Source organism: Oryza glaberrima, chromosome 2 (genome assembly GCF_000147395.1).
Source record: "Oryza glaberrima chromosome 2, OglaRS2, whole genome shotgun sequence".
NCBI classification, from domain to species: Eukaryota; Viridiplantae; Streptophyta; class Magnoliopsida; order Poales; family Poaceae; genus Oryza; species Oryza glaberrima.
The window spans coordinates 15,543,127-15,682,086 of record NC_068327.1 but is presented as its reverse complement, the minus strand read 5'-3'; the positions used below and the strand labels follow the sequence as shown (position 1 = coordinate 15,682,086).

Genomic DNA, 138,960 nt, shown 5'->3' with positions numbered 1-138,960 from the left:
CTATTTCTTTAATTTCCGTGCAAAATTATAAAAATACTTACATCTTATAATATAGAGTATAGTAGTTGCTTTCTAGGTTATTTAACACAGATTATAGTTTAAGGAAAAAATAGTGCTCCTTTTAGATGATGTAATGTCGAGAATGGGAGGATAGTTACGATAGAATGGAGAGAAGGCCTAGCCATCCTAAGAGAGAAAAATAAAATGCAAGCACAGTCAAATCAGAGATAAAACCCGACTTCTGCTTTCTCTCTCTCTTTTGCATGCATGCTTCCCGAATCTTTTTGAAAAAAAATCTATATAAAAAGTTGGTTAAAAATTATATTGATTTATTTTTTAAGTTTTTTACAACTACTCCCTCCGTCCCAAAATAAGTAATGTTTTACACTGTTCACGTCCAACGTTTAACCGTTTGTCTTATTTGAAATTTTTTTATGATTAGTATTTTTATTATTATTAGATGATAAAACATGAATAGTACTTTATGTATGACTATTTTTTTAATTTTTTCATAAATTTTTCAAATAAGACGAACGGTCAAACGTTGGACACGGATACCCACGGCTGTACTTATTTTGGGACGAAGGTAGTAATACTTAAATTAATCGTGCTCTAATAAGCTACTCCATTTTTATGTGCACGAACTAGAAGATCCCCAACCTTCCTTATAGTTCGAACACAGCCTTAGGCATTCTATTATTGTTGTTACTATGCTTTTGAACAAACAATTATTTGAGTTTATGTATTGCAAAAGTACCAACAAGGCATTATTGAAACCCTACTAATAAACGTGTTGAAAGTGCATTTAGATCCCCCGTGGGTTTTGGCGAATTGATGATAAAACAAAAAGTATCTATTGTGTATAATGTTTGTACGAAAGATTGAAAGTGTATTAGTTCCATGAAGAAATTAATGACGATTGGTGATCTTGAAAATTAAAAAAGACAAAATAATCCAAATTTAAATCAGTCTTTGGTTAGAGTCTAGGAATACCATATTATCAAGACGAGTGATGTGTAAGATCGAATACAAGAACCAAGCCTACCAGAGAAGGGCGAATGGTTGAAATACCAAAAACCAAATTTTTTATAATTAGGATATCGGAGAACACTGTTCATTCGGGCCGAGGCCCTTGAAGTGTTTTCAACCCATAATTTCAGGTGTGGTCTGTCACATTCTCTTAGAGACTTAGGTGTTTTTTTCTTAGACAAAAATACGCATGATCAAGTACCTAATTCCTTAAAATCCTTTTATATATACCGCAGATATACAATGTTTTAGGAGTTGATACAATGCATTTTAAAAGGTGCCTAGCAATGAAGTTTTTCATAACTGTCCTGCTGACCTTTTTATATGATTATAAGTCAACACACTGCTTAGGTTATATTAGCAATTGATTGGATACAATATCATTGTTTATTGTCACGTAAGTGCATATTTTTATTAATCAACCTTATGGCTTAGGTTGAATATATGTTTGGAGTATTTTTTAATAAAAAGCAGTCGATATATCACTTGAGTTATATTATTCAAGGATTTACACAATATGTGTTGTATAATATTAAGTCATTTTGATGACTATAATTGTTATAAACCACTCGGTTGGTTATTTTATTTTATCCTTGACTATATGTTTAGTTTATTCAACTAATCTCATAGTCGGGGGCTACACCTAATTAGGTGTATCTAGTCGATGCACCTAATTTTTATTTTTCAGCCCTTCACAACCTACTAGGGATAAAAGCACTCGGGAGATTGCAAGAGGAAGAATTGAAGCATTCGGCTGTTATATAATGTAGTTTGAGAGAAGGGTTTTGTTTCAGACTATGAAGGTCTCAGGGGCTACTGTGGAGATTATGGGTATCATATACCCACAAGGCTAGACTATCCAACTGATTACAGGGGATATATCATATGATTAGAATATGTATAGGCTAAGACTCGAATATTGTATTAACCTGTATATCAAGGAAATATCATGTAGTCTTAGTCAGTTACGATTGTAAAGTAGTTATAGGGATTTAGACTGTAAGGGATAAAGTCTCTATCTTGTAATCTTATCTCCTCCGACTATCTAAGGAAGGCAGGGGCCCCTTGTGAACATAACCACACTTAAGATCTTTAGATCAATACCAAAATAAGTGAATCAAATCCTCAAACAAAAGTAGGTTATTACTTCTTATTCTTATTGAGAAGGCCTAAACTTATATAAATCATTTGTCTCATAACCCATCCACTTTCCTGCTTGTTCGCTATCCATTTTAGTATTGCTAAATTGTTGTTTCAACATCAACCTCTACTTTTACAATTTTTCAAAAATAATATTATTTCAAAAATTAATTCTGCTACTTTATTCCCAAGCTACACACGCTACAATTAGCCCGCTTGGCCGAAGGTATCTTTCAGCGCACAGGAAGTCAGTAACAGCAACCAACGAAACAACTGTACGATTTATGGAGGACGTTTCTGAAAAAAACAACAACAACAAGGGTTAGTAAATAAAAGCACAAAAAGTCGTCGTCGTCTCTTTCGGCGTTAATAAAAGCAGGAACGCCAGTGAGCTCACGTACTCGTCGCAGAAGATCATCTACCCGTCCTTGTCGATCGGCAGCTGACAGGTGGGCCCCACGTGCCCTATGACCGGGCTGGCTGTGTGTGTGTGTGAGAGAGAGAGAGGAGGCGTGCGGAACCCTCCCCGTTGGGAAGGAGGGAAGGCGACACGTTTCGTTTGCTTTGGAAATATCTGTGTCTACCTAGAATTCTACTCCCCCAAGCGAAACTTGGCCAACCCTCGCTAGGCAGGGCGTTACGGAATTAAATATGAAAATATACCGTTTTTTATTTTTTTCTCATTAATATTCGAGATGTAATTTTGTTTATACAAATATACTATCGTCGTTGATTGAAAGTACAAAAGCGAAACAATATCGCTGATTTATTCAGCGAAAGTAACGATAGCGTGACGATAGGCCAGGATGGTTGAGCGATACCGCACGGTCTCGCAAGACCAGGACGCGAGACCGGCGTGACAGCAAGACAAGAAGCGATCTCGCTTGAGCAGCGTGCGAGATGGCCTGACATGGCTCATGATTAGCGTATAATTAATGATTAATTAATTACTAATGATGTTAATTAAATAAATATTAATTAATTAATTAACTGCTAATGACACTAATTAATTTATTACTCACGCGAATACGGTGGTTAGGGAAGCGAAGGAGCGGTCTCGCGCGAGACGGTCTCGCACACCTGCCGCACGAGATTAAGTAATTAGCTCGATCTCGCACTTTCATTTCACGACAGTGGTATATTTCACGCCGAGCCGCCTGACGAGCCTACGCTAGACTCGCCGTCTTCAGGATCATGCACAGCAACACCAGCATGCCCATCTTCCATGACTCCACCTGCAACAACACTTCCTTATAACTTGTACAAACATGAGCTTGTCCTCTCACCAGTCATAACAGTCTTGCCGTCCTTCATGATATTCATGGTCTTCCTATTAGAATCCACCTGATACAACCAACCTGTCTCATGTAGGCTCCCAAGCGAAATCAAACTCTTCCTTAGTCCCGGCACGTGTCTCACATCTGAAAGTAGCACCTCGTTTCCATCATACATCTTGAACTTGACATTGCCCACTCCAACAACACAATAACTCGTGTCATCGCCCAAGTAAACAACACCAAAATCACCAGATTTGTATGAAGAGAACCACTCCCGCTTCGATGTCACGTGATAGGAACTAGCTGAGTCCAACATCCACGCTTCTCCAGACTTCTCGTTAGACACTGTGAGAATCTCATGACTGCTGCTATCTGAATCATCACCATGAGCTGCTAAACTTGCAATGCCACCTTTCCTCTTCTTCTGTAACGGGCAATTCCTCCTTATATGTCCAAACTCATGACACTTATAGCACCGTGCCCCCTTCTCCTTGCTCTTCGACACCCCCGCTTCATGATCATGCTTTGCCTTGACCAGCAAACTCTCAGCCTGAGAAGCCTCCATTGCCTCGTTTTTCTTTGATCTTCTCAAGTCTCATGCAAGCAACGACGAAATTATCTCCTCAGTTTTGACAGTATCCTTGCCGTGCGTTAGGGTAGTCACCACATGTTCATAAGACGGTGGAAGCGAGCACAGAAGAATTATGGCCTTGTCTTCATCATCCAGTTTCACATCTAACTTACTTAGATCCACAACCAATTGATTGAAGACGTCCACGTGCTTCCTAAGATCTGACTCCTTTTGCATCTGCAAACCATACAACTGTTGTTTGAGATACAACTTACTCGTCAGCGACTTGGACATATACAGGCTTGCCAACTTGTCCCAAATTTCCTTCGGCGTTTTTTCATCCATGACCTGGTACATGACAGAATCCGAGAGACTCAAGCGTATTGTTACAGCTGCCTGCGCCTTCATCTCCTCCCACTTGCCAACATCCATCTTTTCCGGCATCGTCTCCTCAAGAGCCTTGGATATCCCCTGTTGAGCCAACAGATCCTTCAGCCTCATCTGCCAGAGAACGAAATTCCCGGTGCCATCGAACTTCACCACCTCAAATTTGGAAACCACCGTTGCCGCCATCGATGATAATCAACTCAACAGCTGTTGCCCTGTTAAATTGATCTGCCCTGGTTCAATCGACCCCACCGACTAACTCGAACAGTACCAGCCGGACCGAATCGTTTTTTTTTCTCTTTCTCCAAAAAACTAGACTCGGTTTCCTTTACTCGGTCAACCACCAGTCAAGAGCGGTCAAAGACCGGCTCAGATCGAGCCGATCCCCTTTTCTCTTCGGCTTCCTCACTCCTCCCTCCTGCGCACGCTGCCGCCCTACCCGATGCGCCGCTGCCTCGTTGCTGAAGCTGCCGCACACCGCTGCCTTGCGCCGCCGCACACCACCATCGCCTCCCGCCGCCGTCCAGTGCCTGCGCCGACCCGCGAGGAGCCGCCGCGCCGCCAGACCTTGGGGAGCCGCCGGCCACGCAAGAGGCTGTCGCGCCGCCTTGGACCGCCGCCGCCGAAGACCTACGCCGGTTCCTCGCCGGGAACCGCCACAGCCGCCGCCGCAAGCTCCTGCTCGAGCTCCGACGGACGCCGCCGAGTACCACGCCGCCACGCACCGCCTGCAAGGATGCGTCTCCAGCCGCCCGTGACCTCGCCGCCCAAACCACCTCCGCCTCTGCGAAAATCGGGTATGAATCTCGCCCTCTGCTAGGTGATTTGTTTCGATTGCGTTGTTGCAATCCCGTAGTCCTCTGCTGCTTTTATTTAGGAAAAAATCGAGTCCGATTCATGAACTAATCGTAGTCCTCGTCCGAGTCCCCTTCGTGTTGAAACTTGGTATCCACTGTTTGTCTTCAATTGTGTCCGCGCCGTGACCGAACCGGAGACGACTCCATGTCCGTGTCTTCCACACCACAAACCCTCAAGACCGAACCCTGCACGACCTAGCTAAAACCCTAGCCAGCTCCTTCTCGGCATCGCCCTGATCTCCGTCGCCGGCTCGGCTTCGACGTAGGATGCGCACACCGCCGCGACCCTGACCTCCTGGGCTTCTTCGTATCTCTGACAACATCTAGCACCAATGCCAAGCACCACCGACGACTCCACCAACAACTGTTGTCATTGATCTATAGCCCATGTGGTTTACTTCTTGTCTGCTAGAGGGAAAAACAGGTTGAACCAAAACCTCTCCAGGGTTGAACCGCTACTAGATGCTGCTCTATTCGCCCTAGGCTTTGTTCAGCCATATGCCACAAAATACGCCGCCTTTGAAGCAATTCCATCGTGCAAATACCTCATCAACACCTCCAAAACAGCCTATAGGATCCACCCGCTCCGACTTCCGATTGAAACGCCATCAATCTAGTCGCGAGCTGAAGCCGACAAGTCGCATGCCGTCTTCCCAGCCGCCGAACGACCCGAGCGCTACATCTAGCCGTCTCCCTGTCGAACGTAGCTCATCGAAAGGCCCGGGCCACCCCGCCCAGAGTGTTCAAATCCACCGATCGAGAACGCCGATCGCCTCCAGCTTCAATCAACCCGAGCGTGCGGCCGCACGTCTCCCTGTCGAGAGTAGCTCACCGGAAAGTCCGAGCCACCCGCCCGAAGTGTCCGACCCACCGATTGGATCGCCAATCGCTTCCGCCGCCATCAACCCGAGCACCACGTCTAGTCATCTCCCTGTTGAAAGCAGCCATCGACGGTTCCGGCCGCCGCCAGAAGTGTTCGATCCACCGATCAAGACTCCGTTGATCTCCGCCGTGCTCCACCTTGCGCCAATGCCCCTCCCTGGGCATTACAGTAGGCTATGCGGTGTGGAGCACCTCCATCGCGCCTCTACCATGGACCTCCTGTAGGCTCTAATACCACTTGTTATAAAACCAGCCTCGAAATCAACATCGGTAGCTAAACGCGGAAGAAAACGTCATAGGAGATCCAAAACGATGACGACACCGAGACACGATATTTGGTAACGGAGTTCAGCCGTAGCCTACATCTCTGGGGCACTGATTACGGGCGCTCCTCCCCGATCCAGCATATACAGCGTATCAGAGTTACAACAACTCACGGCCGGTCGACGCCGGCAGCCGCTCCCTCTCGCTATGCTAAGTCGCCATGCGGTTACAACAGGCACGCCTCTCTATTTATGAGAGAACCTAGGATAGAGTCCGATTCATATTCTAGTCCTAATACCTATTACAACTCCTAGTCCTAAACTGTAACCGACTACGTACACATATTCGACACAAACTCTAACAGGGAGGAGGAGCGAGTTTTTCGTTTTTTTTTTGTTTTTTTCCCTTTTTTTCGTTTCTGTTCGGTTGGTTTTTTTCACTGGTTTTTTCGTTTCTGTTTGGTTTTTTCCTCTGGTTTTTTTTCCGTTCGGTTTGTTATTTTTCCGGTTTCTCTTCTGTTCGGCTTTTTTTCCTTTTTTTTCAAGATGTATAAATACCAAGTTTGTATTCGTATGTATACCAAGTTTGTATTCGTACATATAGAATGTTTGTATACGCGTATATAAACTTTCTATACACGTATACAAACTTTTCTATACGCGTATACAAACTTTCTATATGTGTATATAAACTTGTATATAAGCGTATACAAACTTTCTATACGCATACATATACAAAGTTTATTTACGCGTATACAAACTTTCTATTCGTGATGTATTTTTTATTTATTTTTATATTTTATGCGTATATAAACTTTGTGTATATGTGTATATATTTTTTATGCATTGATATATATATATATATATATATATATATATATATATATATAGTATATACATATAATGTATATAGTAGTATATATGAGATACTAGAGGGAGGAGGGAGGCGACTGACCGCGCGCGCGCGGCTGATCGCTAATCAGCCGCCCCCGGCGGGGCGGCCATTTTGGACATCTATAGCTTTACCCCAGCGTACTCTCTGGCAACATCCTCAGTATTCCTCACCCCAACGTTCACCTACTGCGTCAACACCTACATCTACAATTCTGTTTCTTTAACCGGTCGGTTCATCACCTCATATTCCACATAAGCTTTTGGTGATCATGTATATACCAAGTTCATGATTAATGTTTTGTAAAATAAATTTACTACCAAAAAATGGACTTCATAGGAAAAGCATGTGTGCGTATCAACACGGAAGACAATTATAATACCGAGAAACATAATACACACCAAGATGAACTCGTAAAAATATAAGATTAACCAGACTAACATTATGATAGGAGTTTTAGAACTACAGTTTTACATACTGCTCAAGTTTAGACAAAGTATTGCATCGAATGATACTGAAGGTCTGAAACCGATATGGTCGATCTCCCACACTTTCGAGTTTAGAGTGGTGGTCGACTCACCCTTCTTTGTTAGCACTGGAAAATGCAGCACTGCATACCTTGCACATAAAACATACCAACAGCTAGCTGTTCTAGCACCAATTAACCATCTGGGACATATATAGCTTATTCTAACATGTACAAGGGAAACTTATTTTACGGCGATAGCCACAATGGACCAACGAGGTAATTGATCTTCTTCGTTCCATTTCTAGTTCTTGCGGCAGCTCCTGGCAGCATTCAGCTGATCCAGCAGGTTCTGTATGGTGGACGACGCCTCCTGGAACAGCAGAGACGACATAAAAAATGGCTATGCCGACTGAGGAGCTTAGTTATGCCGTGATGCCATCCTCAACGACAAGGCGGATCGGATCGGCACATTCGCGCAATAAATCCAATACAGTTTTAAGATCTAACTAACCTTTAGTTTCGTCCGCTGGTTCTCCACCTCTTGGTCTCGACGCGCTCTTTCTTCTGTAAAGATATCTACCAATGCTTCTTGCTCCTTGTTTGCAGTTTCAAGTTGCTTCTGAACATTCTCCAACTGGAAAACAAAATATGGAAGGACTTGGTTACAAAGACTAAAATAATGCAGTCTGACCTTTCAAACCCTTCAAGCCATTATTGGCTCCAGTAAATCGCATCGCATGTGTCATGTCAGTATATTTTGTGACGCCTAAAATGTTTCTATAAATCACTACACCAAACTGTAGTGAAAAAGAATAAATTGCCCTCAGTAGGTGCAAAGTTGAATAAAATTCTGGTAACCTGTAATTGGGGTAACGCATGGCAAGCTGAAGTTTTGACTATTTTGCTCCTTTTAAAAACTTATTGCAAAAATGAACCCCACCAAAAACTTTAACCACAAATTGACTCCGACCTCGCGCTGAGGTACTCAGCACTATCGATGCTGGCACCGACCCTGCCACGGTGGTGGCAGGGGAGCTCGCTGACTGATGTGGCAAAGGGGTCAGCCCCGAGGCCTTTGGCACTAACCTCCTATAACTTAAAAATGTAGTAGGCACACCTTCAACACAAAGAAGGCCTTATAGTAGTTTGTTGCTTTACCAAAGAAGGCCTTCTTAGGATGAGTCCCTCTTCTTTGAATGACCATTATTAAGCATACACACACATGTTCAAATTCTTTGTTTTTTTTTTAAAAAAAGGTACTAATTACTTTTGCAAAAATATACAGTTCACATTAGCTAAACATAAAACATACTTTCGATTAGCTGGTCAGAATTAGGCATATATAGGCATGATTTGGATAAAGAAGAAAATAAATGTGTTGGTAGCATGAGACATCACACCACTGCACCACATTTTGCATCGTTGTATAGAATAGCCTATTACCCTTTTACCAATAGGAGGTTAGCGCCAATACCTCTGGTGCTGACCCCCTTTGCCACGCCAGTCTCCCCACCCACCACCGTGGCAAGGGTCAATGCCAACATCGCGATCTCAGTGTCAGTCCGATGGTGCAGAGATCAGGGGCCATTTTTTGTTGAACTTTTTTGGCGGGGTTCATTTTTGCAGCAAGTTTTGAATAAGGGCTAAATAGTAAAAATTTCAGGACAAGCACACAGTATACTACCAACAGCCCCACAGGTAAAAGTTAGTATTGCTTACCCTTTCAATGAGAGACTTATTCTTGTCCCGTTCGATATGTAATTCTCTTGACAAAGATTCCTCCATCTTCATGATACTATCACACAGGGAAAAAAACAAGAATGAAGAGGAAAAATCACTCTAAGTTCCAAATCTTATTTCATGCGAACAACTAAGTGTCATTTGGGGAAAACCTTTAACAAGCAATCCATTGGATTAGGACCTTTGATATATTGAACACTGAAAAACCAAATATCTAAGCCAAGCTTTCATGATATTGGGTTTGATATTAAATGGTGTCATATACTTCTGTTTGGAAATAAAGTGATTTTAAAATAAAAATTTTACATGAATTTTGAATTAAACAAACAAGTTTCTGCTGATCATACATCAGGAAACAATTTTAATAATTCAAAAAAGGGTACTGATGTTAACAAAGGAATAAAAAGGAACATGTGGCAAATGTTAAAGTTCCTGGAATAAACACCCATATGTTGGCTAAATTCAACTACAGTAACATTTAACCTCTCAACATTACTTAAGATTTCAGATTTCAACTGATTACCGCCTATTATTGTCCATACAACTGCCAGTAAAACGTAAAAAAGAAATGAATGAAGCACTGGTAATAGCTACCTTTCTTTTAATGACGAATTTTCATCGGTCAACAATTTGATAACTGTCTCAGGGTTATCAACAGTTTGTCCATCTCCATTATTTGTTACATTTCTTTCCTGTAAAGCATATATATCAGTTGTCTCAAAAGGAAAAAAAAATGCTCTTGATATGTAAAGAACAAACCAAGGAAAATTTGCAAAATGTAAAGAAGGATAGATTAGGACATTCAGTACATCTTTAATGACCATCTCTCATTGCTCTTCAGTTTTTTCTTACTATAATTTACACTGTACTTAAACTTCACTCATCTGCATTCCTTTTTCTGGTACTACATACTTTGTTAACTTTTAATGGGAGGAATGTTACTGTCTTCCTAAGGTGAGAGGTCATCTCTACTGAAACAGTCATCTAGAAGAAAGTAAAACTATGAGAGATCATCCCATGTCAACTATTTTCCATCACATAATTACTGGAATAGAACAAGGTATGTTTTTTTTTTTTTTTTTGTCAGGATGACCAAAGGAGGTCATCCAATGTAATTAAGATGGAGGAAAAGAACAAGGTAGGGTATTATCATTTGCTTCTTTTTCTTTTTTTTGGTCCCATAGTGAGATAAGTTGTGCAGAGTACATTCATCTTATTGTTCCTGAGGCCAAAAGGAAATCAAACACTTCAACAGTAAAGGATCTACCAAAAACCAATCCAAGCTTTGTGCTATCTGCTATGTTGCAGCCATTATGAATGCAACTTACTGTGTAAGATCATGATAAAGCTTATTTAACTACCACTATACCCACAAATATTGGAAACAGAAACAAAGTTTATTACATGTAGAGGAACACAAATACCTCTGACTGATATCTTGTTGTCCCTTCACTTCTTATTGCTTCACTAGATGGAATTAAAGGCAAAGTATTCTCATTGTGGCATGATTTTTCAGGTGTCTTTAGAATATGAGAAGTTGATCTTGATGGGGTGCCTGAAGTCTGAGCATCACTATCATTACTTGTATGTGATAGACCGTGCAGTAGTGGTCTCGTATATCTTAAGGTCCTTTTGGTCTTCTCAACTGTCTGCTGAGCTGTTGTTCTTAAAGAGAATCTGCTCTCAGGAAGACTTATTTTACTTGTGTTCAAGGATGTTATTCCAGTTTTGCTATTGTTATTACTTGATCCAGAATATGGACTTCCAAAACTTCTTTTTCTTTGCAAATAATTTGAACTTCTACAGCCTTCAGGAGATTGATCTGATGTTGGTCCTGTGTGTGGAGTATTTTCAGGTGAAGTCTCTATTCCAACAAAATAATAGGGTACTTAATAAAGCAATTGTCTCATGCATCAACTATATAATTAGCATATTTAGCCTATGTCTTGACATATGTTTGGCAATGGATGTACAAACATGAACACACGAGGGAAGTTGCCAACTGACATGCATGCCAGTGTATTTGTTTGAATCAACATATAATAGTATGTCCTTAGAATGAAACAAAAAAAAATTCTCAGTTGTTAGCACAGGTTATGCAGAAAAACTGTGTAAAAGAAAACCTCTGCCAAAAAGAAAACGCAAAGAAAAGAAAGAACTAAGGTTGCTAGGTTCAAAGGTATGCATGCATGCGTTCAGGGCTATCTAAAGTTCCAAACCAATTTGGTTTATCTTGTTTTGTACTATGTAGTTGAAAAAAAATACAAATATTAAGCTATTAACCAAACCAAGTAATCCAAATAAAGCAAGCAGGGAGCCCTGCGTCACTACCTACCTTTATATTCTCTCCCAGATTTTCTGTTAGCAGAATTGCCACCATAACCTATTCGATGGCAATTATCAGACCTGAAACAGAAGTAAGTGTTTTCCATGGTAATTAGACTCTAATTAGAATTCTTCAAAGAACTGGTATGCCTACAGACAACAAATGGACAATGCAAAACGACATGACAAACCAGTATTTCTTCTGCATTAAATTTAATCGTGCTTCGAGTCTTGCAAGGCTATTTGTGCGTTCAAAGTCCTGCTTATCATGAGCTGGTTCTACAAAGTTGACTTCAAGTACACCTGCAAGTTATAATGATTACACATGGTCTGAAGAAGGGACCTACAGACCCCTTAGGCACAATTTCTACATCAGCTTCTCCACTAAGAAGTTGAAGTGTCGCTGTTTGACAGAATCTGATTCTGCAGCAACTTACGGCTATGAAGGAGAAGCTGTCTGTCACCAGCTTCTTCCAGTATCAGCTTTCCACACATGAAGAAGTTGTGCCAAAGGGGCTTATAGAAGGATTTCTTACCTATAACACCACGCCCTTGAATTCCAGGTAGAGCCCACACTCTCCAGAAAGGCTAAAAATACATATATACTTCTGATGAGACTCGTATCCTGACTGTTATAATCACCTAAGACAGGCTGATGGCCATGCTTAGAACAAGAAATATTCAGTTGATTACCAAGCGTAATAAGAGAAATAAGGTGTGCGATAAGTCCATAAACTTGTGTGGGCACGTTATCATTTATCCTCAACGTGATGATTGCACATCTAGATCCTTAGATGTGTAGGTGTACCAATAGAAGCTGACACTGAGCTTAATTGGAAATGTGGCACCTCAATCCTATTTAAGCTAAAATATGACAATGCTATTGCCAACTACCATCAATTAGAAGCATCGAAAATCAACGGCACGCAGAAACAAACTTTATTATTCAAACAAAAAAATATTAGTTTCCCAATGACTTCAAATGGTGAAACATTGGCTGGGTGCATTCTGCATAGGCCAGACCACCAGAGATGTATCCCTCATCTTCCATTATCTAAAAAAAGGTGATAGCATGGTCACATTGTGGTTTAGATTGAGCTAAGTTATCATATCATCTTTAACTACCGAAGGTTTTTGACCTTTTTTGACACTGCTTTACAAAATTACAGACCTATATGTGCAGCTTGCAAGTAGGAACCAAAGTGACATGCCCGCAACTTGAAGAACCCAAGTGAGATGCCCAATTGACAACAGGACCATATGGACCTATGGTGCATTTTACTCCAAAAATAGATCAGCTTAAAACATAAGAGTTACAGAGAAATTTAACATAGAACATAAATGTGCAAATCCCAAATCTATTTACTTTCCATTAATTGTAAAATTGGTATATGGATGTGCAGTCATTTTAGAAGCTAGAAATAAAAATGTATTTATTTTCATCATCATAAGAATATATATGTGGCATAACTAAATGAATACCTTTATCAAGCGGTTCTTGTGGTAAACATTAAATCCTTGAATGGGAATATGATGTTTTGCATCTTTAACAAAACCAATTGTAACATCAGTCATCATCTAGCATGCAAAGATGAGGAACCATGCACAAAATATGTTAAGGGATCAATGCTGACACATCACTATACAAGAAACGATGGGTACAGAACTTGTAATCTTTACATCGATATCCCTCGGAAATCCATCAGTCATCACTGGTTTGTAAATAACATGATTCTTCATCATCATGTCACCAATAATATTATGATGTTCAATCTCTTTGCCTCGTAAAATCATTTGGAATACAGATGGAACTCGAAGATACAAAATCGATGCATAGCTCTGCAGAAAGGAAGTAACATCAGGTTGACATATATCCTCTGCACAATTTATGTAAGTGTGCTAAATTTTCCAATGAACTATTTATGGCTCATATGTTTACTACTGTCTTTTCTACTGCAGAAAATTCACCATAGAATTAGTGGATTAGCAAATAGCACTACAATCAACCAAGCCTTGTTATCATTTCTAAGTCTGCCTTAATAAAATGATATGCAGTGCCTTTGCATGTTCTCTAAGAAAATAAGTAGCCATCCAACACTAAATGGTATTCCTAATATCAATTATGATTCAGAGTAGAGGGCTCTTTTTTTGTTGTCTTCACTGCAATTTCTTCTCTCTCTTTTTACCATGATTTTTTTGTTTTTCTCTTTGAAACTAAAATTTCCTTTTTCTTTTGATACATTAACTGCAGAGGCCTCCTCAGGAAAAAAGAAAAAAAAAAGCATTCAGAGCATTGCTTTGGCACAAACAGACAAAGTAAATCTGGAACCTACCTGCAGTGAATGTCTATATGTAAAAAAATGTCTGGAGTTTGGAAACTGCTTTGCCAGCTGGATATTTTTCTGATCTCGGTTACCACCTCTAATTTGAATATCCTGCCATCTCAAACATCACTAAATTTCATATTTAACCACATTTTCTGTTGCTGGCTATATGACTTCATTAATTATTAGTTGGCACTCACATTTACATCAGTATCAAAATCAAGCTCCAACTCTCCCTGTTCATTCTCCCATAGATTGTATATAATAATCCGAGTCCCTTGTTCCTTGATTGAGCTAAACTGTACTATTATAAAGCCATTAGACACACAGAAGAGAAGATGAGGACAACGGTAACAAAGTACAGAGAAAAAAAATCATTTAAGGAACTAAGCCAAGAAAAGAAGAGACATCAGCAACAACGATCAGTACTTTATTTTTATGATATGCCAGGTTCAACAATGTGTCGCGTAATCTAACAGTAACTTGGTTTTACTACATTGGTAATGTATGTTTTTGTTTGCAAAGCTGTGCCCTTTCCTTTATTCTGCAAACAATGAACAAGTTATTCTGAACACATTCAAAACACAGCTATATCCGCATTTAGAACCAATAAAATAATATAATATAAATACAACATAACATAACATAAACCTCTTGAAGAAGTTCTGCTTCACTGGAATAAGGGGACCATTCTATTATCGTTGCTAAGCTTGTCTGCCAGTCAATCGATGTTGTCCTCATCATCCTTTTCCAATATTGTTGTCCCTTTTCATAATCAATCTGCAAGTATACAAACATCATGCATGCTGTGGTTAAAACGAATAAAGGAAGACATTAACTAAAATTGCAGAGTTTTGATTCAATCAGCTAACTTAACTGATGTCAAAGGAACCAGTCTGTAAAATGGTAAAATTGATACAACAACACAAGATGAAATTGAGCTTACCATTGGAACAATAATATCATCTTTCCTGGTCTCTCTCAGGAATGTGTAAGATAGCATGCCAATACTTTGTGTGCGCCTTTTATGCCAACCAGGTCATGAGGGAAAAGGATCAGCATCTTGTCCATGTGGAACAAAATATACGAGACATAATTTGGTCAAGATTAAAATGTGTTCACACAATGGGACAGGAACCTACTGTTTACACATTATCAGGAAATATTTACTGGAATTGTACTCAGTGAATAGAAAGAACTTGCCATGTTCTAACCTCGACAGTCAGATAATTATATATCACTTGGCCAAGATGATGATGAAATATTGAGACACATTACTTTAAAGAAAAATTGGTTTGGTGACATTGAAAAGTGAAAACCTGCGACCATCATCCTGAAGACGCGACAGTTAGAAACGTTGCTGACTTTACATTCAGGATTTTGCCAAACAAAGTTTTGCACTCTCTGGTAGATCCTGAGCTTAGAACTATACCATCCATATTAATATTTGCCACAAGAAAAAAAGTATATTATTATGCTGCCTAAAACCATAAAAAACTTTATGTTGTCAAAGTACTTTTGCCTCTATTAGTTGTCAAGCTAGGAAAGCTTGAGTTGACATATTCAGAAACATGCTTTGGTTTTGAATGGAGGAGTGATAATATGGAAAATGGTAGAAAAAAAATCAGAATAACACATATCTTGCAGTATTCAAGGTAACAGAAGATAACCTTCTTCCGCCATTACCACAACTACGTGATAAGACTAATACATCAGCACCGAGTCGCATTGTACTTGTCTTGAACCCATTTCCATCTGATGAGTGAGTTGAGCAAATTAAAATACAACATTTGATAGAGATACAAAAGCATGTGGATTCAGATCAATTATTTATATGGCTAAATGGCTAAATGGCTAAATAATTATCCTACCAAAACTTACATTGTCCAATGGTATCTTTCACCTTGCTCTTTGCTGAATAACCCAAAGACATACAATGCCACATTTTATCTGGGTCCATCCCACCACCATCATCTATGAATCAATTTAGAATGAAACCTCAGGTATGATATACACATTTACAAGCATCTAAAATAACACGATTTCATTAGAACTGTGGACAGCAAAACCAATTCTAGCATGTAACATGCAATAGGGTTTAGTATGAACTGAAATTTGGCATTCAATTCTCAATATTGTCACATGTGGCATGTTAAACCAGGGTTTTGGAAAATGGAACATGAACAACCCTAGTCGTTCTAGCCTTCTCAACTCTTTACTAAATACTACTCAACTTTTCAACTATGCCTCCTTGTTTGCCCTTGGTAAATACTCCTAGATGATATCTCTCGCAAATAAAGCGATTCAACTTTCCCAATGCAATATAAATGAAGAGCAACAAAGTCATTTGATTGTTTTCTTAATTATTGTGTCCAGGTTCAAAAAAGACCTACATTTGGGATGAGAGGAAGTATCAATTTCAACCTTGGGGGTATGAAATAGATACAGTTTTAAGCAATGTAGAAGATGGATTTGATTCACAACAGAGGTTTGGCGAAAACTGATGACTTGTGTCAAATAAATCTAAACACCCATGCATGCAAAGCAAGATAGTTTCTCACCTTCCACAGACACCATTCGAGTTCCATCTTTCTTATTCTCCAACATGTCAATGTTCACATAAGTAGCTCCATTCGCAACCTTTTAAAGAAATGCTCTGCCTGAGTAAGCAAGAGGAACCGACACAGTAAACAAAAACAATGTTCTATTTTCAGTCAAGTCGTACTTCGTCCAGAGAGTTGTCAAGAAGCTCCGCGAATGCTGCACATGTTAGTAAAGAGCATACATTAACAAAGTTGTTGCTGCCAACGTTAGCGAACTTATGGTCGGCTGCATGCATGGGCATATATTCGGTAGTAGATAATTGAAATGGGAAAAATAGACCGTACCCCCCAGTGCCCACTTGTGGCTCGTTGCATTTGAGTGTAGAAATCTTGGATGGACGCGAATGTGGTCCATTCCCGAATCTGACAACCAGAAAATCTCAGTGAGCAACAACAAATGTATCTCAACTATAAGCAGAAAAAGCAATGTATCCGGTGTTGTAACCAGTGTTATGGATAACGGTTGATACGGCCGTATATACGGACGTTAGTACGGTGACGCTAACATCTCCGTCACGTTTTGATGAAACGGTGGTTGTTGATCGTTCCAGTATGCATAATTGCCGTCATTAGCGACTAAAAAAACGACCGTTTCCGACTAATCAGCCGACTAACCAGGCGTAATTACGATTCTTCCGAGTAATCGATATGTTACTTGGGATTAATTTAGTGTTGTTGATACCGTATGGCATGCTTTCAATATTTCCTTTATGCATTGCAAACCAAACCTATCAGTATTTGGTGTACCACTATGAATGTTCAGACCTACACTTTATGCTATGCTTGTTTTATTTGAAAATAGTATGTATATAGTCAATATATGTACTTATACGCAATTATCTGTCAAAAAACAAGCTATTTATCAGCTATGTACACATATTTGCACAAAACGTTAAATTTCCGCCAAATTCCGATTAATCGTCCATATTCCGATTAATCGTTGACGGTACCCTCTCCGTCCGACATCCGTATTCCGTCATCCACAACACTGGTTGTAACAGCATACTGTCTTGAAACAAAGTTGACTCCCACACAGAAGAACATGCAACAGAAACAGAGCATCAAGGTACGTTGTGAAAAGAACTAGAGAGTATAGACAAAGATTAGAACTTTGTGCAGAAAGCAGAATATATCCCTGAAAAGCTAGTCCATCCATGCATGTTTTTTTCCAGCTTTACCACCACCATAATCTAATTCTCTACTCTCTAGCAGTAGCACAGCGCTATATTGGGGCTGGGATTGACAATGGGTTAAATGTAACTTGATGCAGTACTTTTGCATGAACATTGAAGAAGCAAGTAGTCGATTTATGCAAGCTGCAACAATACTCTCCGTTTCTATCCATTGGAAGCATAGCAACATCGGCGAAGGTAGTATTAGGGTAATAGTAGAAGCTTCGAGAATCTGTTCGGTACCGGATCGCAGCGTAGGGTCGCCGCCGAGCAGGTCCGGCTTGCCGTCGTAGTCCCCGGCATTCCAGAACTGCCTCGTCACCCTCCTCCTCCCGCGCGGAGGAGGAGGAGGAGGAGGAGGGGCAGAAGGCCGCGGTAGCGGATCGAGGAATCCCGGTGGAACGGCGGCGGCCAGAATCCTAGCCCTCTTCTCCGCCTCCCGGCCACTGCCAGCCATTGCCACCACACGCCGCGGCCTCTTCCCGGCGCCGCCGAAGCCGGGGTCGGGGTCGGAGTCGGTTTCGCTGCTGCTGACGTCGATCACCGCATGCGCCTCGGTGTCTCCCTCCCCGCCGCCCGCGGCTGCACTGGGCTCACCGGCGGCCGGTGCCATGCGGCGAACGGGGAAAGGGAAGCGGCAGTTACTACTGGAGTAGTACTAGCTAAGCTTGAGCCGCGACGGCGTGCTCAGTGCTCTGCTTTGTAGTAGGACTAGGAGTTGTAGTATAGCTAGGCGGCCTAGGCGCGCCGCTCGTGGTGTGGGGCCCACGTGGCAGACGCAGAGGAGGGTATAGAACTAGAGACACGCCATAGAGACGTGGAGTACTACAGGGTTGGTCAGATGGACGAGACGTGGCGTGGGAATCGGGCAGGCGTAAGCATTGATGGGTCACATCGGTGGCGATGCACTGGCGTGTGCTACTCCTCTATTGTTAGAGCAAGTACAATATCAGGTTATAAACAAGCTGTAAACATATTTTAAAAAGATAAATAAGGAGAGAGAAGAGCAGCGGGCTATAGATTTGTAGCCAGCTCTAGCACGGACTTTAAGACGTAGTGTATATATGACAGGTGGGATCAGGTATTAATAGTATAGTAAACAACTATTTTATAAATTGCTATTACATTGGCTATAGACGATTTAGAGCTAGTAGTGGGCTACACTATTGACCTTGCTCTTCCTGCTACTCTGTCCGTCCTAAAATATACTACTCCCTTCGTCTTGTAATATAAAGGATTTTAAGTTTTTGTTTGTAGTGTTTGACCACTTATCTTATTAAAAAAAATTTTAGAATTATTATTTATTTTTTTTACTTACTCTATTATCCAAAGTACCTTAAACACAACTTACCGGTTTTTATATTTGCATAAATTTTTTGAATAAAACAAGTGGTCAAACAGTGCAAGCAAAAACTCAAAATCCCTTCTATTATGGGATAGAGAGAGTATAAGTTTAGATAATATAACACATCTAATACGACATATTTATTATCCTAGAATATGTCACATCCACTCAAAATTTTTTATATCATAGGGCGGAGGGAGTAAGAGATTTTAGATGGATTTGGCTTATACACTGGGACGAAGGGAAGGGAGTACTTCCTCAGTCTATGACCAGAATACAATAATCTAAAAGTAGATGGGTATTACTCTCTTTATTTATATTTATAGCTAAAATTTATTATATTTTAGGATGAAGATAATCCAATATCTAGATTCATACTCTCTCTCCATAAAAAAACTCAACTTAGGAGGAGATCTCTCCTAGAACAATGAAAGAATAAAAGGATAGTCCAAATTCATTGTCCCATCTTCTTTTTACAGATAGAGTTTTTTTTTTTTTTGACAGAGATAGTATGCACATAGGATTAGGTGATGTTGGATTAGGTGATTTCCATCTAGCTCTACTAGGTTACTAACTCCCTCGATCCCATAATATAATACGTGCTTGTATTTTAAGATTTAATCTTTAAAACATTTGGCCAACACTTAGTATAATATAAAATAAATTTTATTTGTTAAAAAAATATATCATTAGATTGAAAATTAAATTTACTTTCAAATGGTTATAATTTTGTTGCTATAAAGTATATGAGAAATTAGAAGCTATGAGATTATTTTCTCATTAAATCCGAGAAAGTTATTAAGATGATAGATGGTTAGATTGAAATATGCCTATTAAATAATTTTCTTAATTTAAAAATATAGCTATCATAATGATGATAGATAGAGAGAGTAATATTTTGGGGACGCAGGGAGTAGTAGTACTACGCTACCCCACGATGGAACAGTGGATAGGAAGGTGGTGGTGGGGCCACACTGTACATCCACGAAAATGATCACACGACCCAGTACTTTCTTCAGAGGTGGGTCCACGTATTTCAGAGCCGAATACGGGTACAACGATGATGGATTGGACACAGATGGACACAGACTTCTATAGGGCACTCGGATGAAAGTACTATCTCCATTAAAAAAACAATTTAGAAAAGGTTTTTCGACAACGAATCTAGATAACCCTAACCCTATGTCTAAATTTATTGTACTAATAAAAGTCACATATTACTTTCTTTTTTTTTCCGGAGAGGATAGAGGATTAGCAATCCCCGTTGTACAGCCTTCAAGCATAACCGAAATTTTAGTTTTAGACTTAAATTTAAGTAAATTTTAGGACTTTCTCATCATAGTTTGCTTTTTTAACATTTACTTCCAAATCATTGAGAATATATATAAAAAACTTTTATTCATAAATTGCATTTTAATCGTTAATAAGGCCGCATCCATTCAGTCATCTTAGAAAGAAATTTCCAGTGCACACTAAATAAAAACTCATTAATTAAGTCCTAGTTACTACTCTAGGAGTATCATATAAATTCATATGATGAGGTGGATGAGAGAAATAAAGAGAGAAGGAACCACATCTCATACAATTGGCAGCCTCTATGAGAGATAAGAGCAAGAGGTCAATAAATTGATAGGAAATAAATATAGTAAAATTAATATGGTGTATTGGGGTAAGTATGTTAGAGGTAATTTATTGTATATACTATCTCTTAATTAATTAGTTGATGACGTGGATAAAATTAGAGGTGTCTTCACATCCAATATAAAACTGCTCTTAGTACATCTATCTAACCTACTTTAAAAAAAAGATTATTTAAATCGTCACATTTAGTTTTTCATCCATCCGTTGGACCGTTGGTGGTGCTTCATGCGCCGCCGTGGAGCCGACTCTACGTTCAGGTCAAACATATGTTCGCTCGCGAATACAACAGCCCTGGCCGCACCACTGGCGCCCACAATCCCACATATAACTTTAACATGTACCTATTGATTTTTTTTTTCGCTTTTGTTTGGCAGAAGGCAATTCCAAGAAGGCAGCAAGTGATACTTTGATCGTATTATTTTTTTTTTTGGCATTTACAAATTTACCACCGGTTTTTTTAATTTTGCAAGGATGCCACTTGAATGACAGTTCTAGTGTTATTTTTGTAATTTTCTAGTGGTAGTCTTGCAATAATTATTCAAAATAGTGGTTAATTTGCAGTTGCCCTATTTTTTTTTTCTATTTTCAAAACTGGAAAGAGTTTCTCTCTTTTTTTAAGAACTTAAGAAGAATTAAGCATTATTGATTAGAGTTTTTCTCTAATTTCTTTTCCTTTTTTAATCTAATCTAAACTACTTAAAAAATTGATAATTTTCCGTTCATCACATCGTGATCATCCATCGTCCGAGAGCGACGCGTGCGACTCAGTGCTCATCTGCTTCCAACCCCACGTCGTTGGTCTGTCCGTGTGCACGCTCCCCTCTTCGTGTCCGGTTCCAGTTCATCTTGCTTCCGCCATGCGATGCGACACAGTCTATTTCTGCACTTGATCTTTATTCCTTAAACTTATATTCTCATGCGCGAGGCCTTTTAACTTACATTCTCATTCTCATGTGCGAGGCCTTTTAGCAACCAACATATATTGACTTTGATATGCATGAAACAAATCGGCAGATCAATATTATCGGTGATATGGGCCTGAGGTACTACATACAAAGGGAAAAGTCCGCCTCAAGCCCACATGGCGCTTTCCGACCTAGGGGTTTGGGGGGGGGGTCGCACCGGGGCTGGTGTGCTAGCTATCCCTCACGAAAGGGGTCGGGCCGCCTCAACCCCCTCCACGCACCGCCACACGTGTGTGGTTTGCGCGGACACTCCCAGCGCCCACCCACTGCGTTTATTGAGAACTGTAAGTGTTGGTATTTCTTAATGACATTACTAGAAATATAATTCCCAGCAATGGCGCAGAAATACTCCTGGTATATTATGGTTACAGAGTTCATCCGCAAGCGCACGGTTATACCATTGTAGTATTTCACCCGAGAGTATTCCAAGGATATCGTATTTATTTTATCCCGTGGGAAGATCATGTAGAGAGAGCTTGACTAATAATTTATATATTACTTGTGATAATCATATTCTAAGTAGGGGTTAAGATAATCCAAGGGTAGAATGACACACAAGCATTACTACTCATTCTCATAATATATTATCTTAGCTAGGTGGAAAGAAAAGAGAAAGAAAATCTATTCCTATACTTCTAATATACATAGTATACATACATTCTAGTTAACTGCTATACTAGCTAATACCCTCTATCCGATGCCCTCCTGGTACTTCGAGAAGCCACCCCTGACTGTCAAGTTCCTACGACAGCCCGTCATGACCATACAACCGGGGCTAAATACGGAGGAATACCCTCCCCGGGAAATTAACTTAGGATTATATACCGGCGCGGAGGAATACCCGTACTGAGCTGTCACCATCAGCGGCCCACCTCTCATCCGCAATATATAACAACAAATAATGATATCCCGTAATCTAGACACCACGCCTAAACTACCAGATACTACTCTAATATCATCATCATGACATAGAGTAATTGCATAAGCAAACATTATACCCGCACCAAAGTATCTCCCAGATAAGCTAGCCGTATATTTAGTATAACATGAACATAATGTAAAATAGGTCAGAAAGTATTTCAATACCATAAATATATTTAGAAGAACATAAAAGTACAAAGCTTACAAAAGAGGAAAGGAAAGCTACTAGAGCCATACCCGAACTCTTCCGAAGACTTCCGGACTCCTGATTTCTACTCTATTCCTATTCCACCAGCTAGATACTACTAAACTAAACTTGAGAGAAATGAGAGAGCTATTGCTTGAGGTGTGTGTTGAAGTGAAGAGTATGAACTCCTTAAATAGGCAGGTAATGACGGTTATGGCGGTTGGAAAGGTCGGTAATACCCTCCAATCGCCATAGGGAGTGAATCTCCACCATTCCCTCAAAACCCTGCATCCATCGGCGCTGGCATAGGTTCGGCCGAACCCCCTGGTTCGGCCGAACCAGGAGTCGGCCCAACCAGCCCACATTTTGGTTGGTGGCCTCCTCCGCTGCTTCACTTCGTAGACTTGTGAATTTTGGCCTAATTCATCGTGTCAATTCTGCGTTCTTGGCCCATTCATTTATAAGTCTGATTCTCGACATCGTCCGATTGATTTATCTTCTATGTTGATGTCGATTCTCCTCCACTTTAGTGTCATTCTCTGCAAAAGATTAGTATACCTACTACTAGTGGAATATTATTATTCTAACATATTTATACATTGCAAACATCACTAGTTCTCCTCTATTTTGGTAATATTGACGGTCAAAACTGATCGATAACGACCGTCAATAGTAAGCGCGGCACGTCGCATTAAATGTGACGTGCAGGTGCACTACCAATTGAAGCCGGAATGATTGATGTGACGGCGGGTAAGGCGCCCTGCGCGTGCGCCTGCTGCTGTTAGGGAGCGTGGTTTGCGCCACGCTCCGTCTAATCGCCATTAATGAGGGGCTTTTTGCCTCTCATTTGAACCCAGACCAAATCCCCTTATACTGATCCCTTCGAAGAGATCACCGCCGACCGGTGGGAACTGACGGGCGGAAGTCGCCGTTAATTAAGAAGGAATGACACGGGTGTGCGCCCGTGTCACTCGGCGTGATGGGAAGGGTCCATGCTATGGTAAGGCGCGCGTGGCTCCGCACGTCGGAAGACAGGATAGGTATTAATTGCCTGTAAAGAATGTTTTCCTTGCCGTTGAAGCTAGGGCTTGGACCTTTGTAGTAACCCCTTGAGATATCCATGCCCCAGTGGAGAGAGGACAAATCCCAAAATAAGCATAAAGCACTTGTATTCTCCCAACGAAATCAACCATACACAGAAGTAGGGTGTTACGCTCCCATAGCGGCCCGAACCTGTCTAAACCCTCTGCATCTCCCATCGCTCCCGAGGGGCCTGACCCCCTCTCATTCCCTCATTGGATCTCGATCCTTCACCCGTGTCCCCGGTCCGAACCGGAAAGGGGGTCCCACGGTCCCCCGCTCGAGGAGTCCGCCCTCCGACAAATATGAAGGGACGAACGTTCTAACCTCCTCAAGAGACTCAGCCGCGCGTGGCGCCACCCGTTCGTTTCGCTGATTTATCCACATTTGGTCGCCGAGATGGCAATGCTATGACACTGGGCTATTTATCAATGCATGGCTCCGTTTTGATTTGATCACCTAACCTGGTGCCAAGCATCACGGAGGTGGCCATGGGGTTCGGGATCACGCAGGGGAGGTGCCCTGTAACAACCCTCCCTCCAAAACCGCGTAGCTAGGCCATCCAACTAGCGGGCCCATTTACACATACCATCCCACTTACACTTATGTTCTCGTTTCGTGTAAAAGGGTTAACCCAGGAGTGGTTTGGTTGGAGGGATGTGAGGCCTTTTAAGTTGGTTCCACCCTTGCTAAACCAGCAAGGCGGTACTAAACATGTGCACATAGCTCTCATGAGTCACACATGCCAAATTCTAATTGAGGCCACAATAAGAATGGCAGGCATTCGATCAATGCACCATCCGACAAGCAGCTCCGCAAGTTGTAACCTCACCAACCTGCAAGCTGTAAAAGGGTCATGGGGATCATGTAGCTCTCCACGGCCAGGTTTGCCTGCCTGCTACAGCAGCGAGACAGCCCACTTTCTTAGGAGACCCGCGCCCATGGGTGGGCTACAGTATTCGTTGTTCACCGAACTGCATTTGCCCAGAGAGAATATATTCACAACATAGGTTATGGCATCGATCAATTGATCAGGGTCAGAGCGTGCCAATCAATTGGACAATTGTTTGGTCATCACGGGACATGAAAACTTTGGGCATTGCCACAACGCCACTATCTTCCTCGGGTTTAGAGGAGTGTTCAAGTCACAATTCTTATATTACTCAATTAATATGTAATTTACTTTTTTTTTATTCCTAGAATACACAGTACATGTCTAATTACCCTATTTTATTTCATATCATGCACCTAACCTACAAGGTGGCACATATCAAGGCAGCACAGTCAACGAGCTTTGAGGCTATCACCCCTTAAGAAATGGGTGAAGCCCTTCCTATTTGATGCCAATGCCCAGTGGTGGATCCGCTTATGGTGATGGCGACATGACGGATCTGCTTGGTGCGAGGACCTGATAGCGGCAACCCCGGCGGCAGAGTGGTGGGTCGGGGACGGTTCTGTTGACGCGAATTTGGTCGTCATTAACGGGTTTGTGTTGATCAGCTTCACGCACTGTTGCGGTAAGTTCGCTTCTACCCCCACGTTGTGCTCGTTTTCCCCTCCTTTTCCAACTACATCAGCTATTTGTTGGGTGCTCTGTGCTAGGGGTGGGGTGGTGGGGGAGGGATGAAGCACCGTGCCGTGAGGCGCGGCCTCACTCAACATGGCTTGTTTCGTGCCTCCATGTGCTAGCAGCCTCTGCCTGATAAGGTGCTCGTGCCCCCACAGAAGACACGCGTGGCTCTGCAGGTGCACAACCCTGACTAATGTGGAGACGTGGATCCAACATGGTGAGGCGATACCACTCCCCACATCCCCACACTATGTAAGCTCTTAGAACAGGTACAATAGCAGGCTATAAGCCAACTATAAACACATTTTGAGATGATAAAAGAGGAGAGAGAAGCTGGAGCACGGACTCCAAGATGCATGTGTGTATGCTAGGTGGGACCAGGTATTAATTGTGTAGTATATATTTATAGGTAGCTATTGTATGATTTGGAGCCAGTAGTTGACTATACTATTAAACTTGCTCTTATGTCCCTTAGGGCTCGACAATTTCTAGGGCTTCGGGATGGGATGGAAAAGAGACCTGTGGGTCACCTGAACTTGCCCCCAAGAACCAAATTGTTTTTTTTATTTATATGCAGATTCTATCTTTGGTTTATTGATGAAAGGTGTTTTGTGCGAAAACTTTCTTTACATAAATTGCTTTAAAAAATAAAATAAATCCATTTTTCAAGTTTAAAATAATTAAAACTCAATTAATCATGCACTAACGACTTGTCTTATTTTGCGTACCCGCACTTAATCTTGATTTGTCTTAGCTTTAAACAAGGCCGAAGTTGTGCTCATTACTTCACTTGTGAAATTTAACACTTTAGCCCTTTTATAAAACTTGTTTCACAAATAGACCATAAAAACACTAAAGAGAAATGGACCTTAACTTCAGCCACGAATCTTGGCGTTGAGGTCCAACGTCTTAGCGCCAAGGGTCGTGGCGCCTCATCGAGCTGACATCTGATGGCGCAATGATGACAACCATTGCCACCACATCTAGCCCGATGCCTAGTGGTATTAGGGCTCAAAGAGAGGGAGGAGAAGAGAAAAGAGTGTAGAGTGGCAGTACTGCTCAATTAATCAACAAGGGGGAAGATAACATGCGCTGATAGGGTGGGCTCCAACAACAAGGGGGCAAATTAATCAATTTTAAGAGTTGAGACATGTTCAATACCCAATTTTAGAGTTGAGGGTTGTTTCTAAACACAGTAGTTAGGGGTCAAGTAGATTTATCCCTTTTGTATATTAAGCTATATGTGGACTTTTAAAAGCCTTAAACTATATCTGTTATGATTTCTTATATTTTTTAAACATGATTACAAATGAAATTCAATAAGGTACTCCATTTGGTCATTAATATATTACCTTTTAACACTAATTTTAGTGTAAAAATGTATATATTAATAACTGGAGGGAATTCTATATAACAAGAGCAGGTGCAATAGATGCTTCAAGCCGGCGATAGCTGTCCTCCATGGCTTAAAAAACTAAGTTGAAAGCAAAAGTTGAAGAGAGAGAGAGAGAGAAATTCAGCTAGCGACTAGGTGGTGTTTGGATACAGGGACTAAATCCCTGTCACATCGGATGTTTGGACACTAATTAGAAGTATTAAACGTAAACTAATAATAAAACTAATTGTATAAATGAGAGCTAACCACGAGACAAATTTTTTAAGCCTAATTAATACATAATTAGCACATGTTTACTGTAGTATCACATAAACTAATTATGGATTAATTAGACTTAATATATTCATCTCGCGAATTAGTCCAGGTTTGTGAAATTGGTTTTGTCATTAGTCTATATTTAATACTTCTAATTAGTGTCAAATATCCGATGTGACAAGGACTAAAATTTTAGTCCCTGATCCAAACAGCCCTAGCTAGCAAATAGATGAGCAGTTGGCCTTGCTATATGCAAATGAAGAACATGCAATGCAATAAATAAAATGAAAAGTAATATTCAGAAATCACTGCAGCTTTTTATTGTATCATGTGTCTAGCTATGGCTCTAGGTGACATGAAATTTTTTGGAGCCATTAACTGGCTATACAGCTATACTATTGACCTACTATTGACCTTGCTCTAATAGATTCATATTATTCTATTAACCTATGGATTGTTTGTTAATGCTCGACAGGTATGCAGTACTGCTGGTTTAGTGGCTGACGCTGATATGCGAGTCCAGGTTAATGTGTCAGCGATTGGACCCACATCCGAAATGTTCCGTCTCAAGAACCAAACCAAAATAGAATTGAGTCAATTGACAAGATTGGTAGGGATGTTCTCCCGCTGTTCTCTGGAAAACAAAAACAGTATTGAGTTCTCTACACAGTAAGCGGCTCAGTCTACACCTCTACAGTGCTTACTCAACTAGATTCATATCAACGTCCATCCAGAACAAGTCCAACAATGCACTACACAAGTCTGCTCAAGATGTGGCAACTTCAAACCTTGCACCAGTTTCGGAAACAAAATTTCAGTTCTATTTTCTCTAAACAGTGACACTGTTTGGCACAAGTCGTTTACGGCCTTGTCATTTCCCCTTTGAATCTAGGACTTACTGCGCTCCAGCAGCAGCTGTCCCCCATGACATGTGTGCATATTCACAATATTCACGTCCTCGGTATTAGCATACAACAGCCACACTGAAAATTAGCTGGTTTAGTTGATCTTGGGCTTTGGCCGCCTTGGTCGTAGAAGAAACCAGAGCAGCAGAAAAACAGCCAAGAAAGCAGGAATCGTTGTCAAGTCTAGCTGCACGTCGACTTTTCTTTCACGAGTACATTGCACAGGGTGTAGACTTGAAATGGTTGAGTTAACAGCATTAGCAAATCTGGAAAGAGAAAGCAACATGAGAATCCAGAATACCAGACAACTAATGAGGCTGGTATTGTAGTTGAGGATATTGGCCCATTCATCAAATGAATAATAAATAAACAGAAGTAGAACATTAAGCTATAATCCCTTCATATTTTTATTCGGCGCTTTAAAAAAAATCTCAAGGTCAAGAAATAAAATGGATTGCAAGAAAAAAAAAAAGGTTCCTGTACGCAGCATAAGAACCACTGACCCATGAGAAGCCTCCTCGAGCATTGAAGTAAGCTTTACAGCATCACCATATCGTAATCCTTTGGACATAGCAGAAACCTAAATACAAACCAAACATAAGTGCCATAATATTTTTATGTAAAACAAAGGAAAAAAAAAAGGCACATCAAGAAGCGACTTACCCTTCTCCACAAGCTAACAACAGAATTATACTTTTCAACCAGCACTCTCTCCTGAGCCTTGAAAAGTTTAAAGCCTCGTTCACCTAAATATTGTTAAGGCCCTTCAAGAAAAGTTTTGAGAGCAAGCAATACAAATGAACTAATAGGCTTGTGGCTTTCATCTACTTAATGGTAAAACCCAACTTTTTACAGAAGACATTAACCTGTTCTTGGTTGAGGTTCAACCCACAACCTACACTATAAATACCAGTCGGAGGACTATCGACATAGGGGTCATTTTAATTATCTCACTGCAGAGAAACTAGCTGATGTCTTTACATAGTAAAAATTTTGGAATGTAAAAATCAACTAGTGTAAAAGTCATGCTCTTCAAAGATTCAGCTAGTTCACATGGAAACATGACACATACATAAAGTTGATCCATCTCTGTTATCTTTTTCAAAAAAAAACAACATGATTCCCAACAAACATTAAATTGTCCGGAATTTGAATAATGAAACAGCAAAATTTTGTTCTTAGTTTTGTCCAGCAAAATAGTCTGTGGCGCAATTGTTTGTTGCTATTTTTTTGTAAGGTTTCCAGACTCATACGGTTCTCTTCTTTAATGAAATGATATGCAGCTCTCGAGCGTATTAGATTAAAAAAAGCATAATTATTAGGATACTTGTCCTTTCTGTAATCAATTGTTGAATTGCTGAATTGATGATTTGTATAGATTCCTCCACTGCAGTAATGATGTAGTTACGAGCAATAACATCACGTTGAAACTCCGAAAGTTGCCAGCCTTTTGAAGTAATAGATAAGGGATTACAGCCCACAGACCAAGTCCAGTCCTAGAATTATTAGAAAACAGAAAATGTAATGAGTAGCAGACTAAACTATCACTCAATCTGTTTAAGACTGCAGTTTTCTGTACATCGGCAGAATCTCCAAAATATAACTTTGATCACTAAGTTTTATATGAACATGTTGAAGAAAATCTACAGTACAGCATATCTAAGTATACCACATGATAAGTGTTAAAGTCTTTCATATATACTGGTAAAAAAAATATAGAAATTTGACTGCATGCTTTCTGTTGCGAAGGGCAAATGAAAAAATGTAAAAATATTGATAATTTTATCTGGTTCCAGAAAAGAAACATATCCTGCCCATCAGTTAACAAATAGGAAGACTAATAGGTATAGTCGTATGACAAACCTCTGTTGCAGTTTCATGAGCTGGGCTATAAGCCAGATGTGAAGGAAGTAAACCAGATACATACTCGGCAGTTGCAGCAATGGCAGCTTTTACTGGTCTCCTGCAAGTCAGTTTATTAATAGCATTAATGCAGTTCAATCAAACTCAAAATCAGGAGGAAAAAAGGTAGTTTTTGAGGATGGATATTAAGACCTGCCAAAGCCCAAATATTGGCATGGCCACATTTTGCAGCAAGTTGGCTCTGTACAATCTTGTGATTAAACTGGTGTGGTGTTGATGTCAAAAGGTTGACCGATGCTAATGAAACAAAGTACCAAACAAGTGGTCTAAGCGTTCTCTTCTTCAGGTTTGGAATGCCCAAGTTAAACTGGTCTAGCCACCATTTTTTTCTTAACTTGTGTTCATTAAATTATGTAGCCTTATTCTCACTGCTCGACAATGCTCAAGGCTCAGTTTGAATCAGATTATTGAGCAGATTGTTGCTGCAGATTATCTACTTGATTATAGAGATAAATAAAATATTTTGATAAATAAACTTAAAAAGGAACTTAAAATAAGTGGTCTAAGCAATATAGTAGAAGAAAGTTTTCTGAGAAAATGTATTTTTCGAAGAGTAGAGCCAATAATCTGTTTCAACAATCCAGTAAATTTTAAAAGGACTGGGCCAAAGTCAGGTTATCGCAACTAACTATGAGGGGTCCACATGTGTGCATAAACTGAATGAACCCTAAATATGGTCACCGCTTCAGTTGAACATGTCAGATTCTGGTCCATTTTCAAACGGATGAACATAAATTTTCAAAACATTAAATTTCAATTTAAAGTTGGCCTGTGATCGAGCCCAGTGTTTCTTTTTTTCTAAAATCAAGAATGGTTACAATTTGGTACATGAAAGACAAGACTGTATAATAGATTGCGAAGGTAACCAACTGGAAACCAAATAAATCATGTGTATGATATGGCAATCCTACCTCAAATCCCATAAGATTGACCTCCCATTGCACTGCAAGTGGCTTTCCCAAGAATCAACTTCTGATTGAACTACTACAACCATGTTTGAAAGAGATTTGGCTTGATAATGTTTATCCAATAATAGGGGTTCACTATGTATGAACCAGAATATTGGAATCTCCAATGTTGACCTGTGATTTGAGTGTCCTCCTGCATATAGAAGAGAAATCTAGCTTACAAACTTGCTCACGATATTAACCACTAACGTACCTAAGTAAATGTAATGTTATACTGTCACACAGAAATGGCATTAGTAACATGCCATCAAATCTCAACTGATTATATTGTTAACACTTTTGCACTAGAAAGTAGCTGTCAAAGGTTTGTGTTTGCAGGCCTACTGATATCAACAAATAACAAATACACAATATAGGTAATATTTAGCAATAATAGATTAAACAGCTCAGCCATGACCCATGAACTTCCCCACTGCCATTTTAGCCTCGATCAATATCATTCAACCCACTACTGTAAAATCTTGGCCTCCTTGCACATATTTTTTGTTCATAATCTCTCTACTGTAAAAAAAGAGTTGTCCTCTCTGGCTCCCCCCATGTAAAAAGACCACCCTGCCTCAAAAAAACACTCCACCCAAAAACCACCTCTTCCTCCACGTAAGAAAACCACCCTACCTCAAAAAACCACCCCACCAAAATCCTGTGTTTTTACAACCAACTAAAAGAACTGGATAGGAAAAACTTAACCCCGTAAAACCATCATCCCGTTGCTAAGCACAGGCATTCGTCCTTGTTCCTTAACATCCCGTTGAAGGCACGGGCATGTCACTAGTTGCTCATAAAGAATGCAGTTTTTTTGTCCTAGGGTACCTGTGTCTTCAGTCAAATTCACCACGTTTTAAGTGATTCGAATGTTCAAAAACAAATCATGATCATAGTACATATAAAGGTACAAACCATCAAATTTCCATTCTCAATAAAAAAAAAACAATCAAAACTATTCATCATGGAATAGATGCACAATTTGTGTTGTATAGATCCTGACAAATAGGATAAATCTGATATCAGATTTTTGCCAGTCTGTATAATGTTGAGTGTACAAAAATCATGATTCTTATTGGAATTTTTATAGCATTAAAATTATGTTCAATACAAAATATTTAGCATTTTATGTTCATTGGTCCATAAATTGTAATGTCATATGATTTAGCATCTTCTACTATGCAGAACTTGATGTCTTCTGTTCCTATATCATGAAAAGCAAAGAAAATGTGTACACCTTTTTTTACGAATACGAATGAGATTTGCGTATCGTTTAATTAAGCAGGAAAAAAAAAGAGGCGAGAGGTGAAGGAATTAGCCAACCCCAGCACCCACCCACCAAGGTCTTACAAAACACAAAAAACACACACACACACACACATGTACGCACGCACACACAACACCAAACACGAACTTCGACTTCCTAGGATGTGTTTGGTTGCAAGGATGGGATGGTGCCATTTTTAGGAGTGTTTGGTTTAGGGATGAGTGAGTTGGGTTGGTTTAGGGACTCCCTGGAGAGGAATATTCCTCTCAGATCCAGGACCAAGCCATCAAGCAAAATCGGCCGGACAAGCTCGTCCAACCTGGACGAAGCACACGACATCAGCTCGCCTCTTCATCCGCTGGCGCTCGTCTGCGCCAGTCGCCAACTCCGTGAGCACCAGCGCTTCTCCAAGACACCGCGGCCTCTCCTCCGCTGTGACAGGCCGCCAGCTCCACGAACGCCGTCGACTCCCTTGCCTCTAGCCACCACTCTTTTGCCTGTGTGCCACTCGCGGCGATGAGCTCCTCCGCCCCCACACTCGCCGCTCACTGCACCCCAGCCGCTGGGAGCCAGACGGCACTAACGGTCAATGCAAAGTTGTCCATCCCATCCCACCTCAATCCCTTCTACCAAACAAAATACTAGAACCATCCCATACCATAAACAAAACAAACAACTGGAACCATCCCATCCCAAAAAAACTAGGATAGGTCTAACCCATCCCACTTGGTCCCCAAACCAAACACATGCTTAAGGTACAGGAGCTATTGCTTTAGCAAACAGCTCTTGGAGCTTTGAATCTCCTGCCCAGCACCAAAGTGCACCCTCGTTAACTACAGCTTGGATTTACCACAGACACACTAGGGGTAGCTCCATGGAAAACACAATCATTTCTATGTTTCCAAATCTCCCAGGCAACTAAGATGACTCGCTAATTGAGCCTCTCCCAGGCGACTAAAATGTGCATACCTTTGAGCGAGTTGTGCTCGCTTAACCTCTGTAGCTGATGTTGGAGAATGGCAGAATCAAGATATGTATGGACAGTTGACTTATAGGTACCATTAACCAACAGAAGTGGCACTGCAGCTGCACGACGTGCCATTGAAAATGCCATCATCAAGGCAGGATCCTCTGATAATGACAACCTATATATCAACAACCATAACAAATTAGACTGGAAAAAATAATTACATATTTAGTTTATAGAGGATATAATATATCTTGTAAGTACATTTAACTCCCTTCTAGGTATTGCACTCTATAATAAGCTTACAAGGTTCTACTAAATTAAATGGCGCAACTAAATTCTATGCACAGAAGATCCATGTCAGAGACAGGGGGGACGGCCAGTGGCCTGGCCCCCTACAACGATTTCTTTTCACACATAATCACCTAACTAATTAGGTAATTAACTTAAGTAATAGTGTATTAGGCCCCGTCCAAGACTCATAGGCCCATCCCAAGTCTAAATCCTGGCTCCGCCACTGCAGATGGTTGATTTGTAACTAACTGAACTAAGTACATATGATTAATAAATTAGTTAGCAACCTGTAAGGGTATCCATAACAACTTGCAACTTTGCAATGTAAGAATTACTAGTAATGTTGGTAAAAGACTGATAGAACAAATCCATCAGACAACTTATACAAAATAACTTGTAGTGTGTATATGAGTAACTTGTATATGTCGAACAGAAATAAAGTATCATTCATTCAATAGATAGAATTGTCCTTAGCTTACATCTATAAGCCTTTATGAAATTATTCAAGATAGACTAGGGCTTATTGAATACAAACTACTCACGCACACATGTTTATTGAATATGCAAGTAATTTTGCTTAGGTCACTCCTAAAATTCTACAAGAATTATAATCATGGAAGATAGAGCACTTTACATGATTAGACCAGTCACTAATAGAAAGCATACTAAGTAACTGTTTTCATCTTCCAAACGAAACCAAAGAATTACAATCCCAATCCACCGCCCATTGGCTTGTTTGGGTAGAGAACTGAGTTGTCTGTGGTCGCTCATGTGGCCAGGGTGTCGAAGGCAACACCTCAGCAACAGTGAGTTTCGAGTTTCGTGTTAGCTCCTTGCTTTGGACTTGAGCCACTTAGACATAAGACTTGCCAGTTGATTTCCATGTATTAGATATTGTTTATTAGGGCCTATAAAGGGTACAGCTTTCAAGTGATATCTGAACTCCCTCAGTTCTAATCTCTCCTGATTTCAGATGCACCCATCCCCTGCACTGTGATTATCTGTTCCTTCTGCCTTCGTGAATCATAGCCATATTGACCACCACCATACAGACTTTAGGTCATTTACCCACAGGGTCAGTGGCTCAGTGCACAGCATAAGTATCAAAAAATCAAACACTAAATGGATACAAATCATTGGCGTGGTCCAATCTTTCTAATACTTTTATGATCAATATTGTGCTCTAAACAAGTTTGATCCAGTATTATATTGGACATGCAGACATACGATAGGAATTAGGAAGTCAGACTGCTACAATAAAAAACTAGCCAGGTGCAGATGACTTTCACATATAACTTCCAATATGAATATTAAACCCCTGGTAAGTTAAGCAGGACTACAAACCAAAATTTACAGGATGAAGGTTACATACATGCGTTGACTGAACATTGGCTTCTGGAATTGTAGTAACACAGAACTAAGGCCCTCTGTTACTGATTTTACATTAACAGGAAACTGCTTCATGTTCCTGACTTTCTGCATTACGTTAAAAAACATGTAGAGATAACTGTATTGCATTCGAATATAAGCAACAGAAAAGTTGCCCCTTGAACTTACCTCTTGTGTCACAAAGTACAGTTGAAACAACAACTTATCATAGTAATGGTGAGCCCTATGAGAAACAGAAGGAGCAATTACATGACTCATAGAGCCCCATAACACGGAACCAAGGTGTGCGAGGAATGAATCGCGAGCCACAGTGTAACTATGATGTTCCTGGCACAAGTGATTGGACTTCGTCATTAGAAGTATGATTAAAATTCTATTAACTTAACAAATAAATATTAGACTTCAGCAATTGCATGCACAGTGAATATGTGTTTTTAGTTATCCTGCTTATTAGGGAAAATGTTTTGCTATAGAAACTGATTTTACAATGTTCCTTTTATGTTGTGTAGTAGAAGCTGCTGGACAAAGCTAACCTCTGGAACATCTTTAAATAAGTTCCACTTTTCCATCCTATTCAATGCATCAAGAGCTTTCTTCTTATTAATATCATCCGAATCTCCAGTATTGTAACCCTCCAGTTCACTTTTCAGATCATGCATTCTCTCATCAAGTTCTACATTTGAAGAAAAAATAAGGTTCTAGTTAAAGGGAAGGTCTTTCTGATAAAGCAAAGCAAATTCGTGAACAGTACAAGGCTGTCCAGCAGCTACCATAAACTGAAGATCTCAGCAAAGAAAAGAACACTTATTAGCTTATTGGCATCCACAACTTGTGAGAAAACATGGGCAAAGGACAAAACAATAAAAAAAGAGCGAAGAATGCTGTAATGATTGGAGAGAAACATAAGGAATGTCTTTCATGTATGGTACAAACAGTAGCTCAAGTGCATATAACTTAGAAATATCAACTACAAGTAAAGTCTACCACTATGTAGTAATGTGAATAATTAAAAGGAACACCCAAATTTATGGCCATCAAAAGTACCTTTGCAAAGGGCAAGCTGTACCCTTCTTCCAACACAATGCTTGAAGGCAAAAAGTTCGTATACATCAATCTCTGCCAAAAGGATATCTACTGCATGGTAATTCTGAACCCCAAAAATGGCATCAGATAAACAAGTCAAGAGCTAGTACAAGATGTCATAACAATGTACAGAAACAAAAGGGAAAGTTACACAGCAAACAAGATTGCAAGAGGAAACTTGTTGTCTGTAGTGATTAACATCAGTGGGGTCTTGGGATGCCACTATGTTGTGGAATATCGTTGCCAGTGACGTGCTAGTTATAATGACTTATGGACCACTTGTATATTGAATCGTCAACAGGTCTAGCAAAAAAATGTATTGAGTACAATGCAGAGCAAAATATTTCCAAGCTGCCAAAATATTTCTACACCCTCTCTTCTCTACAGTTCTGATCTCAAAGCTCTCACTCTACTGATCTCAATTGAACTTTACAACAACCCTCGAAAATAAGAGCTAGGGGCAAGAGAAAGAAAAGGAATTTGCATAAGCAACATGTGCACCTTGAAAATCTATGGTGCCTAACATGGAGATTACAAGAATAAGTACCATCATTTAGCCTATGAGATTGAGTAGTAAAAAATAATTTATAAATGAATAAAATAATAATATCCAGTGCATTCTAAGAGAAATCCAGCATACCTCGCCAAAAGATGAGAATCTCTCTCTGATTGTATCTTGTAATTTAGCTTCAGCCTCTTCTTCTATAACTTCTGCATAAGAATGACTATCATAAATTAGTGCCGCAAAGAGAATCTCAGTACAGAGCAAACACATTGTATATATGTTAAGTGTTACAGAAATAAATTGTCAAATTGCAACACTTGCCAGCCCTGATATAGCCTAGCCCCACCAGCAATGAGCCTACACACATATCCCATAAAAAGCTACTAGCAACATGCTTGGACAACCACTTTCGCCAAAAGGGCTAACGTGCAGTTGCAATATTTGGACTGTCAACCATTATGAATTATTCCATATTCCAGAAATGAGCCTACACACATAGCCCATAAAAAGCTAGCAACATGCTTGGACAGCCACCTCTGCCAAAAGGGCTAACATGCAGTTGCAACATTTGGACTGTCCAGCATTATGAACTGTTCCATATTCCAGACTATAAATGGATTATGGAACTAACTTGGTGTCATATAAGCCACCACTGGCCGCCCAGCAATTTGACTATGGAGTCACACTCACCCTGTTCCACCCCAAAAGTCAAAGCTGCATACCAAGATAAGTGATGGCGAAAATCCACACTACATGCTCCACATAGGCCCACATCCACATGTCCCCACACAGACAGTCTAGTACCACCCAAATTCACTTGTGTCTAATCCTCATGTAGGATATGCTCATGCACATGAAGCATCCCCAGAGCTTTTGTCCATGCTTCTCCAAAAGGGGTCAACACAGCCCACACAACGTTATGTTTGGACCCTAAAGTATCAGATGCTACTCTATACATTCATGAATACTACTTGTCACCGTTTACTTTGACATATTAACATTTAACCAGCACTGTTTCGGTGTTATATATGTATCAGGTATGCATGTAGAAAATTATTGAAAGGAAAAAACAATGATTTGCCAGCCCAGCATCCAGATACTGGTCCAGATAATTAGGTCATTTGGTTTCTAGCCCTACTGGTTTGCTGGAAGCCTGGGAACCAGTAAGGAAAATAGCAAGTCCCAAAATATTGTAGTAAAAACATGAATCAAGTATTCGTTGATATGTTAGTACACATAGAAATACAGAAGGCCCAGTTTGTGGTTGTTGTGCTGTGCTCCGTTGCGATTATTCCTCCAGATACAATGGAAAATAAAAAATTAGAATCATTATAGTTTGTTCTGGCGATCTAGATAAGGCTAGAACATATGTTATTCAACAATCATGTTCACTTCATTTGTTCCACATTTTCGGAAAGTAATACTACTATTATCTTTTGCAACTTAAATCAAAAGAAAAGCAAGCTTGCCAAACAACAAAACTTCTAAAGTAGTTGCACCAAACAAGAATATGATAATTCACTGAATGCCAAACTGAGCCTATAACCAGTCCAGGGCATTGTTTAGCTTAAACAGCAGTTTGGCCTCATTACCGATGCTCGAGAAACCCTCTGCCCTCCCACCATCCCATGCTGTAAATGTGCATTGTTCAAACCATAAATCAACAGTCGTATTTACAGCCATGGCTGAGGAACCTAACAGGGTGTATTCAATATTTCTTTTCTTTTTTGATCCTGTAACTTTTGACTTATACAAATCCAATTTGTGAGTGGAATCCATCTGTAGGTTACTGATGTTTTTATGAATAAAACAAGATCTGCGATGGATAAGTTACAGTGATTTTTATCATTTACTACCATCTTTGTATAAGTATTTCAAATTGTAATAAAAAAGCTTTGTAATGATAAAGATACAAGACTTGCTCCGGTCAATTAAGGACCGGATCCTTGTGATTATAATCAGAGCAACAACAGGGCAAACAACATGACCAGATGGCCTGGTCCTAGCTGAATAATTACAGAGTCTGAATATGTATTCTTCCCCTAGTTATTAAACCAGACTGGACCGGGGTTCGACAGTAAAAAAGGGGAACCAGAGCCTAGTCCAGTCTGGTCTGATTGAAAGACCAGCATGTGACCTGGAAAAAGGGGTTAAACCAGGCGGTTTTGCCCTTTGACCAGGTAGAACAAATTTTCTAAACAATTTGCCCACAGGTGCGCGGAGGGGATCAAACTAGGGACCTCTCGTTGCATACACGAGGACCAAAACAGCCAGGCAAGGCAGTTGGTTGGTATGGAAGGTAAAATAGATTAAACTTAACCCTTTTGAGCAAATCTCTGAGGAAAATATATTTATTATCTCCTTTTGAACCAGTGGCCGAACCGGTGAACCAGTGGTCTGACCAGGTGAACTGATGGACTCAACAGTTAGATCACCAGTCCAGGTTTAACAACTATGATTCTGCCACACAATTGATAGGTTGTCTTCTTTGAGGTATTGTCCTTCACTTATATTAATAATCAGGATGACAATACTTCTATAAGACTATCAGAATTTGAAACATGATGTAATGAATACAACTTATGAGGTTTTCGTTTACAATAAACATAAGAAGATTGGCATGGGCTCATTTAATGTGATTGCCATATCCCATTAATTCATGGCAACGTTAACAATTAAGAACTATGAAGCAACTGAGTATAACATTTTAAGAAAAATAACTGCAAGTTTGTTGAATCAACAAATTATGACGTTTGAAACAAGTAGAGCAAGAATGCCTTAATATAATATAATTGAATGACATAATGAGTATACAATTTCTTTTTGTGTGCGATCAGCATAGAATTTAGATTAATGTAAACGGGCTTGAGTATAATGAGTCAATATAATAACATGACTACCCATGTTTGGTTACCATGAATAATCTATTGACACAACACAGGACCCATTAAAAATGCTAGCTTTGTATCAATGCTAAATTGTCCTCTCTTTTTTGTTCTAGGAATTTACATTCCAAGTGCATATGGAATGAGTATTAAATTTGAAGAAGTAAAAAAAATGCAAATTACGCCAATAAATAAAATTATACAGGTGAAAGATTGAAGTGCCTGGTGCTACTACAAAAAACTAATTCCAAAACCAATATGCATACACTGAGTTGTCTAAGGTAGCGTCCCATCATGAATAATGAGGGAGAAGACATAAACCATCACAAGAAACAACCATTTTAGTCAAAAAAGGATTTACAAAAACTTCACTTTTGACCTGGGCTACTAAAAAACTTCTTATGATTCTAGAGATGAATTAGTTTCGTTCAAGCCACTAAGGAAAACTAATGAGACTTTTTAAACAAAAGATATACTGACACAGCAAACTATACACCCTAGTTCATCACCATCCAAATTGTATAACATTAGGCAGTAACTGAATTTGAATAGGTAGAGAAGGCCTGATAAGAAAAATGAAGTGACCTGCAACAGCCCCAACAGTCTTTGCAACATTGGGTAGACTAAGTTCAGTACGAACACCGTCCCCACCAACAGCAGGGCCCCAGGCAAATGGCCCTGCACTCAGATCAATGAAAGCAAACCTGAAAATAAAGTTTGGTTAGAAGAACAGGAACTAGCCTAACTCTAAGATTTTAACTATTAATGAAATGAAACAACAGCAAACCTGTCTCTGCCAATCCACATATCTGTAAGGCATTCAGCATGCAGACCCTTCAAATCACTGGACTTGAGTGCACTCTCAAATATATCATGCAACTCATCCTTTTTGCCATGTAATACCTACAAGAGCGTGTGATACTATGATGTTAGACACGCAAATATAGAGATATTTCATTTAGTGTATTTAGTGTACCAAGGAAAATGTGACACCTGGACAGCTTTGTCATAAATAATATCATCTTTGCTCTTTCCTTCCTTCAACAGCTCAAAATTGCTTAAGGCTTCCTTGCACTTCTTTGACCAATCCCCCTGTTAAAGAATTTGAATATATGCATTCTGTTTGGTTTATACATTAGAATTTTTTTTACGAATGTTTGCCTTCATAACTTCGTATCATGCATTCTAACCAATTCCAATGGGAATACAGTATCCTTTTTGATTCATTAATTCCAAGTGTCAACAAAAGTCAGTATTTGAAGTCAAGAAAGATGTGTGCAGTACTGCAGTTCCTAATTCCAAGCAGTTCAATGTCAAAATTGGTGCTATTCCATACTATACTGGCAACAAAGTATTTGTTTTTAGACCTTCAAACCAAAAAATTGAACTCTAAAATTCAAGTGCAATTTATAATACATGGCAAGTTGTATAAACCAGTTGCAGTATATATCACTTTCTTGAATTCACTAGATCAAAAGTCTAAGAACTCTGAATACATGCATGTACGGAAAAACAATGTAACCGTCTAATGAACTAATTAGCTACTCCCTCCGCCTCACAATAAATCAACTTCTGGCTACAAATCTGGACATAACCTATATCCAGGTTCGTAGCTAGAAGTTGATTTATTTTGGGACGGAGGGAGTAAGTAGCAAGCAAGTCAATATTTGATTAGCTTTGTGGTTGACTGTTATGCAGCCTCAAGCTTCATCCACTAAGTCAGTTACGGCCAAGGTTGAACACAGATGAAATGTTTGGATTGGCCAACACAATAACCAAAAAATAACACGTTGATGCAGGCCCAAATGATTTTGTAAAGAATACAGAAATGTAACATTAAAAATACCATATCCATATTGTCAGATGTTGTCCACGAAAATGATGATAAAGGATGACTCTCATACAAGGGTCTTCTGTTGACTCCCTTTTCAATATCTGATTCATAGAGATGGAGATAAGTACCGAAAGGAAAATAACTAAAGGAGCTTGCAGTTAAATATATCAAAACTGTGCATACAGCTACAGTGAGAGAAAAAACTGAATTGAAACAGTGTCCTTGTTGGAGGTTGTGACTGCAAAAGGATCTACCTTGTGTTCACGCGACACACATTTGAATAACAGCATATTATTTCTCAACTGGAAGCACAGTTCACAAAAATCAGACTGCACATCGATTAAGCCCCCTAAATAGTTCATCCTAGGGCTTCCAAAGAATGTTTTGTAATGTGGAATAACGACATATATTCACTAAACATGCACTAATGCGCACTGTAAATGATTGGACAAATGACAGATGGCTGCAATCTTTTTCCCCTTTTGCTATATCTATATCTATATCTATATGTATAGCTGTGCATTTATATTCTAGTACAGCATGTTTTGTGCATATGTGCTTGCAACCCTGTTGTATTATACTTTGGCCCATGACCCGTTGGAATACAAGGTTCAATTCATCAACACAATATCATGACCATGGATTGGGGTTAGTGTTTCCCCTCATCAGCTGCCACCTCTTCACCAATTCCGGTTGTTATCCAGGCCACGGCTCTGCGCCTCGCTGCAATCTGATGTAAGGTGCAGAGACTGGCCAGTCGGTGAGGTCTCCAATGGTAGAGGCCACTGATGGCTGGAGAAAGTGATGGAAATACTAACCCCCACCATGTGCTCATGACAACACGTTGAGGAATTAGATCTTGAATCCTAATGGGTGAATACACAAAGCATATACACACTACATGAAAATATGCAGAAAACACCCTGCTCGAAGTGGACACATACGGCAACATATAGATCTAACACAATTCAGATGTTTGGATCACAAGCAACACCTCTTCCCGTATCCAACTCTATGCCAATCCCAGTGGCTGTTCAGGTGTGCTTCACTGAGAATTGATAATGGAAACTTAGAAAGCTTCAAGAGATCCCATGTTTCACCAAAACCTATCCGCTCCCATGGGTGCTCTCACTTCCTTTGCATAAAGCATATAATAATTAAAGGGGGCAGGAATGTATCACTAATAACCAATGTCAGTTACTCGGTTGATCTAATTGCTTTAGCGGCTCTGGCATACACCCACAAAAATACATCATCCACTGCCCCCTGCTATTGAAACTGCAGCCAATTGCCATAATATTAAACTATGTAAATCTAAAAATTCCTCTTGTAAATATCACCATAGTTATATCACATGGTTATTTTATTTCAACAGAAAATTTATCTTCATCATGCAGTCCCTGGTATTACATCCAAACAGGTGAATTGCTCACTTCTAATTGCAATTCTGGAAATTTAGGCCAAGTCCTGGAACTAAGCGGGAGATAAATATAGTAGTGACATATATTAGTAACGAGTTTAAACTTTCCGAAATAAGCAATAAACTAGGGAAATTGCAAAGGAACGTCTTAACCAATACCATAACAACCTTTAAGTAAACATCATTAGTTCTGTTAATTATGTGGGCCTACTTTACCCAGTGTCAAAATTTCCAAAATATTCATAATGTATACAATATTATGGAGGGGCACCTCTTGATTCTTAAGTAATAACTTTTCAGTTTAACAAACACATAAACAAACTTCAGACGGCAATATCTGGATGAACTAAGTAGACTATCTCCATGTGTATTTTCATCTTCACTGCAATAGAAATTAGAAAACAAAATAATATACATAGGAAAGATTATAATTACCCAGATAGAGTCTCTTGTCACTTTTAGATTGAAGAATCCGAGCTTGCAGGGTCTTATTCTGAAAAAAAAAAACTAACATGTCATTGTCCACAAAAGTACAGTGTTTCTCAACAAACAAATCCAATGTTACTAAGGAAATATACAGAAAGGTAAACATAAATCTGCACAGCATATCCATTCAGAAGAACATAATCTGCACAGCATATATTTAAGGCCTGATAAACTGGAGTCAAGCATCATGTATTCATGTCAACTTCGAAATGGAAAGAGCAGAAAGGAAGACAGTAAATATAAAGTGAATTACAGTTATAACTGAAAATAACTCCTTAAAATGCATAAGTATAAAGAAAAATATGAGGGCGCCCTCTTGTTATCAGCAGGTCCACCAGCTTCCAACCAAAGATATATTACCAGAAATTGCAACAACAATAAATAGATCTATCATCTATGCTACCAAGAAGATATAAGCAGTGGTATTCTTAAATATATAGCAGAATGGATAAAGCATGCCACATCTTACCTCCCTGAGTAAGTTGATCTCAGACTCAGAGAAGCCTTTCCTATGAAAACATAGACAAAATAAGATGAAAAAATTAACACAAAACAGTTAGGTGATTTCTTTGAAATTACACTTAAATAATCAAACATCACAGGAGAAAATGCATGAAACAATCCAGAACCCAGTGTACAAACTAGTGGTTATTTCTACAGCAAAGATTTTTCTCATCTTACCAACAGACTCTGTATTGAACAAATCAAAAAAAATGGAAGAAAAATAATTAATTCAGTTAGCTGATGAACAACAAAGTGATTGCTTACTACGTAAACACAGATGGTTATTAAAATCACCTAAGAGTAACAATATGCCACCATTTTAAGCAATGTTTGAGTTACTATCTATACAGGATAATTCTGCATGTGCCTAGCATGTTACCACATAACTTTATTTTGATGCACATGCACCCATTTTCAGCTGAAAGCTACCATAGGTGCTTAGGAACTTCATCCTCCAATAAGCAATGTTCGGTAATTTTAACAATATCAAAGGTCAAATTTGACTGTTCTCGTTTTATAGTAATGTAGATATTGTAAAATATATATGGAATATACAAATATAACACCACGGAGGTCCTTCTGATATTCATGCAGCCATTGTTGACAATTTCACATGTAATAGAGGCCAAGGATATTTGACCTGATGCATTCCATAACATCACTTATCAAGTAACAGTGTTACAGTACAATTATTTGAATTATTTCCTCTCAGAAGAAATAAAACTGTAAAATTATTCATAAGACTAGTTGTAGAACTCCATTTGCGGGCTATTTAAACTTATGGAAATTGCTCCAAGCTCACACTCAGAAAATAGGATCGAATAGAAAGAGGTAACGTTTGCATGATACAACAACACGACAAAATATATTTATAAGAACTGACACCATTTTTGTTCTAATATTAAACTAAATTTCTAGGCAGTTCAGCCAAGAAAAACGAGTCTCCTTTTATTTGTTTGTGTGACGTGCCTCAGAGGTGTTCCCATCAAAACGCATGTCTAATTTGAGAACATATTATATCTCCATGTGATAAAACAATCAACAGAGAACAGACCATGAATGTAAATGACACCGTTTGGAATTGGTGCACTGCACTATGATGTGTTTGTTTCTTGAGCTGATCAGAAAATCGTTGTGGTATTTTTGAGAAATCAGATTAGATTAGACAAAATATGTTATTTAGCTGTTGTTTCTCACAATATTTCTGTGGAATGCAACAGTATCTTCATTTGGGTTATAGGATTATCATAATCCACCTCAGCACCTAGTGGAGCCTTAGTCAATATCTATATTGAGCAAAGGATTTAACATTGATAATGGATAAATTTAAGACTAGCTACATTGGTGCCATTCAATTTATTGCCCCGCTTGGCACTGCTTTTTTTAAAAGCAAAAAAAAAACACATAAATTGTTCTCAAATCAAATTCTAAATTCAAAACGAGATGGGCTTTTTTTAGAAAAAGCAGTGCAAAATAGGCTCTAGATTAATATCTTGAAGAAATTCAGATGCAGGGTAGCACTGCAATGAAACATAGCCATGTTGGTACTATCAAAAGCTACCATAAATGACCTGTAGTGTTTTTGTTATATTACGAGTCCATGATCCTGCCATGCTAAATATAATAAATGTGCATTTTTCTAACTCCTGTTGCATTAATTATATGCATTGTATTAACAGTGCCGACAAACTCACCGATAACCATACTGGGTACTCTTGCCAATGGTTTTGGGATTAAGTATGAAGATGTTGTATGCCTCTTGTATTTGAAGGTGATCAACAAGTGTTGAAAATAAATGTTCCATTTGGTCACTGTCCACCTGCCAAAGTGCTTCTGCCCCTTCTCTGTACAACATAATCAAAAAATGAATCTGTTACCAACAGCAGACATTGATGAGAAACATAAGTTAACATTATAGAAGTAACAAGTGCCACCACAAAGGGTCCTCCTAGTAGCTGTTCATAGTTAATTAGCTGGTTTACAATAAAGCAAACAAATTTACAAACAATTACAAGCATGGTAACAAGTTCCTCTTGTATGGATTCCAACAGATAGTAATAAACAAGCAGAAATCTGTGAAAACTAAAAACAGAACCATCTATTTTTTTGTAAACATCATTGCCAAGTAATAGGAAAAGAATGCAAAGACCATATCTGTTTTGTGCTACACTTGCACTTAGTTTTTTTATGTGATGAAGCACTTGCCAAATTTTATCAAACTGCTGGATGAGAATAATTGTTAAGTTTGAAGCAATATGTGTGTCTCAAGAGCATCTGACCTTGAATCTGTGATATCTTCTCTACGGGATAGAACTTTTATAGCATGTTGAAAAACAGACATGACATCTTCACCCATGTGTACTGCATGTACGGAAAAACTGCACCACACAGAAAGTGAGGTAAATTAAAGGCAAAATTTAATTATGTGTGGCATATTTATACAAAATAGATGAAAACATTGGGCCAAGTAAGAACAATTGTCAGAGAAGTAAAGGAACGTACTTGTGATTTATGTGGCTGATTAAAGGAAGGTCATATTGCTTTAGTTTCTTAACACTGGTCTTGTAGAACGGAGTAAGAACTTCGCCAACTGGGGGTATTCTTGTTTGCTCAAATATGTGATCTATTTTTGTAAACCAGCGTTCCAGTTCTTCAGGTCCCAGTTTAAACTCTAAATAAAGTAAAGATACTGTTAGTACTTCGTATGAACAAATAAGAAATAGAGAATGACATAAGTATTGCATAAGGATAGTTTGTCGGCTTACCGTGACCTCCTTTTCCATCAAATCCTATAAAGATGAAGTTTACAGGTACTGAAAGATATATAGAATCAACCTCTGCAAGGCTCATATAGTTGGCAATATTACCTAAGAACAACAGATGGCAAAAAAAAATGACAGATTTAGTAGTGAACAGTCGTCTTATGTAATTCATGAGTACACCATAAAATTTTCAACACTATGCACATTTCGCATGCAACTAATTGTCTCAAATGTACTCCTAGGTTCAGTTATTTTGGGACGGAGGGAGTACATAAATAAGTAGTCGTTTCTTGACTAAACTAATCATGCAAAAATACAGTCCTTACCACAAAGTAATGCTTCAATAACGGGCATATTGCCTCTCTAACATAGCCATTTCTGAACGATATCGGTATGATTTGTTTGCAGATATTGAAGTTGCATTGGTTATACATTCCTGCTCAATGATTATCGGATATATCACAATAAAAAAATCATTTTCTAAGGTAGTTCTTAGTTCTGTTGCATTATGACTATTTAGGAACAACCACTTCTCTCTCCACTCTTAACCTTCCATCAATAATTCCATTTATACTTACTAAAGAACTCGAGGTTCTTGAAATATAGCATCAGCACCCTCATGGCTAAAACAAAAGAGTTACAGTAATCTCAAGTATCATATGACATACAAGGTCAGGTCAGAAAGTACAACAAAGCAATGATATAGTAGTCTAACATAATTTAATTATGCCAGACTCTTCAGGAATCAATAATGAGAAGCCTATAAACAAAATCATATCAGCCTCAATCAGCAGTTTTACATTGTCCTGCAACTTGAACACGTCCAAAAGAAAAATTATCACTGCAGCAGCTAGTAAAGGGCCACGCAACACCACAACTTTAGGGGAGAATTGTAAGCTAATCTGGTTTGTTTGCAATATGGTCAAAAGCCTAATAAAATTTACGAGCAACGCAAAAATCTACCAGCTCTAGTGAAGTTGAGCAGCGCCTTCTTGCTGGAGTCCCGCGATGTTGAGCCCTCCAAGTCATCGAATTCTACCAAAAATTACATAACCCGTCAGCATACCACCAACCAAAAAAAGGGATGCAACATGCAAACAACGAAACCACTGCGAAGCGCGGAACCGAACCCGTGCGGATGACGGACTCCGACCAGAACTTGTTCTGGGGCTTGAGGTTGAAGAGCGAGAACACCGAGGCGGCGCCGCCGATCTTGCGCGTCCGCGTCCCCGGCGTGGACTCGGACGCCTCCGGTGACGGCACCTGCAGCGAAGGGGGAGTCAATCGAAGGGCGAAAACCGTCGAGAAGCCGAAATGACCAGATCTAACCGGAGATCGAGGTTCGGAGGGGGATCAGCTTACCAGAGCGAGCAGCAGCAGGACGAGGGGGAAGACGAAGGGGGCGGGGAGCCGCCCGGAGGGGCTCATCCCGCCGGCCGGAGTGCCGCGGCGGCGGACGGCGGCCGGAGGGGGAGATCGGGGTTTGAGGCGACCGTACACCGGGGTTTTGGAGATTTGCAGGTCGGCGCTCTTGGTTCGCTCCAGCGAGTAGCGACTGATTGTCCCGTGGTGAAGTTCATCGTCGCCGCTTGGACTAGGGTAGGTTCCTTGGGATCATGCGTGGGCAAGTCTGGGCCTTCCGATGGAAAGTGGACGGTCCGATATGTGTGGTGGCGATCATACCAGCAATTTTTGGCTACGGCAAAATCAGAAACAATGGTGTTTATTCTTTTCGAGTTGCCAACTTGCTATTTTGTTGGCCCAAATTCCTTATTATTACTCGGTCTATCCCAATTTAGAGCACGAAAAAAACTTCGTATAGACCAAAGACGCTTGTTTACGACGATACTTTCTCTATGAGCTCCCTCTAATTAAAAGTGAAATTTCATATTGTTTGATCCATTGTATAAAAAGCTTTCGCCATTTAACTTAAGCATTTTTTATTTTAGCTAGAATGCAACTCCAATTTATTAGGGTTAATTAGATCCATGCCATCATAAATTTGCTAGATTTGAAAAATACCATTAATATTCATCTATTTATAAGTATGCCACTATAATTCTTTCAAAATTGGATACATACCATCCTTTACACTTAACACGTGTTTTTGAATCATATTTTGTGCTCTGTATTTCTGTATGGACAAAAATACACATGCCAATCATCTTTCAACCTTAGCCCCGAATTCCAGCAACCCTAGCTTCAAACCCCCACAATCCCCCAATCACAGCTACCCCACGACGAGTATGGCAGAGCGCCGATGACAAGGTGCAACGTCAGGGACGGCGGGTCTGACGGTGACACATGGTCCAGCGGCGGCGCTAACGGCGAAGAAAGCGGCGACGGTGGCAGGGTTGTGTCGCGGTGGTCTACGGCGGGTCCACACGTGGCCCCAGCGGCGATGACAAGCTCAACGGCGAGTAGACGGAAATGATGAGCGACGGTAAAACAGGCAGGTGTCAGCGGCATCAAGTGAGGTGATGGCAAAGCGCTCAAGGACCCAATCCCGCCACGCTGTGCTATTAGCCAACTGCTAATTCCTCAACTAGCTCAAGCTCTCTGGCAACTCCTGCTTCGGCCAGAACTTGGAGTTCCTCGACCGGCTGGGCCATCTCCAGTCGCTCCACCTCTCTGGCAATCGGCTTGATAGCAAGACCCCGTCCTAGCTCGCCTTTGAAAGCAAGGGCATGTGCTTGTGTAGCCGAAGTTAAGTCAGACCGGAGTTGTGCTAGCAGGTCTAGCGTGAGCTGATCCAGGATGGGGAACTACAATGCTTGCGATGTAGTAAGCGGAGGTATTTTGGTCCATACTAAAATACAACACATGTAAAATGATTCAAAACGTATATTAAGTGTAGATGATGGCATGTATCCAATTTTGAGACAGATGTAGTGGTATGCTTAAAAAAGATAAATAGTAATAGTATTTATCAAAACTAGCAATTTTATAATGGCATGATCCAATTAACCCAAATTATTAACCATATGATTTTGTAAAATTTTTGGACCATAATACTTGGGGGTAATGTATCACGTGCCAAAAGCCACGTAGTTTATGAAGTTGGACCATAATACACGGGGTTTTATGATATTTACTTATGTTATATATCAAATTTAGGTTCAAACTATATTATCATTAGATATATTCAAGCATGATCAAAGTTTAGCTTAGTATATAAATAAATGATAATTTACATACCCATGGGGAGTGACATGCAGGGTTTTAAATCTCTCGCTATAGCTGCCTCTATCTCCCGCTATAGCTGTTTGAGAAGAGTTCTAGCTATTTGCTTTCATGTACAATTTAGCCGCTATAGCTCCATTTAGCCCGCTATAGCTGTTTGAGAAGCTAACCGCTAAATGCCTTAGCCCGCTATTTAAAACATTGGTGACATGTCATCAATAGCACGCAAGTGCATTTGTCGTTCTTTTCTTGCGTCACTAAAACCTTTAGTCGACAGCTGTCGATGTGTCTAGCTAGCTTTGCATGGAGTCAGTTTTGTAGAATTGTAAGATCATACCTTAATGTGTGAGATAGTTGGTCTTGTAAGATTTTATTTAGAGATGGTGTCTTAATATATGCGAGAGTTGCCCGGTATAATTCAACTCAATGATCATATCGAGCATCTCAATGTGTGAGAGAGTCGGCCTTATAGGATTCTTATCGAAGATCTTGATTATGTCTAAATATGTGATCTTGTAGGTAAGACCTAAATATAGAATTGATAGGCTGATTTGGTTTAATGCCAAATCTTAGTACAAATGATAGCCAATTTTTACCAAAATCAATATAGTCTTTGACAGTGCCAAAACTTATCTAAGAGAAACTCACCTAGGACCTATTTAGGGAAGTTTCTGGCCGCTACAACTTCTTCCAGAATTAGAATCTCACCTAAACAACTCAGTTTTTCGTTTAGATTATGAGAAGTTGTAGTTGTAAAATTTAGAAAATAAACTAAAAGTTAGAAGTTGAAAAACCTAACTTTTTCAATACTCAAAAGCTACCATCTGCTTTAGAATCTTAGGCCCTGTTTGAGAAGTTTAATTCTGAGAACCTAGTTGGTGAGAATCTAGAGAAGCAGGGAAATCCAACTTCTGGCTTCTAGTTTATTTTTTTGATTATACAACTACATTTTTTTAATATTTAAGTAGAAATGTAGACTGTTTGAATATGCTTTTGGCAACTGCCATAAGCTCCTCTAAACTGACAGCCCGCCCGGGAGCGGCAGATTGAGGACGAGAGCGCAAAACACGGAGGACGATTAAACGCCGTTCCGCAGCACAAGTCAACTTACAAGTGGCATGTCTATAGCCAGAAGGACCCAAATTATGTGGATGCGTAATCAGTACAGGGACGTGCACAAACCAAGCGTTCAAGTTTGAGGACCTATAGTTTAATACACGCAGATAAAAAAGAACAACTTTTTTACTACAACTACCTATTAAGTGTCCAATTGGGTCTTAAGAAAGGTAGAGATTCAAAAGAACAGCGAAACAGTCAATCTAATTCTTACAAACGCACAGCCTCCGACTTAAGCCATTTGCACTGTTAGCTAGAGAACGAAGAATAGTTCATCGGGGATGGTAAAAAATTTTGCCACAGAAATATCTTGGGAGAATGTTGCTACTCGTCTGTTTGCTGCAATGACAAGTCGCTCAAGTCTGCCACTAGATCATCGACGGCTATCTGGCTCAATGTCTTGGCTGTTCCACTGGGAGGTCGAAATTCAGACTCCTGAGGATTGTCCTTGAGGAGTTTCTTCAGATCCTTGATGAGTTCAAGCTCATCCTCATCAGAAAACGGAACGTCCAGATCCCACACCTTAAAGATAGTCTCTCTTGACTCTGTCTGCTCAAGAACTTCAGACGAAGACAACTCATCGCCATCTTCAGGTCTGGCTGTGTATCCATCCATTTGCTTACCATGTTCATTTGTGCCCCTAATTACATTAGCAACTTCCGAAGCTTCAGTAGTACCAGTGTCATAATCATTATTTTCTTTTTGCTCCATTTGCATGTCATCATGCTGAGAAACAATTTCAGCAGGGAGAGAGTGAGGTTTGACCTCTAAAATTGCATGGGAACCTTCGTGCACAATTTCAGAAGTATTGTTGGGTATTTCTGTTGGCTTTTCAAGAGCATTAAGCAGGGCATGCTTCATTGCTCCCCAGTCACTATCCGAAAGCTCAGATGTCTGCACAAAACAAGAATCAGCCCAAGCAGCCTCCTCCGGTGAAGGTTTGAATGCCTTCTCACTTGATTTAATTGATTCCAAAATTGCAGGGACGACGTCATCGAATTCAGATGCCTCAGGCTGCTCTTCAGGAATACTTGGTTCAGAGAGCAGAGCTGAAACGTCTCCGTCTTCAGAAGTCATGGTTATGCATGTGACTGATTAGCACCTTGGTAAAGATGCTGCCTTTAATACCTGTAGATATGAATGGATGGGAAAAACTGTATCACCCAAATAGAGGTAACATCCAGGTAATCAGTTACGAATATAAAGACTATCTTTAAGAACTATAAGCTACAAGAGATGCTATCATTTTCCCTCAAGAGAAAACAAGAGATGCTATCACATTTACTATCTAGTACAGATACAAAAGAGGAAAGTAATGAGGTAAGTAGTAATACAACAAATAGCTTTTCAGCAAAGGGCATCCAACATAGGGATGGAAGTCTTGCCCTGGATAAAAACCCTAATTGATGGAGGTGGTTATAATAATTGGCTTTGTGCCCCTAGGCAGTACTCGCTCCGGTTTCAAATTTATTGACGTTTTGGACAGGAGCTCACACACCAAGGAATGATTAATAAGCTCACATTAGAATAGCACATCCAACAAGCAAATCCTCTTAACCTGGTGGTTATGACTGCTAGTCCCAAAGCTTCATGTGCTAAGTTTGAATCTTGGCACCCTACTTTTCCACACGATTTTTACTATGCTGTAGGAGATGATGCGGCAAATTGATTTTATCCTCATGATTTTTATGGTGCTGTGAAGGACTCAGATGCACCAAGTTAAATGTGATTTGCATGCATGCAGCCAAGCAGGGGCAAATCAGTCTAAATTGATCACATGGCTAAAACGTCAAGATTTTCCATCCAAAATAGTCCAAGCCTCAAACATCAACTAAACGGGAACCGGAGGGAGTAGGCACATTTGTGAACACATTGACAGAAAGCCCTCGCTCATGTCCACTTTGCCTGCAAATTAAGCTTGACATGTTGTGTACCTGTGTTCATACTGCTGTTGGAGGTCCAAGGGGGACCCAACAACCCAACAGCAGGGACGGCACAAATGTAATTAGGATGAGGGAGAGGGAATAATCCTGCTGGCAAATGTCACACACACAAAAACAGTGCTTCCAGCCCAACATTTAGTGAAGCATTCCCAATCGAAGTTAATAATAATAAAAAAATGGTGGAGCCAGGATTTAGAAACTGTATATTGTAACACTACAAGGCTGTGTGAGAAGAACACCAACATATCATCTAAGCATAAAGTATTTAGAGTAGTGAGGTGATTCTCAGTGTTTTAGTAATTAGAATGCTCTCAGTAAATAAAATCAGGGATCCATGCTAACAATAAAAAGTTTTCTAGGATCTCTAGGGCTAAAAAGCATGTACATGTATTTCAGATCAAATAAAGTTTGCTATTACTTAAGAAACAGGTTCAGCCCTGAAAAACGAAAAATTTCAGTCAATCAGAACAGACAACTGCAAGACAAACAGTTTGCTTATTTTCAGTAAGCACCACGGTGAAGTGCGAGATCAGGAAACTAATACAGCCAAGGAGTATGGAAACTAAACTGGGAGGCCAATGAATTGGACAGGCATTGATTTAACATATGGACCCTTAGAGGAGACCCTCTAAGTATGCCCTTGACCACCTATGTGAATAAATTAATTGATGCACCATAACCATATCTAGATATTCCAAATGAATGAAAAGCATTCAAAGAGTTCCATCCATGGTGCTCCTTCAATGCAACAAATAACACATAATATTTATGTTAATGAGCACACCAGACAACTACGGCTTCAACCACAACAGGTCATACTGAAAACTATAGAAGCAAACAATGGTACATTCCTAGAAACAAGCCTTTTAACTGTGGCAGCTGCTACTGGCAAAGACAAGAGATAAATACAGGGAGTACTCATCAGTTCATACAAACAATGCATTTATCGGTATAATGGTGTCCAAATTCACACATAAAAATATAAAAAAGGGAGAAAAATTACGAAATATAATAGCTGTACTACTTGTACTTTACTGATGGAAAGTGAAAATGACTATAAATATGCAAATACCAATCTGTAGAGTGATAGCATTAGCGTTATCAGTGAAATACCACGTGCGATGTTTTCGTCTCTATTTTTTGCAAATTGCAAATCTACGAACAAGCCAGGGGCAAGCCCAGGATTTCAAACCGTATTCGAAATGGGAAGGGGTAATTTTTTTTTTGTTCATACACCTAAAAGCCTAATATTAGCTTGTATAGTATCACACACTAATAATTATATAATATATAGCATGTATAACATAAAATTGAGCATAAGTTCACACATTGATAGAATTGATAATCACTTAAAATTGTTTAACATACAGAAATACTAATTGGTAAACATATGAAAGTGCCAGCATATGAAATACATAAAGGATAGAAATACTAATTACTAAGATCTCTGAATTCCTATGAACAAATCCTAGTAGCCAAGGTTGAAGGCTCCTAGTCCTCGCTAACTGCCTTACTAGCTAATCAAGTTTGCAAGATAGTAACTACTTCCTCCGTTTCACAATGTAAGTCATTCTAGCATTTCCCATATTCATATTGATGCTAATGAATCTAGACATATATATCTATCTAAATTCATTAGCATTAATATGAATGTGGAAAATGCTAAAATGACTTACATTGTGAAACGGAGGGAGTAGGAACTATGAAGTATCAAGTATGAACTACTCACAAGTACAGTTGTAAAAACTAAGCAAGTAGTAGTCTAGTAGATACTTCACTAGATAAGTACTTAAGTAGAAGTGTAGAACAAATCATGAAATCAGTGAACTTTAGTTCCCTAACCTCAATGAGTCAATGGTTCAATACTTCGAAATTCGAATCTTCAATCCCTCCTCTCCCCGGCTGGTCGGCTGCCGGCTGCCCGCCTGCCCGGCTCCCTCCCAGAGTCCCTGTGCCGGCGCCGCCGCTGGCCGCTGCCCCGCCCCGCGCCGTCGCCGACTCGCCGTGACGCCGTCGCGCCGCTGTCCGCCTGCCCCCCGCCGGCAGTCCGAGCCCTCCCTCGATCCTGCGCCGCACGCCGCGCCGCCTCGCGCCCTCGCCGCTCGCCGGCCGCCGGCCGCCGCCGCCGCCGCCGCTCAGCTAGGGGTTAGGGGAGGGGGAGAGAAAGGGAGTGCGGGCTGGGAGAGAGAGAGGAAAGGAGGAGGGGGAGCGGGGAATTGGGCCCTTGGGCCAATGGGCCCATAGAGGTTAGAGGAGGAAGCAGGTAAAAAAAAAAAAAAAAAAAGTACTCCCTCCATTCGAAAATATAAATAGTGTAATCGGTTGGGTGGATGAGCCTAGATGGGAGATGGCCGCCCGATTTTTTGTGGTGTTTGGTTGGAGGGCAGGGCGGATGGAGCGGCCCATAATAGAGAATATTCCCTCAATATGTTGGATGAGTGCATCCGGCTGATTTGGCTGGATGAAGCCATCCAGTTTTAGTCTCGGTGATGTGTCATATTCTGATGGCAAAATTTGCTACAGGACACTCAAAGATTGTGGTCTTTGCTGTGAGACACCCGAAGATCGTGTATTTGCTCGTGAATACTGTAAAAAAGTGGTAATTAGCTGCTGGACACTTCTCCCATTATTTTATTATTTCCGATCGAGATGGAGAGAAAGAGTTGTGTAAGTATCAAAATGCCCCTAACACTGTTCTTCATCTCTCTATCTTTTTTTCCCCTTCTTCTTCCTTGCAGCAGAGCAGAGGCGCGATGGCGGTTGGCCCGACCCGAGACGGCTCGGCCACGGCGGGGCGGCGGCGGGAAGATGACGAAGCTGGCCGAGATGTGGTATCTCAACCTGAGCAGCAACAACCTCTCCCGCAAGGGTGACGCCCTTGCTCGGCAAGATGAGGTCGCTGACGACGCTGGATCTCAGTGGCAACCCTGGCCTGTGCAGCAACAACATTGCAACTCGAACACCACCACCGGCGACGGCCACTCCGGTAAGACGAGGCTGGTGCTCGCCGTCACGCTCTCCCTCGCCACCGCGCTGCTGGTGTCCATGGTCGTGGTGGTTTGCGCGGTGTCACGCAAGGCGAGGCGAGCCGCCGACGTCGTCATAAAGAACGCGGAGACGGCGGCGAGCGGCGGGAGCTCGGCGGCGGCGACAACGACGGCGGTGCAGGCCTCGTTATGGAGCAAGGACACGATGTTCTCCTTCGGCGACATCTTGGCGGCGACGGAGCACTTTAACGACGCGTACTGCATCGGCAGGGGGAGCTTCGGGACCGTGTACCGTGCCGACCTCGGTGGCGGGCGCGCCGTCGCCATGAAACGACTCGACGTGTCGGAGACCGGCGATGCGTGCTGCAGCAGCTGATGCTGGTGAGCGTCACGACGTAGAACGTCGGCACCAAGGGGATGCGGCGCATCGGTGTGAACGAGAAGCCGGCAGCCGTGTTGCTGCTGTTGGGCGCACCGAGGGCGATGAAAAGCGTCGCGTTGCTGTTAAAGAAGAAGAACAGAGAAAGAGAGATTGACAAGTAGGCCCATGGGCAAACTTGTCTTTAACTAAAGTTTCTCTCTCCATTTTCATCGAAAATAATAAAATAATAGGAGGAGTGTCCAACAGCTAATTACTATTTTTTTATAGTGTCCACGAGCAAATACACGATCTTCGGATGTCTCATAGCTTGTAGGAAATTTTGCCTATTCTGATTGGCTATGATTGGTTTGATTTTATGTTAAGCAAGCTCCAAATGATTTTTTTCACCTAAACCATTTATCTAATTTATAATTTGATTACACCATTACATTATATTTGTTACAATTGAATCTTTAAAACAAGATCTCGAATGATTATATTTTGATAAAAAAATATATATGACAAATGGGTCCCACTAACTTTTGGCATTTCTCATCCATGCTATATCCCTCCAACCAAAACAAGAAATTGGATCGCCATATCTAACAAAATATGGATGGCCATATCCCATCCATGCATGACCGTGAACCAAACACACCGTGGATGTGACACTTCCTAGTCTGTCCAAATTCATTGTCTCAGTAAGAGTCACATCCACCTAAATCCCTTATATTTTGGGACCGAGGGAGTAGTTTGATTGTTTAGTGAGGCTTGTTTTGTTATTTTTTTAATCTCTTTTTTCTATAAACATAATGTCAACTAAACACCTAATAAAGCTCAACATGCAAGCATAATATTTATTAGCACTTTTAAAACCTACATACAAGTATGCCACATCAACCCATTGAGCACACAAAGCTTAATATGCAAGCATATAGTAATAATATCTACAATTTATTTCATTCTAAAACTAAACATAAACATGCTAAATTATTACTCTCAAATAATTTTCATAATATTTCAGTCCAAATAATTTCATCATTTCTCTATTATCTAACATATATATTGCAGCAAAACGCGGGGCATCATCTAGTATAAAAAGATGACCTACGCCGAACATTGCAACAGGAAAACTAGTGACGGAACTAAAATAAATTAGCCATATTTTTGACAACTTGACACTTTTAAAAAACTTATTCCGAGATTGAACCGTGCCAAAAACTAATTTTAAAAATAGGTCGTTTTCTCAGCGCCAACCTTGATGGCGCTGAGCTATAACATCTTAGTGCCAAGCGGTCTGAGGTGTCACGGCTTTTACTCATCATATAACTTGGTTTGTATAAATACCGATCGACCCAGTGGGTCCAACCGATGACCCGGGTGGACCATGAGTTCAAGCGGTTCGGTGTCCGGTCTGATTTTTTTCTACTATGCTGCATAGTAGTTTAAAAAATATGTTAACGAAAAACATAGAATCTGCATATTAATCACCAAAGGAGAACTAAGGGAGCGAGTTTGGTGGCCGGCTACGGCGAGGGGAACCGAGGGAGTGAGCTCGGCGACTGGTGGTGGGAGCGTGTGGGCGGCAGCGGTCGTTGCACGCGGTGGCGGGAACATGTGGGCGGTGGCAGGAGTGCAGGTGCAGTGGCGGGAGCGCGTGGGCGGAGGTCGTCGCCCTAGGACGGCTCCCGGCGGTGGTCATCGTGTGCGGCCGACGAGAGCACGTCTGCCGCCACTGTCCTTGCCAACCCCACCGCGCTCCGCCCTACTCTACCCCTAGCCCTCTACGCGGCTGCCGTCGACCGCTAGCTGCACCTCCTTGCCCCAAGGATGCCTCTGCCCCCACTACTCCCATCGACCGTAGGCAAACGACCACCGCTGGCCGCCGGCTCTCCTTGCTGCCACCGTAGCCACCGGTGACGAGGAAGATGAGGAGTTGGAGTGAGGAAGATGAAGCCCAAGAGTAGATTGGTATATAATGGCATTTCAACGTGGTATTCTAGTGAAGCCCGTTTAAGTGATGGCATTCTAGTGTGTCCAAACTTTGCTATCGTAGGTATGCAATTTTGTCGAAATTTACATAGTAACAACCGAAAGGCCCCCGAAAACCTCGAAACGCATGAGCCAACCCACGCCGCCGACGACGACGGCCACCACCACCGCCCTGCGCGAGTGGAACCGCCTGATCCAGCACGCCGCCGCGTCGGGCTCCTACTCCCGCTGCCTCCGCCACTACGCCTCCCTCCTCGCCGCGGGCCTCGGCGGCGGCGGCGCATCCACCTTCCCGTCCCTCGCCAAATCATGCGCCGCGCTCCGCCTCCCCCGCCTCGGCGCCGCCGTCCACGCCCACGCCCTCCTCGCCGGCGCCGCCTCCGCCGTGTTCGTCCGGACCTCCCTGCTCGACATGTACGCCAAGTGCGGGCGCCTCCCCGACGCGCGCCGCCTGTTCGACGAAATGCCGCGCCCGACCCTGGTCTCCTGGAACTGCATGGTCGCTGCGTACGGCAGGAGCTCCCAGGTGGAGGAGTCTGTTGCGGTGTTCAACGCGATGCGGCGTGCGGGGGTCAGGCCCAGCGAGGGCACACTCGTCGGCGTGCTCTCCGGGTGTGTGGACTCCGTTTCCGCAAGCAATCCTGGCATGTGCGTCTACGGGTTTAGCGTGAAATCTGGGCTTGATGCCGGTTTGCCTGTGTTGAACTCGGTTCTCACCATGCTTGTCCGTGGTAGCCATCTGGATGCTGCGCGGTTGTTGTTTGATGGAATATGCAACAAGTCTGTAGTTACTTGGACTGCATTGGCATCTGGTTATTTACTTAGAGGGGATTATCTGGAGGTGTTTGATCTGTTCAACCGCATGCGGGGAGTTGGGCAAAATGTTGACTCGGTAGTGCTCGTGAATCTCATATCAGCTGCTGTTCTGTTTGGGAACTTGTCGGTGGCCAAGGGTGTGCATGCTCTCATTATTAAGCTTGGCTTTGAATGTGAGGAAGACCTTGCGGCATCATTGATAAACTTGTATGCAAAGTGTGGAGATCTTGAATCCGCTCGAGAAGTCTTTGATGCAGTTCACATGGCGAATGTGGTTGTGTGGACTTCAATGATAAGTGGGTATGTTGAAGGTGGTCATCTGAATGAAGCGTTGGTGATGTTCGATAGCATGGTGTGCGCAAACATTGAGCCGAATGAAGCAACTCTGTCATCAGTTCTTTCAGCTTGTGCCAAATTGGGGTCTGCTAATCTGGGGAAAAAGGTTGAGGAGCAGGCAATTGCCACTGGACTGCATTCAGAGCCGCGAGTAGCTACTGGATTAATCGACATGTATAGCAAGTTTGGTAGCATCAATCTGGCTAGGAAAATATTTGAGGGTGTTACCAATAGAGATATAGCTGTTTGGAGTGCCATGATTAATGGGTATGCTTGCAATGGAGAAGGAAGTGAGGCTCTTGTCCTTTTCAAGGAGATGAAAAACAAAGGTTTTCAACCAGATGGGATTGCGTTTACTCATGTTCTTACCGCATGCAACTATTCTGGTTTAGTAGATGAAGGTCTTGAGTGCTTTCACAGCATGACAATGGAATATGGTATCGAGCCATCTATTGAACATCATATGTGCATGGCTGATTTGCTTTGTAAAGCTGGTCATTTTGGGAGCGCCCTAAAGTTCTTCAAGCAGATGCCAAGTGAGGTGCAAAATAAGGTTTTAGCTCCTATAATTAGTTCATACAGTGCTCGTTGTGCTGATTCATCCATAGATTTCATACCAGAGGAACTTCTGAATTTGGAGACTCAAGATTCTGATCACTGTGTTCTGATGTCTAATATGCTCAGTTGTTTAGGGAAATGGAAGAAGGCCACAAGTTATAGGAGGCAACTAAGCAAGCAAGGATTAATGAAGGAACCTGGATGGAGTTGTATTGAGCTGAGTGGCTAATTATTCTTGATGTTTAGAGCACTTGATTCACATAATTTTCCAATCCTAAGAGTAGTCACGTCTCTGGGGGAAAAAAGAGGGGTCATGTCTCATGAGTTTATTGAACAGATATCATTCTCAAGTGAAGCCTTAAGGTTGAAGAATTAATTCATCTTGCAGTCTCAAGTTCAACGTGCATTACTAGAATTACACACTTGCAGCCAATATGGTTTGAGGATATGGTTTGGCACAATAAAATGTGACATCCGTTCCAGATACATTGATTTGGTGAGGACCATCCTCTGGTTAATGGAGAAGGGTACCATTCAGGAAAGTGGCTTTTTATTGGTATTCAAGCACGTCAGGTACTTAAGGTTCATAATGGTCCGTGTCTGGTGATCTAATAAATAGAACCCTTCAATGGAACGAGAAGAGAGAAAACATTTTAAGATGGCACCACTGAATCTACTCAGAGTTGGAATTATGGTCTTGTACTCTCCTCCATCCACTAACCTGTTCAAGCTGGCATGGTCACTTGCCTACTGGCTACTGCCGTTCCACAGCATGCTTCTCTCTAGCTGGGTGTGATTGCTAAAAGTTGGTGATAAGGAGGAGAAAAAGCATCCCTCGTGTGATCCCAAGCAAGAAGCTTAAGAAGGATCCCTAGGATGAGGGGGAGACAAGCAGGCAAATATAAAGATGACACTGCGTAATTGATAATTCACTGACCACCTCAGGTTGGTGTCATCTTTTCATCCATAACATGTTTGTTGAAATTGTCCTAATAGTGTTCCATTAGCCAATTGAATTACCATATGGAATATATATATTTAGTGTTTATGATACTTTTGCTGAATGAAACATAGTACTATATTATTACTTTAAGGGAAGATAATTGAGCGCAATTAGTATTACCTTGTCTTGCCATCTTATTCTCTCTCTCCCCCTCTTCTTTAATCTTTATAGGAATTTAGAGCAATGTTTTCGCTTGGTCCATGACTTTTGTAGCGGAAACACCAAACATGCATCTTTGCTATTTGCACATTGCATTTCTTTCTCTCTCTCTCTTTTTTTTGCTTCTCTTTCAACAACTGGCATATTACATGTAGATTCGTTGATCATTATTCTGAGAAAATAAACTTTTGTATTTTCCTGCTATATTTAGAAAATCCTGTCCCAAATTACCAAATACTGATGCCAAATCAGTTTTTAGTATGTTATTGCAAGCACCATTTTAGCTGTCAGGACAAATTATTTTGGAATTCTGTCGTTGTCATTATCTTTCCATCAGGGTGCTTTTCTTAGCTATGCACTTCTTTTTAATAAAAAAAAGGTGTTATTCATGAGTTGTAATACAAAGTTGTGTCTAATTTTCCATTTAACATGTGATGGGGTACTTGTTTGTGAGGTACTGAGATATGAATTAATATGGGATAATTTGCTTTATTATCTTTTTAGGATGGTTCTGATTATCTTGACAGTATATATGGCAGTTACTATTTGATGACTCTGTAAATTGTTCAACAAAAGATAAAAAGTTACTGGCTAGGTTTCTTTGCAGAATATAAATAGCACCCTACATGTATCCTTAAGGATTGTTCTGGATTTGTATCTTATGTTGTTTCTTATTTCAGATATGCTGAGAACGTGCTCATAGCATGCGGTGAAGTCCTCATTTGTGAGGCTACAGGCCAGGGCTCAACCCTGGCTCTCACAAAAAAAAAAGGTCCCTCGCTGTGTGTTCCCCAAAAGCGCGAGTTAAGATCCGGTCTTCGGGTCCTTATATAGGTAAGAGCCGACCTTGGGGCGCCTTTTCTTGACCTTTAGCGCAAATGCCTTTGGGACATCTCTTCCATTGGGTTAGTTTTTGTAGGGATGCTCACATATAGATATAACCTTACATTTAGCCTTAACACGATCTGCCTTACCTTCATTTGTATTAAATACATACTGATCTATTCTTTACACTATTTTCTTTCAACTCCATGGATTGGGATAAAAAATATATAGGAAGCAGAAGGGAACACACACATATACTGAATTTCAAGGTGACCGATATCACTGGAACGGGAGGCACACGGAATGCCAACAACGGTTGCAGCACTGAACATAGTTCCAGTAGCCTCAGCTACCAAAGTCTGGGAATGAGACCAGGGGGGCTGGAGCACTTGGTTGCCTTGCAAAGTTGCAATGGCATCAAGCAGTGCAGAGAAAGAAGGCACGGATTCAAAGCATGCCGGTCACATGCTCACAGCCCTCCGGCGATGGCCTCGTTCAGCCGTTCTTCTTGAGTGATCTCTACTCGTAGGGGCTTGGCTTGATGCAGCGCACGAGTAGGGATGCAAGCGGGGGCGGACAAGCAGGCTTTTTTGTTCCGCTTATCCAACTTCTAGCTTATTTTTTCTTCTAAATTTTGTACTACCATACGAGAAATAAACTAGCAAGCGGGTAACGAGACTACCCACTTGCATCCCTACGCACGAGCTGTGCTCACGTGATCTGAACACATGCATGTTAGCTTGTGCTTCGGAACGATTTTTTATTCAGTTTAGTGGGAGGATATTAGTCCAGTGGGTTGTTCCTTTTTTTTTTCAATGGTTGTTTTTTTAGAAAGTATTTTTTAGGATGGACCTTTTCTTTTAAGAAAGGTTTTTACGTGGAGGTGGAGGAGGACAACTTCCTTTTTATAGAAGTAGAGAGATGAGGAAGCTATGCACATTGTGAAACATATTTTTCCTCATCTTTTTTTGTTTTGTATAACTTTGAAATTATATACATTCCTATAAAAACACTACCAACTAAGAAACTACCACATCCATTTTAAATGTACGCTTCTGTTTATCCCTTTTTAACATGACCATTTGTCGTATTCATATATATTTAGATCCATTAACATCACTATGAATGTGGGAAATGCTAGAATGACTTACATTGTGAAAAGAGGAATTAAGTATTTATTTATTTTGTTGTTTTATTATTAAAGGTTCTTTAAGCATGAAAAGTACCAATGCATCCTTATAAACCGATGGCTCGAACCGTTGCTACTCCATCCGTTTCATATTGTAAAACATTTTTATCTTACCTAGATTCATTCATTGATCAATGTATATATTTTATATATACGTCTAGATTCATTAACGTTTATATAAATTTGGATAATGCTAGAAAGTTTTACATTGTTGAACGGAGGAAGTAGTGGTAAAATATTACCAATAAAGAGCAACTTAGAAGGTCTCACGAAAAATAAGGATTAGGAACAAAAGTGATCAAATTAAATGAATCAGAAAGAAGTTAGTGCTCTTCTTGGTCTTGATGAGAAAGTAATACGGTCAAGATGGAGGGAGTAGTACAGATGTACTGGATGCGGCTGAATTGTATTGATCTGCTGGAAGGATATTGCCACAGGTGTTCCATGTTACAACGATATTAAACTCTACTTATATATTCATCTGCTCGGGTTGATGGATGCATTTATTCCTCTATAAACAAGACCTTTCATAAGGAGGACACGAGCTTACATAAGTTCTACTTCCTCCGTTTCACATCGTAAGTTATTATAGCATTTTCCACATTCATATTGATGTTAATGAATCTACATAGATGTATATGTCTAGATTCATTAACGTCACTATTAATGTGGGAAATGCTAAAATGACTTATATTGTGAAACGGAGGGAGTATATATCTACTTTCTCTACAAAATAAAGGAAAAGGGCATTACCTTCACCTTTGACGTCCAAAAGAGTACCAGAGGAACAAAGGCACGCCGCTGCAATGTACACGACTACACTAGCATTAGCACAGATCAGCTAACAATAAGAGATTTCCCCAGCAACTATATGCGTGCTGCTGCTCAATAATCAGACGTCCATAGCTGCTCATCTGGTTAAGCTTTCCATTTGCTCCCGAGTCCCAACTAGGAAGGCAGGCATGGGAATGGGAGGCGTTGGGAACGATCTTGGCACAGCCATCGACTCGTCGTGAACGGCTTTTCTATGTGACGGAGGCCAGCGGCCCGTCACAGTTGTTAGCGTGCTGTTAAATCGCTGAAGAAAAACCCTCGTTGATGATCAGTTGTTTAGCGTGTAGTTAAATCACTGAGGGGTAACATACAGAGTGACCCACATTTTTATTGGACTTAATCTACAGATTTTATTCTTAGGTAAAGGCTGACAAGTTCATTTTTCAAGCAGCAACTTACGAAGAAAATTGTGCTCAGATAATTTGCAAAAGGTCGACAATACCATTTAAAATGACTTTTCTAGGCACTTTAATATAAGTAGGACGAGAGCCCCGCGCATATACGTGGACATCTTATTTAAAGTTTTGTTGGTAATTTTATTTTTCTAAACATGTGCTTGTTATTTATTCAGAAGATTTTTTCAAAAGATTTGCTGGCAGGAAACAACAGTGGCATTGACTATTCAGGAAACAAAGCTGTTCACACAAAAGGAAAGGGAAGAACTTATTCCCAACGAAAAAAGTGCTCTCTGAATCAAACATGAAAGTTGTTTTCCATTATATGGCTGTTCACTTAACACTGCTCTCAGCTTGGATTATACTTATATCCATTTGGTCTGCTCCCGTCCATTATACACATAGTCTACTTGGTGATGTATATCCGTGGTCATTTTCTTGATCTGCATTGAACCAAGTAGATGTATATCCTCGATAACTTTCTTGAGCTTCAAAAAGAGCCAAACTAGCAGAGGTTTTTTATGGCTGTCCATGCCATTTTTTATTGTGCTTTCATGATGATGAGGTCTTGTCTCTGCAGATCTCTAACCACTTCAGTTGTTTGTGAAGATATCTATTTTTTAGTGGACGTGAATTATCTGCTTGGCTATGAATTCACTATCAAGTTGCTATGAACAACTCTAACTCTAAACAAAGTTGACCAATAAAGTAGAATTCTGAACTCTGAACTGTGCACTGTCTTGGTTTTTAGTTTCCTGTACAGGACTTTTGGTCAGTGCATGTGACCTGTAGAGTTTTTACTGAACTAAGATGATTAGAGATAATAATCGTACATAACAGAAATCTGGGATATATAATCTTTCCTGTTCTGTTTCTCCTTCAATCTGTAGCATGACCTTATCCTTTTCAGGATGAGAGGGACACCGTGTTTGCAATCAGCATGACTATGCATTATACTGACAAGTGGACAAAGAGGGTTTTTATTTGCTGTTGCTTTCTAATCATGTCATTGCATACTGGTTTCAGTTGGTTTTCTTACTGATTATGCCTTTGCATACTGATTTCAGTTGGTGTTTCTTACTGATCATGTGGTTGCGTGCTAATTTCAGTTGGTGTTGTTTACTGATCGCCATTGCATACTGATTTTAGTTGGTGTTTCTTACTGATTATGTCGATTGCTATGGTCAGTGTGTGTGTGATATTTTGATTTTTCTGAACAGATCATGTCAACAGGAATGCCACCTCGTGGAGATATTCCTACTTGTGAAGAAGCAAACTAAGGCTGAGTTCGGCAAGGAGGGTTGGAATTGGGAACCTTCCCCTCCGACACGTAAAACGGATACGCGGATTAGCGCATGATTATGTAAAATCAAAGGTGTTTTTGATTATTATTCTGTGATGAACAATTGGCATTGGAGATTATTGGTTTTGTTATTTGGAATTTATTTACGAAGTGGTTTTGGAGATGATTGGATTTATAGGTGAATCACAGGTGTTATTATTTTATGTGACCGGTCAGACCAGGCAAGGGTTGCCGGTCAGACCAGGCAAGGGTTGCCGGTCAGACCGGCGGTATGCGCGCGGTCAGACCGGCCAGCCCGCGGTCTGGCCGGCCGACTCTGTGTTGGTTTCGGTTTCGGGTTGTTTGTTTGGATATCTGTGATTATTTCATGATTATGGTTTCTAGATGGATACTATGCGTATGTAATACTGTTGTTTGCTAACAATGAGTTAAGTTGGAGATAGCTTGGTCTCGGAATATGGTTTCTTTGTTTATTTCATGTGTAGGTGACTCGATGCCTCGGGAGAGTATTTGCGGTGATGGACCGGGAGTCGGCTTGGGGATAAGACGACGTCCGTGGTGGGCAGAGATCATGCGGGATACTTAGGCTAGAGTTGATGCACATGGTTGGTGAAGATTCCATATGGCATACGATAGAGGTATTGTGTGCGTATGGGATGCGGAATCGAATTTGGAAGGAGTCCAAATTTGATATGATTGGTTATGTAAAGTTTGTTTCTTGTACTAGAGGGTTTCCTAAGGTGTTTAGGACTTCTAGTATGAGTTTGGTTCGTGGCTTTAGGCTGCCTACCTCGGGTATAAATAGAGGGGGAGCGTGAGGCTTCCTGGTATCGCTTTTGAGAGCAATTGAGTTGAGTTTTGAGTTAGAGTTTTGAGTTTTGTCGAAATTTTTGTAAGGAGTGCTGTTGGTGCACTTTGTAAACATGGAGAGAATCAATAAAGTTGTCATCTACTTTAAGAGTTCTTCGATTTGTGTTTCACCGGGTTTCGGTGGTCTAACCGGCGGTGCACCGGCGGTCAGACCGGAGGCATCGCGGCGGTCAGACCGGCGGGGACACAGCGGTCAGTCCGGCTTCGGCGACAGGTGACAGGAGCTGATCTCGGCGGTCAGACCGGAGATTCAACCTCGGTCAGACCGATGGCAACCAGGCGGTCAGACCGACAGGACAATTTCGGTCAGACCGCGATCCGTTGAATTTGAGGGTAACTTTTATTTCCGCTAAAAGTTTTCGGTTTTTGGGTATACCAACCATTCACCCCCCTCTGGTTGGCTTAGTTATTGTGATTCGATCCTACAGATTAATTAAGTATTAGCTAGACATTCTTAGAAAATGTATTAATATGATTTTTTTCAAGCAACTTTTCTATATATATATATATATATATATATATATATATATATATATATATATATATATATATTTAAAAAAGCACACTGTTTAGAAGTTTGGGAACCATGCGTGTGAAAAAGAACACAGCATAAAGCTGAGTTGGGCACTCACCTTTCCCAACTTATACTCCATCGTTTGCCATGTGTACTCTTTTCAAACTGTTAAATGATATTTGTTTTTTTTTGCAAAAAAAATAAATTTGCTTGAAAATCATAATAATCTATTTTTAAGTTTTAAACTAATATTTAGTTAGTCATATGCTAATGAGCAACATCGTTTTCCATGCGGATGGAATAAGTTATGAACCTTTATTATCAAACTCGACGTAAAGCAAGTTACGACCAAATCAGAGAATGGGAGGGAAGGAGATCGCAATGTATGGTGGAAATCGTAGTTGAAATTCAGATTTGTGGAGATCTCATAGGAATTTATCTAGGTCTACTAAGTATGTGCAATGCAAATTAGATATATACAGAATTGAGTGGATTTGTTGTCTGAATTATGGGGTAGTATTTGCGTACTTGCCTCATCCTACACTTAGTAATGCTTTTCAATTTTCATCGTTGACATTTGAGCTGTTATCGCCCTGCTGCTATTGACCTATGGTGATCTTAACTTTTGGATGGATGGATGGATAGCCTATGTGTTGAGCAGGTGGCTGAAGCCATAAAGATTGTGTTCAAATCAAGTCAACCTAACATGGTTGTTAAACTCGATATGCAACGTATAGAAGCCCTGCACATAGGCATCTCTGCCGACTCTGCAGCTGTCTGTATTGAATAATCCAAAAATTAAAGTTAAAATCTGAGGTTCTTGCGTAATATACCATTTGTGAACTTCGTGATTTTGTATCGATTGGTCATATGGAGTTAATAAATTGCTTCTAGTTTACTCAGATATGTTAGTTGATTTAGTTATCCAAACTTAGTTAATCTTGAAAATGTTTCACTTTACTTTATTAGGAAAGGGTAATCCAAATTAAGACATGGGCATCTCTGCCGACTCTGCAGCTGTAAGTATTGAATCATCCAAAAATAAAGTTAAATTATGAGGTTCTTGCTTTACATACCATTTGTAGAACTTTGTGATTTTGTATCGTGTCGTGACCAAGTTTGGGGATAGGCGGAAAAAGGAACTCTCCTGCCTATCCTTAGAAATGAGCTCAAACAGTACACACAACCTTTTGGTGATTACTTTTGTGTTATAAAATGTCTCTTGTCCCGCTACAGGATTTTGACCGGCTTAAATAGCCCATGGTCGTACATGCAAGATTACATCTTTGCCCCCGCGGGTCAATCCTAGGTGCATTTTGGTACATCTTGTAGGTCATTATAGTCTTTTGGCGCCAGCTGGCAAGAGTGGTTGAGAATGGTCCCCACAGAATCTTCTTTTAGCATTTTCCCTTACTCAAGTAGTGTTCTTCCTCGAGCCCTTGTGTTGACTGCCTTTTCCATCTTGAAAGTTCAAACACTTCTTACCACTTGCTTTGCTCTTGGAACTTACCTGACATAGATTATAGTTCGCTCAAGTTAACTGAGCAACATAAAACCATTTGAAAAGTATTTTACCATTGGAAAAGTAATTCACCACTCGAGTAGGTGTTTTCCTACTTGAAAAGGTATTCTTCCACTCGAAAAGGTGTTTTACCATTCGAAAGGGTAATTTCCCTTTCGGACACTTAGAATTCTCAACACCTCCTTTACTCCAGTGTTTTGACCGAATGGGAGGAAGAGGTGTTAGCCCCCTACTACAACATATAGATTGGTCATATGGAGTTAATAAATTGTTTCTGGTTTACTCAGGTATGTTAGTTGATTTAGTTTATTCAAGCCTAGTGAATCTTGAAAATGTTTCACTTTACTTTATTAGGAAAGGGTAATCCAAATTAAGAGAGACCATTCTGCTGCTTTGTTCCGCTGTTCTTATTTCTTTACCATGATTTTAGTCTAGCATGCATGATATTAGCTCCGATGCTCCCAACAATTTAGTGTTATTGTTATCTTTCCCTTATTATTCACAAATGATTATATTCTACGTGCAGACTTTTCGAATTTTTGAAATGATTTCGGATGCATGAGATTGGTGAAGGAGCTTTTACATCATTTGGAGTGTGCACAGAGCTGATTCACTATTGCTTGAGTTGCCGAGGTACCTGGTGTTCACTGGATATTTTAGGGCGTCCAAAACAATTACAGCATAAAGGCTTAAACACAAGTTCAAATAAATATGTTTGGGTACATTTAGGCAATGATGTTAAAACCTTGCTTTTTATCTTGCTACGTACCATTGCTTCTATTATCAGTTGTCTGATGGGGGTTTGGTATTCTCTTTTCCTCAAGTTTCTAGGAAATTTATTTCCTTTTTGCAGGCGTTCATCCTCCTTTACAGCTAGCAAAATGTGTGTGGTTAGATAACATGGGAGGTTGATATATATTATGTACACTTTGCTATGTTCAGATTTATTGTAGAGGGGTCACATCCCCTCCTAGGTTGGCTTTTTTTTTTTTTTTTTGATGGAGGGAGTACTACGTTTTGATATTATGTTAAATGGAGAACACTTATCAATGATAGCTAATTTGTGTTTAATAAAATTTTTGCTTAAGTGATGTTTGTGTGCATGGCTGCGCGCGGCGTGATGCCGTGCATTCCTTATTGTTGTCACTTTACTTTATATTGACCATTAAAATAATTCCAAGTTTCCAACCGTACCGGCCTCACAGCGCACCTTCAACCAAAGTGCTACTCTTGCTCCAAACTTATCATCTTTTCCACATTAGTGTTGTCATGTACCAGATTTGTACACAAGCCAATATAGTACACCAGATTCCTTCAGCATTAAGAGGCAAACCAAGACTATTTCAAACCTATTATTTACGTAATACATATTTCTAAAAGAGGGCAGCTAGCGCACGGGATGCTGTTCAAGACTAAAGTCACGAGATAATTAAACAATTTGATAAATTAATAGATATTTCCAACCGCGTCACCTGGTGTCCACGCGATTCCTCGTTGCTTTCCCCAGCCAGATTGTCACGCCCAGAAATTTAGCCCAAATTTTCAGACTATTTTGTGTATTAAATCCCTGTCCAGGACTAGTCAGGGTACACAAAACGACAAGTAATAAACAGTTCCAAACGTAAATAAAGCGTAAAATACTTACAGAAGAGGCACTTATTCCTCACACCGAAACAAAAGCAGCAGCAGCGAAAAAGGCGATCCTAGCGGGGCTTCAGCTCCACTCCACAGGCAAAACTCAACTGGGGTCTGAGCCTTGGTCTTCTAACTTCGCCTCCAGCTCAGAAGCACTACACTTCTGAAAAAGGGGAATAATAGCAAGGCTGAGTACAACCACCGTACTCAGCAAGCCACACCAATGATGCAGGCATGTAAGGGTAACACAAGGACGATTTGTGGCTATTTGCATAAAGGCAGTTGTAAAACATTTTATTGAGTAAAATAGTAAAACTGTTGAGTAATTAAAGTAACATTAAATCTCCACTGATCAACGCTGCACCACGTTGAACAGGCCCAACCAACCCACCTGAACTACAGTGCATTGAGTCGATTTATTAAGGTGGGACTAATCACGGTGAATCTGGTCGACTGCCCATAACCGCGGGCACGGGGGCACGGCTATTCGAATAGTTTTACTCTGGCCAGAGGTGTACAACTGTACCCACAAGACACATCCCCACGACATGTTTCCGTGCGCCGACATGCCACCACGACATACCGGAAAGAGGTCGTGACAGGACCCTTCGCATAACCCCCTCTAACCGATCGCACCACACCTCAGGGTTCGCCCCCGTTCCCAGCAGGCAACGGGCAGCCCCCCTCTCGTACCGCGGTGAATCCGGAAGCCGATCAATCGGACACCCCGGCCGACCCAACTCTATCACGCCCACCCTCTCCTGGGTACGTCGGCTAGAGGAAAGCTACACTACAAGCCCAGCCATTGCCCATGCTGGCTGTGGTAAGCACGATAAATTCTTCCAGGGTTTCCCGCGAACCGGTCCTTAATTGCCATGGGTGCGACTAGCAAAACCATACACCCACAGCCCACCATTCAGTCGCATTTTAGTTGGATAATTACGACCATGAAGCATGGCCAGATGTCTCGAGCACGCAGCTCATTCTGTTATTGAAAAGGTCTAATACTGTAATTATCCCATCAATTGAGCTAGTGGTAATTAAGCATGGCTAAGCATATAGTTCCAGCTAGGTCACATAAGTAACATGAGCTAGTTGATTTATTACCCAAGGTTGACAAAGGACAGATATCAAGTAAACATAGCACAAGCAAGCAGATAGGTAATACCTAGATCCCATGTAATTAGCAAAACATGCATGTTTATTTGCAAATAGTAAAACAATTGTAAAGTAGGCTCAATATGCTCAAGGGGAATGTGTGACTTGCCTTGCTTCTTCACTTCAACCTTCTGAACTCTGATCCTTGCGACCGCGAACTTCCAAAACAACGGATTCTACACGCTAGCACGCACAACGAGGAAAAACTCTAATAAAAACCAGGGAAACAGTACATAAAAAGTAAACAAACATGTAGATCTCAATTTTAGATGAATTTTGCAAGTTGAATGGCCCAATTTGGAGTTCGAATGAATTAGATATGAATTTTAGAAGTTTTGAGCCATTTAAATGAATTTCTAGAATTATTAACGAATTATTTTCTATTTTCTCAAAGGAAAAGGGACGCGCTGACGTCATCAAGGGGGAGGGGCGGCGCCAGCAAGCGGGCCCCACCGGTCAGCGACACAAGGGCGCCGGTCCACCGTGGACCGGGACCACCGAGGCGGTCCACCGCCGGTCCACGGGAACCGACGGCCCGGATCGACCCAAGCCGATCGGGCGGCCACGGGGCGGCGCGCTGGGGCACGGGCGCGGCTCAGGCCAGCCGGCCGAGCGACGGCGAGCGGCGGCGCGGCCACCGGCGCGGGAAGCTGTGGCGCACGCGGGCTGCGGCGGCGAGCGGTGCCTAGGCATGGCGGCGACGCGCAAGCGGCGGCCAGTGCGGCAAAGAGAGGAAAAGAAAGCAAGGGGAGGAGGAGGGAGATGCTCACCGAGATGACGATGATCGGCGCGGGGAAGGACGACGACGACCACGATGATGGCGGCGCTGGCCCGGCAAGCGATGGGGCGGCCGGGGAGCGTCTTGGCCCGAGGAAGGAGAGAGAGAGGGATTAGGCCGCGCGCGGCGACCGGAGATAGCGAGGAGAGGCTGCCGGAGGTGGTAGAGGTGGTGGTGGCTCGGGTTGGCGGCTGAACCGGGGCTCTGGTGATGGTTTGGGGATTTGGAGTGGCGGCCGGTGTGCGGGGAAGCGCGGCGAAGCCGAGGGTGGCGGCGGATTTGCGTGGCGATGGCTGAGGCGGCGAGGAGTGGTGGCTTGAGGCGACACAGGCGGTGGTGGAGCTCGGGTCGATGGTGGAAGCAGTCCTCGGGCGATGGAATGGACGGGTGGAGTGGCGGCCGGGGCGTGGCACGACGCGGCGAACCCGAAGGCGGCATCGGCGTGGTGCGGCAGCGGCTAGAGTGGCGGTGGCGGGCGGCTGGAGGCGGTGGAAGGGGCGGCGGCTCGGTTTCATGGTGGAGATGGAATTCCGACGATGGAATGGGGAAACAGAGTGGATGCCGAGGTAGGGCTTGGCTCGGTGATGCCGAAGGTGGCAGCGGCCCTAGCGACGGGAAACGGCGGCCGGAGCTCGCCTAAGGTGGGTGGCGATGGGGAGCAGCGTGGGGAGAGCGGGGAAAAGCGCAGGGAGCTCGGGGTGGAGGGGGGAAACAGAAGAGGGGAGCACGAGGGTGCTTTATATAGGGCTTAGGGAGACGGGATCGGGCCCGAGAGGGGTGGAAACCGGCCGGCGACGTGGGGGAGAGAGAGAGAGATGCGGGAGGCGGCGACGTGGCCGGATTTTGCGGGGAGAGTGGGGGAAAACGACGCGGACGTGGGCGACGACCGCGTCCACGCACGCGCGGGAGAGGCGGCGACGTGGGACGCCGACGTGGGCGAAGTGGAGCTCAATTTGGCGCCAAAAATTGGGGAAAAGTGGGGGAAAATGTGGAGGAGTTGGAGGGGAACCGGTTTCACTCGGTTTGGGTGCGAGGGCGCGAGCAGGAGGGCACCGGATTTGGCAGGATGTGGGCGGCAACCGCCGACCATGGCGGCTTCGGCCTGGAAAGCCGTAGGTAGGAGGAGGGCCTGACAGGTGGGGTCGCCGGGCCCACCTGTCGGGGAGGGAGAGAGGGAGGAGAACCCAGGGGGTTATTTAGACTTTGCGCGAGGGGAAGGAAGATGGGTCGACGGCCCAAGGAGGAAGGAAGGAAGAGGGGAGGGGACGGGCCGCAGGGAGGGAAGGAGGGCTTTGGGCCGGAAGTGGCCCAAAGTGAAGGAGGGAGATTTGATTGTTTTCCTTTTTATTAAACTAGCAAAAATGCCCGTGTGTTGCAATGGGTGAAAAAATTCTAATGATAATATACGTTTTTCATGCATAATCATGTGAAGACAATGTTTGTATTTTAATGAGCGGCTTGTTTTTTTTATAAACGGTGTTTTTTTTTCTTCCACGATTTTCTCAAACCATTTTTCAGAAATAGTGCATTTCTTTCTAACAGTTTTTTCCTAGCATGTTTTTTTTTCCATTTTTTACTGATGACAAAAACCATATTTTTCTCCTCTTTTTTGTTTTGCTTTTCTCGCGTGTTTTTTGTCTATTTTTTCTGACAATTACTTTCTCGCGTGGTTTTTTTTGCTTGTTTTTTTCTAAATGTTATTTTTTGCTTTTTTCCAATACATGAGAATATATGACGAAATAAAAGCCGTGTAGTAGATGGTAAAAAATTGATGGATCCTACCCGACTCAAGCGTCCATCAATTTAGCTTTTTTCTGACAGATTTTTCAGAGCGATTTTTTTAATAGATAGTGTTTTTTTCTTGCGTGGTTTTTTCAAACCATTTTTTTTAGAAATGACGCATTTTTTCTGACAGTCTTTTCCTCGTATGTTTTTTTAAAAAGTTTTTGCTGGCAATGGAAATAATTTTTCTCACGTGTTTTTTTATTTTTTAAGAAGATGGAAAAAAAAACCTTTTCAGCGTGTTTTTTGCGCTTTTTTCTGACTTTTTTCTCACACGTCTTTTTGACCGTTTTTATTTTCTCATGCATTTTTTATTTTTAAATAGTTAGATTAGATTAGAGATAGAGAAGAGATTTATACTGATTAGAAATTGGACTTTGTTTCGCCCTTTCCATATTGCGTGCATTTTTTATTTTATACGAACCAGCTTTTTATTTTTTACGAACCATTTTTTTGCCACTTTAGAGAATCGGACGAACTTTTTTAGATGTTTTTTCGGATTTTTTTCGCCTTTACAGGAATCAGACTTTTTTCCGTTTTTAAAGGAATCGGATCTAGCATTTTTTTCACCACTTTTTTTTAGCCTTTTATAGGAATTGGATTTTTTTTCCCGTTTGCATCTACAGTTTTTTTTCGCCACTTAGGGGAAATAGACTTCTGTTGTTGTTTTTTTTTGTTTATTTTCTTTTTTGTGTGGCTTTTCTTTTTCTTTTTATGCACCTTTCTGCCTTTGTTCTATCCCTTTTATTTATTGTTTTTTTTTAAAAAAGACCAAAAGCACCTTATTGCAAGATTATAGGGACTCAAATGCAAATATAAAAATTACAGGGACTCAAATACAAATGTACAAACCCAAAAATTAAAATCATATAAAAATGGAATGCTCTCGACATGTAGGTTCCGTTTTTGCAAACAGATCTTCAATCCAGCACATCAATGTTTTTTCACCAAGATGTATGGAATAATGGTATAGATTGAAACCGAGAGAAGTGGTGCCTAGTATCTCGGACTCAATCCGAGAGGAGTGGGACTCGGATCTAGAGTCGGACTTTTTGAATCGCAACGAGAGGAGTCGAACTTTTTTTTATTTTTATCGCTATTTTTTTAGGGACCGACTCGGACTTTTTTTTGTCGCTATTTTGTTTTTTCTTTTCTTTTTTTCGCACGTTTTTGTTCGCCGGTTTTTTTATCGGACAAATTTTGGTTTCTTTTTCGCCCGGTTTTTTTTGCCTTTTTTCTAGATCGGACATATTTGGTTTTTCTTTTTTTTGCACTTTTTTTCGCCTGGTTTTTTGGATCGGACAAACTTGGTTTTTTTCGCCTGGTTTTTTTGACGGACGATGGAAGCACATCTTATTTTTTAAGTAGTAGAGATTGGTTAAATGAACTTTGTGCTATTCAAATTATTTCTCGAGCTCCGAAAATTCGCGGGAAATTTCAGAGAGTATTTTAGGGCACAAAGAATATTACAAAATATTCTCGGCCAATGATTTTTAAAGGAAATTTTAATTCTCCCATTATTTCACTTGATTAAATTGCTTTAACTTTTATTTAATTTCTAGAAAATGCATTATTTAATGATTTTTAATCCTGAACGAAAATCGGGGCGTTGCACGGATCCTCCTCGGTCTCGCGCGCCTCCACATGCGATACCTTGTCGGTGGAGCACACTCACAGCTAGCCGGAGCAGCAGACAGTGCCCTCTTCCTCCAAGCTCCTCCTTGGTATTGCTCCCTCCACGTCTTGAACCAACGCTTGGCGATGCAAGGAGTGACATCGGTTGCAGCAGTAGTAGGAAACAAGGATGGAGCCGAGGGGAAGGGATAAAAGGAGAGAAGGCATGTGGTGCTTGATTCCTCGCAGCTAGCCATACCTCGCAGCCAGCCATGATACTTGATACCTCACAGGTACCAGGTATCAGGTTTAATACCTGTGGGTATCAGCCATGATACCATAGATATTAAGCATGGTACGTACAGGTACTGGGTCTGATACCTGGGTATCAGCGGTAATACCACATGTATCAAACTTGGTACCTATGGGGTACCGACTGTGGATGATACATCGCACAACATACTTGCACACACTCCGGCAATGAGCATGGTGGCTCGCCATCACGTCGCCACGAATGAAAGCTCCATCACCATCAGCAAAGCGCCTTGAAGGATGAGGCCAAGAAACCCACGTTGGTCAGCATCCTTCTCGACAGCCTCCCTCCTTCTTGATTTCCCCATTCCGCCATGGGAGCTAGATCCAGTGGATGTCCATGCCTCAAAAGATTGAGACGGAGGAGGAGGCAATATGACCTTGTAACCAACATGCACTCAGGGTAGATCCAGCAATGAGGAGGAGGGGGAGGGGATCCGTTTTCGGGGGCCTGCTTCGCCATTGCCATGCCTTCATAGAGGAGCTCTCTGCAACAGAGAGGAGGGGAAGGGGAAAAGGAGGGCAAAATAGGAGAGGCGGAGGAGGAAGACGGAGACTCGGAGAGAGAAGGCAAATAGATAAGAACAAAGCGTTACCTACTTATTCCATTTCCACGGGATACGGTTGAGTAGTTTTTCTGTTTACATAGTACATCATGCGAAACTCCTCATCCATTACTATAGTTGAAGATGCATGCTTAATTATTTCTATGTATGTATATATATATCCTCTTCACATATGTACATATCGGTCATCAGTTCCTTGCTCCAGCCTTTAATTTGGTCGCTAATAGTAACCGAAACACACGCTATTTGCCAACTTGAGCAACACTAGAAATGGGAGGCATGTGGAATCCCATCAGCTGTGGCACCAATCGACGAAGTTTTAGTATAGCATCAGCTACTGAAGCTCTGGGAGCCGACACCGTGGGATTGTAACTCTTTTCCGCCTCGTACTCGCAGCAGGAATCGATCAAACAGGAAAAAACTGGAATTCCTATTAGTACTTGAACCATGGATAGCTGCAGTAGCAGTAGTACTATATACTAATGTGCTAACATGTGTCTTGGCCGGTATCTCAGTATATATGGGGTTGAATTTCACTCGAGGCGTTGCTGCTAGTTGAATGTGAACTGCATTCTTCTAGAGTGACAGCTGCTGGTAATTGAGCTAATGGATCGACACTAGGGTTTTCAATTTTGATTTCATCCAAAATTTCGCTCATTTCGGTTCTACCGAAATTTTGGTACTTTTTGGACCTTTTTTTTCTCAAAATTTTAGCATAATTTAACTGACTTTAACTAAATTTTGGCCAAATTTGCAAAAATTTGAGAAAACCGAAAATTTCGACTAAAATAATCGCTTGCCAGGAAGGGGGCCTGAAATTTTGAACTGAAATTGCAATCCCTGATCGACATGCCAAATACTTTCTGGAGGTAGGAGATGAACCGTATTGTTTAGAAAGTTCACATCAGTTTCAGAGAACATTGATGTGTGTGTGTGTTTGTATGTGTGGGTTGGGGGTAGGGGTGGGCGTTCGGTTTACTCGGTTAATTCGGCTCGGTTTCAACGGTTTAATAAATTTTGGTTTTCTATTGCAACCGAAGAATCTATATAAAAAAGAAAACCGAGCCGATTAAACGGAGTAACTTCGGTTCACCGAACAAACCGTTGGAACACGTTGCCATGAGGCCACAGCCGTGGCTTCGCACGATAACGTGATGATAATAAACAGGGCTTGAGACATGGGTAGCTTAGGAGATGTTGGGCCCCATTAAAGAGATGTTGGGCCTTAAAGCTTGCACGTTGCCTAGTTTGTTGTGATACTGTGTACGTGTGGTTCGGTTTCTCCGGTTTTCTCGGGTTGTTCGGTTCGTGACAATTAAAAAACATAGAAATTAAAATACCGTAGACCGATCAAACGCAAAACAGATGCCGAAGGGTAAACCGATGCCTAAAAAAACCGACACTTCGATTCGGTTCGGCTCGATTTTGTTCGGCTTGCGGTCTTCGGGTATTTTTTGCCCACCCCTAGTTGGGAGTGGGGGAGGAGGTGTTGTTGTTTTGTAAATATAAAACTACGTACACTCCCGTGAAAACTTACCAACTAAAAGAAAAAGCTATTTTCTGGTGAGTTATGTAGGTTCTATACCTCAGATCCTGATTTTCAAGATGGGGAAAAATGAACTTATATATGTTACCATATACTCCATGTAGTTATATTGTCTAAAAAAAGTGACCTTAGTGGCCTATAACAGAAAGAGTAAATTTCTCCACGCAAAAAAAGAGTAAATTTCATAAAATTATAGATATTTTGATCAAATTATTATAAAACTACAGATTTAACAATAAATTTATCCTAAAACTACAGGTTTAACTCTAAGTATCGCAAAATTATATATTTAATAATTAAATTATCACAAAACTATATATTTTGGGGTTTAAATCCTTAGCACTAATATTATGGTTGAGTTATAAATATTCAAGTTTTGTAATTAAATTGACACTAAACCTATAGCTAGTTTTGTGATACACTATTTTAAATATATAGTTTTGTGATAATTTGGTCAATATATTTATAGTTTTGTGAAATTTACTCTAACCGAAAAGATAAACTTTTGAGCGGCTTACAATGAATTTTTTTTTTTTGAGAGGGCTTACAATGAATTGCCTCTACAACATCCTTATACATCTGTAAATATACACCTGCTTCATAGTTTAGGCGTAATAACTTAATAGGCTTCTATGGTGTTACCCTTGCATAAATTCCTTGTAAAAAACTTATGTTTCACTGGCATACAATGAATTGCCTGTAGAACAAGATTGGCGAAGATACAATGTAGTACAAAAGCAAGAGCTAGCTCCAAAACAAATGGTGGTACAAAAGTAGTACTACTGCATGTGGTTTATGCCGAGTTTAGTTCTCAACTTTTTATTCAAACTTTCAACTTTTTCATCATATCAAAATTTTCCTACACACATAAACTTTCAACTTTTTTCTTCAAACTTCTAATTTTAGCGTGGAACTAAACACAGCCTTAGTTATACCAATCTGCAGCAAGGACATTATCCTAGGTGTTCGATGTTACTCTAATATCAACTCCTACTTACTACTCATATAGGAGTATATCTGAAAGAGTTCATGGATGCATTTATATGTTTCATATACAAGGCTCTTTCAAAAAGAGGAGGTAAGCTTTTCTGTCAACAAGGTAGGGGTGTATGTACACTCGATGAATGCTCGCACTACTATGCACGAAGCCACGAGCGTGCATACAAACATGGGAATGGAAGATCTAGGAATGTTGTTGTCGTGTCGGAATTGCAGGATTGCTGCTCGATGGACAGCTCAATGTTGGCTTGTTTTTGTTGAAGATTCTAGCAATGTTGTTCTAGATGGACTAGAGAATTGACATGTACATGATAACATAATATTTGCACCTAAACAAGTTTCTCCTTTGCAAAGTTGTATTGCCTTTTTGCCGAGAAAGCTGAAGGAACATTAATTTCTTTCTTTGCATTGGCACCGATAACAGCAGATGCAACATTTTCCTTTTGACGTAAAATAGATGCAAAGTTACGTGATAATATGTACAATTATTGAAAAATATGATAATATGCAAGAAATGTCAAATCATTATCTTCATAATATTTTTCAATTATTTAAACACATACATCTACAATTTCTATAATATATAACATGCATTCATCCATATATCTTGCAGCAAAGCTCGGGATATCAATTAGTTAGAGAAGCTTGGGATATCAACTAGTTAGAGAGACAACCGAGTACATGGATGGATGGCAAAGGTGGCTAATTTTAATGAAGTGTACAGCTTTGTTGGTGCCTCATTTTAATCTCTATCCATCTCTTATTACAAGATGCCTACCGAGTCTCATTTTAATCTCTATCCATCTCTCACTACAAGATGCTTACCGAGTTCTTATCGGATTGGGATCCTCTGCATTGAAGGAGAAAATGCAGAGGTGCTACAGTACTGCAGATGATCTGCATCCCTTATACATCCTGTCTATGCAAACTAAACTATATATATCCACATAGCAGTCAGAGTCAGTTTCTTGCTTGATCCTACAATCCATTTGCTAATGGAAATACCTAAAAAGGGAGCGGGCGATATCTAACTAATACTATTTATTAAGCTGACTCATGTTGGAAATAGGAGGCACGTGGAAACCTATCAACAGTCATACCATGGGACTAAGTTTTAGTAGCCTCGTCTACCACAGATTTTGGAGCGAGACCGTGGTGGGTAGACTGCTGGAGCCCTTGTTTGTGTTGCATTGGCAGTAATCTTCATAGAGGAAGAAGTTATGTAAATGTATTGCAATGACAGTAATCTTTATAGAGGAAGAAGTTATGTAAATGTACAAGAACCGCAAAATTTCTGGTAAACAATGGCCGCTGGTCACAACTGATCGTTGGCCACCTTCTTCTCGCAACCGCAACTATTGCTCACTGCGTCACATATGATTAAGTGTGCAGAAGATATTTGATCTGGCACACAGGATCAGCACACGTCTTCGCATCATCATATGCCTTTTGTTCTTCTGGACGAGGAGGCCATGCTAGTCGTTAAATATTTTCTTTTTATTTGGATAAATTTTCTTTTTATTTGGATAACTTAGTGTAACATAGTGGTAGAAATATAATATCTCTATTTATAAACAATCCATTATATAGATCACACCCATGACCCATCCAAACATGTGCGTAAAATACAATGTAGAATTCTAGTTATAAAACAGTCAAGTAGTTCTAAAGAAAATTTCTCCGAGTATCCAAGTTTTAGCCTAAGCACAACAAATTTCCACAACAATACAAAATAAATTTACAAGTACAAATCTTCAACAAATTCCTTGTGTACCACCGTTATTTTGCCGCATACTTTGTCACTCATTGTCTTACTACCAGTTGTGACATCATGAGGTCTTTCAGTACTAGTACTACACATGGAATTGTCTATAGAACAGATTGGTGAAGATACGAGCTATTCCTCTCGTTAAAATATATGATATTTGATTTTTGACCATAAATTTTTTATTAGGATACGCTTATAGATAAGTTAAGTTTATGACTTTATGGAAGTGCTTGACAAAGCAAAACTGAGGTTGTGCTCACATATCATGGACTCATGGGTCATCTTAGGCTGAGGCATCAAGAATGGAGTAAAGCTCAAAGCAAGCAGACACTGTAATACGAAAGCTTATGCATCCATGAAAATGCTCATCATAATTTTGACCCTTAAATGTTCCATTATAGTAATTAAGCGATAATAGACATGGAATATAAGAAATAGAATAATCTAAGGTGTGCTTCTGCAGTGAAAGATGAAGTTATAACAAGGACAATAACAAGTGAGAATGTATAAAAGAATAATCCTTACATGCAACTGATTGCGAAGAAGCTCTGACTTTGTTTCCTGTTATATAAAAGGAAAAAAACATAAATATTTATGAATGTAATAATATGCTTATATCATTATATGCCACACCATGGTAGAATATTTTTTAAGAAACATATAAAAGGTGCTCAAAGCCTGTTCATTGAGGGCTTCTCTTAGTTTATTGATTAGGTTTATTCCAGCCATGTTGACACTTTCAAGTTGCTCAGCCTCAATGCACTGCTTTAGGACTGCTTCCTGCCATTGAAGGTCAGAAAGCAACTATGATCTTTGCTGAATACCTATGAAATAGAAAAGGAGTAAGGTGTTATAAGTGCATAGATTATTTTGATCAAGAATTTAAGTAAAAGGCTGAAAGTATTATAGCATCAAAGTATCATATCTCTTCATATCCAGTCTCCAACTTTGTAAATAAAGAAAAAAAAGTAAATTCAGGTTTCAGATTATCACAGCTAAGGAGCATTGTTAATAGGAAACTTTGCAGTGCAATATTGTTTTACACTGTAACTCATCAAAATAACTTAGTCAGATTTGAAAATAGCAACAATCCATAATTATGGCATACATGCATGGTAGCACTATATTCAAGTAAATAATCCACAGCAATAATCCGGTAAATAATCTGTTCCAAACAGGAACTCATGCAAGGACAATGCATTAATTTGGTATTGAGTTGTTTTAGCCTGAGTAGCAACCGTAATATTACATTGCCAGCTGCCACTGAGTTCTTTATGTTGCCAGCAGGTCCTGAACTCCTGGACATTCTCTACATTTGCATAGAAATAATTCCATTGCAAAGTCTCCAATCAAGAAGGTTGAATGAATCTCTGCCTTCAACATGAACCCATACCATGTTTCTCAACTTTGCAGTTTGGCCTTGTGTAAAACTTTGGTTTTGGATCTCTATAATCAAACAATCAAGATGACAATGGTGACTCTCTGCACATTTCCTTCTTGCATACAGTCAAATACCATGAAACATCTCTATGGATTCCACAATGACAGTGTATTACACAGATATGTCCATTGTCAAGCAGTCAGTAACCCTTCATAAGAACACACCAGCAAATAAGGAAAATGAACACCTGTCCACAAAATGGTCGTTCAGACTTCAGCTTCCTTTGTCGGTTATTAATCATGTACAGAGTACTATTTTTGGCATAATCATGAAACATCAAAGTAACCATGTGTCATGGCACCTTCCGAAGATTCCCCAACCTCGGAATGATCGCAGATTCCATCATGAATTGGGTCAGGCTGGTCGTTGCTTGGTGCTTGCTAACCTTAGTGAAGATTGATTGCACACACAGTCCTGCTGCAAATCACTCGTCCCTTCAGTCATCTCCTGCACAGTCATCAGCCCATGTCTATCAAACCTATGTGGCTTCAGTAGGTCATCACTCCTTATTGGAACATCTCAATACCTGGTTTTTCACCTCCCTTCAGGTGATGAAATCAGTCAAAAACTCAAAACAATCCATGCTGGAGCAAGTTGACTTGGTCACCCTTCAGCAATCAGCACATCCAACAGCTCAATAGATCTCCTAAGCTTTCTCTCCCGGAACACAGACTCAATCAGCCTTGCCCAGCATCTAGCCTCTGGCATGAACCCAGTGTCCACCAGTCCATACAATGTGACTGTTGCATCTGATACCCTCCCAACATCACACAGACCAATCAACAGCATGTTTGATGCTGCATAGTGAGGTACAAATCCTCGTCCGAGCATCATGCCCAGCAAGCCAGCCGCTTTCTCCATCTCTCCACATGAGCACAGGCAATTCATCACAATCCGGTAGCTTGCGACATTCAGCTGTACTCCTTCGGATGGTAACTTCTCAAGCAAGGTCACTGCTTCCGCTATCCGTCTATCTTTGCACAACCCCTCAAGCAGCAGATTGTATGTGACAACATCAGCCTTACACCCTTTCTGCCACATCTCCTGCACAAGATTGATCCCCTCATCCACATTCCCATGCCGACAAAGGCATCCAACAAGTGAGGTATAGCTGACAGCATCCGGCTGAACCCCAGATCTAATCATCTCCTCAAATACCCCCCTCGCTGCCTCCACTTCCCCTTTCTTACAGTGCCCATTGATCAAAGTGGCATAGTTGAAGGCATTTGGCTCGCACTCATTCTTCCTCATAAATCCAAAGATCGATTGTGCTTTCTCCACCTGTCCTAGCCTGCAGAATCCACCGATGAGCAAATTGTATGTTAGCTGGTCTGGCACAATGCGGTCCTTCTCGATCATGTCCTCAAATAGTTCAAACGCTTCCTTCATCTGAGCCCCACGACAGAGCCCACCTATCAATGTTGAATAGGTGACTAAGCTTGGTCTAACATCAGCGCAGTTCATCTTACGCATTTCATCAAACACCTGGAAGGCTGTCCCCAAATCGCCTTTCTTGACGTAATGCTTGATGAGGATGTTGTAGATGCACGTGTTGGGCTGCGGAAGGTACTTGCTCCGGGGGTCGCGCAGGTCGGCCAGGAGCTCGGTGAGAACATCGGGGCAGCGGCGGGAGGAGACGAGGCGGTCGAGGCAGACGGCGAGGGCCTTGCGGGAGACGCGGCCCCGGCGGAGGAGCGCGGGGAGGAGGCGGAGGAGCGCGAGGGAGTGGTCGGGCGGGAGGAGGCGGAGGAGCGGGAGGAACTGCGGCTCGAGGAAGCGGCAGGGCGCGGAGGCGGCGCGGCGGAGGACGGCGGCGGCGGCGGAGGGGAGGCGGGCGCGGGCGAGGCGGACGAGGAGCGCGGCGAAGGTGGCCGGGGTGTGCGAGAAGCCGCGCTGCGCGGCGGCGGCGTTGAAGAGGTCGAGCGCGCGCTGCGCGGAGGGGGAGGAGGCGATGAGGCGGGCTAGGTCGGGGTGGTGGACGTACCGCAGCTGCGTGAGGGGCGCTTCGGGCAGCGGAGGCGGCGGCGGCGGCGGGGAGGGCGGCGCGGCGCGTGTGGGCCTTCGGTAGTGGAGCGGGGAGATCCACGGGAGCGGGGCTTTGGTGGAAGCGGGTGAGGGTTTCATGCTCCCCTGCGGCGGCGGATGCTGGGGAGGAAACAGGCTAGGGCGGCGGGCGGCAGGACGCCGTGGAATCGCGGCGCCGCCCTCGTGTGGTGTCTCGCGAGCGCAGCGCAGGCAGGGCGCCGGAGCGGAGCGGAGCAGGAGCCTCTGCCTTGGCTGGGCCGTTTGTCAAATCTTGGACGCTCTTTTTGTTTGTTTGGATGGCCAGGATTTCTCTAGGCTTCACGGGAGTGGCTGTGTTCTTCCCCCGTTTTCCGCGCGCACGCTTTTCAAACTACTAAACGGTGTGATTTATATAAAAACTTTCTATATAAAAGTTGTTTAAAAAAATCATGTTAATCTATTTTTCAAAAAAAATAGTTAATACTTAATTAATCATGCAATAAAATAAACTTCGTTTTACGTGCCGGGGAAGAGGGGTTTCTTGTTGTAAATTTGGTCATAATTCGGCATATTTTAATCCAAAATATTAAGACAATAAACATGACATTTGCAATACGAGTAGATCTAGTGACAGTGCAAGATGTATACAACTTGAGTATGCTTAATATGAAATAAGCATCAACATTTACATAGTAACGCAATACTGCCATTGCGAAGAGTATTAACAAAGAAACATCTAATAGAATCGGGAGAATGAAAGTATACCCTGAGAACGTCCCACCGCTGGATTTTGAGGCAGTACTACCTCCGTTGATGTCGTTCATCATCTTGTCTCCAATCTCCGTCGACATCTTGGTGAAGGCGTTGATGCAGCAGCAGTAGCCGTGAAGAACAAGAGCAGTTCGTCCGCCTACCCGTGCAGGTTCTCAAGCGGATGGAGTTTCGGAGGCACCTGCTCGTCCCGTACACCTGTGCGCGCAGGTGAACAGAATCAGGGAAGGATTTTGTAGCTCAGGAACAGAGGAGGAGGAACTCGAAGTGCAAGAGAGGCCGGGAAGAACTTCTCCCGTCCTTCTGGTCGTTGCGGAGTATATAATATGCGAGCGCGAGAGTAACGTTCGGAGTCATCAACCGCGGTGTTTAATTTCGTAACCGATGCGCTCGTTAATACGGAATCAATTCACGGCATTTAATTCCGTAACCGACGGAATCAATTCACGGTGTTTAATTCCGTAACCGACGGAATCAATTCACGACGTTTACTTCCGTAACCGACGCGTTCATTGATACGAAATCAATTCTCCGTGTTTATTACCGTCCGTTACAAAACGAGAGAGCGCAACAACTGTCTGCCTCGCCTCGCCTCGCCTGGTTGTCCGCGCACCATCTCAACCGGTCAACAGAGACTCTCCACTAACTCCGTATTTAAGTTGAGACCTCTTCACCCGATTTCCAAGGTGGTATTATTACCCATAGCACTTAATGTGGGCCAATGGAATTTATTAGGATTTAATTGGGCCTAGCCCATTAATCTAACAATCCCCACCAAATTTCATGGCTCACAGGAAATGCTCTCGATTCTGATCTTGTTTGTTATACCAGTGTTTCGGTGGAGACTGTTAAGTTGAACTTCCTCCTAGGAAAAAAGCTACACCAGATCACAACTGAAAAATGGACTATGCCTTGAATTGTCAGTCTTGTGCGATTCAGGTTTCACTCAAACCCTTAACTGGTACTAGGCTGCCGTTTGCATCCCCTCTGTTTGGAGCATATAAGTCATACTCCCGGCCTTTTCATGAGTATCTAGAGATCACCCAGATCTCATAGACTGTGACTAGCAGTCGGACTCATATAGGTGTGTTCCTTCTAAGATGTTCTGTAGGCCAACATATCTGCTTTATGAAAAGCTACTCGGATTACATTAAGGTGTATACCATCCTACCATACAGATTAGAAGAGAAGTGCATCATGAAGATAAGCCCATTTTAGGGTCTCTTCTCTCAGTTACACAATAGTTTGTTTCGCCATCCAAATTGACGGGATCTCTGATCACAATGGTTTCCATTATTGTGCAACTCTAAGTGGGTCTCAAGCCTATCTCCCTCGATGCACAGTCTATCACATTACGTGGTAGCCCCTTGGTAAACTGATCTGCCAGATTTTTAGCCGTCTGGACATAGTCCAATGCTATCACTCCGGAGTTTTTCTGCTTTCTAACAGACTTAAGTTTTCTTTTAACATGCCTGGATGACTTCATGTTGTCCTTCGAACTGTTCACTTTAATAATCATTGTTTGATTATCACAGTTCATCAGGATTGCTGGTACTGGTTTTTCAACCACCGGCAAGTCCATCAGGAGCTCACGAAGCCATTCGGCCTCAACTGTGGCAGTATCTAAAACTGTGAGTTATGCTTCCATTGTAGACCTTGTTAAGATGGTCTGCTTGCAAGACTTACAGGAAACAGCGTCCCCTCCAAGTGTGAACACATACCCACTTGTGGCCTTTATCTCATCAGCATCAGATATCCAGTTTGAATCACTATAGCCCTCCAGTACTTTTGGGTACCTAGAGTAGTAAATTCCATAGCTCATTGTCCCTTTTAGATAGCGCATTACTCTTTCAAGAGCATGCCAATGATCATCTCCCGGATTTGAAACAAACCGGCTCAACTTGCTCACAGCAAATGAGATGTCAGGCCTCGTTGCACTAGCTAAGTACATCAATGAACCAATAATCTAGGAGTATCTCCATTGATCCCTTGCTATTCTTTGGTTTTTCCTTAATAGCACACTAGGATCATAAGGAGTAGGAGCTGCCTTGCAGTCACTATAACCAAAGCGACTCAGGACCTTGTCCACATAGTGAGATTGCACAAGTATAATCCCACCCTCATCTCCTCTCGGTAGTTTAATGTTAAGAATAACATCAGCTACTCCCAAATCCTTCATTTCAAAGCTTTTGGACAGAAAGTCCTTGACCTCCTCAATCACATTGAGTCTGGTCCCAAAGATCAATATGTCATCGACATATAAACACAAGATCACTCCCTCTCCCCCACCATAGCGATAGTACACACATTTGTCAGCTTCATTCACAACAAAGCCAGCAGATGTAAGTGTATTGTCAAACTTCTCATGCCATTGCTTAGGCGCTTGTTTGAGACCATACAAGGACTTCAACAGCTTGCACACCATTCCCTCTTGACCTTCTAGTACATACCCATCTGGTTGATCCATATAGATCTCCTCCTCCAACCCTCCATTGAGGAAAGCTGTCTTAACATCCATCTAATAGACGAGTAGACCATGAGAGGCTGCCAGAGTGAGTAGTACTCGAATCATAGTCAAGCGAGCAACCGGTGAATAAGTGTCAAAAAAAGTCCTCGCCTTCTTTTTGGGTATAACCCTTGGCCACAAGCCTTGCTTTATACTTTTCGATTGTACCATCAGCCCTAAGCTTTTTCTTGAAAGCCCATTTGCATCTTACAGGCTTGCACCCATATGGACGCTCAATGACTTCCCAAGTACCATTAGACATAATTGAGTCCATCTCATTGCATACCGCTTCCTTCCAATAGTCAGCGTCAGGAGATGAATATGCCTCTTCAATGGTTCTTGGAGTATCATCCACAAGATATACAATGTAGTCATCTCCAAAAAACTTTGCAGTCCTTTGTCTCTTACTCTTTCGAGTTGCTACAATGTTATCCTCCTTAGGATTTCCTCAAGCGTTTGATCAATGTGTTCTATCGGTGCAAACTGCTCAGGGGATAAAATAGGTTCTTGACTAGAAGTGCTTGGTGCATTTTTCATAGGAAATTCATTCTCAAAAAATGTAGCATCTCTGACTCAGTAATTGTACCAACACGCATGTCAGGTACTCCAGAATTTACTATTAAGAACCTATATCCCACACCGTGGATAGCATAACCAAAGAACACACAATCTACGGTCTTTGGTCCAAGTTTACGCTTTTTGGCTATAGGTACATTTACCTTGGCCAAACAGCCCCATGTGCGCTGGTGAGAGAGATTTAATTTCTTCCTTTCCCTTCCTCGAATGGTGTTACTTCCTTAAGCTTAGTAGGAATTCTATTCAGGACATGACACACAATCAATATTGCCTCACCCACCATTCCTTGGACAGTCCTGCAGTGTCTAACATAGCATTCACCATCTCAGTTAGAGTACGGTTCTTTCTTTCGGCTACCCCGTTTGACTGGGGTGAATAGGGAGGCATCCTCTCATGAATAATTCCATACTCTTTGCAGAAAGAAATAAACTCATTGGAAAAATACTCTCCACCCCTATCAGACCTCAACCTTTTGATTTTCCTTTCCAGTTGGTTTTCTACTCAGCGTTATAGATCTTAAAGTAATGTAATGCTTCATCCTTTGTTTTCAATAGGTACACATAGCAGAATCTAGTGCAATCATCTATCAGTGTCATGAAATATTTCTTTCCCCCTTTAGTCAACACGCTATTAATTTCGCACAGATTGGAATGAACAAGTTCTAGTGGTGCCAAATTCCTCGCCTCAGATGCCTTGTGAGGCTTGCGAGGTTGTTTCGATTGAACACAAGTATGGCACTTAGAGCGTTTGACTAAACTAAATTTTGGAATTAAACTCATGTTGGCTAAGCGTGTCATACAACCAAAATTCACAAAATTCACTTGACAAAGTCGCGAATGCCACACATTGGACTCATCATCATCATCGCTTACATGGTTCACAACTTTATTACATATATCATCCAAGGAAAAGCGGAACAAGCCTCCGCTGTCATAACCTTTTCCAATAAACGTTCCATATTTAAATACGACACATTTATTGGATTCAAACACAAGTCTAAAACCATCTCTACACAGTACAGAGCCGCTAACTAGATTCTTCTTTATTGAAGGGACATGCTGCACGTTCTTCAGCTGCACGATCTTTCCCGAAGTAAACTTCAGATCGACCATACCAACACCATGAACAGCCGCAAGCGATCCATTTCCCATCAACAAGGAGGAACCTCTCCTGACCTGATAAGAAGAAACAGAGAAATGCCAGCACACACATGAATATTAGCACCAGTATCAACCCACCAATCAGGTGAGTGACAGACAGAGAGAACTGTAGGTAAAAATTTACCATACCTCGATGTTCCTCCGCCCTCACTAATAACCATGTTTGTAGACTTCTTGTCCTTGCGCTTAGGACAATCCTTGGACCAATGCCCAGGCTTGCCACACACAAAGCAATTTCCTTTTACCTTTCCCTTGCCTTTCTTCTTAAAATTGGTTGTAGCCTTGGGTTTGACGTCAGGTTTGACTTTCTTGTTGTTGTTGTGGGATGCGTGAGGGTTCTTCTTCTGCACCAAATTGGCGCTAGAACCTCCCTCGATCTTTTTGCCCCGGTTGCCCTTTGCCCTTGACTTCTCCTCAACACCCAAAGAGCGAATAAGATCAGTAACACTGAACTCTTGCCTCTTGTGTTTTAGAGAAGTAGCAAAGTCCGTCCAAGAAGGTGGCAATTTGGCAATAATGCCACCTGCCACAAACTTGTCCGGCAACTCACAGTTGTTATTCTCAAGTTCCTTTGCCAACATCTGAATCTCATGAGTCTGTTCCACTATAGAACGGTCATCAACCATCTTGTAGTCATAGAACTGCTCCATGACATACAGCTCGCTGCCGGCGTCAGAAACCCCGAACTTGGCCTCAAGAGCATCCCACATGTCCTTCCCTGAAGGCATGTGCATATACACGTCCACAATACTATCGGCGAGCACACTGATCAATGCTCCACGGAACAAGCAATCCGTAGCCTCGAACTTAGCCTCCTCCTCAGGGGAGAGAGACGGTTCACTCGGTTTGCCCCGTGAAACAAAGAAACATTGCATCGCCGTCAACCACAAAAGTGCATGTGCTTTCCATCTTTTATAATTGAACCATCGAAAGCATGTGGTTTTAGTGATGCAGCAAAGCCAACTACCGAAAAAGACCTATTAAGTTTTTGGATTGTTAGAAATTTGGTCATAATTCAGCATATTTTAATCCAAAATAGTAAGACAATAAACATGACATTTGCAATATGAGTAGATCTAGTGACAGTGCTAGATGTATACAACTTGAGTATGCTTAATATAAAATAAGCATCAACATTTACATATTAACACAATGTTGCCATTGCGAAGAGTATTAACAAAGAAACATCTAATAGAATCGGGAGAATGAAAGTATACCCCGAGAACGTCCCACCGCTGGATTTTGAGGCAGCACTGCCTCCGTTGATGTCGTTCATCATCTTGTCTCCAATCTCCGTCGACATCTTGGTGAAGGTGACGATGCAGCAGCAGTAGCCGTGAAGAGCAAGAGCAGTCGCGCTTGAAGCGCTACCCAAAATCATGATCGTCCGTCTACCCGTGCAGGTTCTCAAGCGGACGGAGTTTCAGAGGCACCTGCTCATCTCGTACACCTGTGCGCGCAGGTGAACAGAACCAGGGAAGGATTTTGCAGCTCAGGAACAGAGGAGGAGGAACTCGAAGTGCAAGAGAGATCAGGAAGAATTTCTCCCGTTCTTCTGGTCGCTGCGGAGTATATAATATGCGAGCGCGAGAGTAACGTTCGGAGTCATTAACCGCAGTGTTTAATTTCGTAACCGACGCGCTCGTTAATACGGAATCAATTCACGGCATTTAATTCCGTAACCGACGGAATCAATTCATGGTGTTTAATTCCGTAACCGACGGAATCAATTCACGACGTTTAATTCCGTAACGACGCGTTCATTGATACGAAATCAATTCTCTATGTTTATTACTGTCCATTACAAAACGAGAGAGCGCAGCAGCAGCAGCTATCTGCCTCGCCTCGCCTTGCCCCGCCTGGCTGTCCGCGCACCATCTCAACTGGTCAACAGAGACTCTCCACTAACTCCGTATTTAAGTTGAGACCTCTTCACCCGATTTCCAAGGTGGTATTATTACCCATAGCACTTAATGTGGGCTAATGGAATTTATTAGGATTTAATTGGGCCTAGCCCATTAATCTAACATTTCCAACCCCCTCCTCCGAACAAAAGGCTACTTTTCCAACTTCACCTCTTTTATTTTTGACGTGCACGTTTTTAACTTAATAAACGGTGTGGCTTTTTACAATAACTATTATATAGCATTCAAGCGTCCTAGCGATCGTGTCGACCACATGACTTGAAATGGGACAGGCTGGCTTATTAGTTCTTTTTTAATGGCTTTATCCTGCGGGCTTAAGGACTTTCGCGAATCCTGTGAGCGTGGGCTAACGATGAGGGTTGTCGTTGTTGCGAATCTGATTAAATGACGTGGATCGCTGTTGTTGTAGGATCCAATGATTTGCCAATTGTTGCGAGAATCACCGCAGCAGAGATAATTGGCAGATGTGATTGATGAAAAGCTTGTGACCTTAACCTTGCCGGCATACACCATGAAGTATGCTTCAAGTGTTAACGGGCGTGGGCATTAAAAGGTTTATGGCGTTTATGGGTACAGCAACACACCTCTGCAGAGTGTATGAATTGTGATATGTCACTCCTTGTTTCGGGTAGAAACTGTAAACGTGGCAGGAAAGAAATATATCGGAAGTTCTAATACCTGTGGTACCTTATATGCAGTAGATTTTTATAATTACTTTATATGAGCTTTTACAATACTGTTTTATAAACATGCACAGGCCCGGCCCTGGAGGGGGGCAAGCGGTGCGGCCGCTCTGGCCCCCGACTCGTAGGTGTCCCTCTCCACCCGCTTCACCCCCCTCTGGCCCAACAGAAACTGATGCATGCGGGAGGTAAGAGCATGCCCAGCAGCTCTTCTATCCGGTCATCCATCCTTTGTTTAGCATATGGAGGGGAAAAATCATGCTCCAGCAAACACTCCATCACACACGCCATTTTTAGACATCCTCCAAACCGAGCCCTCTCCATGCCAAATTTGGCGTTTCTCTCTCCTCACGTCATCCCCCCAACTGCCTAGCTCCGACGACTCGCGCCACCATCCGGACTGTACCATGGGGAAACAGAGAGGATGGACATACCGGGTCTGCCATTTGGAGATCGCCAGAGTGGAAGCCCCGCCATCCGCGCCGCCCCACCGCTCGCACCGCTGCTCCTCCGCCGTGTTGCCCCCGTCGGGACTCCTCTGCGCGCAGCCTCCACGGCCACCGCGTGCCTCCTCCCTGTCCAGATGCACCCTCGTCGGTCGTCCTCCACCGCCCCTCGCTCGCCCGACCGCCGCCGCCCCTGGGCTCGCCAGCTTGATGTAGAGAAGTAGTAGTAGTAGGAACAAAGAAGAACGATGCAGAGAACTAGTACTAGTAGGAAAAAGAAGAAATAGTTGAGCAGTAGTACTAGCATAGAATAAATATAGTAGTATATGTTACTTGCATTGCTTTTATACTCATTTTAAATATATGAGTTAAAAATTATCCATTAAAAATATATCTGTTAAAATTTACTCATTTCGAAATATTATCGTGATAAATAACACCGTTAAATTAAGTCATTCAAAATATATCCCTTCAAATACAAATGTAAAATGTAAAGTTAGTTCGAAGATATTATAAAATATAGAAGGATGTGATATGGAGGATGCAATTTGGATGATCTGCTGGAGTGAGAAGAGATATAGAAGATGAATCTTTTTGGATGACTATCCATATGGGAATATGCAGGATCAAATTTGGATGAGTTGCTGGAGATGCTCCGAGTTCCTGAGAATCCCGACGGCATCGACGCGCGCGATCACGCCGAACCGCCGCTCACGTCCTGACGCGAAGTCGCGAACGCAAGATCGCGGCCGCTGGCAGTAGCACCGTCGCAACACCTCAGCCATCTCGTCCAAGGCCGCCGTCCGCTGGCCGTTTCCGCGCACTTCCGCTTCCGCCGCGCGACGCCCAGGCGAGGCGCCAGAGACGCAGCCGCCGAGCCGCGCAGGTTTCTTGCCGTTGCCGTGTTCTACACTTCTTCTCATGCCTCATTGATGTCTTGCTGTTGCTAATTTGCTGAGGTTGTGTTTAGTTTGTGTGTCAAAATTTTTTTTTAAGTATACGGACACATATTTAAAGTATTAAATGTAAACTAATAATAAAGCAAATTACAGATTCCGCCTGAAAACTGTGAGACAAATCTATTAAGCCTAATTAATCAATTAATCTATCATTAGCAAATGTCTACTGTAGCACCACATTGTCAAATCATAGCGTAATTAGGCTCAAAAGATTCGCCTCGCGATTTACATACAAACTGTGCAATTGATTTTTTTCGTTCATATTTAGTGTTTCATGTATGTGTCCAAATATTTAATATGATGAAAAAGTTAAAAGTTTAAAGAAAAAGTTTAAATCTAAGCACGGCCTGAATCACTGCGACGATCACTGATTCACTTTACTGGTCTAGTGAGCAGCAACAACACCATTGCCATATGAAAAATTGTAACTATGATTCCATGTATAAATTGTAATCTGTTATTTGTTGCCTGTTGCTAATTCAATTGGACGAGTGTTGGATGAACCAACAATGGCAGTGTGTGTCCCGACGCACTTGCGGACTTGTCGTGCGCTGCGCACTCGGATACTTGCAATCAACTACTTGGTAAGATATACTAAATCTAGATTTGTAATTTTCTAGCATACTTTATACGAGTTAAAACACTGTAGTTATGTTAATTTTTTCAATCATTAGGCCATATTGTCGATAAAGTATGCATCGGATAGCGAGAAAAGGGGAAAAACGAAAAGAGTGGATGGTTTAATAAAAGCCTAGAAAGGAGCATTGGACAAATTTTTAAGAGGTAACACGTGAACATCAAGCAAATATAATTTTAAGGTAATATGTACAATGTTTTCTATAAAAATTCTATTTCTGAATGCAATTTAAACGTTTATGGCAATAACTCATATATATACGTTAAGGGCTTCTACATTTAGTTTCGCATCGGGGCCTTAAAAACTCAGGACCGGCCCTGCTTGCTAGCTCCAATTTCTTGCATGCTCATTGGGAAGAAATCACTTGTGCTCTCCAACTATACTGACAATGCCTAATTAAAAGATTGATCCTACTAACACTATGGGTTTGTTCGGCGGTTCAATAAAGTTGCAGACACAATACACTATTTGTGTTGGCCGCACAATAGTGAAATTAAGTACAATTGAGCCGGGCCTATATCTCTCATTGTTTTCTGGTTAGCTTATCAACCACATGAAAAATTAAATTTTAGAACTTGAATTTAATTTTAAGTTAAATTGTGGTTTTAAATTAAAGTTAATTTATAGGTTCTCTCATCGTATTGTATCTTTCGGCGTTTACTTTTAAAGCTCTAAACATAGATATAAAAACTTGCCCATAAATTATCTTTGGTTGATTCATTCGCCAGCTCAGAAATCTTGTAGAAACATAGGGATTGTTCATTTTATAGTCAAAATCAACTTTACCAAATTTTGATGATGCCAAATTTTGACACGTTTTGACGTTACCGGATTTTTATACTATCGGGTTGTGTTTATTTGAAACCTTATCAAATTTTGGTTGAGTCTTTGTGAGAGAACTTCCGAAATTGCCAATCTTTGGTAGGGTGACAATGATAACATTATATTTAGTTTGTTACCCTACCAAAACCTAGTCATATCAAAACTTGATAAAGTTGAAAGTAGCAATAAAGTGTATATATCCATGAATCAAAGGTATAAAACTTAATATATTTTAATTGATATATACGGATGGTTTATATTTTAGAAACACACATGGAAGCCATATTTACTTGATTTCAACATCTACTGACGAATTGAGATCCGGTGCTGTAGTAGTAACAACTGCAACCTTGACAGTCGGAGCACATTATAACCGTTAGATCGATGGACCCAACAGCTCGGATTCGCTCTACCATCCCGTTGCACCATCGATGCTACAGTAACCGCTACAGTGTAAGTTTGCCACAATATTTTATGAACAATACTTTCTTACCATCTGAGCCGTCAGTTTTTTATCCATCGGCTGCACTGCGACTGCTAAACATCGTAGATCTCGATCCTCACCAAGGCACATGCTAGCACAGCACAAAGAAACGTAGGAGTACTCTGCTGCCATAAAGGCAAAACCATGTGGCTTCACCTTCTCTGCTGCAAGAATTCCAATTCCTATGCATGCCAATGTTTCTCCATTGTAAATTACCTGGGTGATGAGGAGAGCAGCAACCTCTAGTTATAAGCCAAGAATAATGTGGAGCCGTGGAGGTGCTGGAGAGTCAAAAGAACTCAAGTTTTAGTAGAGTGAAGGAGAACAGCATTGTGACATTCTCTAATGTGAGGTACATGCCTTTCTCGGTTTGATAGATAATGATGCAGGGCTATCAAGTATTTACCCAATGCTTACATTTGTTTGTTGGTGTGTATTTCCACATAAGATAGGTGTGGCACTGGATGCCCGTAGGTCGTATGTGCAATGCATAGGAGTGGGATTGTGAGGCAGCTTTGGGAATGATCAGCATCTACCACGTTTACATGACAGTCTCTCTTTCAGATCACGAGGATACTTAAAAAAAAAAAGGAGATTTGGAGGCAGCGGCGAAGCCAGGATTTAGGTATTAGGGGGGCCAACCATAAGGTCAATGTATCCAAAAGAAAGCTTATTGGCTGCTTGGTGAACAACGTGTTGTATGCATGATCAGTTTTCACCCCCCTACAGAATGGTGTCCTCGCAATCGATCTTGTGTGGACGTCTAGGCGGTTTATCTCCATCCATCCACTTCTTTAGTAAGGCTGAGTTGTTTTGGACAACTTCTCGGTTTTTCATGAGGTACTACCTAAACGGTTAAATAAATTGTTTGTAGGAAAGTTTTTTATATAAGTTTCTTAATATATTTTATAAGTTTCTAATAATTAATACCTAATTAATCATATGCTGCCGTTAGAAATATACTTCCAATCGCTGAATCGAATGCAACCTAAGAATTACATAATTGAATCATGCAAGAGAGAGTTAAACACAATTTATGTACTCCCTCCGTTTCACAATGTAAGTCATTCTAGTATTCCCACATTCATATTGATGTTAATGAATCTAGACATATATATCTATCTAGATTCATTACCATAAATATAAATATGGGAAATGATAGAATGACTTACATTGTGAAACGGAGAAAGTAGTTCTATACTAGCAGTCTAGCACTGAGATTTGATGCACTACAAAACATCTCAATTACTTCTTTAATTTGAAGACTCCATCCTGTTAATTTGTCACATCACATCAAAAGCTTCACCTAGCTGCTTGCGGGAGTTTTAGTGAGTTGCTGATCTATGCTCCCAGCTAGAGCTATGCATACGCATTCAGCTACACATATCCATACTCCCAGTTAGTGAGTTGCTAGCTACCGATATATACTCTTGCATCTATTAATTATTTATCTAGGGAGGGGAGGGGGGAGGAGGGGGGAGGATCGGAGGATGAGGGGTGCCAGGCCCTCCCCGGCACACCCTATGGTGAACCCATGTGGCCTCGCCACTGTTTGGAGGGAGATACGTGTCTCCAAACATTCTTTTAAGAAAAAATTGAAAAAATTGTGAGCGTGTTAGGATTAAACACGGGACCTCAGGGTTAAAACTACACATAGCTTACTGCACTACATTAGAACACGAGATACTTCAACAAGCAAGAGGTGGCAGACTTGAGAGATAATTAATGCTAGACCACATAATCATGGATAGCTACCAATGGACACACAGTGGAACCGAGGATGAGTTTGAAGACCCACCGAAGCTCACATGAGTGTAATTGATCAATCACACAAGTTGTTGATTGTGTGTGTCCCGTAGTTCGTAGATAGTTGCCCCTTTATTGCAGATCATCCTTACTCAAATTGATAAACAATGCTACCAAAGTCGACACATACAAGTACAGAAGTGCAGCGAGCAGGCGGTTTTGCTTTCCTAATCAGATCGAAAAGTGGTTTCAAAATTAATACTATATTTGATTCAAACCTCTTGCATGACTAATTCATTTTTTCCTCGTAGATCCGGCAGATAAAATACATTAATATACTACCTTATGCTTGACATTGAAAAAAAATATATTTTTTTATAATTTCAGTTTTCAATTTTCAATTATTCCAATGGGCACCAGTACCCGCCACTCTGCCTGCAGCACGAGAGCGGCACCTGGTTTGTTCATGTTTCCGACGGCAGTCCAAAACCGTCAAATTTTAAGGTTTCAACGTAGGCGAAAGCAGGTTTCGATCAAATTTTCAAAAGGTTTTTTCATAAACTTAATAGGGACTGACTAGCTGACAGTCGGCTGAATTTTTTTTGTTAGCCGTCAGTTGTCTAGTATAAATCCCAACTTAATAAATTGGACCGAACTTGTTCGAAATACAAAAACCGCCTACCGCTGGGGTCGGTATCATGCGGTAAATCGGAAAGTAAATTGCATCCCAGCGGACCCAGCCTGAGGCTACGGTTTACCTTGAGATGAGGGGTACAGTTTTGGAAATGTCTATAACAATCCTTGCAGCATTCCATCCAAACATATCTTGCAGTCACCTTCTTCAATCAGAACTCTTTTGCTCCAAAATTAACTTTCATACATTAATATTCTCAGGTACCCGATTTCTACAGTGAGACGATGTAGTACTCCACAGAAGTACTCATTGGCAAACACAGACAACTACAAACCTATTATTTACATAATCCGTCATGCTGTGTACAGATATGCCTTATCAAGCAAACGATATTCCCACTTTTTCTCAAGAAAGAGGAAGAAAAGGTCAAAGTAAAACGTCTCCAAGGTTAACCAATACTATTACAAGTGCCTGGGTTCAGTCACATCAGCTCTACTTATGCTCCTCTGCGAGCTCGATCCTTTATCTTGTTTGAACGCCTTCTTCAAGAAGAATGCCATTGCAAGCTGGGCCCCAAGGTTAGATCGGCCTCGGGATAGACAAACAATGCTTCCGATAAGCAGAAGTCCACTTGCAATCGTTGCCCGAGATGACTTCTTCCCTGGCTGTTGGCGTGATGAAGTTCTTGCAAAATGTGAAGGAACAACATTTGCTCTTGTATTCCCTTGAGGATGATGATTTGCATCTACATCAGTCTCCAAGGCCTGAGGAAACTGATGTGCAAAAACAAGCGTCATCAGAGCATGAACCATAAAATGGCCATAATTCGAAATAATAGGACAGTAAACCGTTCACAGGTTTGTGGGGGGTACATACTACATAATTCAAACTTTAAAAAACAGATTCTATCTCCAGAAAGATTATCATTGCCTATTTCAGTAGCTGTAATTTGTGAACAAAAGTAAAGGACAGACAATCTACAAGACATGGTAGGCTTCAGTAGGCTAGCATACAACATAAGCACATAAATTATTGTATGAATTTATGATCTCGACTGGCTATAACATATATTCTAAATTCAAAAAATATAATCATTATCCTCAAACCTAAAAGATTGTATACATAAAACAAATAAAATAAACTGGACACACACTGTACATATGATTTTTAACAAAAACAGATTCATGCTTATAGGAACATAAATAGACCAATTCCTAAAGAAATATCAACCACAGATTGGTCAATAGGTCAAGACTATTTACCTTCTTGGTAAGTCTTTGCATGGTCAGAATTGATATTGATGAAATGTTACGTTGAGGATAGCGACGTAGTGCACTGTTCATTTTACAAATGTAATTCCAAATGCCCTTGGCAAATGCCAGTTTTGCCATCTCTATGTTCATGCCGTTGTCTTCATGATGCAGCACTGTAATTCGGCATGCATCCCTTCCAGGGACTGTAAAGTAACATAAAGCATATAAGCAACATCAAATTTAAAAGTAGTTGAACATATATGAGATACATCCCCAGAAAATAACAATTTATAGATGCCTTTTGATCATAATTATAACAAAGAAAATTGAGAGTCGAGATAAGCTAGCAAAAATGGCATGTCATAATGGCTCAACTTTCAGTTGCATATTCAAGGTCATAAAGAAAATTGATGGCAAGGAGAAGAAATGTGTGACAATGGTATTTATTCTTCAAAAATAAAAACACTTAAAAAGAATATTTGTTTTATTTTCAGTTGATACACAGCCTGCTTATAGCTTCAGTAGAACTCTTCCCATTCTGTTTGGTTAACAAGTACAACAGAACTATTAGTGTATTAACTCATGGATGCAGAAACAAAAATTACAAGCCTTTCATTCTTATCAGCTAACAAATTCATCCAACTGCATTTCAATCTAAATATTAAAGTATAAAATATATACTGTAGATACTAGAGGCTGGTAAAGCATTACCAAACAATTAGATCATTTGAAGTTATTCTATGCATATTTTTTAGAAATTATATCGACGCAATACATACCACTGAAACAAGATAGGTCATTCTAAACTCAATAAGGACCGCAAAAAGAAGGCCTTCTATGAATATTAGAGTTGACTTACTTTTCCTAATGCACCATCCTGATCTCAAAAGTTGCACTCGAACAAATTTCCGCTGTCTTGGTGCAACAGGATGCTCACATTCCTGTCCAGGTTAACAAATTGGCAACAACAGAACAAATTGTAAAAAATGACTGAGTGGTCAAAGAAAATAAGATAATGGGGATAAGGTTAATGTCATCAAAATTGCATATGAAATACTCGTGTGAAATTGGTGAGTTCATTCTAAGGTTGTATATTCAATTAGATTTCAACTGATTTTGTATTTTCTCAAATTGGGCGTGTACAGTGCATTATCCCTAGAATTTGTGTATTCTCGGCTATATCAGTGGTGTTTTAGGCTGTTTGTTTACAATGCAGAATGCAGGAATTCTACAGGGAGCAGTTTACTTCCCACAATAGGTGAAATTCCCACATCCTAAACAGGTCCTTAGTTCATTTAAAAATGTCAAGCATAGGATCAAAACCAATTCAACTTGAATTTCATATTAGAATTGAAGATGTAGTTAGGGCACAATCAACAATTGTGGCATCATTGGTTTCTTCTGCAACTGACTCCATGAGCATTACCGAAAGCTTAGACCTTATATAAGTACATTACTGAACGAATAATCTACAATGTTTACATTACTGCATAAGTACAAAAGCCAAAACAATGACACCAAAGTATATCACACTTTTACCTCGCAAAAAAAATATCGCTTTTAAACAGTTGAGAATTTAATGACGAGAAAGGATGGAGAGAGAGATGTGACTAACCTTCACCAAACAGTAGAAAGACTTGTCATTTCCTTCCCAAACTCGCCATGCCAATATGTACTCCCTTGGTGTTAAGAGCGGAAACTTCTTGATTGTACGCCCTATCTCTATTCCACTATTTTCATCAAACTGTAGCTGCTCATGCTTTATCACAGTGTTATCCCACTCCATTCTATACTCATTATCCATGTAAAAGTCCCTCAATAGCTCTGTTGAGCATCTCTCATATGTTGTCACACTAAGATATCTAGGAGGGCCTTCCTGCATAGGGGAATATAACTGTTACATAAAGAACCTGAATTGTTAAACTTGAGCAAGCAAATATAATCTTGGGAATTGTGATGTTCCCAAAAATGTAATGGGTCAAAGGACATCATGGAAATAGCATCACAAAATGAGACCAGGCATCAAAATCCAATCATGGCAGAACCCAGCGAAAATTCCTAAACCCTAGGTAACTTCACGTAGACTGCATCAGCTGATCAGTAATTAATCCCCCAACTATTTTGAATTCTAAAGTATTAAGGCTTTGTTTGCAAAAGCTGGTTCCCAACTCCATACTTTCGTTTTCCGCGCGCACGCTTTTCAAACTGATAAACAGTGTGTTTTTTACAAAAAGTTTCTATACAAAAGTTGCTTCAAAAATCATATTGATCCATTTTTGAACAAAAAAAAATTAACAAATACTTAATTAATCACGTGCTAATGGACCGCTCCATGTTCCGTTTTTACTGTTTGGGTTGGGAACATGTTCTTGCAAACAGAGCCTAAATAGCTTTAGTTTCTTTTGTCAGTTCTTAACCAAAAAAATCATGATCAAGTACCTAGAGCACACATAAACCAATATCAATAATTCTAGTGTGGTTCTAAGATCTCACCCACAGAGTTGGCATGCTCCCACCGTCCCATAAAAATTTAAGCCCATTAGGGGAATAGACCAAGGGATATTGAGAAGGTGATACCAAAATTAGCTCCAAACAGTGATATCAAATGACACCCTACAACTACGCATCCACTTTTAAAGCATTAAGGCAGGGTGGATGGGGTTGAATTATTCTAATACCTACAATCTTAATTTTCTCGATCGACTTGTACTCTTGCACTATGAAGTATGAACTACCCATACAGTAAGCATTAGTTGTGGCCTTTCGCAGCTAGTAAATCGCATGGACACAAGTAGGTAGAGTAAATTCACAATCCGCCTTACGATAAGAAGCAGATCATTAGAACATTTCCATTGACCAGCAACAATATAAAACAATAAAACATTTCCAGTGACCCGCAACAATATAAAACAAGATCAATGGATTCAACAAGAACAGGAGGAGATAGAGCTACCATGGGCTTGTCGCACCACACCCTGTAGGAGACGTCATCGTTCCCTTTGGCGACCACCTGCTGCCACCCCTCCCTCTCCGGCTCACGCGCGGCCACCCCGAGGTTGCCCACCAGCTCCCGCAGATCGCCCTCCGTCACAAGGCCATCCATCCTGCGAAATCCACACCCCCACGGAGCAAACCCTGATCAAATCACATTCTCGCTCAAAAAAAAAAAAAACCCCGCGCGAGAGGGCCAAGGAGCGGAGGGGACCAAACCCTGCGGCGGAGCCTGGGGCGGAGTCCGCGGTGACGACGGCGGCGGCGGCGGCGGCGGAGGAGGAGACGGCGTCAGCAGGTCGGAGGCGGAGGCGGCGGAGGAGGAGGACGGAGAGGTGGGAGGCGAGGAGCAGGAGGAGCGCCGCGGCGGTGGCCCACCCGCCGCCGCGGGCGACGGGCCGCCAGAGCTCGGCGCCGCCGCCGAGGAGGAGGAGCCGCGGGGCGGCGGCCTCCGGCGGCGGCGGCACGGCGCGCCCCGCGGCCATCGGCGTGGAATCCGTCGCCCCCGCCATGTTAGCCCTGCGTGCGTGTGAACCGCGTTGATCCGCGAGCGACCGCCGCGGGCGCTTTGTTGGGCTGCGGAGGAGGGTTGGTTCCTTTCGTGGCGGGGGAGAAAGCGAGGAAAAAGGAGACGATGGATGGGCGAGAGAAAAAAAAAAAAGAAAAAGAAAAAGAGGAGGAGGCGAAGCGATGGAACCGAAGAAAATGGGGGCATTTGGAATTTCTGGGAGTGTGGGCTGCGACGTAATTATAGGATAACGCTCACTATTTCTGTGAGCAGTGTTTTTCTCGCGTCTGGGATGTTTCTCTAAAAAGAGGTAATGGTGTAGATTGATTTAGTGGAAGTTTTCAAAAGATATACATGGGCCGGGAATTTTTAGTTGTCAATATACGTATATTCATTCGTGATCATTATCCTTTGCTTATGAAATTATGGCGTGCTACAAGCTCTTGGGATCATCCATCGTAGTCAAGCTTATAAAATAGTTTCTGAAGTTCTGGATTTTTCACTTTTTGGTCCTTTAAAAAAAACTTATTTCGCAAATAGATCCCTGGAAAAACTTATCCCAGAAATGATCCTTTTTGGGGCGCCAGAGTGGCTGGCGCCGTCGTTCAACTAGACGGCGCCAGTCGTCCCCCTGCCGACGTGGCGGGGCGATGCTGAGGTGGCTAGGGGGAGCACGCCAGAGTGGCTGGCGCCCCCCCCCCCCCGAATTTTTTTATTTTTCTTTTATTTTTTTCACGCTTAGGGACACATAAGAACCAGCCATAGAAAAAACGAACTCAAATGGACGTAATATGTGACTTGTAGAATTTTTTTTTCTCCTCTCATCTCTCTCCGAACTAGTACAGAGGAGAGAGATGTGCAATTTTTTTTATTTTATTTTTTTGATATTTTTTTTACACTTAGGAACTCACAAGAACCAACCATATAAAAAATAAACTTAAACGGACAAAATATGTGGCCTGTGGAATTTTCGAAAACTTTACCGAAAAACTTCTCTCCTCGAAAACACAATCTTGCAAGCGGAATTCAGAGGTTTTAATATCGCCGAACCCGGCGAAGCCATGGAGAATCGGATGTAACTTTTTCTGTAGATGTCCGTGAATATATTATTTGCCTGATTCCGAGTCCGTATGAGAAAGTTACGCCTATTTTAATAAATGACATATTTTTTTCCGTTCCTGTAGAGTTTTGGAAAATTCTACAAGTCACATATTTTATCCGTTTGAGTTTATTTTTATATGGTTGGTTCCTATGTTCTCCTAAGTGTGAAAAAATATCAAAAAAAATGAAATAAAAATAAAAAAATTGTATCTCTCTGTATTGTTTAACTTATGGCTATCATTTCATTTGGCTATATTTTGAATTAGATTAAGTGATTTCATATAGTGATAGAGTGCATTATGTGTAACATGCTGATCAAAGGGTATTACTAAAGGAGTTATGCAAAGGGTTTTACTAAAGGAGTTATAGTCTAATTTTAGTGAAGGTGCAAAGTAGACTAAGTGGTATGCTAGCTATTTTCAGACTTAGCTAAGTGGTAGTTCGAGTTTATATTTTTTATGGTTGGTTGTATCGTGATCTTAAGTGTGAAAAAATATTCGAAAAAATAAAACAAAAATGACACTGTTGCAACTCCATACAGAGAAATAGGGATGGAGGCGAGGGGTGGGGGGGGGGGGCGGCGCCAGCATGGCTGGCGCCCTCTTCCTGCCACGTCGGTTCGCGAGTGCCACGGTGGCAGGAGGACGGCGCCAGCCACTCTGGCGTCCCAAAAAGGACCATTTGTGGAATAAGTTTTTTCAGAGTTCTATTTGTGAAATAAGTTTTTCAAAAGGGGGACGGCGCCAACCACTCTGGCGTCCCAAAAAGGACCATTTCTAGAATAAGTTTTTTAGAGTTCTATTTGTGAAATAAGTTTTTCAAAAGAGGGACGGCACCAACCACTCTGGCGTCCCAAAAAGGACCATTTCTAGAATAAGTTTTTTAGAGTTCTATTTGTGAAATAAGTTTTTCAAAAGGACCAAAATGTGAAAAATCCAGTTCTAAAGTTACTTGCTGGTGATATTTTGTTATGTACTTAAAAAATGGTTTTATTTGTTAGATGTGATGGGACTAACTATTTATGGAAGAGTTATGATAACGCTTGTATGTAAGAGGATGTTTTCTAAATGGTTGGATCAACTTTATGCTTACATGTGTTGAGGAGCCATATCATTGTAGAATGTAATAGCATGATTTTTCATGCACCTTGTTTCAAGTAAACAAACCAATCAATGAAATCTAAACCCCAAATCCTTAATAGCGGGAGAATAATGTCGTTCTCTGTAGTACCGTGTCTATAATAGCTATTGCTGATATTTAAGACCTACCCGCAGGTGTAGTTGATGTTTGATTTACTGTTATCGAGATTTGGCATTAGAAATTTTGATAAGTTTTTATAGTCACCCCTAAAATATTATATCTATTTTTTCTATGAAAAAGGTACAAGCGCTAGGAACCCATAACATAGTAGTAAAGGCATGTCACAAAGTTATAAAAACCTATTCGTACTAATGAAGATAAAGATTAAATAAGGCCATCCATGATAAGAAAGTTATTAGTGTATGATTAATTAAGTTTTAATTATTATAAACTTAAAAATTAGATTTATTTAATATTTTGGAGTAACTTTAATATAGAAAATTTTTGCACGGAACATATCGCTCAGCAATTAGAAAAGCTTGGTAATAGAAAGCATGCATCTCTGTTAGAAAAGAACACGGCCTAAATCCAGTCCAATTTTTTATCCCACTATCATAGGATAGTGGCCCAATAGGTCCACTTTGGCAGTAAAAACGTCCCAGGCTCCCAGCCCATCACGGCCTAGTATCATGCCCGAAGGGAGAAGGAAAAAAGTTCACCTCAGGTTCCTCAGTTTACTGCCGAGTTACAAAATCATCCCTAAAAGAAAAAAAAAGAAAGATATAACGCCTTCCTTGCCTTACAAAATCAGATCATTTTGAGTTCTAAGACAGTATTGCTTCCATTTTTAGGTGACATGGTGGCTGAATCAGTATGGTACCCATATGTCATACTCACAAAAAAAAAATCCTCTTCATGAGTCCCCAATCTCTCCCGCTCCACCCACCATCCACAGCACGAGTCCGCACAAGCGGGCATGCTCGGCACTGGCCCTGTCGGTGTTGCGGGAGACGAGGCGCCATGGAGAAGATAATGCCAACAGCGGGTGGAGGCGGCGAAGCCCGTCTTCTGAGAAGCTATGTCGAGCTCCATTAGTATATGTTGTGTCTAGCTCATGGTGTCGTTCTATTGCGCACTCAGCCTGGTGCCGCCCGACAGCGATGCCGGCACCAGGTGACAGCTCGCCGACGCGTCAACCTCACAGCCAGCGATCTTGAGGTCTCTATAGCACGAGACGAACATATGGTAGCAGTAGTCGGACTTGAAGCGCTCGCCGTCAGTGGCCCAATCAGAGGCATCTCACATCTAGCGGTCGGGGAAGATCTGGCCACCTTGGGTGACGAGTGGGTAGTGATGGACAGCAATACAAATTGACTTATGAAATGAACACGAAGACGATGAGTACTTATGTAGAAGGTGGTGTTGACGCCAGTGGTGTAGCTGGAGGGGACCTTGATTGGAGAAGCTCCCTTCTTGTTCGCCTTGCCGATGCCGTTGTTGGGTTCGTGGGGGCAAGGAGGGGCCCTCGCTGCTCCTCCTCAAGATGGGTGCCACTCTGCACTGGAGCTCGACAGAGCTTCTCCGAAGACGGGCTTCGCCGCCTCCGTGGCTCCGCCTGCCCCTGGCCTTCTCCTCTCGATGGTGCCTTGTATCTCATGACACCAATGGGGCTGGCGCCAAGCACACCCGTCCTCTCGCTTCACCTTGCCACCCTGAGCCTCGCCTACCATCTTGTCCACCTTGTTGACGTTGTCGTTAGGGTCCGTGGGGGTAGGGAGGGCACTCGTCGACGGTTGTGGCCCGCTCGTCCAAGTCTAGTGCCCCAACAACAAGCACGATTGCGACTGCTATGTCACCTACTGTGACATCGCTACCCAACAGAGCGCCCTATTTGTGCCCGGAGCCTGGTACAGCTTTCTTACCGCGCCGCCAGCGCTCCTCGGCCACCTCATTGGCAACCACTCCCGGCCTTCTCAGGAGATCACCTACTGCGCCATCCACTCGCTCATCATGTTTGCGTCGGAGCCGACGTGGCAACACCTGTTGCTGGTTGTGTGTGGGGATGGCGATGGCTACGACAAGAGCCATGTGTTCCTCCTCGCCATGGCACCTAATCTCCCGCAACATCGACTGGGCCGGCGCCGAGGACACCCGTTGAGTGAGGGAGAGAGTGAGGAGAAAAGGCAATGATTTTTGTGAGTATGATAGGTGGGTTTCACATTGACTCAGCCACCACGTCACCCAAAATCGGGAACAGTACTAACTTAGGACCCAAAGTGATCCGGTTTTATAAGATAAGGGATATGTTATAGAGTATTTTTTGGGTTCAAGGATGATTTTGTAGCTCGTCCACAGAATGAGGGGCCTTAAGTGCACCTTTTCCAAGGGAAAACCCCTTCCAGCGCGAAGGAACCAACCAATTCAATCCAGGCCCATCAAAGCCCAAATCCATCAACCCTAACTCCTTCAAGCACAACCTCCACCGTCACAGACCGCCGGCGCCGCTCGACTCTTCGACCTCCACGCCGACGTCGCGCTGCGCCTGCCACCTTTACCTTGAACCGCGACGTCGTTGTCCGCCCCTCCCGCGCCGGCGAGGCGACCGAGCCCCCTCCCATCCTTCCCTGCCTCGTGCCACTAGCGCCGCCCTTCGCCGCCGCCGCCGCCGCCGCCCGCGAGGGAGACGCGAGAAGGATGAGGGTGAAGAGGCGGTCCAAGAACCGCAAGGTGGTCAGGTTCTACGCCACCTGCTTCGGCTTCCGCGAGCCCTACAGGGTGCTCGTCGACGGCACCTTCGTCCACCACCTCCTCAGCCACAGCCTCCTCCCCGCCGACGACGCCCTCCAGTCCCTCCTCTCCGCCTCCAGGCCCCCTCCCCTCTTCACCTCCAAGTGCGTCCTCGCCGAGCTCAGGCGCCTCGGCAAGTCCCACGCCGACGCCTTCGACGCCGCCGCCCTGCTCGCCACGGCCAAGTAAGTAGTAGCACACTTCTACTTCTAACGATGGTTTTTTTTTTTCTCTTATGAGGCAATGAGGGTTTTGTTCCATTGGAAATTTTTGTTTGTGGGTTCAGGTGTGAGCATGACAAAGTAGTCAGTGCAGTGGATTGTGTTCTGTCACTGATAGGTGAAAAGAATCCCGAACACTTCTTTGTTGCCACCCAGGATTCTGATCTCCGTGCAAAGCTACGGGAGGTATGGAAATTCACTACCCTTTCGTGCTCGTGCCAACACGCTGTTTCAGAGTAATTTAAGAATTATCACCTTAATTATGTTATGCAAAAGCATCTGGACAGGGAGTCAGTGGCGGGCCCAGGATTTAGAACTTGTGTATTCGAAATAGGAGTAGGGTAAAAAAATTTCCTACACCCAAGAGCCTAATAAATGATGTATATAATATAACACACCAGTAATTATATAATATATAGCATATATAACACAAAATACACATAAGTTCGTATATTGATATAATTTTATAATATATAGCACATATGTAAGTAGTAATTGGATGAAGTACACACAAAAGAATAGAAAATGGTAAAATGATAAGAAATCTTTCAATTTAGAGATGAACTTTTCAATTCTTGATATTTTGAAAATGGTAAAATGATATGTAATCTTACAAATCCTACTTACTATTCCCCTACATGCGCCTAACTAGTTACTTAAATCAAGTCTGCAAGTTAGCAATTATGATGAATCAACTTCCAAGTACTCAGTGAACAATTAGTAGAATACTAGAAAAGTAGAAGTGCAGAACAAAAAATGAAATCAGTGAAGTACTAACATCCCAGGCTCCCAAATCCCAGCGTCCCTGCCTCTTGGTCCATGCGAGCTGCGATGCTGCCTGCCTGGTGCCTACGTCGTCAGCTCGCCAATGCGGCACCGACACCACGAGCCTGTTTGGTTGCCCCGCGCTGCCGTTGCCATCTTGCCGCCATGCCATGCCTACGCTTGCGCCCGAGCATCGCCGCTGCGTGTTTGGCCACTTGCGCGCCCGCGCCACCGCCGTCCAGCCACCGGCCACCCAGCGTCCGCGAGGCTGTGCGCCTGCGCCGACCGGCCGTCGGCTAGGGTTAGGGGAGACTGAGGGAATGGGATGCGTGAGATTGATGGGTGAGGCTGGAAGTGGGTAGGGGAGAGGAGAGCTGGAGAGGGGGAGGGAAGTGGGGAATTTGGGCCCAATACATTTGGGCTAATGGGTGAATGAGGAGGGAGGATGAAGCAAGCCCAAGAAAACTAGTTTGCTTGCTTATTGGGTATTTGAGGCTCTTTTTTATTTGTTTGAATTCATATACGAAATATATAGTATATATACCTATTTTTTGTGTAAAATTCTTGGCCATACATCTGAATACCCTTGAATCATAGCTGCGCCCGCCCCTGACAGGGACAGTCAGTGGCCCGGTTTAGTTGGCAAAAATTTTTGTTTTGGGGTGTCACATCGGATATACGGACACACATTTGAAGTATTAAACATTGTCTAATGACAAAACAAATTACAGATTCTGCCAGGAAACTGCGAGACGAATTTATTAAGCCTAATTAATCCGTCATTAGCAAATGTTTACTGTAGCACCACATTGTCAAATCATGGCGCAATTAGGCTTAAAAGATTCGTCTCGCAATTTACACGCAAACTGTGTAATTGGTTTTTTTCCCACATTTAATACTCCATGCATGTGTCTAAACATTTGATGTGATAGGTGAAAATTTTTTGTTTTGGGAACTAAACAGGGCCAAACTTCATCACGTTTGACCAAGTTTTTAAAAAATACATAGCAATGTCTTCAATACCAAATTAGTTTCATTAAATCCACATTTGAATATATATTTTTTGTAGTATATCTGTTTTATGTTGGAAGTACTGCAACTTTTTTCTATAAAGTTGATCAAACATAAAGAAGTTTGACTTAGGACAAACCCAAAACGCCTTACACTATGGAACGGAGGGTGCACAATAATGTACATGTTGCCATTACATATTCTCTTGAATCAGTTTATGTGTTCATGTGTGTTTTGACTGGATGCAGGTTCCTGGTGTTCCTGTGATATATGGTCTGAAGAGCTCCTTGTTCATTGAACAACCCTCTGTGCAGCAACGTAAATTTGCTCAGTTGGACGAGGAGAAGCGTCTGCATATGGGTAAATCAGAATATCAGAAGCTACTGAAGGTTCCATCGGATGGAAAGGCGGCTGCCAGTGAAAACGCAAGTGATGATGAAAAGAACAGAAGGCCTATCAGTTCTCTTGTAGAAAATGCACTTGGGGTGGCCGACAAAAGCAAATTTAAGAAGAAAAGACCAAAGGTTAATATTTTCTGTTATTTTCTTCTGGCTTCTGATGTATTAGATGTATACGCAAGCGCAACAATACGTATGATCTAGTTGGCATCATCAGCCTTACTCCATAGTCAATCCTATTTTCGATAGGACCGCTTGACAATTGAATCCAATTTTTCCCATTATTTGACTATCCATAATAGTGTGGAAAGAAAGTTCGCTACAACAGTTCCGCTTCCGTAAGTAATTTTTATTGCTTGTCATTTCTGCAGGGACCAAACCCACTCTCCTGTAAGAAAAAGAAACCAAAGCCCCAATTGTCAGCTGCTCAAAATCAGGTAATTTTCATTTTATATCACTGTTGTTTTTCTCTCAGTAGTTGTACGTAATAATACCTAAAACTGTTACTTTCAGATTAACATGCCCATTATTAGTATCTATTATGTTGTTGGAAAAGCATGTCTAGAAGAGCTGTTTGCTGTTGATGCAACACAAGGACTGATGAGAACATGTGTCCTACAGGGGCCCAAAGCTGATGGGGAGGCAAAGCGAAAGAGAGTTAGGAAGCGGAAGAGAAGCCACAAAGATAGCAAGCAAACGGAAACAATGAGCTAAGAAAGATGAGCTGCAAAGTTAAGAAACTCTCGCTGCATATCCGGAGGCAGAGCTAGGTGGCACAATGTTTTGAAGATAGAAATCATACTGATCTCATGGTGTGCCACTCATTGAGTCGGCTGCGTTCTTTGAATTGTAATGCTTGATTGTTCACAGATATTTATGATAGATCCGTATAGGATGTATCTGGATGTCTTCTTGTAGCAGTTGATGCAACACTGTCTATCAAATGGAATTCATGGTGATAGAATTTCCTATTGGGTTCAAATCCTGTGAAATTCCTCCATTTTTCCTTTGAAAATTTTCCAAATGTTTTCCCCTGTCTCAATTCTCGGTTATGCATATTACAGGCCACAGGATGGGCTGGCTGGCAGCTATGCTCCCAGGAATAGTCTACCAAGGATGCTGCTCCAGCGAGTGCCATCAGTTCATCAACTTGTCAAATTGGTGCTGATCGTCAAATTGATGCTGATGTCTAAACAGTTGTGTACTCCTCAAGATCTGAATTATCAAAGCGCCCTTGTCCATCGCTCAATTCATTAAGTTAATTGTCCTTTCTGTGGTACAGTAATTCATTAAGTGTGGTACAGTAATTCATTAAATTAATTGTCCTTTCGGTGGTACAGTTTTGCTTGTGAATCGTTTTCCTTGTTTCTTTCCTCATTCTGTACCGCTTGAAGAGTTCTTTGAGCTAGTAGAAAAGTTGCTCTGGTTTGGCATCCGATAATCTAGATGTTCCAAAAGATTAGATTTCTGAATCTGATGGATGTTTTGCTTTCTAATTTATTTTTACAACTCCACTGCTATTTTATCACCAGAAGTCGATCTGACTCTGCTGCATCCTATCCACTTCATGAAGAGCTACCCGCGGTCCATAAGCTCAAGATTCATCCAATCCAAATGTACATTTGAGCATAGAGCTGGGAAGAAAAGGTCGTACTCCCTCCGTCCCAAAATACAATGGATTTTAGGTGGATCCGAGTAGAACTCGGATGTGTCGCATCCACCCAAAATATCTTATATTTTGGGACGGAGAGATTATAGCATAAGCTCGTCAGAACGTCTTGCCAGCGATGTATTAACCATATCATGATATGAACATTGGGAAAAAAAATCTTTCTGTTAAGTCTTTTCTCCGCCTCTGCAATACAGTTGGATGGAACTTGTTTGATCCTCAAGAAGTTGAGGCCAACATAGGATTCGTTGAACTTCAAAATGATGACATGTCACATCTGTACTTCACATCACATTCGTCTCTGTTAAGGTTAACATTGAACTCCAAACATCTCTCTTATGTGATCTTGGATCTATAATGCAGACATTCTTCCACAGAAGTTAGCAACTCCTCTTTGAGCTATCTTTTTATTATTATGGAATTATTATACCAGTAGATTGGGTAGAATAATAGCAGTAAATTTTATCTTCAGTTAGTTGCTCCTAAAAATTCTACGGACTTCTCATTGGAACTACGTTCTAAAATATAACAACTTCTGACTAATTTATCCAAATACATAGCTTGAAATTACTATATTTTGAAACCGATGTATATACTACTACTGCATAGTGCATACTTGCATGAGGACATATCCGGTGAAAATGAGCTAAGTGTTGAAAACTCGTGAAAATCATACCTAAAGGTTTCGTAAATTCATGAAAAAAATACTAGAGATAGGTGTAGATATAAAATACAGTCTCACCAAATCTCAACTCCAAACTCAAGTTCGTTTATGAGAAACAAAAAAGACAAATTTCAGGTGAATAGTGTCCTGTTACTATTCACTTGTAATTTGTCTTTTTTGTTACTCCTAAACGAAGTTGAGTTTGAACTTGAGATTTGGTGAGAATGTATTTCATATCTACACCTATCTCTAGTATTTTTTTTCATGAATTTACAAAACTTTTAGGTATGATTTTCACGAGTTTTCAACACTTAGCTCATTTTTACCGGATATGTCCCCTACCTGCATAGAGTATCCACATCCCAATTTACAATTATTTGCATTGAATTTTAAGAAAAAATTGTACACGAAGGGACATATTAGAATTCGTTTTCCCCTGTCCAGCTTCCGCCAAGGCCGAGGCCTTTTGCAAACCCTGCAATCTCCGCGAGGTACAAGGTCGTCCATCCCGCCGCCGTAGATCGCCGGGAAGAACAGCCAGAACTCTGTGCCGGCGACGAACCCCAACACGAGCAGCGCGGCCACCGCACGCGGCAGCGGCGGCCTCGCCTCACGCCGGCGCGCGCACCACCACCGCCCGACGCAAACGCACGCGCTGTGGAGCACGAAGAACGTTGTGACGCGCCCCTTGGGCGCCCGGGAGGTCAGTTAGAGTATCACCACCTCGTAGTATAATCAGTATAACACGAACATAATGTAAAGTTGGCATTCATATACTCGGAAAGTATTTTAATACCATAAATGTATATAGAAGAGTATTCTAAATAAAGTACAAAACTTACAAAAGATAAGAGGAGAGCTACTAGAGCCATACCCGAACTCTTCCGGAGGCTTCCGGACTCCGATTTCTACTCTATTCCTATTCCACTAGTTTGAGAACACTAAACTAAACTTGAGAGAGCTCTTGCTTGAGGTGTGTATTGATATGGAGAGAATATAGCCTCCCAATGATGGTTGTGACGGTTGGAATGGTCGGAAATACTCTCCAACCGTCATTGGGAGCCAATCTACACCGTCCAGAAGAACGGCGATGAGGGGGGTTCGGCCGAACCAGGGGCTGGCCCAACTAGCCCATAATTTGGCTAGTAGCCTCCTAGACTTCTCCACTCCACAGACTTCTGACTTTGGCCCAATTAGTCGTGTCATTTTTGCGTCCTTGGCCCGCTCATTGATAAGTCTGATCTCGACATCATCCGATTGATCGATCGTCTGATTTGATGTCGATTCTTCTCTATTTAATGATTATTCTATGCAAAAGGTTAGTGAACCAAATACTAGTGGAATATTATTACTCTAACATGTATATGCATTGCAAGCATAACTAGTTCTCCTCTATTCTGGTAATATTGACGGTCAAAACTGATCGCTAACGATCGTCAACAAAACTCCCCAAGCTTGAACCTTTGCTCGTCCCAAGTAAAGGACAAAAGGGAACAAAGACTTGGATGTTGATCAGGAGTTGCTACTATGCTGTATATCTCAAAGATACATGTGCAAGGTATATGTACTCTCTCTCAAATTAAATAATCTTTGGCACGGTGGCTTACCCTTACCCCTGATTCCCACGAGGCACTGCTTCTCTTTGCCTTGGGCGGTTGAAAGATAGAACATCAATTAGAGTACTAATCACCTAATCTTTATTCAACTTTTATTCCGAAAGTTTTCAAATGATTTTTGCAAAAGAAAACCAAGTCCCTCAAATGATTCACTCAGTCTCTCTAACTGTATCCATATGAATTCCTCACCAAATTGCCTTTTTGATTCCTACTCTAAGGTTTGATATGTGGAGCTCTGTAGGGATCAAACATGGCATACTTACATTCACATTTATTACTAAGTCAAAAACTTAGACTAAAATAGAGGACTAAACATACTCAAGATCAAGATCGTGCAAAGTGTGTGTGATATATGGTGGAAATGGAATATGAAGAAAAATAAAGAAAATAATTCTCCTTTGTGCTTACTTCCTTCTCCCAAAAATCCTTCTTTTATTAATAAGGAGAGGGCATGGTTATTTTCTCCTTTCTCTCTTTTTTTTAACATCATGCTCATGCTTGTGGGAGCATAACTTTTTTTTTTTCATAACCATGCCTTTCCCTCCCTTCTTCTTCTTTTTTTTCTTTTTAGAAAGAATTTTCTTTTTAGGAGAAGAAAGCACATAAAAGCATGGAGAATTTATTTTGGTGGTAGTATGGAAATGGGATGGAATGGATAATTGCTAGCTCCCAGTGTATGAGTTTAGCTTGTGTATATATGTGGGTGTATGATCTTGATCATAGAGCATGAGAAGTATCTACACAAGTCACAAGAATTTGACAAAGTTAAATGGAATGGCAAATAACCAAAATGTAAATGGTTTAATCAATGATGGCACATTTTTGGCTCTGGTAGGAATTTATATCAAATGAGGAACTTCCAAATTTATCATTTTAAAAAATAAAGCATCCGAAATTCAAGTCAAACTTGGACTAGGATCAAAGCAACTCATATTTACTATCTCATATCTCGCAACAACTTAAACTCAGATTAGCAAATGCAGCTCATTTACCTCAGATTCCAGATAATTGTTGGCTACTTATATTTAAATCTTTGAGAGAATACTTACCTATGAACCCATATATAAGAGATATAAAGCAGAGCAACTATTCATCATTTCAACAAAGAGAACTAGTTTGTCTTACCTAGCATGATAAAACCTATCCTATCTTTTTGGTATTTTCTATTTTGCAAATTTTTATGTTGTTTTCAGGTTTATAAAATGCAATTGGAAAGCAAACATGCAATTGGAAAGGAAAATATGCAAGGTGATACAAGTTATCTCAGTGGGGGAAGAGATGTCTCCTCCAAGCTTGGCTTTCGCTTAGGGTCCTTGGTAAGGATTGAACCCCTGAAATCGGAAGTATGCTTGCAGGTCATCGTGCTGTTGCTGCATCATGTCAAGATCATAATGCCAAGCAATAAAATCTTCCGTATTGCCACAAATTGGGATGCACTTAATGCATTGAGCATCTTCTGGACAAAAAATTCCATCCACCAATGTTTCATTCCATTGTCCAGAGATAGGGTCAATCAATTCATTCACCTTTGTTAATACCAAATCATTTCCCCTGTTTCGACATACCTGGAATTCTTTCTTGGCAACCATGGATCATCCCAGATATTTATGTTCAAGCCATCTCCTACTCGCCATATTATTCCTTTCTTTAACAGTTGAAGGCCCTTAAGAATACTTCTCCATGAGTACGACATAAATTTCTTTGGTTTTGCATTTAGCAAATCACCATCCGGATAGTATTTTGCTCTCAGTATTTGTGCACAAATGGATTTCGGGAGCTGCAGTACACGCCAACCCTGTCTAGATAGCATTGCCAAATTAAAACCATACAAATCTCTAAAACCCATACCCCCATTTTTCTTTGATTTCAGTAAATTCTCTTTCCCCAACCAACGGATCTTATGATCTTGATCTTGTTGTGCCCACCAGAACCTCACTATCATACTTGTAATGTCATCACATAAATCTTTTGCCAAATAAAAGCAAGACATGGCATATATGGGCACAACTTGTGCTACAGCTTTAATGAGAATTTATTTTCCATCTTTTGAAAGTATCCTCTCTTTCCAACCTTGCATCCTTCTCCAAACTTTCTCCTTGAGATATTGAAAGGTTTTTGGTTTTGATCTCCTTATATAAACTGGCAGCCCTAGATACTTTTCATTAATTGCCTCACTTTGTATACCAAGCAAATTCAGGAAATTATGTTTCATATTATCTGATGTATTTGCACTGAACATTACCGTTGATTTATCCCTGTTGATCACCTGTCCTGAGCATTTCTCATATAACCTCAAAATTTCCTTCACCACTTCAGCATTACATCTATTTGCCTTTATTAGCAATAGGGAGTCATCTGCAAAAAAAAAAAAAAACAGATGTGTTAAACTTGGGGCATTTTTGCACACACGCACTCCCTGTATTCTTTTTTGTGTTTCAGCCTGTATTAAAGCTGCTGAGAAAGCTTCAGCACAGATGACAAATAAATAAGGGGACAATGGATCACCTTATCGTGGACCTCGGTGTGGCATGATTGTATTAGTATATTCCCCATTGATCTTGACACGATAAGTTACCATAGATACACATTTCATTATCAAATCCGCCCACTTAACATGAAATCCCATTTTCAGCATCAAATACCTCAGAAAGTTCCATTCTACACGATCATAAGCTTTGCTCATATCAAGCTTAATGGCAGCATAACCATCTTTTCCTGTACGCTTGTTTTTCAAATAATGTGAAACCTCATAAGCAACAAGAACATTGTCCATGATTAGCCTTCCAAGCACAAAAGCACTTTGATTTATTGAAATGATTTAAGGTAAAATACTCTTCAGTCGGTTAGCTAAAACTTTTGAAATCAGCTTGTATAGAACATTACATAAACTGATCAGCCTTAGATCTTCTAAACTTGTCGGTTGTTTAACCTTTGGAATAAGGATAATATCTGTTTCATTCCAACCTTGTGGCATGTCTCCACCATTTAGGAATCTCAGTACTTCATTCACTACCTTTTCTCCTATAACATCCCAAAATTCCTTAAAAAAGAGAGCTGGCATACCATCTGGTCCTGGAGCTTTCAGATCCCCTATATGATGTAGTGCCTTCTTAACTTCTTCTCTTATAAAATTACTCAAGAGTCTATCATTCATAGCTTGAGAAACTCTTGGTTGCACAGAGCCACAGAATCAACAAAACTGAAATCTGGTGTTCCTACATGTGAAGCAAATAAGGCTGAGTAATACTTCCTCTGTTTCACAATGTAAGTCATTCTAGCATTTCCCACATTCATATTGATGTGTCTAGATTCATTAACATCAATATGAATGTGGGAAATGCTAGAATGACTTACATTGTGAAACGGAGGGAGTAATTAGCCACATGTCGAATAAGAAGCTTTTACCTTCCACCCAAGATCCATCGTCACATTTCAGTCTTTTAATGGTGTTAGTCCTTTTACGTTCAGAAGCAAAAGCATGAAAAAACTTAGTATTTCGATCACCTTTCTGAAGCCATTGAATATGTGACCTCTGCCTCCAGTACATGTCCCTCTGCTCTTCTAATCGATCAATTTTGCCTCTTAAAACATGCTCCCTGTTAATACAGTTTTGTGCAATTTGTTTTCTACGGCAAGCCTCCAACTCCTTTTTTAAAATCTTGATTCTTTTTTCAATATCACCCAGAACATTTTGATCCCAATTCTTCAGCTCACCCACCACATATCTCAGTGTGTCATGAATAGAATTATGACCTGAGATAGTAGCAGCTTGCCAAGCATTTTTAACAACTGTACTACATTCCTCCTCAAACAACCAACGCGCCTCAAACGAATGTGTGCTTCTGTGATCTTTTGTTCTTGCTCTCCAGTCCTTCAGTGTACACCGCCAATGGCCTATGGTCAGTGTGACAGCCCAGTACTGTCGTCCTGTAGCAGCTGGGTGTTGTAGCTCTCGGGTACTGTAGCATCGCGAGTTACTGTTCACATAATAGTGCCTAGTTTGAGAAGGCAGATAGCAGGTTATAAGGATGGTTGTCCGGTCGCTGTTAACACCGGGTTGGAATCTTTTGCGGGAAGCGAGGACGAAAACACAGTGTGTTACAGTGTTTATGGGTTAGGGGTTAGGTGTGGTCCAACAAAATGAGGCTGATCCCCATGGATTGATTACTTGCACATCTGAAAACTTTTGACACCACTCTGTCACTGTCAAGCCTTTCACGGATTTAATTGTCTGATTAGCCACCACTCTGTCAAGCCTTTCACGTTGCCCACATGCATTTAACATGCATTTAGATGTTAACATGCCCATTATTAGTATCTATTATGTTGTTGGAAAGCATGTCTAGAAGAGCTGTTTGATGTTGATGCAACACAAGGACTGATGAGAACATGTGTCCTACAGGGGCCCAAAGCTGATGGGGAGGCAAAGCGAAAGAGAGTTAGGAAGCGGAAGAGAAGCCACAAAGATAGCAAGCAAACGGAAACAATGAGCTAAGAAAGATGAGCTGCAAAGTTAAGAAACTCTCGCTGCATATCCAGAGGCAGAGCTAGGTGGCATAATGTTTTGTAGATAGAAATCATACTGATCTCATGGTGTGCCACTCATTGAGTCGGCTGCGTTCTTTGAAATGTAATGCTTGATTGTTCACAGATATTTATGATAGATCCGTATAGGATGTATCTGGATGTCTTCTTGTAGCAGTTGATGCAACACTGTCTATCAAATGGAATTCATGGTGCTAGTGCTAATCTGATAGAATTTCCTATTGGGTTCAAATCCTGTGAACTTCCTCCATTTTTCCTTTAAAAAATTTTCCAAATGTTTTCCCCCGTCACAATTCTCGGCTATGCATATTACAGGCCACAGGATGAGCTGGCGGGCTGCTATGTTCCCAGGAATAGTCTACCAAGGATGCTGCTCCAGCGAGTGCCATCAGTTCATCAACTCGTCAAATTGATGCTGATGTCTGAACAGTTGCGAACTCCTCAAGATCTGATTCGTCAGAGCGCCCTTGTCCATCGGCCATCGCTCACTTCATTAAGTTAATTGTCCTTTCTGTGGTACAGTTTTGCTTGTGAATCGTTTATCTTGATTCTTTCCTCTCATTTTCTGTACCGCTTGAAGAGTTCTTTGAGCTAGTAGAAAAGTTGCTTTGGTTTGACATCCGATAATCTAGATGTTCCAAAAGATTAGATTTCTGAATCTGATGGATGTTTTGCTTTCTTTTCTTTTTTTTACATCTCCACTGCTATTTTATCACCAGAAGTCAATCTGACTCTGCTGCATCCTAGCCACTTCATGGAAGAACTACCCACGGTCCACAAGCTCAAGATTCATCCAATCCTACATTTGAGCATAGAGCTGGGAAGAAAAGGTCGTACTCCCTCCGTCCTAAATACAAGGGATTTTGGGTGGATATGACACATCGAAAATCCCTTATATTTTAGAACGGAGGGAGTATAGCATAAGCTCATTAGAACGTCTTGCCAGCGATGTATTAACCATATCATAATATGAACATTGGAAAAAAAAATCTTTCTGTTTCAAGTCTTTTCTCCGCCTCTGCAATACAGTTGGATGGAACTTGTTTGATCCTCAAGAAGTTGAGGCCAACACAGGATTCGTTGAACTTCAAAATGATGGCATGTCACATGTGTACTTCACATCACATTCGTCTCTTTTAAGGTTAACATTGAACTCCAAACATCTGTCTTGTGTGATCTTGGATCTATAATGCAGACATTCTTCCACAGAAGTTAACAACTCCTCTTCGAGCTATCTTTTTATTATTATGGAATTATTATACCAGTAGATTGGGTAGAACATTAGCGGTAAATTTTACTCCCTCCGTCCCCTAATATAAGGGATTTTGACATTCTGCTTGCACTGTTTAACTACTCGTCTTATTTTAAAAAATTGTGCAAATATAAAAAAAGAAAAGTTGTGCTGAAAGTACTTTGAATAATAAAGTAAGTCATAATTAAAATAAATAATAATTCTAAATTTTTTTAATAAGACGAATGGTCAAACAGTGCAAAATAAAATATCAAAATCCTTTATATTAGGGGACGGAGGGAGTATCTTTAGTTAGTTGCCCTCTAAAATTCTATGGACTTCTCATTGGTATGTGTTGCTTGAAACTCTATTCTAAAATATAACAACTTCTGACTAATTTATTCAGATAGATAGCTAGAAATTACTATATTTTGAAACCGATGTATATACTACTAATGCATACTTGCATATAGTATCCACGTCCCATTTTACAATTATTTGCATTGAATTTGAAGAAAAAATGTACACAATGGGACATATTAGAATTAGTTTTCCCCTGTCCAGCTTCCGCCAAGGCCGAGGCCTTCTGCAAACCCTGCAATCTCCGCGAGGTACAGGTCGTCCATCCCGCCGCCGTAGATCGCCGGGAAGAACAGCCAGAACGCCGTGCCGGCGACGAAACCCAGTACGAGCGGCGCGGCCACCGCGCGAGGCAGCTGCGGCCTCGCCTCGCGCTTGTGCTGGCGCGCGCACCACCACCGCTCGGCGCAGACGCACACGCCGTGGAGCGCGAAGAACGCCGTGACGCGCCCCGTGGGAGCCCGGGAGGTCAGGTAGAGTATCACCACCTCGTGCATCAGCCCCGACACGAGGAACGCGGCGAGCACGCCGGCCGCCGGGTCGCCGGAGCGCGCCCTGACGGGGTCGTAGACGGCGGCGCGGAGCACCGCCGACGCCACGAGGTTCCACCGCCGGCCCCAGAAGTCCCGCAGCGAGGCCGACAGGTACGGCCGGTCGAACTGCGGCTCCATCTCCATGCCCAGCGCCACGCCCGCCGCTCCGAGGGCCGGCAGGACGACGTCGAGGAAGCAGTACATGAAGACGGCGTTGAGGGAGAACGCCGCGTAGCGGTGCATCTCCTCCTTGGCGTGGAGGACGCGGACGATGGCCGCCATGGCGCCGACCTTGATGGCGGACGAGACGACGAACTTGAACGTAGCTGCAGGTGCAGCTGGCGGTGGCCTCGACGCCGACGCGCCTGCTGCTGCCGCGGCGGCGTCGACGAGCTTGACGGGGAGCGCGGCAGTGAAGACGAACGGGAGAGGGCGGAGCGCCGGGTGGAGCGGGCCGTGGCCGAAGGCGAGGAGGAGGAGCTTGAACTCGCCGAGCCAGACGAAGACGAAGGCGGAGAAGCCGCGGTAGCTGTAGTACGGGAGGGCGAGAGGGAGGACGGGGAGGAGAGCCATCGCCGGGAGGAGCGCGGCGAGGCGGCGGGGGCCAGGGCCGGTCAGGGAGGCGGCGAGGCGGGCGTACAGCATGGCGACGGTGGTCGCCAGCGGCACGGCGTGGCGCATGACGGCGTGTCGTGTACTCGTATCGGGGGCCTCTGTGCTTGGATAGTCGGGTGCGAGGTTTTCTGCAGGACACTCGAAATAAGAACAGAGCATGCACGCACATGTGTACTGTTCCTAGTGCACTGGAGTAGTGCCATTAATTTGTCAGTACGAGGGTAGAGTTTTCACAATTGAAGTCTTCTCCAAAATAAGGGTGAGATTAAACTTTAGAATTTTTATTATAAATCATTTTTAAAATATTTATCTTTCAAATATGATGACTACATGTATAGATTAGTCTTAAAAAATATTTTAATAAAATTATATAGCTGTTAACACTTTTATATATATTATAATAAAAATAATGGTCAATGTTATTTTTCAAGACCGTCTCTAGTCCAAAACGATAAGTATTATCAACCCGGAGGGAGTAGTTTTGAAGAAATTACTGGCACTAATTCTTCCGAACAGTGCTAGTGCTACAACGTCTGTCGTTATGTGCATATACATTAGTTCGATCCATGCCATTGCAAATGTGGTTATTAAAAAAAAAGTCATTACAATTCTTCTATTTCTAAGCGTGCAACTTAAATTTTACGAAATTGGAACCATGCCATCGCCGTCATATTTTCTATCTTCTTCCCGTTTACATGTGGGGTGCTGATATTTCTTAACGACATTACTATAAATATGAATTTTCAGCAATGGCGCTAGAAATGGTCCTGCTATATATACGGTTACAGAAGGAATCCGCAAGCGCACAAATATATCATTGTAGTATTTTATCCGGGAGTATTCCAAGGTATCGTATTTATTAGGCAAAATTTGCTACGTGATATCCAAATTTTGTATAATTGGCTGAGGGACACCGTAAGATCGTGCCATTGCCAAAAGACACCATAAAAATGATGTAATTGTCTGTAAAACACTAGATACATTATTTTATAATTTTTAAGAAAAAGCGGAGAGAGAAATTTTAAAAAGACAAGTTTGCTCATGGCTTGGCCTGAGCTTAAGTTGGGACTTTCTGCTTCTGCTCAAAGAAACAAAGCTTTGGTTTAGTGACTCGCATGTATTCGATCAACAAAAGATGAACAAATACAAATCAATAGAGTATAACAAGAACGTGTCTACATATGTGATGTACCAGGAAGACCGTGCTTTGCGGATGAACAAATACAAATCAATACCGGAGCTTCTTGCGGATGTTGCCCTACGTAGTTGTTGTTGTCTTGCTCGTCCGACCGCCCGCCGACGACAACAACTCCAGCAACATCCGCTCACCGTAGATCTCCTCCACATACTCCCTCTTTAGCACCACGCCCACGGACAACAATGTGTACACGCTATGCGTAGGGCCACGGTCGCCGTCGCAGCTGCGTCCCTCGTTTTGTCGAGCGTGCAACGATGGCTGCAGCGACAGCAATACGACCACCGGTAGCCACCATGGTGTGCCGTCGCGTTGGTCGTTCCTCCTCCTCGGCCGCTGCTGAGGGACAGGCCCAGCGCCAGGCTAGCATTGCTCAGGTGGCCGACGTCCGCAAAGCGGGCCGCCCATAGCAGCGGGTCGCTGCCTGCTTGCACAGCTACTCGCCGCCGCCACCTCCTCTTAGCTAGGGGAGAAAGAGTAAGCAGGGGTAAACTTGTCATTTTAAAATTTTCTCTCTCCACTTTGTCATGGAAATTATTAAATAATGTGTTTGGTGTCCTACAGACAATTACACTATTTTTTATGTCCTTTAGTAGTGACACAATTTTATGGTGTCCCACAGCCAATTACACAAATTTTCGATGTCCTGAAGCAATTTAGCCTTATTTATTTAATCCCAAGGGAAGATTGTAAAAAAGAACTATGCTAATAATGTATATATGCCACTTGTATGATCAGAGTCTAAACAGGGGTTAATATAATCATAAGGGTAGAGTGGCACAAACCAAAGAACTCATATCTCTCATTAATCAATCCTACGCTATGTGGAAGAAGAAATAAAAAAGCAATTAATTCCTATGCTTCTAGTATACGTTCCATCAATTAGTTTATATCCGCTAGTATGGCCAATACCCTCTAACAATGGCCTCCTGGTGTTTTGAGAGACCATCCTGGGTTGCCGAGTTCCTTACGACAACTTATCATGGCTGTCCAACCGGGACTAAATACGGAGGAGTACCCTCCCCAGGAATTTATCTTAGGAATATATACTAACATGGAGGAATACCCGTACTGAACTTTCACCATCAGCGGCCCACCTCTACTGTCCCGCAGCATATATGCCTAGATAATGATACTTAATAATCTAGACACCACGTCTATATTATTAAATACTACTCTATATCCCCTAGGATGACATAGAGCAACCGAATAATGGAACATTAAACCCACACCATTGCACGTCTCTGGTAGGCTAGCTACACAACTATACCGATACAGATATAAAGTAAAGTCGATACTTACATAAACTAAAGCACCAAGAACATATAAATATATATAGAATAATATTCCATTAATTCCAAAAGTCTTACAAAAGAATAAAGAAAAGCTACTATCGCCATACTCGAATTCCCCCCTGAAGACTCCGAGGACTTCAAGAGCTATTCCACTCTACTCCACTTAGCACTAGAATACTAAACTAAAGTATAGATAGAAATGTTGAGCTTTCTTAAGTGTGTTTTGAAGTGTGAATGAGCTCCTTTAAATAGGCAGGTATGATGGTTGTAGCCTATGCGAAATGTCCAATATGCCCTGAAACCGTCAATCCGTCATTGGGGAGCGATCAGGAGCGTCCATGTGTAAGGCCAGCCGAAGCTGGCGTCACCAGGGTTCGGCCGAACTTGGGCCGGCCCAACATGCCTCCAAACTACTCTAGGGCACTGACAGGTGGGTCCCTATGATGGTTGTGGCAGTTATGACGGTTTCGAGGACAGTTACACCTGACATGTGGCCCCATCTTATCCTTAAGCTTGCTTAAGGATGAGTTTTCCTCCATTTTATTTGCTTAATCACTGCAAACAAATAATACTACAAGTATAATTGGAGATATATTATTCTAAAATAAATATGCATTGCAAGTATAGCTAGCTCCCCTTTATTTTAGTTATATTGATGGTCAAAATTTATCTATAACGACCATCAACATGAGGCCCACCAGTCATATTCATCTTCTTCCTCCATCCTTCCCTCCTCTTTTTTCCCATCTCTCTCTAGTACTTCTTCACCTCCTCCCCACCAATCCATCCTCTCCCCGCCACCACCGGTGCCGGCACCGCGCCAGAGCGCGCGGCCCACGTTGGCCGCGCAGCTCCTGCAGCAGCACAGCAGTGCAGTAGCGGCAGTAGCAACTACAGCAGCATAGAGGAGTAGCGGCAGCGGAGCAGCAGTGCCAGCAACAGCGGAGTAGCAGCAGCAGCCGCGCGCGCGGAGCGGGAGCGGCGACAGCAGCGGAACCCTGCGGCAGCATCCGACGGGGGCGACGGCACGAGAACACATTTGGCCACCGACGTCGCCACCTCCTAGCCACCGGAGCACTGGCGCCCCGCTCCTCTCTTCCCTCTGCTCTACCTAGGAAGAAAGAAGGAAAAAAGAGAAGAGGGGAGGATGGAGGAAAATGAATCTGACCGGTGGGCCCACGTATAGATGGGGAGGAAGATGAAAAATGTGACGGCGATGGTATGGTTCTAATTTTGTAAAATTTAAGTGACACGTTTACAAATAGACGAATTATAATGGCATTTTTTTAATAGCCACATTTGCAATGGCATGAATCGAATTAACTCTAGATTTAAATGGGATGTTTCACGGTGTTGCTAGTCCGTACGGAGTATTGTTTCTCTTAAAGGATGGGGATGTTTCACGGTGTTGCTAGTCCGTACGGAGTATTGTTTCTCTTAAAGGATGGGGATGTTTCACGGTGTTGCTAGTCCGTACGGAGTATTGTTTCTCTTAAAGGATGAATGGATAAATGTTTACGTTATTTCATATTTCTACTATTATAAAAATTAAAGATTTTTTTGCCGGTATTTCGGTACATCATCCGTGTTTTAGTCAGTTTTTAAGTTCATTCGCTTTTGAAAATGCATATCCATGTTTGAGTTGGATTTAAAACTCGTTTGCCTTTGAAAATACAAAAGTAGTCGTATAAGAAATCTCTTTAAAAAATCATTCTAACTTGAGATGAAATACGGACTCCTAATTGCAGTTCATGATTTTCTAAAAGAAATATTCAAGCGAATTCTCACAGTGAATTTTACCCTAACTAAACCGTATAAAAATAATAAAATTAAAATAACATTTATCGTTGCAACGCACAGGCATTTTCTTATATATAAATTTAATAGACTATTCTTTTATTTTTTTGAACTTTATAATAATTAATTAATTCATTTATACCCTTGCTTACTTGTATCACATCATTCAATTAAATATTTAGTCATTCAGAAAAAAAAACACATGCACTGGGCGAGGTAGAAAGAAATGGAGGGTGCCACTTACTTAATTTATTCTACACTTTAGATCAAGTTTAAACTGATGCGGGTATCTAAGTTTGTGTTAGGGAGTGCACACATGGTGAAATTATATGAGATATAGCTCAATTTTATTTTGATTGGGTTCCTGGGCACTCCCCTCCCATACTCTACCTCCGCCAGCGCATATGAATGCATTAAAACCACCCTGGAGTTGCCGTGCTGGAAGCGTTTTGGACCGACGTGTTCGCACGCAGCGCCATCCACGTCACTCCCGCGCGCTGGGAGGCGGGCGGATTTCGCGTCTGCACGCGCCGTCTGATTAGCTTGAGTGGACGGGCAGGATGATGAGGGTGGAAGTTTTGCCAAAAAAAAAAAAAAAAAACCCTTCACTTCTTTGTAACTTTTGTTAGGTTAAATACATACGGTCTTACGTTTTAATTTTTAACGTTTAGACCCTCTATAACCAGGAAAACTTTATGCAAAGAAAAGAAAAACATGAAAATAGGTCCGCACTCTGAAAAACAAAAACAAAAAGAGGCTCTTTTGAAAAACATTACATCCCCGATCGGCCAATCCCCTCCCCACCGAAACCCTAGCCAGCCACTTCTCCCACCAGGGGCGGATTCACCATTGGGGCTTGTTGGGGCGCAAGCCCGAGCTGCAGCTTCCAGCCTCAAGTGTTCTCCCAATAAGCTCAAAGCTAGTATAAATCACTGGGACAGTCAGAGTATATATATTGGAGCCTGCAGTGACTAGAGAAGAAGAAAACTCGCCTGTAGCTATGTGGTGTGATTAGTGCTCTGTCTGTCATCTAGTGTTTAATAATTGCTAAATGCTATACCAAGCCCAATACAATTACCGAACCGGTGAGGAAAAGACTAGACAGATATTACCATCTACCAGGAGCTCTTGGTTTGCATTGTTCAGGGCACATGGATGGTCTAATTCAACTGGGCATACATGTTTTTTCCAATTTAATGAAACATGGATTTCTAAGTTCATATTTTTGAAATATGATTTCCATTACTGAGCTATATATTTTTAGCCCTATGCATTAGCACCATCTTCTATTTCAATCTTGGGGCACTGCTCCCACGCTGTCCCCCCCTCTCCCTGCCGCCACCTCCTCCACCTCCTTCCCCCGCTGTGATGGCTCGCGGCTCGCGGCCCGCGCCTCGCCCCGCCGCAACTCCCCACCAAGCGACGCCTCTCGCTGATCCGTCCCCTGCCACCTTCCTCCTCGATCCCCTCCCTACCACATGCTTGGTAGCTTCCTCATCAGCCGCCGCCATCCATCTGTTGCCGCTGGTGGACTGGCGCTCAATTCGGCGGGATTTGGTGGTGGCTGCCTGCATTGAGTGGATTTGGGGAACGACGGCTCCTGTGGCGGCGTAAGCGGCGGAAAGCAGGTGCGGTGGCATGAGCTAGGGCTGGAGTCGATGGGCCACTAATCTGGTGGCAGCTTAACACCACCCCATTCACGAGATCAAAGCGGTGGTTGGTCTGAGGGAAATGGGCGGTCCGGGCAGATGTGCAGACATGCTCTGTGTCGAAACATGAATTCGGCAATAACAAAAGGGGGTAGCGTACGAGACCTAAAAGTGGATGGATGTAGAGACAAGGATTTAGACAGGTTCAGGCCCTCTCAATGAGAGGTAATACCCTACTCCTGGTTGGGGATTTGAATCCGCCGGGTGTAGTATAGATCTGACGATCTAGTTGTGTCTCATGCCCCCTAGAGGGCCTCCTGCCCACCTTATATAGGGTGGGGGGCAGGATTACAAGATAGAAACCTTAACCAATACGGTATCGGTTTCCTAAATCTACTTTACAATATTATCAAACCAGGACTTTAGGCCGTTCCATAATATATAGGGAAACGTAATACCCAAGTCATGATTCGTTACATATTCCATAGATATAAGTTATCCCCTATAACCCGTCGGACAACCATGCCGTGTGGGTATGGAGTACCCATAATCTCCACAGTAGCCCCTGAGACCTTCACAGTCGAAAAGATAATCTTCTCTCAAACCAGATTACTCCAAAGCCAAGTGCTTCAATCATCTTTGCCATGGTCACCCGAGTACTTTAACAAATATAAAGACTGTGGAGGCTGAAAAATAAAGTCAGATGCATCGACTAGATGCACCTAATAGATGTAGCCCCCGACTACATGGTTAGCTGAACAAATTAAGCATATAGTCAAGGAATAAATAATCCAACCAACCGAGTGGTTTTGATAATTGTAATCAACCAAGTGACTTGATATCAATATATAGCATATGCGGTGTGAATCCCCCAAATAACATGATCCAAGTGATATACCGACTGCTTTGTAAAAATTGATGCGAGCAACCTAAAGTTGACTACATCATTGAAAATTCACATAGCAAAACAGCTATAAACAAGCTTGAATGATGTGAATAAAGAAATTTCCAAAGTATTGGGCATACGCCATGCACACACTGCTTTAACAAATGTGCTTAAGTCCCTAAAAGATACATGGTTTCACCACACCCGGAAATATACGGCATATGTGGTGTAAAATCCGAGTAAATAAACTCATAAAGGATTTACCAACCGCCTGAAAAATAACTAAGATATATAATTAGCCTAAGCCATAATATTGGTCAATAAAAATGCACACTTACGTGGCAAAAAGCAATGATATTGTATCCCATTAATTGCTTTATAAACCCAAACAGCACCTTGACTATATAAAAAAGTCAGTAGGACAGCTATGAAAAACTTCACTGCTGGGCACCTTTTAAAATGCATTGTACCAACTCCTAAAAAGTTGAGTAAATGCGGTATAAAAGGATTTTAAGGTATTGGACACTTGATCACACGCACTTTGGCCTAAGCAAAAAATGCCTAAGTCCTTAAAAGAACGTGATAGGCCACACCTGAAAATATGGGCTGCAGACATATTAGGCCTAGGCCAAAAAATATGCCTTCGACACCCTTTAAAGGATGACGCATGTAACATGCTCCCGAGTAATAAATCTTCCGGGTGATATAGACCAAGTGTAGCTCATACGAATAGCTTCTGATATGAGTGATTATCCCTTATGGGATACTCCCAAATAGATATAATAATTGAATCCCGATTGGCTCAAGTATTCGGTTGATAACCCTTACGGGGAATAATAAATAGTCCAATCCTTGAGCATAGAAAATAGACCCATGATCATGAATTCATGTTGCATGTATCCGGAACAAGTCCAAATTGAAGGTATGATACTTGTGTTTGAGCTAGTAAGCCCCTAAGCATATAGCTTGTCCTTCTGTCGTAGTCACAATTGTCCATTGATGGTAGCTGACGTAGTGGGCATAGAGACAAGACGACCAATATAGAGATAATATTGCCCACCAGAGGTGGCAAAATATTGGTAGTAGTGAAGATAGTGATACCAATCAAAAGTGATGAAGTTGCACAGCCATAGAGGCAAAGAAACCAGTCGGCAGCAGTCAGGTCAGCCAGCATTGAAGATGAAAGTGCCCAACGACAGAGTTGTGTAGCCATGGCAGTGAAATAATCAGTTGATAACAGATAAGGCGCCCGGTGAAGAAGACAAAGACGCCCATCAGTAGAGGCATAATAAGCCATCCGTGAAAGCGAAGACATCATGGGCGGAGGCAAGCCGGTGGTGAAGACGTAGACGCTCATCAATGGCAATGGCGAAATCCATCAATCATGAAGATGAAGAAAATAGTCGGCGACAGAAAACGCAACCGATGATAATGATGATTAGCAGCAACAGAGATGATCGAATATGATGACGAAGTTGCCCATCAATAGCAGTAGAATAAGCTATGTTGAAGAGGCTTGACATGATGTTGATGAAGATGACGATGTCGGCGATCCAGTCAATAGCGGTGTAGCAGCCGATGATAATGACGAAAGACACTCATTAGCGTTTACGTAGTAGGTCAGTCGTGAAGGTGAAATAATAAGTCGGCGAAGACATAATCATCCATTAGCAACAATGGAGATGTCAGAGCCGACGAAGCAGAGGTGCTGGTGATGATGTCAGTGACAATAATCCATCAAACTGTTGAGAAGATATCAAAGCTCGAGTAGTTTCCTTGATGCGAGCGTGTGCATAACAAAGATGATGCAATGCCCCTTGATTTACGAAGATGACTACAGAACTTAGTGTTATATCTGTTGCAGATGCTTCACTTGGAAGAGAGTAGATGTTGTTGTCCAACTTGTTGAATCTGAGTTAATTGGTTGATAACTCCAACCTCCCGAATATGTAGATTAAATCTCAAACTTGATACTTGAGAAATTTGAAGTAGATTGTGGTAGCATGGAGCATCCAAAATTGTCAGCGAAATAATTGAAGTTGCTGAAGTAGAACGTCTGCTCCGAAGCAAAAACGAAGATAATGACTCCCGGAGTTGTAAATCCTTTATTACTCGGATTTTACACCACATATGCCATATAATGACCCGGCAATTTTGAGAGTCTTGTGTAGCCCCCGACTCTTTGATTAGTTGGGAAACAATTGAACATAGAGTCGAGAACTGTAGCTTCTTGTCATCGAGTAGTCATTGCTTGAGTGAAGATATGTGTTGAGGATGTCCGAGTAGAAATCTTGAATATTGAAACACCAGTTGTTGTAGTAAAATAACACGGCATCAAATCTAGTGGTGCATGCCAAGATGTCGAGGCTCTTGTAGTCGTCGTGGTTTGTGAAGTAGCAAAGCTTGCGAAGTAGAGGCAATAGAGTTTCCCGGTGCCGAAGATAATAAAAATGAAGTCGCTCCACCATGACGACAAAGTTGCATAACCGTGATGAAGTGAACACGAGTCGGCGGCAATAGAAGCAAACCGGTAGCGAAGATGCGTAATTGTGAAGATAAAAACATTAGTCGGCGGCGGCATAACCAGTCGGCGATGGAAGAAGTAGAATGATGACGAAAACGAAGACGTCCTTGAATGGCAGCAAAATAGGCCAGCCATGAAAGTGAAGACACCATGGGCGGCGGCAAAGGCAAACCGGCAATGACGATGACGCCAGTCAATGTTGACGAAGACACGCAGCCGTGGAGGCGAACAAGCCAGTCAGTGTCAGACAAGGCGGCCAGCAATGAAGACGATGACGTCCATCAGTAGTGGTAGCAGCATAAACCAACCATAGAGGCGAGGACACCAGTCAACAGCAGACGACATGACTGGCGATGAAGATGATAAGGCCAATCAACAGTATCAGAATCATGCAGCCATGGAAGTGAAGAAACCAGTCGGCAGCAGACGTAGACAGCTTGCGTTGAAGATGATGACGCCTATTAGCGGTGGCGGCGACGCGGCTAGCCGTGAAGGCGATAGCACCAGTTGGCGTCATACAAGGCGGCCGGTCAGTGATGATGTGGACATCCAACAACGGCGGCATAATAGACCAGCCTTGCAGGCGGAGACACCAGTCGGCGGCGGCGAAGGCCAGCCGGTCAGTGAAGACGTAGACGCTCAACAACGACGGCATAATAGGCCAGCCGTGCAGGCGAAGACACCAGTCGGCAGCGGTAAAGGCAAGCCGGTCGGTGAAGGCATAGACGCCCAACAACGGCGGCATAATAGGCCAGCCGTGCAGGCGGTGACACTAGTCGGCGGCGGCGAAGGCAAGCCGGTCGGTGAAGACGTAGGCGCCCAACAACGGCGGCATAATAGGCCAACCGTGCAGGCGAAGACACCAGTCGGCGGCGGTGAAGGCAAGCCGATCGGTGAAGACGTAGACGCCCAATAACGGCGGCATAATAGGCTAGTCGTGTAGGCGAAGACACTAGTCGGTGGCGGTGAAGGCAAGCCGGCGGTGAAGATGTAGATGCCCAACAACGGCGGCATAATAGGCCAGCTGTGTAGGCGGTGACACCAGTCGGCGGCGGTGAAGACAAGCCGGCGGTGAAGATGTAGACGCCTAACAACGGTGGTGTGACCAACCAACCATATAGGCGAAGACACCAGTCGGCGGCGACGACGGCAAGCCGGTGGTGATGTTCTGACTGATCCATTCCTAGAGCGTAAGAGATAAGCTTAAAGCCATGAATCCCTTTTATGCATATCTGGATTTGGATCCTGCAGAACAAACATATAGGATGAGTAGTATCTGATGTAAATATAATACTCGAGGAAAATTCAAGTATTTTAAAATGTTTATAAATATGTATTTCTCCTCTTGTTAATTTTGATTTCCCCAAGCGGATGACTCCTTACGTTTAAACACTCTGCCCGACTAGTCATAGCCCCCAAGCACCGGGAGTCGGCCTAAGCACTTCCCAAACATGCATATGAGTGACATGAGTTCGTCATTAATGGAACAAAGTTTCACGAATCAGAATTTACTACTCGGGTACTTTTGCAATTGTTAAGAGCAGAAAATAAATTTATCTTATCTCTATGCTTTTGATTTATTCCGAATAATACTTAGCACCTTGCGTTACTCAGTCCATCCAACGAGCCCCCGGGTGCTAGGAATCGGCCCAAAGGCAACTATCCATCGGCAAACCAAATGGAAAGCATAGGAAGATAGAACTTCATAACTCGATAGGCACTTTTGTACTCAGATTATATTGCAAGCAATCAAGATAAATATTATAAAAATTGTTTAAAAAATATGATATAACATCTGTAGCCCCCGACTCACTAGTCAACGACGAACCAGTTGACATAGTGAGACAGAGGAAAAGGAAAATATCATGTAAAGAATGAAATAAATGATGACTTAGCTTTGTAATATTCCCGTTGGTGATGGCAGAGGTGGCCAATGTGGGAACAAAGTCGTCCATCAATAACAATGAAGACACCAGTCGGCGGCGACGAAGGCAAGCCGGTGTAGATGACGAGGCCCATCAACGGCGGTGGAGTCCACCAACCGTATAGGCGAAAACACTAGTCGGCGGCGGAAGCAAGCCGGCGGTGAAGACATAGACGCCCATCAACAGCGGCATAACAGGCCAACTGTGAAGGCGAAAGCACCAGTTAGCGGCAGACGTGGCGGTCGGTCGGTGAAGATGACGATGACGCCCATCAACGGAGGCGGAGTCCACCGTCCGTATACGCGAGAACACCAGTCGGCGGTGGCGAAAGTGGGCCAATGGTGAAGTCGTAGACGCCCAACGACGGTGGTGTGACCAACCAACCGTGTAGGCGAGAACACCAGTCGGCGGCGAACGAGGCGGCCGATCGGTGAAGACGTAGACGCCAATCAACGGCGGAATAATAGGCTAGCCGTGCAGGCGAAAACACCAGTTGGTGGCGGCGAAGGCAGCTGCGGCCATCGGTGAAGACTGATCCCGGCGAGGTGCCCTTGCTGACAACCAACATGAATAGGCAGCCATGCCGAATATATAGATGAACATACTGTACATGGCTTGATGTATTGCATTGTTCCTAAAAAAATTGCATGGCGTTGGGTTTGGCCCAATTGATCTGAACAAAGATGAAACCACCAAAGAGAGCAAAAACTCCGCCTGTGTGTGCGCGTCGTCGAGGCCATGGTAGGTGCAGATCATTATGGCAAACAAAAACGGCAAAAGTCCGGCGGCCGTGACCGACGCTCGGAGAGTTATGCATGTGTGATTGTTGATGCATGCACGTGAGATGGAGGCGACTGGCGGCAATCTGATGCGGTGGAGGCCCCCTGGTCGACTCAATGCATGTATGCATCTTAGATAGATAAATCACTTGACTAATCAAATTCCTTTCCTGGTTGCTGATGACGTGGCAGCTCTTGATTGATTGACCAAATTGCCATGCACGTTTGCTTGCACATGTATCAGATGGAAACATACACTTGCATGATTAATGTCTTCGAGTACTGCTGATCAAGGAAATAACTCGGCGATGACCGCTCTGATCGATTGGCTCCAAGTTCAGGCTGACTCCGATTTGGATTGGTAATTGAGTATCGCTAGGAAATTTCACATCTTCTTAAAAAAAAGCTGGCGGATGAGAATTGATCTGTTGCATTGATATCGCCGAACAGATTGAACCAGATGATAAACACAACATGCCAACTTTCTTCAATAAAACCGGTAAACATGGCGGCGATCCAACGAGATGAAAGAAGTCTTAAGCCTTCCCGACTGATTTTGCATCTGAATTACAGAAGCAGAAAATTCCAAACTCGTGGACGAGGAAATTGAAACTCCCGAAGTGAGAGGCTTGGGGTGAATACCAGGGGGTCAATCTGTAATTGAAAGTTAATCTAACAATAACATTGGTTAGATTGAAACGGCAAACCCGATATCGATTTGATCAGAAGATTGCGTCAATGACGGCATAATCCATGAAACTCGAGGGAGGATGATGCCGGCGACTCAGGTTGATTCCATCACACTTCTTGACAGATAACTCGGCGTACCCCTACCTGGCGCGCCAACTGTCGAAACATGAATTCGGCAATAATAAAAGGGGGTAGCGCACAAGACCTAAAAGTGGATAGATGCAGAGACAAGGATTTAGACAGGTTCAGGCCCTCTCAATGAGAGGTAATACCCTACTCCTGTTTGGGGATTTGAATCCGCCGGGTGTAGTATAGATCTGACGATCTAGTTGTATCTCATGCCCCCTAGAGGGCCTCCTGCCCACCTTATATATGGTGGGGGGCAGGATTACAAGATAGAAACCTTAACCAATACGGTATCGGTTTCCTAAATCTACTTTACAATATTATCAAATCAGGACTTTAGGTCGTTCCATAATATACAAGGAAACGTAATACCCAAGTCATGATTCGTTACATATTCCATAGATATAAGTTATCCCCTATAACCTGTCGGATAACCATGCCGTGTGGGTATGGGGTACCCATAATCTCCACACTCTGCAATGCTTCACCCGTGTTCTAGCTGTTGCTGTTGCTTTTCATATTGACATCGTTCTTGCCATCGAAAACAACGGATCTGGCCGCCGGTTGCTGTCCCGTGGAGCTTGTAATGGTATTAATGTCAATCAGGGCAATCTACAGTTCTGGCTTGGCCTTGTGCTGCTGTAGAAGACATGGCCATATGACTGGAGCAACTAGAGATTGGCTGCCTACCACTGCTGTGCTGTTTGCTGCAACATTTAAACACCAAACAAGTAATAATCTACTGATTTATCTCTGCATACGATATTATTTAGTAGTTATTGTTTCTTGGATATCAAATAGGTACATTATTAGCAGCGAATAGATTGTTGTGAGGTCAAACATATTAGCAGGTGCTTGGCTTACTATGCAGTGTGGCAGGGGGTAATATTGCAGAGGTAATGCACAGAAGAGTAAACAATGATTTCTATTTCTTTTCATGAAAGCCACCTTTGGATGAGCATAGTATAGAGTATAGTTGTGTGTTGGTTACCTTGCCTTTAAGGTGTTTGTTATTCTTCCTATGAGCACAGAGTATGAAACTATCTTGAAGTTATCAACTAGACATGCATAGCCTATTGATATGCATTGGTTGGGTATGAGATATGTGGTCCCTGGCTTTGAACTATTTTACTTTAATAATTGTGTTCTTTGGCTCCCCATCCTGATCTATTTTGCTCTATGCTTCTGTTGTGCAATGTAGCTAAAAAAACGTCCAGAGAAGAGCTTTGCTTAAGAGATTCTAGATTTAGATACTTTAGTTATTTAAGATGTAAGAGTTACTTTTATTGTGTTCTTGGCTCAATGTGCAGCTATGCAGCTGATCATTTTATTGTGATTTCAAGTTATATGCAAAAAAAAAAAAGAGGAGACATCTGCTTTACAGATTCTATTGTAGAAGGCACCTGTATCTGTATGGGTATTTGGTGTTAAATTTTATTGTAGGGTACTCCCTCCGTTTCACAATGTAAGACTTTCTAGCATTGCTCACATACATATAAATGTTAATGAATCTAAACACATACATTTATCTAGATTCATTAACATCTTAATGAATGTGGGCAATGCTAGAAAGTCTTACATTGTGAAACGGAGGAAGTAGTTCTTACTTAGATCTGCCATTATAGTGGTATTGGTCCGACTGCAAGAAAACAAAACTACAGATGTGTCGTGTATATGTTTGATTAATCATCCATATTCTGACTAAATTTGAATGTAGTTCAGTTCTTGGCAATTTTCATGATTAAAGTATTAAACTGGCTATAAATTGCATTTCTGTGCAAAGCATCAGCTGAGTAGGCTATAAGAATGCTAAATGCTAAGAATCAACAAAGGTATGCCCATAGTTGAGATATTAATTAAGTCCCCTCCGCCTTTTCATATGTACTAACTTCCCAGTTTATTTCATCTTTGTGTATCTGATATGATTTGTGCCATAAAAAATGTGCATTACAATGTCCTTATTCACAATGTATGAAAATACTTACCAAATCTTTGTGTATTTATTGCTGAAGTGGTTTTAGCACAAAATGTCCTTATTCATACAATGTGTTAAAGATGCTTCATTATCTAACAAATGCTTCTTTTTTTCAGATAATTTGGTGGTTAAAACTTTTGGTGGAAATAGGTTATTAAGAGCTTGTTTGGTTTGATACCAACTTATTGCCTTACCAAATTCTTGGTAACTTGAATAGTAGCATATGCATATTTGGTATGCTACCAAAATTTTACCACAATAGTTCAAATTCAATACTACTCAATTTGGTAGTGCTAAAACTTGTCAAGGTTTTGGCACTACCAAAATTTTGGTAGGGCAAAAATTGGCTTCAAACCAAATAAGCCCTAAGATATGACTGTTTGACTGTGATATATAAATATGACACTTCCATATTACTGATATACCTTGGGTATTCACATGTAATTAAATAACGTATATACCCTATTCAATGGAGTGATGTTCGGTGACGTGAATCGATGAATTATGATGCATTTCTGATATGTATTTAGCTCCATGATACCTTCTTAGGTTTCGCTCAGTAATGTTAGACCAATCTTAAGACTCATCACTGTTTTTTTTGAGTCCATCTCCTCATTTCTTATCATGTCAGATGCACGGCATTGGCATTTTAATTTGTTGCAATAATTAGGTTGTAGCCCGTGCGTTTACTGTCATCATGACTTCTTTTTTATGCCCGTGCGTTTACTGTCATCATGACCTTTTTTTTTCTTTTTGTTGTTTGCCTGATGGTAGGGCGCGCGAAGCGCGCCTTATTACCTACTCCCTCCGTCCCAAAATAAGTACAGTTTTATACTATTCATTTTCAACGTTCGACCGTTCGTCCGTCCCAAAATAATTACTATTATTACTATTAGATGATAAAACATGAATTATACTTTATGTATGACTAATTTTTTAAAAAAATTTCATAAATTTTTTAAATAAAACGAACGGTCAAACGTTGGACACGGATTTTCACGGCTGCACTTATTTTGGGACGGAGGTAGTAGTATGAATGCATTCAGACCCAAAACACACACACACGTATGAATAGCTTTGTATCGTGCAAAATTTCACATCTCCCTGCTTTCGGTCTATTTTTCATATAAGCACAGCTAGTGTGAGTATTTGATAGGTTAGATTGCAAAAGTTCGTGCTGTGGTGCATCCCTAGCAGAATCAAGGCCTTCCTCAATGGGTAACTTCGACTCTATATGGCATACCTTTGTACCCTTGGCAAACACACCCATCACAACTCTTCGAAAAAAATGGTAATTCCAAAACTTTCCACTCTCAAAACTCAACAAAAGCTATAAAGGTCTTAAACCGAACACTACCCAAACATCTTCTACGGAACCAAAGTTTGCTAAGTTTTCTCTTTTTTAAAAAAAAAAAACCAAACAAACCCATAATTCAAAGCGATTTTGAATTTTTAAAGTTTGATTTTTAAGAATAATATTAGCTAGTCTTTTGAATTGTTCTCCTAGTGATCATGAAAAAGAGCCAGACACCAAGACAAAAGGAGAAAGACAATGGAACTAATTCTAAAACAAAAGCTTAAAAAGAAAATCAAAACTACCTCTAGGAGAGTCCCTGTTGGCATCATACTAAAATCAAAGCCTAAAATAAAATAAAAAATACCTGAAGATTTTAGCCTTTCGATACAGCTTCCATGTGTCACCAGCCGTCTGATTCTAATTGCTTCTAAACTATACCATAAAGGAGAAAGCAAAAGAGATTGGCCCGGAATAAACATCATACTACTTAGTTTCAAATAAAAAAAATCATACTACTTCGCACCCAATGGCTTAACAATGGAGTTTAAGATGCATTTCCTCCATTTTCAAACAATTCAAAGAGCTCTCTCGGATTACACTTGGTGAGTTGGAATCATACCAAAATGGTTGGGTATAGGCTTGCATGTGACATGCCACTATGAAACTTCACTTTTGTCAGCTACCTCTTCCATATGTGACTTCATTTTCTTACAACAGAAAAGGCGGGAATAAGAAAAAAAAATCAGTCATCTGGGAAGCCAAAAAACTTGTTAATCAGCGATACAACTGGTTTGGCATCCCCTGGCACATAAGGGTTGAGAGTCTCTATGTCCATTTCCTGGATCGTCTCTCCTAGTGTTTGTGGGCTTGCACAGAAGAGGTGTTTCCTTGTAGCCAGTTCCTCTGCTAACTCACTCTGATGATTGTCCATCAAATCCTCATTTACAACAACAATTAGAGGTTTGCCATGTCGCAACGTCTCGAATATGCTTCCTGAACCTGCTAGAGCTCAATCTGGTTAATTGCAATCAGCATTGACAACTACTCCCTCAGTTTCATAATGTAAGACTTTCTAGCATTGCCCACATTTTTATGGATGTTAATGAATCTAGAAACATATGAATGTGGGCAATGCTAGAAAGTCTTACATTATGAAACGGAGGAAGTAACAAAGATGCAAAATTGATGATATACTTGCTAAAATTCACAGTATTTATCCAGAGCACATATCAAGGCAGCACAGAATTTATGTAACATTTAATGAAATTTGACCATAACGGCAGGTAGAAATATTACAACTCTACCTAACAATAGCAAGTATGGTCAGCTTACTTAAGTATTATGCTTCTTTGTACGCGTCAGATAAATATTGTGAAGCGAAGTAAAAATGGCATGTTTATTAGTTCAAATGAACTCAAATAGCAGTATGATCTAGAGGTGAAAAAACATAAATTGGTTAACAAAAAAGTGCTTATAATATCAGAAGATGTTTTGTAAATAAAAATCGAGCAGCCAATATGGCGTTAAAACAGTACAAGTGTAGCTATTCTCTTCAGGCGTCAGCCATTTAAAGACACCAATTATGCTCAATTTGTTGGCACAAACTACCAAGTTTAGAAAGGATTTCATGTAATGCACCAAAGCGTTCCACACGATATAATACTCCACTGCAGCACTTAAGAAAAAAATGAGATAGCATATGCCTTAATCAAGTTCAAACTATTGGCATGAAGATCTTTAAACCCAGTTTTGTATATAAGCTTATACGGTAAGGGTGTACACTCCTCATGTCCAACAGAATAGAATTGGCCATGAAGACAGACTTTACACAAGGTATGACCTATAAACAATGAGAGCATATTCATGGTGCAGTGGAGTAATCCTTCAATTGAGAAAACCATTATATTGGGTAAAAATGTTATTTGAATGAAATACATTTCACCTGGTATGTCCTATAAACATGTACAATTACCTGCATGACTGATGACCAGGGAAGCATCCCTTATATAATCAGCAATGCTTGGCGAAAAAGTGAAATAATCAACTTGAAGAGTTCCATCTCCTGAGACCTGTATTCAAATATATCAAAGTTTCTGGCTGGTTTCACTTCACTTTCACAACCATCAACATGGTGCTTACAAATGTTTCAGG

At 41.7% G+C, this 138,960-nt stretch overlaps 8 protein-coding genes and 1 pseudogene across 15 annotated transcripts in view; 2 read left to right on the top strand and 7 right to left on the bottom strand.

Annotated features, from left to right (window-relative positions):
• Positions 1-7,720: 7,720 nt before the first annotated feature.
• On the bottom strand, positions 7,721-18,666 carry LOC127761713 (protein MICRORCHIDIA 7-like). Of its 6 annotated transcripts, none has more exons than XM_052286036.1 (20): positions 18,175-18,661; positions 17,045-17,122; positions 16,882-16,916; positions 16,718-16,796; positions 16,038-16,130; positions 15,827-15,911; positions 15,103-15,178; positions 14,808-14,936; positions 14,357-14,455; positions 14,166-14,267; positions 13,513-13,671; positions 13,315-13,410; positions 12,270-12,420; positions 12,024-12,135; positions 11,843-11,913; positions 10,932-11,371; positions 10,102-10,199; positions 9,487-9,562; positions 8,279-8,401; positions 7,721-8,137 (listed from the first exon to the last, which is right to left on the bottom strand). In XM_052286036.1, exons 1-20 carry the CDS (start codon positions 18,542-18,544, stop codon positions 8,069-8,071), a joined length of 2,541 nt encoding a protein of 846 aa, XP_052141996.1. In that variant the 5' UTR covers positions 18,545-18,661; the 3' UTR covers positions 7,721-8,068. The 6 variants fall into 6 exon arrangements, with proteins under 6 accessions (XP_052141996.1, XP_052141998.1, XP_052142000.1 ...); XM_052286038.1 differs by having other exon boundaries at positions 12,369-12,420; positions 18,175-18,655; XM_052286040.1 differs by having other exon boundaries at positions 10,932-11,341; positions 12,369-12,420; positions 18,175-18,652.
• Positions 18,667-27,872: 9,206 nt separating this feature from the next.
• On the bottom strand, positions 27,873-48,053 carry LOC127764310 (uncharacterized). Its single transcript, XM_052289172.1, has 25 exons — positions 47,828-48,053; positions 47,596-47,728; positions 47,429-47,500; positions 46,469-46,570; positions 46,206-46,374; positions 45,983-46,081; positions 45,398-45,547; positions 43,669-43,708; positions 43,149-43,206; positions 41,306-41,394; positions 40,453-40,551; positions 40,247-40,362; positions 40,045-40,163; positions 36,710-36,780; positions 36,031-36,133; positions 35,520-35,659; positions 35,155-35,313; positions 34,970-35,073; positions 33,306-33,481; positions 31,031-31,220; positions 30,060-30,159; positions 29,524-29,692; positions 28,860-28,942; positions 28,700-28,776; positions 27,873-28,462 (listed from the first exon to the last, which is right to left on the bottom strand). The coding sequence occupies exons 1-25, from the start codon at positions 47,891-47,893 to the stop codon at positions 28,291-28,293; spliced, it is 2,856 nt and encodes a 951-aa protein (XP_052145132.1). The 5' UTR covers positions 47,894-48,053; the 3' UTR covers positions 27,873-28,290.
• Positions 48,054-50,773: 2,720 nt separating this feature from the next.
• Positions 50,774-54,815, bottom strand: LOC127764785 (uncharacterized). Its single transcript, XM_052289699.1, has 2 exons — positions 54,550-54,815; positions 50,774-51,892 (listed from the first exon to the last, which is right to left on the bottom strand). The coding sequence occupies exon 2, from the start codon at positions 51,839-51,841 to the stop codon at positions 51,089-51,091; it is 753 nt and encodes a 250-aa protein (XP_052145659.1). The 5' UTR covers positions 51,842-51,892; positions 54,550-54,815; the 3' UTR covers positions 50,774-51,088.
• A 3,270-nt stretch (positions 54,816-58,085) lies between these two features.
• Positions 58,086-63,005, top strand: LOC127761205 (pentatricopeptide repeat-containing protein At4g04370-like). The gene is made up of 3 exons (XM_052285460.1): positions 58,086-60,702; positions 61,600-61,753; positions 61,976-63,005. The coding sequence occupies exon 1, from the start codon at positions 58,175-58,177 to the stop codon at positions 59,984-59,986; it is 1,812 nt and encodes a 603-aa protein (XP_052141420.1). The 5' UTR covers positions 58,086-58,174; the 3' UTR covers positions 59,987-60,702; positions 61,600-61,753; positions 61,976-63,005.
• A 16,923-nt stretch (positions 63,006-79,928) lies between these two features.
• Positions 79,929-84,246, bottom strand: LOC127764792 (pentatricopeptide repeat-containing protein At5g18475-like). The gene is made up of 2 exons (XM_052289709.1): positions 81,779-84,246; positions 79,929-81,353 (listed from the first exon to the last, which is right to left on the bottom strand). Exon 1 carries the CDS (start codon positions 84,092-84,094, stop codon positions 82,574-82,576), a length of 1,521 nt encoding a protein of 506 aa, XP_052145669.1. The 5' UTR covers positions 84,095-84,246; the 3' UTR covers positions 79,929-81,353; positions 81,779-82,573.
• A 13,280-nt stretch (positions 84,247-97,526) lies between these two features.
• LOC127764815 (uncharacterized) lies at positions 97,527-102,245 on the bottom strand. The gene is made up of 6 exons (XM_052289737.1): positions 101,787-102,245; positions 101,530-101,680; positions 100,192-100,452; positions 99,436-99,517; positions 98,586-98,779; positions 97,527-98,096 (listed from the first exon to the last, which is right to left on the bottom strand). Exons 1-6 carry the CDS (start codon positions 102,077-102,079, stop codon positions 97,785-97,787), a joined length of 1,293 nt encoding a protein of 430 aa, XP_052145697.1. The 5' UTR covers positions 102,080-102,245; the 3' UTR covers positions 97,527-97,784.
• A 4,443-nt stretch (positions 102,246-106,688) lies between these two features.
• LOC127761280 (uncharacterized) lies at positions 106,689-118,138 on the top strand. Of its 2 annotated transcripts, none has more exons than XM_052285552.1 (5): positions 106,689-107,228; positions 107,330-107,450; positions 109,289-109,564; positions 109,810-109,875; positions 117,790-118,138. In XM_052285552.1, exons 1-5 carry the CDS (start codon positions 106,951-106,953, stop codon positions 117,880-117,882), a joined length of 834 nt encoding a protein of 277 aa, XP_052141512.1. In that variant the 5' UTR covers positions 106,689-106,950; the 3' UTR covers positions 117,883-118,138. The 2 variants fall into 2 exon arrangements, with proteins under 2 accessions (XP_052141512.1, XP_052141511.1); XM_052285551.1 differs by lacking the exon at positions 117,790-118,138 and adding an exon at positions 110,060-110,776 and having other exon boundaries at positions 106,692-107,228.
• A 1,297-nt stretch (positions 118,139-119,435) lies between these two features.
• Positions 119,436-120,840, bottom strand: LOC127763886 (probable long-chain-alcohol O-fatty-acyltransferase 4; annotated as a pseudogene).
• A 16,507-nt stretch (positions 120,841-137,347) lies between these two features.
• Positions 137,348-138,960, bottom strand: part of LOC127763585 (uncharacterized) — a 2,835-nt gene continuing 1,222 nt past the window's right edge. For both annotated transcript variants that reach the window (XM_052288332.1, XM_052288335.1), the window contains exons 3-4: positions 138,782-138,878; positions 137,348-137,808 (exon numbers count right to left, since the gene is read on the bottom strand). In XM_052288332.1, the coding sequence (XP_052144292.1) occupies positions 137,552-137,808; positions 138,782-138,878 (354 nt within the window). In that variant the 3' untranslated portion in view covers positions 137,348-137,551. The remainder of the gene's footprint in view (positions 137,809-138,781; positions 138,879-138,960) is intronic.

What these genes read in the sequence shown, in the direction of transcription:
- LOC127761713 (XM_052286036.1), bottom strand. Translation starts at nt 18,544, where the DNA reads ATGGCACCGGCCGCCGGTGAGCCCAGTGCAGCCGCGGGCGGCGGGGAG. An exon ending in TGTGGTAATGGCGGAAGAAG is followed by an intron (nt 15,179 to 15,826) that starts GTTATCTTCTGT and finishes TTGGCATAAAAG; the next exon opens with GCGCACACAAAGTATTGGCA. An exon ending in ATGATATTATTGTTCCAATG is followed by an intron (nt 14,937 to 15,102) that starts GTAAGCTCAATT and finishes GTATACTTGCAG; the next exon opens with ATTGATTATGAAAAGGGACA.
- LOC127761280 (XM_052285552.1), top strand. Translation starts at nt 106,951, where the DNA reads ATGAGGGTGAAGAGGCGGTCCAAGAACCGCAAGGTGGTCAGGTTCTAC. An exon ending in GCCCTGCTCGCCACGGCCAA is followed by an intron (nt 107,229 to 107,329) that starts GTAAGTAGTAGC and finishes TTGTGGGTTCAG; the next exon opens with GTGTGAGCATGACAAAGTAG. An exon ending in TTAAGAAGAAAAGACCAAAG is followed by an intron (nt 109,565 to 109,809) that starts GTTAATATTTTC and finishes TCATTTCTGCAG; the next exon opens with GGACCAAACCCACTCTCCTG.
- LOC127761205 (XM_052285460.1), top strand. Translation starts at nt 58,175, where the DNA reads ATGAGCCAACCCACGCCGCCGACGACGACGGCCACCACCACCGCCCTG.
- LOC127764310 (XM_052289172.1), bottom strand. Translation starts at nt 47,893, where the DNA reads ATGAGCCCCTCCGGGCGGCTCCCCGCCCCCTTCGTCTTCCCCCTCGTC. An exon ending in AGTACCCAGTATGGTTATCG is followed by an intron (nt 43,709 to 45,397) that starts GTGAGTTTGTCG and finishes ATGTTTTCATAG; the next exon opens with GAAAGGCTTCTCTGAGTCTG. An exon ending in ATTGATTACAGAAAGGACAA is followed by an intron (nt 28,943 to 29,523) that starts GTATCCTAATAA and finishes AACAATATTTAG; the next exon opens with GTGAACGAGGCTTTAAACTT.
- LOC127764815 (XM_052289737.1), bottom strand. Translation starts at nt 102,079, where the DNA reads ATGGCGGGGGCGACGGATTCCACGCCGATGGCCGCGGGGCGCGCCGTG. An exon ending in GCCCCAGGCTCCGCCGCAGG is followed by an intron (nt 101,681 to 101,786) that starts GTTTGGTCCCCT and finishes TGGATTTCGCAG; the next exon opens with GATGGATGGCCTTGTGACGG. An exon ending in TGTGGTGCGACAAGCCCATG is followed by an intron (nt 100,453 to 101,529) that starts GTAGCTCTATCT and finishes TCCCCTATGCAG; the next exon opens with GAAGGCCCTCCTAGATATCT.
- LOC127764785 (XM_052289699.1), bottom strand. Translation starts at nt 51,841, where the DNA reads ATGACTTCTGAAGACGGAGACGTTTCAGCTCTGCTCTCTGAACCAAGT.
- LOC127764792 (XM_052289709.1), bottom strand. Translation starts at nt 84,094, where the DNA reads ATGAAACCCTCACCCGCTTCCACCAAAGCCCCGCTCCCGTGGATCTCC.